Source organism: Strix aluco, chromosome W, assembly GCF_031877795.1.
Source record: "Strix aluco isolate bStrAlu1 chromosome W, bStrAlu1.hap1, whole genome shotgun sequence".
Lineage (NCBI taxonomy): Eukaryota > Metazoa > Chordata > Aves > Strigiformes > Strigidae > Strix > Strix aluco.
The window spans coordinates 14,745,126-14,889,304 of NC_133970.1; the positions used below are offsets into that span (position 1 = coordinate 14,745,126).

Here is a 144,179-nt window from a genome sequence, read left to right on the forward strand (position 1 = left end):
GTTCAGGTCACTGGTTACTGTAGCGAGTTTGTTCATTATTATTTCCAAATCAATACTATTTAAAACTCCCAATCCTGTCCCTAGAGCACCAATTAGGTCTCTTTTTGTTCACCCCGTATGAAGCGTTCGTCTTTGCATCCAGGTTGTCCAGCCTTCGTAAGAGGTCTTTAAGAGAGATGAACAGGCTGGCTGGATCTCTGAAATATTGCTTTGCATCAGTAGCTCAACTCATTTAAGAGACCATGTTGGATTAGATATTAACTGTTGTTGACCAACATTCTTAATTACATATGGGCCTATCGGATACACATATGGTACTCTCAATCGTTTAAGTTCTATGTGGTTTGAATTAGTAACCTGAGTTGGAATAGCATAAACAGGAGTGGTTGTGGTTTCCTCCTGTGTTATATTTAATCTGAATTTGAAAGATACTGCTCGGTCCCCTAGTTTGGTTCCTCCTAAACAAATAATGGATACTGGTTGGATTGCAGTAAATACATACCAACAAACCTCAGCCACACAATGGGTTTGGCCTATTCTGGGTCCCATTTTCCCATTGGAAATTTTCTTGACAGTAATTTTGGTCAGGGGAGGTGGATCTTTTATATCACTTGCATTGAAGAGTCTACAACCAATCTGTACCTCTTTTCCTCTTTTAACTGTCCAGGTATGGATCAAATTCGTCTTTTCCCATTTGTCTGGTTGAAATGTCACGTTGTCATATATTATAACGGTTGCCAAATTCATCCCCAATAAATTCTTTCCCATAATGCCTGTATGTCCAAAATAAGCATCTGTCCAAGGCCATTCCCAAGCACTTGTTAAATTACAGTTCAGCAAAATTATAAGCACCCATACCCATATCACCATTTTTGGATGCGAAGCTTTAACAGTCCCACAGGTGTCGATTCCCATTTTGGCTTAGGGCCTTCTTCACCCTGGTGTGGTGTATCCACGATGTCTGTTCTTTAATCTTGATTGCTGTATGGGAAGTTAACAACACCTGAAATGGACCTTCCCATTTTGGTTCCAGAGGTGAATCTGAAAAAGATCTGATATATACATAATCACCAGGTTCAATGTTGTGTACAGGCCCGTCCAGACCTCGGGCTCTGGTCCCCAGGACCAGTTTCTCTATTTCTCACAGTTGCTTTTGTAGACTTATAACATAATCTGTTAGTATTTCATCTCCAACCTGGGTTGATGTTCCTGCCTGTATCATATATGGTCTCCCATATACTATTACAAAAGGACTTAATCCCCCCCTTAGTTCTGGGTTTGGTTCTGATGCTTAGAAGGCCTAAGGGCAATGCTTGGGGCCAGGACAATCCAGCTTCCTGGCCTAGTTTTACTATTTGTTGTTTGATTAAATGATTCATTTTTTCTACTTGACCACTTGCTTGTGGATTATACGGGGTATGTAATTGCCAGTCTATTCCTAAAAGTTTACTAACCTGCTGGATAATATTTGCCACAAAATGTGATCCCCGATCTGAGGATATTGTTGCTGGAACCCCAAACCTTGGTATTATTTCTTGTAACAATACCTTAGTTACTTCTCTGGCTTTATTAGTTCAGCAAGGGAATGCTTCTGGCCGCCTGGAAAAGGTATCTGTCAAGGCCAAAAGGTACTGAAACCCCCCTTTTCTTGGGAGTTCAGAAAAATCAATTTGTATTTTACCGTCTGGAACCAAAGACTGCACTTCTGCTTTACCTTCTTTAGCCACTCTTTTGGCCTCATGATCTGCCATAGCGTTGCCAAGTTCATAGGTGGAACTTCCTCTTTGGTGAGCCTTACAATGCATTACGGCCACCTTTTCAGGTAGTTGCACTGCTTCCAGGAGTTTGAGGATTTCTTTGGCATGCTTTATATGTTTTCCCTGTGCAGACAACAGTCCTCTCTCTTTCCACACTGCCCCATGAGCATGGACCACTTTGAAAGTGTATTTAGAGTCCGTCCATATATTAATTTTCATACCCTTGGCCATCTCCAGTGCCCGAGTTAGAGCTATTATTTCTGCCTTTTGGGCTGAGGTATTTGGAGGAAGAGCTTTAGATTCTATTACCTGATCTTTGGTGGTCACCGCGTATCCTGCCTTGCAGATACCTTGTCAGACAAAACTGCTCCCATCTGTATACCAGGATTCATCAGTGTCCTCTAATGGTTCCTCCTTGAGGTCTGGCCGGCTGGAATAAACTGCTTCAATTGTTTCCAGGCAGTCGTGTGTCACTGGTTCTCCTGTGTTTCCACTGAGAAAAGAAGCTGGGTTGACAATATTAGTAACTTCTATTTCTATATCATCCTGTTCCACTAGGAGGGCTTGGTATTTCAGGTACCTTTGGGGTGAAAGCCAGTGTCCTCCTTTCATGTTTAGTACTGCAGACACTGTGTGGGATACTAATACTGTAATTTTCTGACCCAATGTGAGTTTTTGTGCTTCCTGGATATTTAGAACTACTGCTGCTACTGCCCTCAGGCAGCTAGGCCATCCTTTGCTTATTTCATCAAGTTGTTTAGAGAAGTATGCCACTGCCCTTCTATCTGGTCCCAAATTTTGGGCCAGGACCCCTAGGGCTATTCCCTGTTTCTCATGGGAGGATAACCAGAAAGGCTTCATGATGTCTGGTAAACCCAGAGCAGGGGCATCCATCAGCTTCCTTTTCAGCTGATGGAATGCTCTGTCCGCCTCTCCATTCCCAGTGAGGGTTTTCAGATTTGATTTTAATAGTTCATAAAGGGGTTTTACCATGAGTCCGTAGTTATATATTCACGGGCGACACCATCTGGTCATTTGTAGGAACGTGTGGAGCTCTTTAGCTGTCTGTGGGCAAGGGGTCTGACAGATGGCCTCCTTCCTTGCAGTTCTAGGGTCTGTTGACCAGCTGTGACCTTGTATCCCAGGTAGGTTACTTGCTGCTGAGATACTGGAGCTTTCTGTGGAGAGACTCGATAGCGATTAAGTCCCCAAAAATTTGATAAACTAATAGTCCATGTTATGCACATTTCTTTAGTCTCTGTGGCTATTAATAAATCCTCTACATACTGCAGAATTTCCCTGATTCCATGTGGTCGCTCCCATTGCTCCAGATCTTTAGCTAGTTGGTTTCCAAAAAGAGTGGGGCTATTTTTAAACCCCTGGGGTAGCACAGTCCATGTTAATTGCATCTTCCTTCCGGACTCTGGGTTTTCCCATTCAAATGCAAACAATAACTGACTTTCAGAGCTCAAAGGCAAGTAAAAGAAGGCGTCTTTTAGGTCCAGTACGGTAAACCGAGCCAATTCAGGTACTAATCTGATCAATAGTGTATATGGGTTTGCTACAACAGGATGCAGATCTCCTCCTCTCTTATTGCTATATGCTCTCTATCCACAACAAGGTCTCCAAATTCCTACTCTCTGGCAGTTTCAGCTTCTGCAGCTTCTTTTGAATGTCACATGCTGGTTGCCCTATAAATAATGACACTAACTGTTGTGTTCCCACCTCTGATCCTGGATCTAAGGGTGTGTCGCCTCATGGTATCCCGCAGCTTCTCCAGGAATTCTGATGGAGTATCTTTAGGTCCCTGCGTATAGGGCCGCACAGTTAATGGCTTTCGGTACAGCCCGCTCCATGCCGCTTACAATCCAATCTCTATATGCATTTAGCAATCTCATATGGGCTCCTCTGTTGGGGTCCCAGCGCGGGTGTTTTATTAGAAACTGAAAATGCTTGGTCACCCCAACAGAGTCGCTTCGATACCCCTTCGCTGCACTTTTCCAAGTTGCAAGATCAAAGGAAGTGAACGGCACTTTTATTCTGACAGGGCCCCCCCATCCGGCCCTACGGCCTCTCTCAGAGCAGCCGGCACCATCGCTCGCTTCTCCCGTCCCCATCTCTGATACGGGCTGTGAGGCGGGGAGCCTGGCTCTGGCTCCTCCAAACTTTCAGTCTCCTCCTGCCGGCTTCCTACCAGTGGTTTATAGTACTCTGGTAAATCCTTTATTTCGGCCCCTTTCTCTTTCCCTTCCTTCTTATTTTCTTTTTCCGGTGCCAGCACTAGTGGATCTCGTGGGGGTGCCAGGCCACAGTCTGTTTGATATTCAGGATGGTCTTGGAGGGTGAAAAACATGTCTGCATAGGAGACTTCATCCCTCCTTAAAACAGCATCACTTGTAGCAGGGTGTTATAATTCAAGGACCCATTAAGGGGCCATTTTCCCCCTCATTCAATTTATATAGGGGCAATATACTGATTGCAATATTTTATTAGTGTCTTTTTGTTCACACTTGCGCCTGGAGGTCCCCCTATCTTCTTCCAGCATTTTAAAATACAGCCTGGGGGACTCTTTTTGACTATTCCCCCACTCTGGCCGCTTCCCATCTCGTCTACTTTACCTTAAAACACTACCCAAGTAAGCTGACAATATCCCCCTCAGGCAGATGGTACAAGGGTGCACTCTCCCCACAGAGTACGCACCTAAATTCAAGACAACAATTAACACAGAATTACTGCCTCCCGCTAGAGGAGATATCTCACCTATGACACTTCAAACACTGAGCCCGAACAAACAGGCAGCACCAGTGACCCAGCGGGCGGGCACTAGGGCGCTCTGTACTAAGGAATGTTCACTGGTCCTGCACTACCCCCCCACTGGTACAGAGTCTGCCCTGCGCTTCGTTCCTCTCCGGCCGCTTCCCTCGCGGGATAACGGAACTGCGGGTCAGAGAACTCCGCACTCCGCAGCTGCAGCTGGGCTGCGCCTCACACCCGCAGAACAGTCACACACCCACACAAAGGGGCCCTTACACTTATTACTCCCACAACATCAAATGACAAATACTACAAACATCAAAACACCAATTACAACAATTGCTAAATCATAAAAGTCATAAATCAAAGCCAAAAGAATAAATCATATACCATGAGCCGTTTGCCGTTTATCATTTACCACAAATCCACACTGTAGGGAGTGGCGTTCGGAAGATCTCGCGATGTACGGAAGGAATAGCTGTAGCCCCCCTTGTTACGAGGTAAGGTGATGGATAGGCTTGTAATGTTAAGGGCACACCCACGAAGGAGGTACTTGGTGAACGTATATAGGTAAGATACACAGATTAATAAACGGACATTTTGTATCCATCATATTGGTGTTTGTACTGATGTCCCCGTGAAGGTCTTAACCTCCTGCAGCATTAGTCTGCGATCTGAGCGCCACTGACATGTGGATTGGCAGGTTTAATGAGGCAGGCTAATTGCGGTGTTGCAGTATTAGTCTCTGCAACCTGAGCGCCACTGACACGTGGAGAGGCAGGTTCAAAGAGGCAGAGCTAACAGCAGATGGTAACACGGCAATGCCACACCACTCCCGTACCCCCGTCCTAGGAGTACCCAAGTCGACCTAGGGTTCCAATGTGGTCAGAGTGTCGAAACCACCCTGCCAGCCACAGGCCCACCACCACTTGTGGACTTGAACCCCAACCCCAGGGGCGAGCACAAAGGCTCTTTACCTTGCGTAGGACGTCTCCTCACGACTTACAGGTCTGTCCCTTCTCCAACATACCTGATCCGCTGATAGATGGTCCTTGTCTGCCCCTGCCGAGATCGGAAGAGCGAGGGAGGTTCTCCAAGAAAGGAACCTCAGGGCGCGCCTGGAGCGTCCCCCTCTCAGGCGGTCCTGCAGCCGGACAGAGAGGGTCCCATCTGGGCTGCCAAGTGATTTGCGGGAAACAGACTCTACAACTCGAATAGAGTTATACCGCAGGTATGTTTACTCCGGCGCCAGGGTGCAAGGGGATTTCTCCACAAAGCTTGCACACCAACAGCACATTTTACCAAAAACTTAGAGAGTGTGGATATACATATTCATTGGATTACATAACACAAACATACATATGCATGAGTAAGGCTGGGTTAGTTCTAGAGGCTGGTGTCAGCAGTTTATGTTCTCTTTGCACCTGCGCATTGCCTCCTGGGGGGCGTCTTCGGGGGGCTTTGGGAGGAAGGCTCGTAGTCTTTCTCACCTTGTTTTCTTCCCCGGAGCATGCACAGATTCTCTTGGCCAATTTCTTGAACAACAAAAATGTTTTTCAGCCGGTTTACTCATCCTATCTTATTTAAGGGAACCAATGGAACTTCTACAATCCGTATATGGCTATCTTTACTCATTACCGAGCCCCAACTAGTTAGAGCACATCTGTTCCTCAAGGACAAACACATGATATTTTGCTGAACACTGCAGTTCTTGGTAGATTTTCACAGTAAACTGCTTTGTTTTGATGGACACAGCAGTCCTTGGTAAAATTCCACAGAACAGTCTGGGCAAGCAGGATTCTTAGCAATATTCAAAAATACTATAAGTAATACTATAACTTGCTAGAAGTAAGTAAATAAGTTGCTAAGTGGTTTTCTATAAGTAAATAAGTCTTAAAACAAGTAATCATTTCTCTGTATCACACCAACTGCCTTGCCGAGGGAAGAAACCATCACCACCCTCAGCAACACAAGCAGACACGTGGCACATCCTACTCCTATCCCACTGTGCTACACCCAAGACACAAGAGAGGACCCCGATGTCTCTGCACATGCACCTCGGCCATTCCACTTAACCTGCCCGGGTTGTGCTAGGGCCCGTGCATGGAGGTGCCATTCTGCTCTACAGCTGAAGTGGCTGCCAGTAGCAGCCTCCTCTTCACTCCTTTTTACAAGCTGCTGATCTGCGGTTTCAGTTCAAACTCTGCCAGACTAGCATTTATCTCTCAGCAAACTTCTCCTTCTCCAGGATGTATTGTTGCCCTTTTCCTCCTGACCACCCCTTGACCGCCTACCTGCTTGCCCTGCAAGCAACTGGGCCGACCAGCCGGGCTGCCTCTCCCGGGCCACTGTTACGGTCGGCGGCGCGGCGCGGCGCGGCGCACTGGACCGAGCCAGCCCCCAGAGCTCTTTCTTAGTGGAGCTGAGGAACACCTCGGTCACCCTTGCGAGGTCAGCACTCTGGTGATCTTCCATGTCATGTGGTCAGGGTCACACTACCGCCCTACGCAGAACTAGCTACATTTGCTGTGCCTCATGGGGAGAGGATTAGAAATTTGCTTGTTTTATTCCTTGACGGGTGCTTTTCGTTGTCTAGTTACTCTCCATATGTGGGGGGGTGAACGGCAGGGGCAGAGTTGGCTAATATTGAGCAGCCTTTGCGCGCTACGGTCCCGTCTGCGCAGGCAGTTGGTAGGGCAGCTTAGTTGGGCCTTTGGCTGGTGGGGTCCTGGTGTGACCTTTGTGAGGTGAGGTGTGAGCCGAGTGGGAGCTAGTACGTGGTGGCTCTTTGGTGGATGCTTGGGTGCTTACGGTGGAGGTGGCGCGGAGCGGCGGATTTATGTGCTTGGAGGAGGGTGAGGTCGGTCGGCTGGAGCAGCAGCGGCGGGTGAGAGCGGCTTGAGCATCATGGTGAGAGGGAGGACAGCCCCTGTGTATGGGCTGGTTGGGGGACTCGGACCTCGCAGGGGTTGGGAGGAGGCTTGTGGCTGCGCGACTGGGTCTCTTAGAGTGTAACTTCTCCACTGGGAGGAGGTGGATGGGTGAGAGGCGCTTATGGATCTTTCTCTTGGCTCCGTGGTGAGCCGGGGGTAGGGGCCCTCTTCGCTTCTCTGCTCTCTTGTGACTTAGGGCTGAGGTCCTGCGCCCCCCCTGGCCTTTGCTTCGGTAACAACTCATGGTTTTGGGAATGATTGGAGCAGAGGGGAAACAAAATATAACCCCTAACACCACCCCCACCCCCCCCCCCACCCTCCCCCAAGTGTTATAGTTTGTCTCTGTTATTAGTACTTGTTGGGGAAATACTGTTCTGTTTTCAGTCTCACAACGACTTTATACTGATATGCTTTTATGTCACAGTCAGTGGTTATTTTCAAATTTGGTTCTTTTCCAGTCAGTAGACAAAATTGCTGTATTTTATGGTCTGTATCAGGTTTAAGATGCATTTTTCTAAATAAAAACATGCATACCTGTGTATATATATATTCACACCCCATATAGCCAAGAAAGAATAGAGCATTTAATGATTTGAGTTAGCTGTTATCTTAAATATATCTAAAAAGCTTTACTAAATGCTTGCATTAGCATTATTACTAGTTCATTTTCAGAGCTATAGTATATGCTCTGGAAGTATTTAAACGTGTTGGATTTATGAGAAATCCAGCTTCAGTTGACTTCTTAAAAATAGATGTCTTGGCATAGACACCAGCTATTGCATCTGGCATAACTCACTGAAAATGAGCTTCTTGTAATACAGACAGAAACAGAAGAATGAAGTTTGACTGGTGTAGTTGCTACTGATGATATAAGCTTTTTAGATATCTCTAGTTTAAATAGTGGAGATGTGAATATTTTATGAACTCGCCTCCTTCACTATAAAGATATGTTGAATTCTGTATTTAGGTGTTAATTACAACTTGCAACACCAGGGTTGGTTGGGTCCACTTTTAATATACTTGCCAGATATGAGATATATTGGGCACCCTAGGGCTACAGTTTATACTACTGGTATAAAAAGCACATTTTATATGTGCTATTAATACATATATTTCCATTCCATATGGATGTAAATGCCAATATGTCATTTTAGTTATGTTGATGCTAGTGTTCAAATGATGAAAGTCTTGCTTAGGGACTACACTTTAGAGTTCTGCTTTGATTTTAAAAATCTGGTTTTACTCAGAATGTCATAATAGTTAAATACTTAATGGCCTGATTCTACTTGCATATCTCTTACTTATATATGTTTAGGAACCTGCAAAGGAATGTGTAGCTGTTGGGTGGTTTGTGGTTTTTTCTTTTTTTTTTCTCTTCCATATATGTATTTTTTTCTTTTTTTTCCTATAGGCATTAGAATATAGAATCAAAAGATTTTCAAATACTTGTACTGTTTGTAGGATTCCATGGGTGCTGTCATCAAGCACTGTACTAGAAACTGGCTTTGGAAGGTTGTGGGCAAATAGCTTGTCCACTCAATGTAGATCCTTATTTAAAAAAATCCGAAACTGAATGCTTGTTTCTGTTGTCTGATGGGCTTGAAAAATCAGAACCAATCTTCTTTACTAGTTGCTGGAAGTATGAACAATTAATCCTTGCACGTGATTCCATGATATAAGGAAAATTAAAAAGTTATCTGTGATGGTCTACTGCTTGAAGACTGTGTTCTCCAGTTCCGAATCAAGAGTAGAATGAAATGTTCATAATTTTCTTTTGCATTAAGAGGTTTATAAATTAAATTATCAACATAATTTGCTAGCTACACTCTTCCAAGTTGTGGCCATCGGGACTTATCTGTGTAGTTACTATGCCCACAAATTTAAATTCTACGCAAACATCCTAATACTATCTAAGGCCATGTTTAGACTGTTCAGCAGAGGCATTAAAGACTATTCTTTCTTTATATTTGGAATGATCTTTGTAATCACAGAACTTTTGATTTAAAAAGTAAATATTCTGGAGAGTGATAGCTTCCATAGTTCTTGTTCATGTGTTAATTGGGGAAATATGGGTAAACTGGATTTTAAAAATTTTGTAATAGTAATAATATAACCTCACCTTGTTTTTTTTCCCATTGTTGTAGACCAGATTCTTTGGACTAGTTCTACTTGTAACTCAATAATACATTAAATGTATATTAGTGTTCTGCATAATGGACACTATATATTGGTTGCTTCAATGGTAATGGTAGTTGTGAATTTAAAAATGCATTTGTTCTGGTCATGAGATTTCTACAGCAATAACTTAATTTGTTAAGTAGTCACTAGCAGAGAGTTCTATAATCTTTACGTGTAGAGAACCTCAGTGAAAAAAGAAGCAGGACTCTCTCTGTTAAAATGCAGTTGATTGACTATAAGGTAATTTTCTTTTTAAACAAAACACCTTATCTCAAAGGGAGTTGTGCTGCTGTTGATTGCTTCCATCTAGCAGTTCATGACCTTCCTTTGAATATGTGGAAAGACACTGGTCAAGAAAGAAGTGACCTTCAGGTGGGAAAGGCCCATGAAGGTGAGCAGTTTGATGGTAGTCTTGAATTCCTTGTGTGTTCTTGATGCCGCTTTATGCATCTCTTTTCTTCTCTGCTGTGCTTTAAACAGTGGTAGGAAGCAAGAAACAAATTTAGAAAAACTTGGTTATGAAAACAAAACACCTCTAAATTTTGAGGAGGCCTCCTGATGTAGGTGTCTTTCCTGAAGCTAGCTTTATGGATACTTACAAACAGTAAGATTTGTAACTGCCTTAGAGCCTTTAAATATCGGATTGTCAACCGTATCAGATATCATTCTGCCTCAAGGTGTAAAAGTAGTCTTTTCACAGAAAGCATTCATTTTAAGACTCAATACAGTGAGCTCTCTTTTCTTTGGCAATCCCATACAATATTTTATGTGATGTAGTAGCCAATTTTGAATTACACTTGCATTTCAGCCAAGTGCTGTCTTGTTTTCCAAGCACAGCTTGAGCATGCACATACACATATGGAGCAAAGGTTTTGCATGTAGAAAAGTCCAGTCTAATAGCAAGAGCAATAACTTGTTACTGATTAAATGGCATTTCAAATATTTTGTATTCATTTAGCTTCTAGACTTCACAAATGCCTTTGTGCTTTTCTGACTGTACCAGATGAGTATTTGTTATATTCTCCTAGAGATCTTGCTGATCGTTGCTAATACAAAAGCTTTTTCATTTCTCCCTTGAAAATTCACGGCCTTTTTAGTATGTTTGTGTGCTACTATTGAAAAAAAAAATTGATGTGCTCTGAATTAATAGCTATAGAATATATCTACAGGATACTAGAATGCACAAGATTTTTACACAAGACTTGTCAAATTGATGTTGAAAGAACAGGGTTAAGAGTTACAAAGACTCCAAATTGAGCAACTATGTAGGCTTGTGTAACTGATGGAAGAGCATCTAACCTTGGTCACATCAAAACCTTGGAAAGTACCTAATCTTGAACAGACAGCATGGAAAATCCTGAGATAAGCTGTAAATTTCTGCTTTGCAGTTTTATGGTTGCTGACTTAGAAATATGTGCACGATTTTGGAATAAAGTCAAGATAAGAGTGTATCCTATAGTAACCTGTTTTGCTGATTAGGGATACCAATTAAACTCGGACACCAGAGTGAAAAGAGCAGGCGTGTTTTACTAGTGATAACCAAGTAATGTAACAGCGTAATACAGAGAACATGCAGTAAGAAAACACAGAATAATGCACTTAAAGCAAACAAATAGGAAAATACAGGGTAATGCATCAAATCATTACTACCTGAGAGAGAGAATAGTGATTAAGAAAGATCCATCACCACTTGCACACGTTACCATCATTCAGACCCGCAGTCGCTGGGCAGCCCCGGTTACAGCGAGGATTTGGAGAGCCTGTCCTGGCAAGTGGGAAATCCTACGCGGTGTGTCCATCTGTAGGTGAGGCTTCCAAAGTCGCTGTGAGTGGGTCCAGCCTTATGTGCTAAAAATCAGCAAGCCAGAATAACTGGGACCTTTGTTTTGAGTGGAAAATATTTGGTTTCATTCTCCTGTTGGATTCCACCCAAAGCCTGGCCAGGGCTCGGGGGGGGGGGGGGGAGGGGGGGAGACCAAGGGAGTTTCTAACAAGGCCAAACACATGGGTTCTCAGGCTGAGAAAGGAAAGTTGGATACATTTTCTCAGCATTTCATCCTCACTACTGATTGTATTCTGTCTAAGCTGCATCTTTCACTAGTGAGCTTACATATTTCACTAATGACTACATGCTAAGTTAGCAGCTTCAGCTTGGGGCCTGTTGTTCAGGCTGCAGTATTTCAATGCTTTAGCACTTTTTACACCAGCATAAGTGGGTTGCTATAACTTAGTACAATACCTACTAGCACAATGGTTATCAGTTATAAAATATACAGGATTCATCTATAGGTCAACTCTGGCTTGGGCCTGTTGTCCAAGCCTTAGCACTTCATAACCTTAGGTAATTATAATACTAAAATACACATCCACTTGTGAATAATGAGCATGCTAATTAGGGGACCTCCCAAAATGTTTTATACATGAGATAAAATGTGTATGTATGGTGAGGGTGGGTGAGAGGTGGATAAGGAAGTTTGAGAATACCAATTAGCTGCATTTTGTTACTATAAAAAAAGGAATGCTTGATGTGTTTGGTGTGCTGGCTGGTGTTAGATGCCTGGCACCCTACTCTGCAGACTAGAAATAAAGACAAATATCTCGACTCAGTGTGTTGATTGGCATTGCACACCAGGTGAAGAACCCAGATTTGGGACAACAACATCAGAAAGTAAGTAGTTGGCACTGCATTTCTGGAGGTGAAGTTGTAAATTGGATTCTACTAACTACTTTTTCAGGCATGCATTTATATTGCTACTGTACCATTCTGAGTAATTCTGGTGCTTACAACTATTGCCTTTAGATCAAGGCTGTCATCTTGCAGTGGTGGAGATGGTTATTATTAGTGAGCAAGTAGTTTTAAAGTCCTGTCTAAAACTAGGTGTTGAATTATTTGCAAGATCTGGGTATGTGATACAGTAAATGTTTGGAGGATGGGGGAAAAGCCTGACCTACTGTATTACAAGTGTGGGAGAATAACCTCAGGCAAAGTAAAATTGAGGAGAGACTAATGTGGTGTCTTGGCATAAAACTATTTGCCTTGGTTATCTTTGCTCTGCATGTTGTTTAAATCAGTTCATGATGTAAAGAAGTACTTTTAATAACTTTGAAGTTGTGGATTTCTGGCTAGATTCTAAACTGTATGTCCTCTAATCTAGACTGTGTCAAATAGAATATAAAATACTGGTAGCTACCAATATCTAATCTGCATTATGTTCCTGAAATTAGTGCCTGTGGAGCTAAACTGATATTAGTGGTAACAGGAAACCTTAAAAGTGTATAGGAGACTTGATCTAGACAGAGCTTGAATTAAAATTAACCCTGTATTTTGTGGCTGTGTATGAAAAAAATACTGTGTCTTAAGGGATGTTAAGAGTGGGGCTGTCTCCTTCAGCCACTCTGGCCCAGGATTCCCTTCTGCCTGGCTGCTGGAGCCCAGCCTGGTGTGCTCAGGGATGTGGATGCTGCTTTCCCATTGGCAGGTTCAACCAGTAGCAAAGCTGAGCAGGTAGCCCAGAGACAGACAGACATGTGACATTGACACAGCTGGTTACACAGATTGCCACAGAGAAGATGCTGCCATCAACAGCACCTACATATAGGACTCATGTAAAACATAAGCATAGACAGCCAAGTCCCCTTCCTCCTCTTCGGCTGGTAGAGATAGGAGTTCACTAGTGAAAGCACACACACATTTGTGGATCCCTCAAGTACTGGCACAGCTCCTCTGGTACTCCTGCCTGAATCCTGGACCCTCTTAACCACTTCACAGGTCCCCTACTCGCCAGCTAGTCCAACTGGTTGGTTGGTTGCTCTCTAGCAAGCACACAGCACTCACACACTCTTCCCATAGGCACTCAACATTTGCAAGTCCCCTGGGCATAACAGTGTGGACCCTTGCTGGCTTAAGACCCCAGCCCAGACCCAAGGTCCCCCACCAGCTAGTCCAGCTTGAAGTTTGCTAGTAAATACATATACACACCAGGTTTGGGGAAGATGAACATTTGCCTTCTGCCCCCTGCCCCAGCAGTTGGCATCAGGTATGTGGGCTGTGACCTGTTGTACTGTTCCAGCCGCTGGCACTGAGCCCCTCGCTCTCCTTGCAGCAGTTCCCCCCAGTGACTCGCGGAAACACGACTCCACAACCTATAAGGTTATAAAGTAGGTATGTTTATTCAGCGCTGAGACGCACGGGGGATCGCTCCACCACAAACGTGCGCATCTCTCGTGGCACCTTGTCTTGGCTTTATGCTACAAAGCATCACATATTTATAATACGCCTATACATATGCATGACCTATCCCCGCTTCGTATTATAATGAGCCTGAAAGTCTTTTTCATATGTTCCACCCCGGTCTCCTCCTAGTCGCGCCTGCGCAGTGTGTCCCGGTGGTCGTGGGCTGGGGTCGCCGAGATGAAGTAGCTCCTCTTCCTCACTGTTGAACTTTTTACCTCCGTTCCTTGCGCAGTCTCTGTAGCCTCCTGGACTCGGGCCGGACCATAGGGTTGGTTTTGACCAGTTTTTAGGGCTGTCTTCCTATTCCATCAGGAAGCGTTCCCTCACAGCTTCCATTAATCAAGGTTTCTATATTGTTCTGCTCTCTGACCCATCAACTATGATCTATTATCCTATTCAATCTTAGTTATCTTTTAACTAATGGGCCTCTAGCCCCTAGCCTGATCTCTAAGTCTTCCATCTTTATCTCTAAACTAAGTTATACCTTCATTTCTTGAGTGCCTAATTTCTATATCCTATTTTAATTTCCTAGCTCCTCATCTCACCAGGAGCTGGGTTTTGAGACACACACACACACACACACTCACTCACTCACTCACTATTTCTGCCCCAGTGGCTGGAGGCAGAGACCCCCACTTACTCCAGTAGCTGGCACTGAGACCCTGTTTGCTCCAGTAGCTGACACCACAGGCCGTGGGGTGACTACACCCCTGGTCTGACTCCAGTAGTTGGCACCACATTTCACTCACTCACACACAGGTCTTACCAGTAGTTGGCACTTGGTCCTTGCAGCACACATGCACATGGGATAGAGAGTGAGATTACACAGAGAGACAGTTAAGAAGATAGGACAGACTGTAGTGATCAAGTGCAGGGCTCAGCCAGACAAGCATACCGACTGTCCCCATTTTAGATACAACTAGCTGCTTTTATAACCTTTTCTGTCTACCCCCCTTCTTTGTTCCTTTCTGTTTCTCCTTCCTCTGCACATTCCCTCATCATCTGGTATAGTTCCATTGACACCCCCACCCCCGCCTCCAAAATCCTGGACCCTCAGGTTTGCATCCTTATTGGTTACAAAGTCCCAGCTTTGTCTGAAGCTTCTTGATAGCCCATTAGTGTGACTGACCAGGTTTGTTTCTGATTATTGTCTTTGTTAATGCTAATTTGTCAGGTTTTATGTCTCTGTGTTTGTCCCCCTCCCTTCCCTTATCCTCCCAACTGAAAAAAATGAACTTTCTTGCATTCCACACATACTTACCAATTAGTGTGAATGACTATGTTCTCATCACAACCTTCCTTATCATGTGTTGATCTGTGTGTTCTTGTTTATGGCTCCTCTGGCCAGATACCCTTAAAAGAAAAGAGCAGACACTATCCTTCACCATAGCGTTATACTATGTTCTAGTGTTGTAATTTGAGATAGTTTGGATTGGTATAGATTTTTCCAGTGTGTATTAATGAGCATATAAATGTCATGTAAGTACGTACTGGCTGTCGTGGTTTAAGCCCAACCAGCAACTAAGTGCTTGATCACTCTTCCCCCCATGGTGGGATGGGGAGGAGAATCGAAAGAAAAGGGTAAAACCTTGTTGGTTGAGATAAGGACAGTTTAATAGGACAACACAAGGAGAGAATAAATAATAATAACAATAATACTAATAAAAGAATGTATGAATTGAGTGAGGCACAATGCAATTGCTCACCACCTGGAACCCAATGCTCAGCCTGTTCCTGAGCCGTGATCCCTCCTCCCCCTGGCCAGCTCCCTCAGTTATATACTGGGCATGGAGTTATATGGTATTGAATATCCTGGTCAGCTGTCCTGGCTATGCCCCCTCCCAGCTTCTTGTGAAAATTAACTCTATCCTAGCCAAACCCAGGACGTTATCCACCCCTTATTCTATATGATCTACATCATGCCCAGATCCTACATTTTCCCTGTCTTTGGGGGGTGTGTGTGTGTGTGTATATATATATATATATACACACACAGAGATATCATTCCCTTAGTCTATGGGCCATCCTTCTAACGTGTTCATTGAGTTCATCTAATCCATGATTTTGGGGCTCCATCTGTTGTAACAGTCTTTCAGGGTAGGAGAGATGGTGTAGGGTGTTAGATTGTTGCATGCTGCATCCAGAGCTCGTGGCTAGTGTATTTGGTGTGGCCAATGGTCTGCAGGTTGAAGACGTCAATCTTGAGGAGGTTGCTGGGTGCCAGTTGCTGAAGCCAGTTCAAGTTCTGTGATAGACAGTAAACTGTTTGTTCATCAAATTCCATTGAAGATACTGGGAGCTCGTGACATGTTATTCCATAAACTATGTTGGCCTAAGCTTAATCTTAACTATTACACTGTGTAACGACTAACTGACTGTAAGTACTTATCTAAGTTGAAATGCTGAAGCAAGGACTCCTACTAGGCAAAAGACTGAAAAGAGGGAGAAAGGGAAGAAGGACAAAGGGGAGAAAGACAAAGGGAAGAAGAAGAAAAAAAAAAAAAAAAAAAAAAAAGGGGTAGTGTCTATATTCTGTAAGATATAAACAAAGACTTTGTGAGCCACTCTCAGGAAAGTAGGAAATACGAGAAGCTGGTGACGTGAGGAAGACCCGGATGGAGCGACCCCCTAGCTGCAAAGTGCGCAGACGCAGGATACACCTCTCAGAGAGACCCGATACCGGAAGGCGGAGGATATAAAAAAGACGGACCCTCGGGAAGTGGGTGCGCGCCGTTGGTGGAGCAGGGACTCCCCGGCCGCCCAGCGCTGTTTTGCTTATTGCCGCTTGCTAAAATAAATAATTGAAATTTAATTTGTCCTAACTTGCATCATTTTGGCAAGATAGTCTATAACAAGTTCCATCACTGCTGCATTTTGCTCGGTTTCATCAAAGTCCATCCTTCAGTGATTTGGGTAATTCTTACTGTAATACCATTGATATGGCATATAGCAACTGTAGTAGTGATGACATAGAGTGGCAGGGTTATTTAGCAATTAACATAATACAGTTTAATTCACTGGCTATTCTCACCCAAAATCAAATCCCCTTGAGGTACACATCAAACTTCCCCAACCTTCGGTATCACCTACCAAGTGAACCCAGGTCCTTGAGCAAAAGCAATCCTGTGGATGAGTTTGCCTTTGCTCAAGGCAGGGCTAACCCAAACTGTCTTCCCTACCATATTCTTCATGTGCATTACGGGGACTTTATCCCCTTCTACAGTATGTGGAAGTTTTGATTGGGCAGGGTCAGCTCAATTGGTAGATCCCATAGTGTTGACTAACCAGGTGGTTTTTGCCAAATGCGTGCCCTGATGTTTGAAAGTTCCACCCCCCCATTGCTCTCAGTGTAGTTTTTAGCAGTCCATTATATCGTTTGATTTTCCCAGAGGCTGGTGCATGATAGGGGATGTGATATATCCACTCAATGCCATATTCTTTGGCCCAGGTGTCTATGAGGTGGTTTCAGAAATGAGTCCCATTATCTGACTCAATTCTTTCTGGGGTGCCATGTTGCCATAAGACTTGTTTTTCAAGGCCCAGGATACTGTTCTGGGTGGTGGCATGGGATATGTTTCCAGTCACCTGTTGGTTGCTTCCACCATTGTAAGCACATGGTGCTTGCCTTGGCAGGTTTGTGGGAGCGTGATATAATCAATTCTCCAGGCCTCCCCATGTTTATATTTCAGCCATCGTCCTCCATAACAGAGAGGCTTTAACTGCTTGGCTTGCTTGACTGAAGCATGTTTCACATTCATGGATAAACTGTGCAATACTGTCCATGGTCAAGTCTAACCCTCAATCATGAGCCCATCTATATGTTGCATCTCTTCCCTGGTGGCCTGAGGAGTCATGGGCCCAGCGAGCCATAAATAATTCACCCTTATGTTGCCAGTACAAATCCACCTGAGCCACTTCAATCTTAGCAGCTTGATCCACCTGCTGGTTGTTTTGATGTGGCCCAACTCTGCAGACGTGGAAGTCCCGGACACAACTTAGACGACCAATGTGATCAAGTTGATGCCACATTATTAAAGGCTACACAGCAATTTATACACTATCACAAGCTTCACGCGCCGCTATCTTATTGCTAATAGGCTAAAGCTACTTGTTCATGCACCCTTCTGCCCTCTATGATTGGTCCCAGTGTGGTGTCCACGCGCTGCTCTCCCCCCAGGTAGACCCCCTGTTTTCAACAGTCCAACTTCTTTATCTTTTGCCCAGGAATGTAGTTTCTCAGGCCATCTCGGCCTTGCTTATGTCCTTGAACACAGCTGCAGCCTGTTGTTACAGTGAGGCCCCTCGGTCTGGATCGCTCACATGTCCGTTGTTCTCCAGCGATGCCACAGTCAATCCCCCTTTTTGTTTTTGAGCGTTCCAGATCCCCCTTTGTTCCTGTGTTAAAAACATTGCACCGACAGTCCTCTGCAGGGCCCTTTGCAGAAGGCCTATAAGGCAAGGCAACATTAAGAGCACAGTCACTACAATCAAAAGGACTACTCCGACAGTTTTGATTAACGTTATCAACCAACCAGATAATCCCCAACCTTTAAACATCCTTGTCAGCCAGTCCAAGCCATCATCTTCTGTTAAGCGTTTGACTCCATCCTTCAATTGCTGAATGCTTTTAAAAACAGATTCTGAATGATCGGATAGATTCATACAACACATTCCTCCAAATTCAGCACAACCATGTCCTTGCGCTAGAAGCAACAAATCAATCGCAGCTCTATTCTGTAACGTAGCATGTCTGACACTATCAGCATCAGTTAAAAGACCACTTAAAGCTAAAGGAGTAGCCTTAGTTTGTTTGCTAAGCCAAAACTGCAGTGGGTTCGGCCATGTATCCACAGGTATTTCTACCAAGCACGTAGAGAACGGATTTTCAGGGCTTGCGGTGGTACTTGGTTGTGAGACCACCCATCCTTCACCCTGAGGCAGGTTCCAATACAGGCCGAACACACCGAGCAGGAACCCAGCGAGAGCCGGCATCTGTGAAAACACAAACATAACCCTTGCTCCAAGTTAATATCTCATTCGGTTTCCATTTCATCTTTCTTAACTTCCTTTTTCCAGGGTCGCACCCATCGACTCGGAACCCATCTAGTGCCGGTATCGGTAATAACGCAGGCATAGCCTCGACCCGTCATTGTTAGTTCCACAGGTCCTTTCCACTCTCCCATAGCAACATCTTTGTACTGCGCAAAAGCACCATCTCCACACCGGCTTATACCGGATTTCAGACCCATACTATGTATTACTACTGGTGGTTCCTCCCTATCACCTGTGAGCCGTAAGTAATTTAACACATACACCGCTTTTGCAAGTGGTTCTGCAGCAGCCAAGACCTCTCCCCCTTTTTGTTTTTGCCAAAGCGCTTTTAAAGTTTTGATGCGCTCTCTCCACTATGGCGTGCCCCGTGGGGGAATGTGGTATACCTGGGATGTGACGTGTACCCCAGAGTTGGCAAAAAAGGAGCAAATTTTTGAGAGGTAGAGGCTGGTCCATTATCAGTTTCACGGGTCAATTGAACTAATTCCCCATATTCCCTGGCACATTCCGCCCTACCGCGGCGGTAACTTCTCACAGTTCAGTACTTTTCCACAGTTCAGTGTTGCAGCTGTCCATTGTTTTTCCCTGCCACCTTGGCATAGCTCAGCAGCCTCTTATCTATCTTCCAAGGCCTGTTCTTCATCAAAGCCTAGCTATTGCTTAGAGGCTGTGTAAGGCTGACAGGCCAATGCCTCCCACATCTCCCCTTTCTTTGTTTTGCAGCTGCACCTGCAGGACTTATTTCAAGGCTTTATCAATTAAGGGTTAGGCAAACTTCAAAAAGCACAGCGTACTTAAAACAGTTTCACAGAATGCTAGAAACAATACAGCAGTTACAGTTGCTAGTTAAAAAGAGTAGACTAATTTCAGTACCCATAATTAGGAGATATGACTAAATACTACAAAAATAAACACTAAGGAAAATACGGAATAGCACACTTACTTAATGGGGTACTAACATTCAGATCCGCAATTGCTGGGGAACCCTGGATGCAGCGAGAATTTAGAGTGCCCTTCCTCGCAAACCGGAAATCCTACGCGATGCGTCCATCCGTAGGTGAGGCATCCAACATCGCTGCAAGCAGGTCCAGCCTCATACATCTAATTCAGCAGGCCAAAATAACTGGCAATTTTCTTTGAGCGGAAGCATCTGATTTCATCCTCCCCTTGGGTTCCACCCAGAGCCTGGCCACCACTCAAGGGGGAAAACCAAGGGAGTTTCTAATAAGGTTAAACACTTGAGTCCTTAATTCTTAATATTGCTAAACAAAGGAAGTTGAATACACACATTCTTATAGCATTTCATCCTTATTAATAACTACATTTTGTCTAAGCTACATCTTTCACTAGTGACTAGTAAGCCTATATATTTCATCAAGGAGTTGCAATTACTGTCAGCATTTTCTCTTAAAAGAGTTGGCAACTGTAGTGTGATTAAGGACAGAGACAGTGTATTTGGTCCTATTGCAGCAGCAAGCATTACCCATACATTCTGCTTAAATGATCAGTCGAAGAGACCGCAAACTGTCGGCACAGGGGCACCCACAGCCCCCACAGCCGGCTCCTGAGTGTCCACCAAAAGCTGCCTCTCACGCCTCAGGTGTGGTCGCACACACCTTGCCGGTAACCACCGGGGACTGTGACCTGTGGAGACACAAGCATAACCTCTTCCCCAGGTTATTAAAGGATCTGGTCCTTCCCAGTTACCACTTTCCAGGTTTTTTGCTGACACTTGAGCCTTGCCCTGGACTTCTTGTTGATCTGGTATCTGTGACGAGAAGTGACGCAATATTGGTGGCACCTATTTTAACAATCCAAATGCAGCAAAGGGAGTGACATCAGATTGCCATAATTCTGAGGAGGTGAGTCCCTGAGGGTTGACACCACTAACCGTTGAAGAGAGAGAGTCCTTCTGGTATTCAGGGCAAGTTGCGATGATGTCTTTAGCCTGAGGCCTTGATAAAGAAAACTGGTTTTGTATTGCCCTGGTGTTTTGGTGGAAAAATGCATGTGAAAGCCGTGCTTGCTGTGTTTCTGAGATGGCATTAACTGCATAGTGGAGATCTTGTTTCGCTTTCTCTGAAAGTACTCTGGGTGATGTCAGTGAAGGATCTCTTCACAAAATATAAAGCAAGCTATGCAGATCATCATTAGTTAGGCCCAACAATGGCCGTATCCAATTTATGGCTCCCAACAGTTTCTGTAAATCATTTAAAGTCTTAACATCAGTTTTAAGTTTAACCTGTTGCGGGACAATGGTCTGTTCACAAATTCTCCACCCCAGGTACTGCCACGGTGATGATCTCTGTACCTTTTCAGGTGCTATTTGTCACCCCATTTGAGATACTGAGTCTTTGGTTAAAGCAAGAGCCTTTTCCATGATCTCCTGTGTCTCTGCTGCTATAAGGATGTCATCCATATAATGATATATAACAGCCTGGGGGACCTGCATTCTAACAGGGCTCAAAGCCTTTGCAACAAACCACTGACACATCGAGGGACTATTTTTCATGCCTTGTGGCAAAACAACCCAGTGGTACCATCTTGCAGGTTCACTAATATTAATACTGGGAACAGAGAAGGCAAATTTAGGTGCATCATCCGGATGCAAGGGAACAGTAAAAAACCAGTCCTTTAGATCAATTATTGCAAGATGCCAGTTTCGGGGAATCATTGTTGGGGAGGGCATTCCTGGCTGTAACGTACCCATATCTTCAAAACTTTTCCATTGGCAAGGGCCACTGACCCACCCACACAGGTGATTCTGTTTTCCAGGTTAGTTTCAGGGTGGGTTTAGGGGTGGGTTGTGCTGCAGTGGCCCTTAAGACAAATTTGATCTGATTTGAGTTCCCCATCGAGCCATACAGTCACGACCCCATGATGCACTAGGGGTTTCCAATATAAATGGAGGAATATTTGCTACCCAGTTTTCTGGGCCCCTTACATGAATGAGATCTTTGCTGAAAAGCACTCGAGTTACCCGAGCTAACAGCCAACCCACTCACAGATATTACAGTCACATCCGCACCAGTATGTAAAATGCCTGTCAGTTCAACAGATTCTTCTGCTTTAGTGAGGGCACATTTTATCAGAGGTCGACTTTGTTTCACTGTCTGAGCTCAAAATACTTGAGGAGTATGTGCTGATCCAAATCCTGAGTCACCCCGCCTTCTTGGCATACTGTTAGGGGGGAGCTGCAGTAAAATAAACAAGCTGAGTAATTTTTGATCCTTTTGTTACTGAACATGGGGGTACATGGGTCCAGGCCATAATTCTGATTTCCCATTCATAATGGGAATGTATGACCTCTGGTAAAACAAACAACCCCTGTAAGGTTGTAGATGATCTTCTGACAATATCCCCCTCAGATAGATGGTACAAGGGTGCACTCTCCCCACAGAGTATGCACCTAGATTCAAGACAACAATTAACACAGTAAAACGAACAACCGCATTCAAGACAACAACTAACACAGAATTACTGCCTCCCGGTAGAGGAGATATTTCACCTATGACACTTCAAACACTGAGCCCGAACAAACAGGCAGCACCAGTGACCCAGCGGGCACTAAGGTGCTCAGTCAGAGAACTCCACACTCCGCAGCTGCTGCTGGGCTGCGTCTCACCCCCGCAGAACAATCAGACAAAGAGGCCTCTTACACTTATTACTCACACAACATAAAATGACAAACACTACAAACATCAAAACAGCGTTAAGAATATATAAAGCCATTGCTTGTTGATTATGTGGTGTTGGCAGACAAGGGGCGCTGCATCCCAGTGTCAGCAGCTTCTGTAAAAACTGCCGCTTTTGGCGGGGGGGGGGCGGGGGGGGGGCCGAGAGTGCGGTGCCGGGCTCGGCCGCAGGCGGGTAAGAGACTTAAGACTTTCTTAGTTTTCTCATTAGCATTATCATAAGCAAGCATATCAAGGAATTTAACTTTCATTTCATCATTTCAGTCAGGATTACCATCAATAGCAGCATGTAGTCTGTCAATAAATTTAGGATAGGGCTCCGTGGGCCCCTGTCTTACTCCTGTAAATGCTGGCGCCGCTTTTTCATCGTGTACAGCTAAAATCGTTTTTAGGGCTAATTCTTGGGTTAAGCGTAACACTTCCAGTTGAAACCCTGCTTGCCAGTCTGGGCTAGCAAAAGGGCCTGCGCCCATCAGCATTTGAGCTTGCACCCCATACAGAGGATTGGGAACGCCATTGGTCCCAGCTCCTTAAACTGCCCCTCAATTATCGCATCCCGAGTAACTCCCCGCCATCGATGTGCTGGATTACCATTACCACCCGCGCCTCCCAGTGCCCCCCCTCCCATTTGAGCCGACGATGGCAGCGGCCCGATTGCCACCGTTTCCCTCTGAGCACCCCCCCCCGTGTCGGGAAAAAAGGGGTTAAAAGGAAGAGGGGGCGGCGGCGGTGCCGTAGGAATAGGCTGAGCCGCTTCCTTCATTCGGATTTCAAGTTGCTCTAGTTTTCTCGTTAGGTCTCGCAAGTGTGGATCTTGTAAACCATAACGAGATTGTTCCTGCACCGACCGGGGTGTCGGGGGCGAGGACGGGGGCAGGGCTGGGTCGGCGCCTTCCTCTGGCGAGGCGGCGGCGGCGGGAGCGGGGCGGGGCGGGGCGCTCCGGGGATTGATCTTTTGGGCTTGAGAGGGGGGATTCAAGCGGTGGTAAACCTGTTGATTTTTGCTCTTGCCTTCCCTGCCGCACGGGTGCTGCGCGTGCAGCGTCCCCGTCCCTCCTTTTAGGAGCCGCCTTGGGGAACAGGGATCCCGCGAACGTCCCAGCAGTGGCGGAATCCTGAGCGCCAGCGCGTTCGGCCTCTGCTGACCAGGCAGCGAAAGCGGAGGCGGGGGTCTGCCGTTCCGCTTTCAGTTCTGTCAGAGTGTCTAGGACCAATCTCCACACAGTGGAGAGTTTCCCACTGTCTTTAGAACCTGAACTAATGCCGTCCCACAGTGCCGCGCCGATCTTTTCCCAAGTAGCAGGTTCAAAGGCTGCGGTCTCTGAGGGGATTAGTCCGTGCTGCCGAGCCCACAACAGCACCCTCCTCAGGTTCCCCTCATCATAAGATAATCCTCTCTCAGAGAGTATATGTTGGAGGAGCTTAACCACTGCCGCTTCTTCTTTACCCAGCGCGGACCCCATCTCCTCCCCAGCCGCTCACCTGATCAGGGCGAGATTCCCGACGATTGCGCGCGCGTCTTCCCAGGCGCCGGGGCAGCGCCTGCTACGGCTGATACTGCCCCCTCTGGGCCGTCTTCTCTTGCTCGGGAGGGCACCGACGGGAGGGTCCCGATTCCCCAGGGTTTAAGTCTCACGTATTTTCGATGAGGCTCTTTCAGGTCCCTGTCCGGGCTCCAGTTGCCGACACGGAAGTTCCGGACACAACTTAGACGACCAATGTGATCAAGTTGATGCCACTTTATTAAAGGCTACACAGCAATTTATACTCTATCACAAGCTTCACACGCTGCTATCTTATTGCTAATAGGCTAAAGCTACTTGTTCACGCGCCCTTCTGCCCTCTATGATTGGTCCCGGTGTGGTGTCCATGCGCTGCTCTCCCCCCAGGTAGACCCCCTGTTTTTGACATTCCAACATCTTTATCTCCTGGGCAGGAATGTAGTTTCTCGGGCCGTTTCAGCCTTGTTTATGTCCTTGAAGACAGCTGCAGCCTGTTGTTACAGTGAGGCCCCTTGGTCTGGATCGCTCACAACCTGTTCGTTGTTCTCCAGCAATTCCACACAGCTCTCGGGTACGTGGGCATCTATGTGATGTACTTTTACAACCAGGTTCTGTAGCTGGGCAGCAATATCTTGCCATAATTCAGCAGCCCAGATGGGTTTGCCTCTGCGCTGCCAGTTGCTGTTTCCATTGCTGTAACCACCCCTACAGGGCATTTGCCACCATCCATGAGTCAGTATAGAGATAGAGCACTGGCCACTTTTCTCTGTCAGCTATGTCTAAAGCTAGTTGGATGGATGTCACTTCCGCAAACTGTCTCAGTTCACCTTCTCCTTCAGCAGCTACTGAGACCCATGTGAGGCTCCACACAGCTGCCTTCAACCTTTGATGTTTCCCTACAATGTGACAGGACCCGTCGGTAAACAGGGCATATTGCTTCTCATTATCCAGTAGTTTGTTATATGGTGGGGCCTTTTCAGTGTGCGTCAACTACTCCTCTGGCAATATTCCAAAATCTTTGCCTTCTGGCCAACTTGTGATCACTTCCAGTATTCCTGGATGGCTGGGGCTCCCTATTTGAGCCTGTTGTGTGATCAGTGCAACCCACTTACTCTACGTGGCATCAGTTGCATGGTATGTAGAGGGGACCCTCCCTTTGAACATCCAGCCCAGCACCGGCAGTCGGGGTGCCAGGAGGAGCTGTGCTTCAGTCCCAATCACTTCTGAAGCAGCTCGAACCCCTTCATATGCTGCCAGTATCTCTTTTTCAGTTGGAGTATAGAGGGCCTTGCATCCTCTGTATCCCTGACTCCAAAACCCCAGGGGTCGACCCCGAGTCTCCCCTGGTGCTCTCTGCCAGAGACTCCAGGTAGGGCCATTCTTCCCGGCTGCAGTGTAGAGCACATTTTTAACATCTTGTCCTGCCCGGACTGGCCTGAGGGCTACTGCATGAACAATCTCCCATTTAATTTGTTCAAAGGCTTGTTGCTTACAGCCCCATTTAAAATTGTTCTTCTGGGTCACTTAATAGAGAGGGCTTACAGTCTGACTGTAATTGTCAGTTGTGACCATCCCAGTTCGTGGGGTTTTAGGGCCTGCTTTAAAAGTCTGTTTGTGCGTTCCACAATCCCATTTGCTTGGGGATAGTATGGAGTATGGAAAACCCACTGGATTCCTTCATCCTGAGTCCACTCCTGAACCACCCCGGCAGTAAAGTGACTACCACTGTCTGATTGGATCGATTTGGGCTTAGGCAAGCAGCTAAACCAACGTTTTAACCCCTTCACCGTATTTTCTGCAGTTGCTTGAGATACAGCTTCTGCTTGGGTTAGGCACGACACTATTTCCACCCCCACCAATACAGAGCGTTTTCCCTCAGAGAGCCGGAAAGGACCAATATAATCCACCTGTCAGGCTTCCCATAGTCCCTTGTTGTCCCTTAGGTGTAGGGGTTGGTCCTTAAGAGGGTTGTGCTCTCCCAGCCGAGTACGACATAGACTACACGCTGAAATAATGGTATTGCACAATTCCCTGGTTACGGACCATCCCCTGCTTATTGCCTCTTTAAACAAATCTTTGCTTCCTGAATGACCCCGCTTTACATGCAGCCATTCCAGTAAGTGTTCCCATTTCTCCTCCTCACCTTCTGTAGCAGTTCTCATCAAACGGGTCATTGAATCCACCTGGTTGTTTAGCAGGTGGGCAGGGTGATTTCCTGACTGGTGTGCAGTGACCCATCCTACTAAAAAGGACTTCTGTTTTGCAATGTTTAAGATTTCCTCCCACTTCTCGCGCTGCCACACCGGTACCCGATTTACTTCCCAGTGGATTTGTTCCCAAAATGTGAGCCATTGGGAACACCCCTTGAACACGGCATAGGAGTCTGTGTAAATAAATCCTGGTTCTGTAGTCTCAGCTTCTTTAACAATCATGCTCCATACTGCTGTTAACTCTCCCACCTGAGCACTTCCCTCACCCTCTGTTATGATTCGGTCCCCCGAGTCAACATGCAGTGCTACCGCTCGGTATTTCCATACCTTTCCCTCTCTTCTAGAAGATGCGTCGGTGAACCATACATTCTTTAGGTGGGTTTCAAATGGGGGAGCAGGTTTTATGTATGAGGGAGGGGGTTCAGGGTGGTCGGACGGTGGATCTTGTATTTTGAGCACTTTGGGTGCCCCCTCCTCTATCTGATGCGTGTGGCAGTAATGATCTAATTGTGCATACCACTTCCTCACTGTGTCTCGCTGCGCAACCCCCACAGGAGTGGGGGTTCCAGCCAGTACTGGTTTCAGGACCTTAAAGGGTCCTCGTAGAATGATTGGTTGCTGCCGTATGATTTTTTCAGCTTCCTGCAAAGCTAGGCTAACCACGAAAAGACTCTTCTCCCAGATCGAGTAACGCTTTTCTGCATCTTTGTAACTGCGCGAATGAAACCCTATAGGGCGGGTGGTACCCTCCGGCCCACGTTGCCACATATGTATGGATAGTCCATGAATTGCAAAACCCCACTCAATTTGGAATGGATCTGTTGGGTGTATCGGCCCTAAAGCCTGATATACTCCAGCCTCAAAGATTAACAGCTTTAAGGCTTCTTCATGGACAGGAGTCCAGTCCCAAATAGCCCTTTTGTGTGTCAAATCATATCAGGGGCAAGCTATGATGGAAAAATCAGGGATATGTTTCCTCCAACATACCAGCAAGCCTAGGGCATGTTGCAGCTCCTTCTTATTTTCAGGGCTCTTTACTTCTTCCAGGGTAGTTAAAGTTTCCCGGGGAATACACACTGTTCCTCCCTGCCACCAAATACCCAGAAACTTTACCTAGGAGGGTGGGAGTTGCACCTTTTCGGCTGGAATTTGGTGCCCCAAATTTTCTAGGTGGGTGATTATCTCTGTCTGGGTCTGTCCCACTGCGGCAGCATCAGAGCCAACAATCAGTATCACAGAATCATCTAGGTTGGAAAAGACCTTGAAGATCATCCAGTCCAACCATTAACCTAACACTGACAGTTCCCAACTACACCATATCCCTAAGTGCTATGTCGACCCTACTCTTAAACACCTCCAGGGATGGGGACTCCACCACCTCCCTGGGCAGCCCATTCCAACACCTAACAACCCGTTCTGTAAAGAAATGCTTCCTAATATCTAGTCTAAACCTTCCCTGGTGCAACTTGAGGCCATTCCCTCTTGTCCTATTGCGTATTACTTGGTTGAAGAGACTCATCCCCATCTCTCTGCAACCTCCTTTCAGGTAGTTGTAGAGGGCGATGAGGTCTCCCCTCAGCCTCCTCTTCTCCAGACTAAACAACCCCAGTTCCCTCAGCCGCTCCTCGTACGACATGTGCTCCAGACCCTTCACCAGCTTCGTTGCCCTTCTCTGGACACGCTCGAGTAATTCAATGTCCTTTTTGTAGTGAGGGGCCCAAAACTGAACACACTAATCAAGGTGCGGCCTCACCAGTGCCGAGTACAGGGGCAAGATCCCTTCCCTGTCCCTGCTGGCCACGCTATTTCTGATACAAGCCAGGATGCCATTGGCCTTCATGGCCACCTGGGCACACTGCTGGCTCATGTTCAGACGGCTGTCAATCAACACCCCCAGGTCCCTCTCTGACTGGCAGCTCTCCAGCCACTCCTCCCCAAGCCTGTAGCGCTGCTGGGGGTTGTTGTGGCCCAAGTGCAGCACCCGCCATTTGGCCTTATTGAAACTCCTCCAGTTGGCCTTAGCCCATCGCTCCAGCCTGTCCAGGTCTCTCTGCAGAGCCTCCCTACCCTCGAGCAGATCAACACTCCCACCCAGCTTGGTGTCATCTGCAAACTTACCGAGGGTGCACTCAATCCCCTCATCTAGATCATCAATAAAGATGTTAAACAGGAGTGGCCCCAAAACCAAGCCCTGGGGGACACCACTCGTGACCGGCCGCCAACCAGATTTAACTCCGTTCACCACCACTCTTTGGGCCCGGCCAGCCAGCCAGTTTTTTACCCAGCAAAGCGTGTGCCCATCCAAGCCACGAGCAGGCAGTTTTGCCAGGAGAATGCTGTGGGAAACGGTGTCAAAGGCCTTACTGAAGTCAAGGTAGACAACATCCACAGCCTCTCCCTCATCCAATAAGCAGGTCGCCCTGTCGTAGAAGGAGATCAGGTTTGTCAAGCCGGACCTGCTTTTCATAAACCCATGCTGACTGGGCCTGATCCCCTGGTTGTCCATTATATGACTTTTAATGGCACTCGAGATGACCTGCTCCATGACCTTCCCTGGCACTGAGGTCAGACTGACAGGTCTATAGTTTCCTGGATCGTTCTTTCTGCCTCTCCTGTAGATGGGTGTCACATTTGCCACCCTCCAGTCCAATGGGACCTCCCCAGTTAGCCATGACTTCAGGTAAATCATGGAAAGCAGCTTGGCGAGCACATCTGCCAACTCCCTCAGCACCCTTGGGTGTAACCCATTCGGTCCCACAGACTTGTGTGCATCCAAGCGGTGTAGCAGGTCTCTGACCACTTCTTCTTTAATTGTGCTGACCTCATTCTGCTTCCCCTCCCCATCTCCCAGCTCATGAGGCTGGGTGTCCAGGGAACAGCCAGTTCCACTGCTAAAGACTGAGGCAAAGTAGGCGTTGAGCACCTCAGCCTTTTCCTCAGCCTTAGTTACCATGTTTCCCTCTGCATCCAGTAAAGAAATGAGATTTTCCCTAATCCTCCTCCTTTTACTGTTAACGAATTTATAGAAACATTTTTTATTATCCTAACAGCTGTAGCCAAGTTGAGCTCTAGCTGTGCTTTGGCTCTCCTAATGTTCTCCCTGCATAACTTCACTACGACTTTATAGTCTTCATGAGAGGCCTGGCCCCTCTTCCAAAGGCGATAGATTCTCCTTTTGTTCTTGAGATCCAGCCAAAGGTCCCTGTTTAGCCAGGCCGGTCTCCTTCCCCGCCTGCTTGTTTTTCTGCACACAGGAACAGCCTGCTCCTGTGCCTTTGAGACTTTCCTCTTGAAGTATGTCCAGCCAGTACATTGTTGATATACTGCTATACCCTGACCCCATCCCTAGGAGGGATTTGAGCAAGCTCCTGCCCTAGTGCATAATGAGCGATGGCCAGCGAATGACAATATCCCTGGGGGAGACGTGTAAAAGTAAATTGCACGCCTTCCCATGTAAAGGCAAAGCGATCTCTGTCTGCCTCCTGTATGGGGACCATAAAGAACATATCTTTCACATCAATAGTTGCTAAGATCTGGTGGGCTTGTTCCTGTATGGTTGCAGTCAGTTCAGCTATGTTAGGCACTGCAGCTGTTAGAGGACCTGTATTGGCATTTAATCGCCGATAGTCAATTGTCAGTCGCCACTTTCCGTTAGGTTTACGGACTGGCCACACTGGGGAATTATAGGGTGAGTGAGTTGGAACGATTATCCCTTGCTCCCGCAGCTCTGCTATTACCGGAGTGATCCCCTCCCTGGCACCTAACGGTAAGGCGTAAGGTTTCACATTAACAGTTTTAGAAGGAGGAAGTGCAGGCGCTTGCTGTAAAAGTCTTATAGAGGCAGTTGGGGACCCAAGTTTCCATTCCCTTCCTTTTGAATCCACCCAGGCTTGTCCCTTCAATAGGTCAAGTCCCAGGATATTCGTGGGGAAATTTCCCAGGATCATAACAGCCTCTGTTGCAGTTTCATTCCCAGGTAACCAGCATTTCACCCGAGCAGTCGGCTGTGGCTTAGAGTCCCCGAAAACATCTGTAACCCAGATCTGCTTTTTGTCAGCAATTATGCCATTCCGCTTGGCAACCTCAGTTTGGAGTGCTGAGATCTGAGCACCCGTATCTACTAGAAATGTAACTGGAGTTTTAAGGGCGCTGAGCGGAAAGGTAATCAACAAGTCTCCTTTAGTATTCTCTATGAGCCGCCTTAAGTGGACCCACCCGCCATCCCCCGGCTCACTTACTGGGGATGGCGCATCCAGTTTCCCGACTCTAAATCAATCAAGTCCTCTTCAGGGGCAGTTGGTGTTTGAGAAGCAATTACCACCATCTCATTAGTTTTCAGTTCTGTCCCTCCCTTCGCCCGAAAGGTCTGCTCGGTTGGGGGGGGCGGGGGGGGCAGCTTCCTTTTGCCTTTCCAGCCTTGAATGAGCTTTTCTAAAACTGTAGCAGGCATACCGTCCATTAACTCTCAGGGAATCCCCTGTCCAATTCCCTCAGTCCACAAGAGGTTTCTCTTTGCTCTTAAAACTTGCAGAGGGGAAGGAGGTGGATTTTCCTGCTGTTCCACTCTGCTGTACCGAGGGTTTAGGTTTACCTGTTCCCCTGGTAAGGCCCATTCTCTGGCCATAATTTATTAAGTCCTGAGCTATCTCTCCCCAGGTCATGGCTTCTCCCCCTGCCCATCTCCCCCCTCGTGGGGCTAATGCATTCCGCAAACGATCTTGTAGTTGTACTGCATGTGATTTCAAAGAGTCCGGCAAGCCCCGAATCAGGGGAGTCATTTGATCGGGGTTAGCAATTAATAGCATCGGGGAAGGCTGCTGCGGAACCAAACGCCTGTCATGCATTAACTGGAGACAAGCAGCCTTCTGCAGACTTTCGGTCAAATGATTTATGGTTGGGGTCTCAATACATACTGGATCCCCCCTTTCCAAGGGGTCCAGACCCCCAGCCCAATAAGCAGCTCGTTGAGTTAACGACCACAGCTCTGTCTGGTCGTCAGTAACTAAGAAAACCCCTGGCCCCCAGTACCCCTGGGCCTCATCTTCTGATAACAAGATTCGGTCGCCACCAGTCAAAGATACCCTCCACACGTATTCAGTCTCAGTTTCCTGAGCTCGTCTGGTATATTTGTCCTGAATTTTCACAAGCTCAGTCGCTGGATATGGTGTAGTTCGAATGGTGACCTGCGGAGCTCTTCCACCGTGACCATCGGTGGTCTCTGTTTTAATTCATGGTCTTAAATTTGCCCCCTCATTTTCAGGGTAAAAAATTTCTTGGCTTATCTCTAACTCCTTTGTTGGATACAAGGGTCTGGCTGCTGCTTTTGCCAGACTCGTAACTCCCTGTTCACTATCCGGAACAGAGCCGAGATCTGTCCGGTTGCAGGTTTCTTGTTCATTCCCCTCTTTTTCGGACCGTGAGATTTTTGCTCGGTCCAAGGCATCTAACAGAGCCGTGTGAAATCGCTGAGAGGTGTTACGCTCATCAGCTAATTGGCTTTTCAGAACTTCAGTTTGCTCTTGCAAGAATTTAGCTTTTTGTTCAGTAATATTACGTTCCTCAACCAATTGATCCTTGAGAGTTTTTACCAGATCTTGCAAGGATTTGATCATCTCCCCTTCTACTTCTCTGTTCAAGTGTTTCTCTTTTTGGGCTGCAGTCAGTGCTGCCCCTAATACAGCGCACACTACAGCTTTTCCTTTGCCTGTTCGCAACCCTTGCACCTTCGCAAGGACAGTGATACATCTTGCCACTGCTTCTGGATTATGCCAATTACTATGGGCCCAGACCATTACTGGAGGAGTAGGACAAGCCTTATACTCCTTCAGTTTCTCAAAAATAGGGGAGTAGTCAAGCACTGACGTTTCCTGGCCAGTCATGGCTTGCCACTGCTCGAAAGTCTCTTGGCTTAGAGCTGAGAGGTCACTTCTCGGTTCTCCCGAGTTTAGCGGATAGAGAATCAGTATCTCTTATAGCTTTCTGACACTGAAGGGGATCCTGCCAACTACGCCAATTTTAATGTCACATCCCGCTCAGACAAGGGAGACAAGTGACTTAGATTTGTAAATCCCCAATGGAGTGGACAACGGTGAGAGAAATCTCAAAGTCCAGACATTTATTAACTTCCCACAATGTACTAATTGGATACACGATAATTGGCTAAGTATATACCGAGTTGTGGCAAGCAATACAGTATGCCTTGTATTGCTTAATGGTAGTGAAGGAAAAGGGGAAAAAGGAAAGGAGGGAGATGGAGGGAATAGGAGAATAGAGATCACCGGTCTGGGTTCCTGCATTGATCCCACCAGCGAGGGTTCAAGGAGGCATCTGTCTTCTTCACTTCATTTCACTCTCCAAACCCCACCCCTCCTTGCCCCCCCTTGATTTATACCCACTTTCCTTGGGTCCGTCCCCTAGGTCGACCCACATCCCTACGTATCCCATGTACGGGGAGGGGTGAGGTGTTTCATGGGATGATGTAATTAGCGTGATCACGTTAGCCCTCGTTAGCATATTGAGGGGTGTTAACTTTAATATGCATTTTGTGGATAATGAAGCAAAGGTCATTCACCGGACAGATGGCCCTTGAAATTTGGCCAGGTGCACCAGAGCAGAGCCGTCCTGTCTCCACAGGGCTCCCTCCTCCAGCTGCATCCTGTGTTATTGGGGCAGCCTTATCAGCTTCGACCTCCACACCATCCACCCTGTGACTATGGTTTCATTACTTGCAAGTGTTTGAGACATTCCTTAGCCTGGAGGGCCTCCACTCCTCCCACTATCCTTTATCTCTTTCTCAGACTGTTTTTCTCAGTCTTTGTTTCTCGCAGGCCTGTTTCTGTCAGGACCTGTTTTTGCAAGTCGTCTCTCACAGGAAGGAGGGTTGCGGTCAGTTCATCACATGTTGTCTCTGCCGCTCCTTCCTCCTCACACTCTTCCCCTGCTCCAACGTGGGATCCCTTCCACAGGAGAGAGTCCTTCACAAACTTCTTCAACGTGGGTAATTCCCATGGGCTGCAGTTCTTCACAAGCTGCTCCAGTGTGGGTCCTTTCCATGGGGTGCAGTCCTTCACGAATGGACAGCTCCAGTGTGAGTCCCCCATGGGGCCACAGGTCCTGCCAGAACACTTGCTCCTGCATGGGCTCCTTTCCACAGGGTCACAGTTCCTGCCAGGAGCCTGCTCCAGCACAGGCTCTCCACGGGCTGCGGCTTCCTTCAGAGCACATCCACCTGCTCTGGCATGGGGTCCTCCATGGGCTACAGGTGGATATCTGCTCCACCATGGACCTCCATGGGCTACAGGGGGTGTCATGCTTTAAACCCAGCCAGCAGCCAAACACCACACAGCCACTTGCTCACCCTCCCTCACCCGGGGGATGGGGGAATGAATTGGAGGGGTAAAGGTAGGGAGACTCATAGGTTGAGATAAAAAACAGTTTAATAATTGAAGTAGAATAAAACAATAACAGTAATAGAAAGTACAAACAGGTAATGCACAATGGGATTGCTCACCACCCGCCAACTGATACCCAGCCTGTGTCCGGCCAGTGATCCCAAAATACCAAGATCCCACAATTGCAATCCCAGAAGTGAGAGAGAACCCCCTCCTTCCTGGCTGACCCTCCTTTATATACTGAGCATGACGTTACATGATATGGAATATTCCATTGGCTAACTTGGGTCCGGTGCTCCGGCTCTGCTCCCTCCCAGCTTCTTGTACACCTGCTCATGGGCAGGACATGGGGAGTTGGAGAGTCCTTGATCTCTTAGCAACAACTGAAAACATCAGTGTATTATCAACATTCCTCTCATACCAAATCCCATACTGAATCCAAAACACAGCACTAGCTACTAAGAAGAAAAATTAACTCTATCCCAGCCAAAACCAAGACAGTATCCACCCGTTATACCATACCATTTACGTTATGCTCAAGTTCCATGTTTCCCAATACATTCTAATTAATCACCATCCCTTTTCCTGTCTTTTGATTGTATACACACAGATATCATTCCCTTAGTCTATGGGCCATCCCTCCAAAATGTATAGTGAGTTCATTTAGTCTATAACTTCGGGTTCCATCTGTCATGACAGTCTTTTAAGGCAGGAGGGATGATGTGGAGTTGGCTCTGTTGGTGGAGTGGGTGACCTTGGTCACAGGAGGGGAATGGTGTGTAATCTCTGCTACATTTGGAGCTAATAGGTGATATATTGCAGAAGATTGGTGCGGGAGTTAAACACATGCAAACCATCACACAGTGATTAAGCAATGCCTACTTTAATATGGTGGACAAGCCTTTTATCATGAAGGTGAGAATCACGAGATACAATCACATGGTACAATTCTTTCTGATTTGACAGGTAGCTTTGCACATGCTCCTTAGGCTCTCTTCTGGTTGGATGAAAACTGCCACATCGACATTGTACAAACTTCTTCTCGGCCCAGGCCATCACCCTGAAGCTGTTTACCTTCCTGGGTTCTTCCTCATTCTTCCAGGGTCAGTCCCTCGTCACATCCTCGCTCATACACAGGATTGCTCACACGTCCATTTTCTTGCAGGGACTCCTTCTGAGTCCCCACATATCCCTCTTTTTGTTTTTGAGCAATCCAAACTCCTTGTAAGCTTTTTTGTAGCGATTGTCTAACACAAGAAATTAAACATGGCAAAATAATAGCAAGCACAATAATCACAATAATTACAATGATTACTCCTTTTCACAATTCTTTGCTCGTAATAAGTTGACCTTGCCAAAAGGTTGTGGTGTTGGTGCCTGCCTGGGTAATTTGAGCAATGGCATTGGCCTGTGAAAATTTCATTTGTCCCAACTATCGTCTGACACAAACCCAATGAATTCTTGTGGGTCAAAGTGAGGGAATCTCAATAAGCATGTTCTGAATGGGTCCGACGGAGTAGCCATCGAAAGGCAGAAGGATTCTTGACCTGTCTCTTTAGCTATAGTTACCCATATGTCTGGTCAGGGAAACACTACTTTTGCTGGATGAGCATTAATCACTGTCAGAACCATCACAAGGCTTAGAATCACAAACTTGATCTCTTTTCCAAGATCGCACCCAGCAAGATGGATCCCATCTAGTGCCGGTATCGGTAATAACGCAGGCATAGCCTCGACCCGTCATTGTTAGTTCCACAGGTCCTTTCCACTCTCCCATAGCAACATCTTTGTACTGCGCAAAAGCACCATCTCCACACCGGCTTATACCGGATTTCAGACCCATACTATGTATTACTACTGGTGGTTCCTCCCTATCACCTGTGAGCCGTAAGTAACTTAACACATACACCGCTTTTGCAAGTGGTTCTGCAGCAGCCAAGACCTCTCCCCCTTTTTGTTTTTGCAAAAGCGCTTTTAAAGTTTTGATGCGCTCTCTCCACTATGGTTTGCCCCGTAGGGGAATGTGGTATACCTGGGATGTGACGTGTACCCCAGAGTTGACAAACAACAAAAAAAAAAAGAAGACCCAAATTTTTGAGAGGTATAGGCTGGTCCATTATAAGTTTCACGGGTCAGTTGAACTAATCTTCCATATTTTCTGGCGCATTCCACTCTACCGCGATGGTAACTTCTCACAGCTTAGTGCTTTTTCACAGTTCACTGTTGCAGCTGTCCGCTGTTTTTGCCTGTTACCTTGGCACAACTCAGCAGTTTCTTATCTATCTTCCAAGGCCTGTTCTTCTTAGCTATTGCTCAGAGGCTGTGTAAAGCTGCATCTGCAAGACTTATTTCGAGACTTCATCAATTAAGGGTTAGGCAAACTTCAAAACACAGCATACTTAAAAAGGTTTCACAGAATGGTAGAAACAATACAGCAGTTACAGTTACCAGAGTAAGGTAATTGCAGTACCCACAACTACGGGATATGATGAAATACTACAAAAATAAACACTAAGGAAAATACGGAATAGCACACTTACTTAATGGGGTACTAACATTCAGATCCGCAATTGCTGGGGAACCCTGGATGCAGCGAGAATTTAGAGTGCCCTTCCTCGCAAACCGGAAACCCTACGCGATGCGTCCATCCGTAGGTGAGGCATCCAACATCGCTGCAAGCAGGTCCAGCCTCTAAATCAACAGGCCAAAATAACTGGCAATTTTCTTTGAGCGGAAACATCTGATTTCATCCTCCTGTTGGGTTCCACCCAGAGCCTGGCCACCACTCAAGGGGGAAAACCAAGGGAGTTTCTAATAAGGTTAAACACTTGAGTTCTTAATTCTTAATATTGCTAAACAAAGAAAGCTGAATACATACATTCTTATAGCATTCCATCCTTCATTTTGCTTAATTGATCAATTGAAGAAATCACAAACTGTTGGTATAGGAGCGTCCACAGCACCTGCGGCTGGTTCCTGAGTGTCTACAGCTGCAGCTGGGCTGCGTCTCACCCCCGCAGAACAATCATACAAAGAGGCCTCTTACACTTATCACTCACACAACATAAAATCACAAACACTACAGAGATCAAAACACCATTAAGAATATATAAAGTCATTGCTAGTTGATTATGTGGTGCGTCCAGAAAATTCCCCCTTGTTTTATAGCGTTCACCATGGTGCAACCACTTCATGCACTGCACCGGCATAGGCTGCAATATTAGACTGTTGCATTCCTCGGTTGGTTAACTCAATCATATCAGCTACAGATGCTCCATGTGGGAGGGTCGCTAGCAGGTGCTGGGTAGATGGGTTAGCGTTTTCAAAGGCCATTAACTTGAACATCTTTTCTTTCATCTCTAAGGTCATGTCAGATTGTTGTTCTAGGGAGTGATAAAGACGGTCTACATATTTTGAAAAAGGTTCATTTAGTCCCTGTTTTACTGTTACAAACTTGTCCTGTTTCTTGCCTTCTGTGTCAGGTACAGACAGTAGGGCCTGACTGTGATAGCCGTAACACTTCATTAGAGAGATTGACCTGTAGATCTACTGCGGTGAAGGGCCCTGTACCCAATAGCATTTGTGCTTGGACAAGATGAAGGGGATCACCCTGTGGGCGCGGACGAACCTGTTCTTCATTAGCTAACTTCGACCATGCGCTTTCAAATAACATTTTCTGAGATGGAGTTAAAATAACTGCCGCTATTTGATCAATATCTTTTGGAATTAACAACGATGACGAGAAGATATAGTGAATGATTTGTTTGGTCAATTGGTGATGAAGACCATTTTGGATTACTGAAGCCCTAGCTTTTTCAAGCAATTTCCAATCTAAGGGATCCCACTCATTGGCGCCAGTAACAGTATTAAAGGAAACTGGAAATGCTTGTACGGTTTCTGGGATAAAAGACCCTTCTAGTATAGCATCTTTAAGAACTCCTTTCCATCGGCGTGTAGCTGCAGAGGCACTCTGCGCCTGTGAAGAAAAAAGATGCGAAGCTGCAGGGTGAGATGATGAGGGCACAGTAGCAGGCACAGGAACTGCATACTCGAGCGATGGATCAGGAGGAGCAGATGGCTGTGGTCCCGTATTTGACGAAAAGGTATATGATTTCTGCTCCCTCTTCTCTGCCTGTGATACAGTCAAGTTGTCAAGCTTGTCTACAATGTGCAGGAGTAAAGTTTTAATGTCTGCAGAGCCGGCTTGTGAGGCGGGGCTCTCTTCTCCCGAGGGGTTGTTCTGTGAGGGTGGGAGGGGCGGGCACAAATCCTCTGTACCCCCGCCCTCGCCTGGGTCCCGCCCACTACTGGCGTCTTTGGTCTCTTTCGGTTTCTCCTCAGTCCCTTTCCGGTTGGCATCAGACACCCTTCCGGTGCTTCCCGCCCCTGATGACGCAGTTTTGAATTTAGATCCCGCCGCTCGCCGCGGCCCCGGCGGCACAATCGTTAAATCAAACGGATTTTTCGGCTCACCCAGCGCGGCGGGCGCTGCAAGCGGCGTCGAGTCCCCCCCTCCCTCATCGCCCCGGGGCGAGGGGGCTGAGGGGGGGGAAGGGGCCGGTCCGTCCTTCCGGCCATGGTCGGGGCAGGGCGGTAGCGGCGGCAGCGGCGCCGTGGCTGATATATCAAGATTAGGGGCCGGTCCGAGAGCTGCAGCGGCAGACGCCGCAGCCACACGCTCACTACTCATCTCCTGTAGTGTCTCTCGGATTAATTTCCATAGCGTGGTGTAACCGCTCACTTCTCTTGCCGACTTTCCTCCATCACTGACCGAGTCCCATAGCTGTTTCCCTATGGCTTCCCAGGTAGCGGCTTCAAATACACACCCTGCACTGGGGATAAGTCCCTTCTCTCAGCTCCACTTTAACAAGCCTTCTAACGCGGACTTGTCATATTTTATCCCTCTCACAGAGAGGATCAGTTGGAGGAGTTTTACTACTGCTTGCTCGTCTCTAGTAAGCCTCCACCCCCATTCCTCCCTGCGGCTGCCTTTCGCAGATCATTAGCCACCTCCCGCGGCTCCCTATACTCAGCCGCCTCTCGCGGCTCCTTAAGGGTACAGCGCGCTGATTCTCACCTTCAGACACCGGGGCAGCGTCTGGCTGAATTTCGACCGGCTTTCCCACGATAATACTTCACCAAGTCCCCTTTGGACTTGTGCTAATTTGATTTAGGTCCCTGTTCGGGCGCCAGATGCAGAAGATTGATGCGGGAGTTAAACGCATGCAAACCATCACACAGTGATTAAGCAATGCAATGCCTCTTTAATATGGTGGACAAGCCTTTTATCCTGAAGGTGAGAATCACGAGATACAATCACATGGTACAATTCTTTCTGATTTGACAGGTAGCTTTGCACATGCTCCTTAGGCTCTCTTCTGGTTGGATGAAAACTGCCACATCGACATTGTACAAACTTCTTCTCGGCCCAGGCCATCACCCTGAAGCTGTTTACCTTCCTGGGTTCTTCCTCATTCTTCCAGGGTCAGTCCCTCGTCACATCCTCGCTCATACACAGGATTGCTCACACGTCCATTTTCTTGCAGGGACTCCTTCTGAGTCCCCACAATATATCTGGTACCATTCATGCTCACAGTCTGTGGACCGAAGATGTTGATCTCAAGGAAGTTGCTGGGCACCAATTACTGAAATCAGTCCTGACTCCATCAAAGTTCATTTTTTATATTAATGTGATGCCATTAGTATAATATGTATCAACCGTAGTGATGATGATATGCAATAACTGGGTTATTTGGCAGTTAACATCATACAGTTCAATTCATTGGCTATTTTCAACTAAAATCAAATCCCCTTGAGGCACACATCGGACTTCCCTGTCCTTCTGCATTACCCACCTGTTGCTGTTAGCTCTGCCTCTTTGAACCTGCCTCTCCACGTGTCAGTGGCGCTCAGGTCGCAGAGACTAATACTGCAACACCGCAATTAGCCTGCCTCATTAAACCTGCCAATCCACATGTCAGTGGCGCTCAGATCGCAGACTAATGCTGCAGGAGGTTAAGACCTTCACGGGGACATCAGCACAGACACCAATATGATGGATACAAAATGTCCGTTTATTAAACTGTGTATCTTACCTATATACGTTCACCAAGTACCTCCTTCGTGGGTGTGCCCTTAACATTACAAGCCTATCCATCACCTTACCTCGTAACAAGGGGGGCTACAGCTATTCCTTCCGTACATCGCGAGATCTTCCGAACGCCACTCCCTACACCCACCAAGTGTACCCAGGTCCTTGGGCAAAAGTAATCCCACACATGGGTTTACCTTTACCCGAGGCAGGAATAACCCAGACTGTCTTCCCCAGCATATTTTTGATGCACGCTACAGGGACTTTATGCCCATCTACTGTATGTAGAAGGTTTGACTGAGCAGGGCCAGCCTGGTTAGCAGATCCTCTACTATTAACTAACCAGGTGGCTTTTCTTAAATGCGTGCCGCAATGTTTGAAAGTTCCACCCCCCATTGCTCTCAGTGTAGTTTTTAGCAACCCATTGTACCACTCAATTTTCCCAGAGGCTGGTGCATGATAGGGGATGTGATATATCCACTCAATGCCATGTTCTTTGGCCCAAGTGTCTATTTTAACCATCGTCCTCCATACCAAAGAGGTTTTAACCACTTGGCTTCCTTGATCGCAGCACATGTTTCACATTCATGGATAACTTGTGCGATAGTGTCCATGGTTAAGTCCACCCCTCGATCACGAGCCCATCACTATGTTACATCCCTTCCCTGATGGCCTGAGGAGTCATGGGCCCAGTGAGCCATAAATTGTTCACCCTTATGTTGCCAGTCCAGATCCACTTGAGCCACCTGAATCTTAGCAGCCTGATCTGCCTGTTGGTTTGTTCTGATGTTCTTCAGTGGCCCAGCTCTTGGGTACATGAGATTGTGATGTACTTACACAACCAGATTCTCTACCTGAGCAGCAATATCTTGCCATAATTTAGCAGCCCAGATGGGTTTGCCTCTGGTCTGCTAGTTGCTCCGTTTCCACTGCTGTAACCACCCCCACAGGATATTTGCCACCATCCATGAGTCAGTGTGGAGACAGAGCACTGGCCAGCTTTCTCGCTCAGCAATATCTAAGGCCAGCTGGATGGCCTTCACCTCTGCGAACTGACTTGATTCACCTCCTTCAGCAGCTTATGTGACCCGTCATGTGGGGCTCCACACAGCCACCTTCCACCTTTGATGTTTCCCTACAATGCAACAGGACCCGTCAGTAAACGGGGCATATTGCGTCTCACTATCCGGTACTTTATTATATGGTGGGGCCTCTTCAGCACGTGTCAACTCTTCCTCTGGCGCCAATCCGGAATCTTTGTCTTCTGGCCAATTTGTGATCACTTCCAGTATTCCTGAGCAGCTGGGGCTCCCTATTCAAGCCCATTGTGTGATCAGTGCGACCCATTTACTCCACGTGGCATCAGTTGCATGGTGTGTAGAGGGGACACTCCCTTTGAACAACCAGCCCAGCACCGACAGTCGGGGTGCCAGGAGGAGCTGTGCTTCAGTCCTGATCACCTCTGAAGCAGCTCGGACCCCTTCACATACTGCCAGTATCTCCTTTTCGGTTGGAGTATAGCGGTCTTCTGATCCTCTGTATCCCCGACTCCAAAACCCCAGGGGTTGACCCCGAGTCTCCCCTGGTGCTCTCTGCCAGAGACTCCAGGTAGGGCCATTCTTCCCAGCTGCAGTGTAGAGCACATTTTTAACATCTTGTCCTGTCTGAACTGGCCCGAGGGCTACGGCATGAACTATTTCCTGTTTAATTTGTTCAAAGGCTTGTTGTTGCTCCAGGCCCCATATAAAATCATTCTTTTTCCAGGTCACTTAATAGAGAGGGCTGACCATCTGACTGTAATTTGGAATGTGCAGTCTCCAGAAACCCACAACACCCAAGAAAGCTTGTGTTTCCTTTTTGCTAGTCAGTGGGGACATTGAATCTGATGATGTCCATCTTGCCATTTTACTCCTAAAAACTGGATCTCTTGTGCAGGTCCCTTGACCTTGCCACTCTTTATGGCAAAACCGGCTCTCAGAAGGATTTGGATTATTTTGTCCCCTTTCTCAAAAACTTCTTTGTGGCAACTGAGGCACAGACTCCTGAAGAAATCCAGAGAGAAAGAGAGAGTTTATTGTTACAACGGTACATACTTATGCTCTCGGATGCTGTCGGTAAAGCTCTTACTTCATAGTTAACAAATCAGCAATTAGACAGCTATCAACCTTTTCCCCTATCAGCATAAGACCACTCTAACACGCGCTGTGCAGGCCAATCACCCTCTCGTTCACGCGCTATTCTCGCGGTAGTAACGTCTCACACTTCAGTACTTTGCCACAGTTCAGTGTTGCAGCTGGTCGTTTTTCCCTGCCACCTTGGCATAGCTCAGCAGCCTCTTATCTTTCTTCCAAGGCCTGTTTTTCATCAAAGCCTAGCTCTTTCTCAGAGGCTGTGCAAGGCTGACAGGCCAATGCCTCCCACACTTCTTCTGCTGTATTACCCCATACAATGATGTCATCAATGTACTGTAAGTGTTCCGGGGCTTCCCCCTGTTCCAGTGCAGTCTGGATCAGTCCATGGCAAATGGTGGGGCTGTGTTTCCACCCCTGGGGCAGTGGATTCCAGGAGTATTGGACACCCCTCCGGGTAAAAGCAAACTGTGGCCTGCACTCTGCTGCCAGAGGGATGGAGAAAAATGCGTTAGAAATATCAATCGTGGCGTACCACTTGGCTGCCTTCGACTCTAGCTCATACTGAAGCTCTAGCATGTCTGGCACGGCAGCACTCAGCGGTGGCATGACTTCATTCAGGCCACGATAGTCCACTGTCAATCTCCACTCTCCATTAGACTTTCGCACTGGCCATATGGGGTTATTAAAGGGGGAGCGTGTCTTGCTGATGACTCCTTGGCTCTCTAGGTAGATAGGTAGGTAGGTTTTCCATCCCATTTCTTCGTGTCTTCTCCATAGTCACGCAGGCGATGCCACAGCTTCACCCGTGGCGACCCAGACGGAGCTGCCACGCAAACATGCAGCGATCCAGGTCCCGGGCTGCAGGGAGTGCCTGAGCCTGTCAGTCCTGTCGGAAGGCACCAGTGATAACACCTGTGTGCGCTGCGATCAACTGGATGACCTGCTCAGCCTGGTTGCGGAACTCAAAGAAGAGGTCAAGAGATTAAGAAGTATTAGGGAGTGTGAAAGGGAAATTGATTGGTGGAGTAACACCCTAGCACCCCTAAAGCAACAGGAGCAAATGGAGGCTCCAAACGAGGTAGGTAATCCCTCATCCTCTTGCTACCAGGCAGAAGGAGGGGACCTAAGAGATGGGGGAGGCTGGAAACAGGCTCCCGCTCAGGGAGGCAGGAAAATCCTCTCCCGACCTCCCTCACCCTCCATGGTGTCCCTTCACAATAGATTCGGGGCCCTGGAACTTTTGAGTGAAGAAGAGAAGGAGGAAGGAAATGAGACAAACAAGGAGGAAGACCAAGGTCCACCAAGGCCGGGTCATTCTAGACCAGGTATTAAAACCAGTTCTAAAAAGAACCCCAGAAGAGTCATTGTAGTGGGTGACTCCATTCTGAGGGGTGTCGAAGGCCCCATATGCAGACCAGACCCGCTTCATAGGGAAGTCTGCTGCCTCCCTGGGGCCCGCGTCAAGGACCTCAAGGCAAAACTCCCCGCTCTAGTGAGACCCAAGGACTACTACCCTCTCCTGGTTTTTCAGGTAGGTAGTGACGACATTACCAGAAGTCCTAAAGCAATGAAGAGACATTTCAGGTCCTTGGGGAAAGTGATTAAGGGGTCGGGGGCACAAATTGTGTTCTCCTCCATCCCTTCAGTTGGGTGGGATGGATGAAGAAGAATACCGGAGAACTCAGCAGATGAACTTGTGGATCCAAGACTGGTGTTACCATCAGGGCTTTGGATTTTTCAATCATGGGTTGGTATACAGGGCACCAGACCTTTTGGCATTAGATGGAATGCACCCGTCCCAGAGGGGGAAGAGGATCTTGGGGCAGGAGTTAGCTGGGCTCATTGACAGAGCTTTAAACTAGATTTGAAGGGGGAAGGGGGCAAAACATCAGCCCATCTGAAGTGCATGTATACCAATGCACACAGCATGGGTAACAAACAGGAGGAGCTTGAAGCCATGATGAAACAGGAAAATTATGATGTTGTGGCTATTACAGAAACATGGTGGGATGTCTCCCATGACTGGAGTGCGCCTGTTGATGGCTACAAGCTCTTTAGGAGGGACAGACAAGGAAGGAGAGGTGGTGGGGTGGCGCTGTATGTTAGGGACTGTTATGATTGCTTTGAGCACAAGTGTAGCGAAGACAGGGTAGAGTGTCTTTGCGTTAGAATCAGGGAGAAGGCCAACAGGGCAGATGTTGTAGTAGGAGTCTACTATAGGCCACCCACCCAGGACAGAGAGGTGGATGAAATATTCTATAGGCATTTAGGAGAAATCTCACGATCGCTTGCCCTTGTTCTTGTGGGAGACTTCAACTTCCCAGACATGTGCTGGAAATACAACACAGCAGAGAGGGACCAGTCCCGGAGATTCCTGGAATGTGTGGGAGACAACTTCCTGACGCAGCTGGTGAGAGAACCAACCAGAGAAGGTGCCCTGCTGGATCTCCTCTTTGTGAACAGAGAAGGACTGGTGGATGATGTGGCGGTCGGAGGACGACTAGGGCACAGCGATCATGAAATAATAGAGTTCTCTATTCTTAGAGAGGCCAGGAGAGGGCTAAGCAGAACTGAGATCCTGGACTTCCAAAGGGCTGACTTTGTCTTGTTTAGGCACCTGCTTGAAAGGATCCCTTGGGAGATGATCCTGAAGGGTATAGGGGTCCAGGAAGGCTGGGCACTCTTTAAGAAGGAAGTCTTAATGGCTCAGGAGCAGGTAGTCCCCAGGTCCTGTAAGAGAAGCCGGCGACAGAGAAGACCCACCCTGGCTGAACAGGGAGCTTTGGCTGGAACTCAGGGAGAAAAGGAAACTTTAAAGCCTTTGGAAGAAGGGGCTAGCCACTCACAGAGATTACAAAGAGGCTGTGAGGCTATGCAGGGCAGAAATCAGGAGGTCTAAAGCCCAGCTGGAAATTACCCTGGCTTCAGCAGTCAAGGATAACAAGAAATGTTTCTATAAGTATGTCAGTAGCAAAAGAAAGACCAGGGAGAGTATCCATCCCCTGCTAGATGCAGGAGGAAACATGGTAACAAGTGATGAGGGGAAGGCTGAGGTGCTTAATGCCTTCTTTGCCTCAGTCTTTAATAACAAGACTAGTTGTATTGAGGGAATCCAGCCTGCTCAGCCAGAAGACAGAGACTGGGAGAACGACCCCCCTGCAATCCAGGAGGAGACAGTCAGTGACCTACTGCATCACATAGACACACACAAGTCTATGGGACCAGATGGGATACACCCGAGGGTGCTGAAGGAGCTGGCTGGGGTGCTTGCCAAGCTGCTTTCCATCATTTACCAGCAGTCCTGGCTGACCGGGGAGGTCCTGACAGATGGGAAATTGGCCAATGTGACGCCCATCTATAAGAAGGGTCAGAAGGATGATCCAGGAAATTACAGGCCTGTCAGCTTGACGTCGATGCCCGGGAAGCTGATGGAGCAGCTCATCCTGAGTACCATCACACAACACATGCGGGACAACCAGATGATCAGGCCCAGTCAGCATGGGTTTATGAAAGGCAGGTCCTGCTTGACAAACCTGATCTCCTTCTACGACAGGGCGACCTGCTTATTGGATGAGGGAAAGGCTGTGGATGTAGTTTACCTTGACTTCAGTAAGGCCTTTGACACCGTTTCCCACAGCATTCTCCTGGCAAAACTGCCTGCTCGAGGCTTGGATGATCGCGCGCTTTGCTGGGTAAAAAACTGGCTGGCTGGCCGGGCCCAAAGAGTTGTGGTGAACGGAGTTAAATCCGGTTGGCTGCCGGTCACGAGTGGTGTCCCCCAGGGCTCGGTTTTGGGGCCACTCCTGTTTAACATCTTTATTGATGAACTAGACGAGGGGATTGAGTGCACCCTCAGTAAGTTTGCAGATGACACCAAGCTGGGTGGGAGTGTTGATCTGCTCGAGGGTAGGGAGGCTCTGCAGAGAGACCTGGACAGGCTGGAGCGATGGGCTGAGGCCAACTGGAGGAGTTTCAATAAGGCCAAATGGCGGGTGCTGCACTTGGGCCACAACAACCCCCAGCAGCGCTACAGGCTTGGGGAGGAGTGGCTGGAGAGCTGCCAGTCAGAGAGGGACCTGGGGGTGTTGATTGACAGCCGTCTGAACATGAGCCAGCAGTGTGCCCAGGTGGCCATGAAGGCCAATGGCATCCTGGCTTGTATCAGAAATAGCGTGGCCAGCAGGGACAGGGAAGTGATCTTGCCCCTGTACTCGGCACTGGTGAGGCCGCACCTTGATTAGTGTGTTCAGTTTTGGGCCCCTCACTACAAAAAGGACACTCGAGCGTGTCCAGAGAAGGGCAACGAAGCTGGTGAAGGGTCTGGAGCACATGTCGTACGAGGAGCGGCTGAGGGAACTGGGGTTGTTTAGTCTGGAGAAGAGGAGGCTGAGGGGAGACCTCATCGCCCTCTACAACTACCTGAAAGGAGGTTGCAGAGAGCTGGGGATGAGTCTCTTTAACCAAGTAATAAGTGATAGGACAAGAGGGAATGGCCTCAAGTTGCACCAGGGAAGGTTTAGACTAGATATTAGGAAGTATTTCTTTCCAGAAGGGGTTGTTAGGCGTTGGAATGGGCTGCCCAGGGAGGTGGTGGAGTCCCCATCCCTGGAGGTGTTCAAGAGGCGGGTTGACGTGGCGCTTGGGGATATGGTGTAGTTGGGATCTGTCAGTGCTAGGTTAACGGTTGGACTAGATGATCTTCAAGGTCCTTTCCGACCTAGATGATTCTGTGATTCTGTGATTCCATGGTGTGTACCGGTTCTCTCGAGTAGAGAAACAAGTGCTCCTAATAGCCGAGGTCCTAGTCCGTGCAGGTGGGGACTAGGACATGTCCTCTTTAAATTGCTGGAATTCTTGAGATAATTTCTCCACAGCCACGATGAGGGAGGAAGAGAGACTTTCTTCATATTGTCGTAGTTGGCGAGCCAGTTTATCCACTGTTGGTCCCTCTTCGTCTCTCCAGTCCATTACTGCTAATGCATTGGCATATGATGAGGGTGTGCTCCGTACAAATTTCCTCGACATGGGCCGGGTGCATTGGACTTCATCTGGATCTGTGGGTAGCCGTGCATCATCTGGGTCATAGTAAACCATCTCCTGCACAGCTAGCTCCCTCAAGTATTGAATGCCTCTCTCCATAGTGGTCCACTTACTGGGATGACATACAAAGTCTTCCTTGAAGGGATACCTCTCCCTCACACTTGACAGAAGTCGCCTCCAGAGACTGAGATTCTGTGTCTTCTTTCCAATGGCTTTGTCAATGCCCCCTTCCCTAGACAGGGATCCCAGCTGCCTGGCCTCCCTACCCTCTAATTCCACGCTACTGGCCCCGCTATCCCAGCATCGGAGCAGTCAGGTAACGAGGTGCACACCTGTATGGCGGCTGTAATCTTTCCTTATGTCTCGCAACTCGCTCAGGGATAAGGATCGGGTGACTATTACTGGCTCTGCCTCTTCCTCCTGTTCTCGTGATGGGCCTGGTTCATCGTCACCCTGCAGGCCATGAGGGGATTTTCTTGTGTATTTCTTCTTCTGTATGGGAGCAACTGACACTGTCATGGGTTGGTTCTCTGGTTCAGCTGCAGTGCCTGTGGTCGGGGTTGCAGTGGCTGCAGTCTCTGTTGTGGACTTTGAGTGGTTGCACTGTCTGTTACTTTGTTACCAGATCCAGAGCCCTTCTCTTCCTCTTGAGGGTGCTGAACAGTGTTTAATAGCACTCGGTAAGTGTGGGCCAGGCCCCAGCATGTTGCAGTGAGCTGTGCCTCTCTGGAATTATTCAGGTGACAACATAATTTTTCCAAATATTTTACTAATTCTTCAGGATTCTGCACTTGTGCAGGAGTGAAGTTCCAATACACCGGAGGTGCCCACTGTTCTAGGTACTTGCCCATGCTACTCCACACCCCCAGCCACTCATAAATCTCCACCCTTGGGGTAGGTTTCCAGGTGGTACTCTTAAATAGTTGCTTAACCCTGAACAAAACCTGAACCACATGCAGGAACACACTAGCTCCTAGCAGTAAGATGACCATGTTAATATCAACATTCCAAAGGTATCTGAAATTCCTGAATTCCTCAAACACAACTGTAAATAGCCCCAGGGCCAATGACACCCCCCCATCATAGATAAGCATCACATAGTACTGCAAAAACAATATTTTAACCCAACTCTCATGGACTGTGAGCAATAGCATGGGAAATACATAATGCAAATTAGGTGATAAAATCTTAAGGAGCCAAGAAATCAACATTGTTACCCGTTCTGCCATTATCTCAAACTTCATGCCCCACATTGGTGAAACAAAGAGCTTCACTCAACAGAATTGAGTATAACTGTTAAGCAGGTATTCTTTTTCACAGCGCTGGGCAGCACTGGGGATCGCTCCACCACAAGTGCCACACTTACTAATAAAACACTCTAATATACACAAAAAGCATACATATGCATCAGATTTCTTAGAAAAGGCAGTCTTATGCTAATGGGTTCTCAGAATTCATTTACATAGTCTGAGCATGCGTAGTAAAAATAGTGAGGGTCTTCTCCCCTCCTTAGGGGTCCCCACAGCCTTTCTCACACCGTCCGTTAGTGAACTTTAGGTTTCTCCTGTCCATATGTGGGCATGGAGTTACCTCATCCATCCTTCAGCTCCTGTTTGTTCCAAGGAGGTTAGTTCAGACCAGCTTCCAGTCACTTATCTTGACTTTGGTGTCTTCTTAGGCACTTGTTTTCTTTAGGTTCCTGCTATTAGGGATGTACTCAGGGAGTTTTTCAGACTGTCCAAGGTCTGTCCTATCTTTAGTAGGCAAGGAGTTACAGGTTTCAAAACATCTTACAAGTGGGTAATGAGTACAGAGGGTAGTTAGGAAAAAAGTATAAATGAAATTATATACATTAAAATATAGGAAAAATACAGGAAAAATACAAGCTAGTAAAACACAAGTGATGTCTGACATTAAAACTAAATGTCTTATTTTACAGGTCCCTGTACATTAGCAATTTCAAGTATACTCGTAGCAGATTCCCTTCATTGGGCGCCAAAAACTGTTGTGGTTTGAACTGAGCCAGTAGCAAATCGCGCCACGTGGCCAGTTGTTTACTTCCCCCCCCCTTCCAGTGAAATAGGGGAGGGACAAAAAAAAAAAAGTTGTAGGTTAAATAACAAAAATTTACTAGCAAAAACAACAGTAATGATAGTAGTCCAAAATGGGTAAAATGCCGTAGTGGCTCACCAAACGGTGACCGGTACAGAGCCCGTCTCCAGCAGCGATCTCAACCCACCAGAGAAGCCCGCCCAGTCGATTGGGAAACCCAAAACAAACAACAACACGTGAGAGAGCACTGCCCTGAGCTTTGACATCACATGACATGGAATGGTCCAACGATCGATCAGGACCCAGCCCTTCAGCTGTGCTCCCTCTCAGCCCACGGAAAGTTAACTCTATCCTGGCCAAAACCAGGACATACGCTTACAGTGTGTTGCTGCAGAGCATCTTCTTTTTGGATTATTCTAGAGTTATCTCAAAGGTCTATTTTATTTCTGAGGAGGATTGCAGACATGGATGAAACTGTACTTCCTGGATGTATCTGCATTAGGCCAAATGCTGTAAGTCCAAAATAAATCCATTGTAGCCTGTAAGCTTCTTGGATAGATGTAACATCTTCATGTGACATCTTTCACAAAGCCTAGGACAATATAAAACATAAGCAATAATGACAATACAATTAATTACCATTAATCATGATAACACAGTTTATTCACACATCATAAAAGACTAGTGTCATAGACAGATTAAAGCTTATCCTGGAGAATGCTGCTTGCTACTTACTGTATTTGCCTGTCACACCTGTTCTGTTCTTCTACTTCATAAAATATTAATGTGCTTTCCAAAACAGGATTCTCTCTGGATTCTCTCTGCACATTAGCACAAGGAAATGTCAAATAGTCTAATTCAAGCACTTTTGGAAAACAGACAAAAAATTGAGACTGTAAAAGTATAAGCAGAGAGGTGAAATTATATTGCAGCAGAGAAAGAGAGAAATAGAGACACTGAAACAGGGTGATAGACAGCTAGACAGCTATTATATATCTATATTGAAACACACTTATTCACAATAAGAAACATACATCTACCCACAGAGTCACACAAAACATTATACTAATTTTAATTTATAGGAATCACAACACTGGCACAGACTGTCATTCTCACTTTTTTATGCTGTACAAACACTTCTCCAAAGAGGACAATCTGTTTCTGGAGAATAAGACAGAGCGTCCCTCAGGCATGGTATGAAGCCCTGTTACTAGCAAGGTCATATCCAGCCCTCCAGCAGATGAGATGGATAGTGCAGGGCTGCCATGGAAGGCAGCAGGATTAGAAAGAGCAATGAAAACCTCAAAAAGTAACAAATGTAACTTCTCTGGATACAAATATTTAATGCCTGAGAAATCTTACAATGGACCTTTTCAGAGGTAGAAGCATGTGATGGATCCATTTAGGGAACTCATTTTTAAACAGACATAAACCTCCTATTTTCAGCCTCTCAGCATTAAGGTGGCAGTTACTAAAATCATTATATATTTGGGTATTGAAGTGCTAAGGCTTGGACCATAGGCCCAAGCCAGAGTTGACCTATAGATGAATCCTGTATATTTTATAACTGATAACCATTGTGCTAACAGGTATTATACTAAGTTATAGCAAACCAACTAGTCTGATGTAAAAGGTGGAAGTGTTGAAGCCTGAGCAACAGGCCCTGAACCGAAACTGTTAACTCAGTATGTAATCCCTAATGAAATATGCATGGAGGATGAAGGTATCTTGAATGTATCTTTCCCTTCCTTTGTATGTGAATAGAGTAACAGAGTCATGGAGGCAGGTGTCTGTCTCTGAGGCCTGATGTGATGTAGCCATCTTGAATGTATCTTTCCCTTCCTTGTATATGAATAGGGTAACAGAGTCACGGAGGCAGGTGCCTGTCTCCAAGACCTGATGTGAGACCTTGTGCATAATCCGATCAGATAAGCAGAGAAATTCCCTTAGTTTCTTCCTTGAGCGCTGGCCAGGCTCTGGGGGGAACCTAATGTGAAATTTAAACCAGATATTTCTGCTTAAAACAAAGGTGCCAGCTATTCTGGCTTGCTGATTTTTGGGTATATAAGGCGGGACCCGCTCACAGCGACTTTGGAAGCCTCACCTACGGGTGGACGCACCGCGTAGGATTTCCCACTTGCCGGGACAGGCTCTGCAAATCCTCGCTGTAACCGGGGCTGCCCAGCCACTGCGGGTCTGGACGATGGTAACGTGTGCAAGTGGTGATGGATCTTTCTTAATCACTATTCTCTCTCTCTCTCAGGTAGTAATGATTTGATGCATTACCCTGTATTTTCCTGTTTGTTTAAGTGCACTGTTCTGTCTTTTCTTACTGTATGTTTTCTGTATTATTCTGTTACATTATTTAGTTATTTCTAGTAAAATACGCCTGCTCTTTTCACTCTGGTGTCTGAGTTTAATTGATATCCCTGATCAGCAAAACAGGTATATAGAAACTTTACAAGCCACAGATGAAATTTCTTCTCTGTTTTTGGGGCATATTCAGTTGGAAAATCTAGATGCTATTCACATCTGGGAGAAAGGGAATAATTTTCTGGCATTTGTTTTTAAATGCTGGGAGTTTTATTTTTTTTAACAAATCCTCAAGGAGATGGATCAATAGGTAACAGGAAGGTTAGATGATCAAAGGGACACATTAAATTATTGCTTCAGGAATTTTTATATATTTTATTTGTTTAGCTGTTAACTCTTGTATTTTATCATGCATTGGGTTTACGTGGCAAGGTTTTGGTGGTGGGGGGGCTACAGGGGTGGCTTCTGTGAGATGTCAGAAGCTTCCCCCATGTCTGATAGAGCCAATGCCAGCCGGCTCCAAGACAGACCTGCCACTAGCCAAGGCTGAGCCAATTAGCTATAGTGGTAGCGCCTCTGTGATAACATATTTAAGGGGAAAAAACTGCTGCACAACAGCAGCCAGAAGAGAAGAGTGAGAATATGTGAGAGAAACAACTCTGCAGACACCAAAGTCAGTGAAGAAGGAGGGGGAGGAGGTGCTCCAGGTGCTGGAGCAGAGATTCTCCTGCAGCCCATGGTGAAGACCATCGTGAGGCAGGCTGTGTCCCTGCAGCCCATGGAGGTTAACGGTGGAGCAGATATCCACCTGCAGCCCATGGAGGATCCCACACTGGAGCAGGTGGATGCACCCGAATGAGGCTGTGACCCCACGGAGACCCCGCACTGGAGCAGGTTTTCTGGCAGGACCTGTGGCCCTGTGAAGAGAGGAGCCTATGCTGGAGCACTCTGATCCTGAAGGACTGCACCCCATGGAAAGGACCCACGCTGGAGCAGTTTGTGAAGAACTAGAGCCCATGGGAAGGACCTAAGTTGGAGAAGTTTGTGGAGGACTCTCTCCCATGGGAGGGACCCCACACTGGAGCAGGAGAAGAGAGTGAGGAGGAAGGAGCGGCAGAGACAACGTGTGATGAACTGACTGCAACCTCCATTTCCCATCCCCCTGCGCCGCTCGGGGAGAGGAGGTAGAGAAGTTGGGAGTGAAGTTGAGCCCAGGAAGAATGGAGGGGTGGGGGGAAGGTGTTTTTAGATTTGTTCTTATTTCTCATTATCCTACTCTGATTTGATGGGTAATAAATTCAATTAATTTCCTCAAGTCGAGTCTGGTTTTGCCTGCGACAGTAATGGCCGAGTGATCTCCCTGTCCTTATCTCAACCCACAAGCCTTTTGTTATATTTTCTCTCCCTTGTCCAGCTGAGGTGGAAAAGTAATGGAATGGTTTGGTGGGCACCTGACATCCAGCCAAGGTTAACCTGCCACACATTAAATGTATCTCATTATATTAAATACATAAAAATGTATCTCATACTAAACATGTCTCATATTACATGTATCTCTCATCTCAAGGTTGTAAGAGAGGGACAACCCCACCAATTAGTGCTATTTTTAACTGATAGCTTAAACACATACCCCACAAACTGTGCTGGCTGCTGTGAATCCTGTTCTGAAGTGCCCCACACTGTCCCCAAAATTAGGGCAGTGTGGCCAACCATATTGGAGTTGAGAATGACAAATCTCGTCATGGTGATAACCAAGCCTCTTTGGGTATCTGCCTAGCAGCTCATAGCTATCTCTCTCCAGCTCCCACCAAATTCACTGAGAGCCCTGCCTGAGCAGAGCACAGCCAAGAACTAGAGATCTTGCCCACATGCATTACTTGAAGTAACTTTTCTTCACTGAGAGGGTGGTCGGTCACTGGAACAGGCTCCCCAGGGAAGTGGTCATGGCACCAACCCTGTCACAGTTTAAGGAACATCTGGACAACACTCTTAGTCATATGGTTTAGTTTTAGGTAGTCCTGTGAGGAGCAGGGAGTTGGACATGATGATCCTTATGGGTCCCTTCCAACTCGAGATATTCTGTGATTCTATGATTCTATAAAGTATCTGCTTAATCACACTGACTCTCCAGGTGCTTAAGCACTTTTTAAAAATTAAGCAAGTATCCTTCCTGAAACAGGGTTGTTTTCTAGAGTTGGAGTCTTCAACTATTTAAAGTAGACCTTGATGTTTACGAGAGTACATGTATTATGTATTTGAAATTAGGTTCTGCTTTTGTAGGTGTGTGGTTTGAGCCCAGAGGGCAACTGAGCACCACGAAGCCACTCGCTCACTCCTTTCCCCTCAGGGATGGGAAGGAGAAAACTACAAAAAAAGGCTCTGGAACCGAGATAAGGACAGCGAGGGATGACTCACCCATTATGGTCATGGTCAAAAGACAGACACCTTAGGGGAAGAAAAAGAACATCAATTTAATTCAAACACCACCACCACTACCACTTAACAGAGTAGAACTGAGAAGTACAACCACATATGTCCTGGTTTAGCCAGGATAGGGTTAAGTTTCCCCAGCAGTGGGGGGAAGCTCTAGCTGGGTTATTCACTACCATGCTGACGTCACCTCCTGGCGCCCAAGCGCGGGAGCGCGGGAGAATCGGTGAACACATGTGTTATGCGATCTCTCTGCTCTCACTGCTGTATCGGTAGATATCTTGCTCTGTTCATTGTTATCACTGTTACTGTTATTGTTATTGTTGTTGTTTGCTGTGTTGCTGTTGCTCTGTTGTATTAAACCTTTCCTTATCTGAACCCCGGGGCTTTGTATTTCACTCCCTTTGTGGGGGAGGGGCAGCGGCCGCATGGTCTCAGACCCCAGCAGAGCCTAAACCACCACAACATCTTAAAAACACCTTCCCCCCACCCCTCCCTTCTTCCTGGGCTCAGCTTTGCTCCTGATTTCTCTACCTCCTCCCCCCAAGCAGCACAAGGGGGCAGGGGATGAGGGTTACAGTCAGTCCCACCGCTCCTTCCTCCTTCTTCAGGGGGAGGACTCCTCTCACTCTTCCCCTGCTCCAGCAGTCCTCCATGAACTTTCTCTGGCTGAGTCCTTCCCATGGGCTGCAGCTCTTCCCAAGCTGCTCCAGGGTGGGTCCCTCCCACTTGATGTAGTTCTCCCAGCGTCGAACTACAACAGCGGGGGCTTCCCTCAGAGTTTTGGCCTTCTTCAGGCACAGCCACCTGCTCTGGCGTGGGGTCCTCCACAGGCTGCAGGTGGGCATCTGCTCCACCGTGGACCTACATGGGCTGCAGGGGGACAGCCTGCCCTCTCACCATGGGCTGCAGGGTAGTCTCTGCTCCAGCGCACCACTCTCTCCCCACTCCTCCTCCTCCGCCTCCTCCTCCTCCTCCTCCTTCTTTCTTCCACTGACCTTGGTGTTTGCATAGGTGTCTCCCTCACAACTCCTCCTCACAACTCCCACTCCTCCTCCCAGATTCCCCTTCATAAATATGTTATCACAGAGGCTCAGTCACCGCCGCTAATTGGCTCGGCCTTGGCCAGAGGTGGGTCTGACTTGGAGCCTGGGGGAGCTTTCGAGAAGCTTCTCACAGGGGCCACCCCTGTAGCCCCTTCCTCTTCTACCAAAAGCTGCCCGCCACACACATAAACCCAACACAGTAGGCTTAACATATTAATTGGTTGCTTCTTTTTCTCAAATTATCTGAAGAAGATAGATCAAACCACAGTGTAATGTAGTAATAACTCAATTGTTTGACTATTGGTCTTGATTGAGCATTTTATTCAGGAAAAATACCCCAAACAATTCTGAGGGTCTATATGTACCTTGTACTGCAGGGTGGGCAAAGTAAAACCAGGAGCCAATGTTGTAAAAATTTATTGTGCTGGTTTTGGCTGGGATAGAGTTAATTTTCTTCATAGTAGCTAGTATGGGGCTATGATTTGGATTTGCGCTGAAAAGAGTGTTGATAACACAGTTATTGCCGAACAGTGCTTACACAGAGTCAAGGCCTTTTCTGCTTCTCACACCACCCCACCAGCGAATAGGCTGGGGGTGCACAAGAAGTTGGGAGGGGACACAGCTGGGACAGCTGACCCCAATTGACCAAAGGGTTATTCCATACCATATGACATCATGCTCAGCATATAAAGCTGGGGGAAGAAGAAGAAGGAAGTGGGGGACATTTGAAGTTATGATCTTTGTCTTCCCAAGTGTACTGGGTCTGGCTGAGCCGGAACTGGTTTTCCCCTGTAGCAGCCCTCATGGTGCTGTGTTTGATGTTGGGAGCTGGCAGGGTGTTGATAGCACACTGGTGGTGTGGCTACTGCTGAGTAGTGCTTACACAGCACCAAGGCTCTTTCCGACATTTTCCCCCCCACAGTGGGACGGGGTGGGCAAGATCTCGGGAGGGGACACAACCAGGACAGCTGACCCGAACTGACCAAAGGGATATTCCAGACCATCTGACGTCTGCTCAGTATAAAGCTGGGAGAAAGGAGGAAGGGGGTGGGGTCACCCTTGGTCCTCCGAGGCAACCACTACACGTATTGGAGCCCTGCTTCCTGAGAAGGCCCGACATGGCCTGTTCATGGGAAGTAGAGAATAAATCCGTTTTCTTTTTTTTTGCTTCTGTGCGCGGACCTTTGCTTCGCTTTGCTTATATTAAAACTGCTGTTGTTTTACCCACAAGGGTTGTTTTGTTTTCCTATCTTATTTTCTTTCCCCTCTTTGCCCTGTTGAGAAAAAAAGGGAAGGGGGGGAAGTGATAGAGCGACTTGGTGGGTACCTGGCATTTAGCCAAGGTCAAACCACCACACCAAGTAACCATCATACATGATGGAGCCCTGCTTTCCTGGAGATGGCTGAACACCTGCCTGCCGATGGGAAGTAGTGAATGAATTCTTTGTTTTAGTTTGCTTGCATGCACAGCTTTTGCTTTACCTATTAAATTGTCTTTATCTCAACCCACAAGTTTTCTCACTTTTACTCTTCTGATTCTCTCCCCTATCCCGCTGCAGAGGAGTGAGCGAGGGGCTGTGTGGGGCTTAATTGCTGGCTGGGGTTACACCACAACACTTATAGAGTCAAAGATGTCTCGCCTGAAGCTAGCAACCAAGGCACACGCAAGAAGTGAATCTGTCTCTCTTTCAGAATTTGTTTCTTTTCCACCTACATTCCTCCTTCAGAATCCCATATAGGTTCCTATTTTAGGTATCATATGCAGAAAAGTCAGTGAACTGTAGGAAAGACTTAAATAGTGAGCTCATCTCTCTGCTAACTCAGAATTATTGTTGACTGTCTAGTCTATTTTTTCCCCTGTAGTTAGTTACTTTTTAAAAAGGCATAAGAAATTAGGATTTTTACCCTCCTTTTAAAATGGAGCAAATTCTGGTGGTAGGCTGACCCTGGCTGGCAGGTAAGCCCCCAGCCAGTTGCTCGCTCACTCCTACAGCAGGATGGGGGAGATAATCAGAAGGGAAAAAGCAAGAAAACTCATGGATCGAGATAAAGGCAGTTTAATAAGTGAAGGGGGAAAAAAAGGAAAAAACAAGTGATGCAAAAGCAATCGCTCACCACCAGCAGATCGATGCTCAGACAGTCCCCAAGCAACAGCTACCTTGGAAAAATGCTCCCCCCCTCCCCGTTTTATTGCTGAGCACAATGTCATATGGTATGGAATATCCCTTTGGTCAGCTGGGGTCAGCTGTCCCAGCCGTGTCCCCTCCCAACTTCTTGTGCACCCCCAGTCTACTCCCTGGAAGGACAGAGTGAGAAAGAGAAGGCCTTGATGCTGTGCGAGAACTGTTCAGCAACAGTTAAAATGCTGGTGTGTTATCAACACTGTTTTGGTCACTAATCTAAACCACAGCACCCTAAGGGCTGCTATGAAGAAAATTAACTTCATCCCAGCCAGACCCAGTACAATCCTTTTTAAATATTTTCCATGATAACTACAGGAAAAGTCTGCAATAAAATTAAAGGTGTGCTAAAAAAAAGATTTGGTGGGGGAGTGCGTATAAAAATCCTTTTTCTTCCTATAAAGTAAAAATGGTACTATCATTTGCATTCATCATATTTAGGAAATCTGAAATTTCAAATTAATTGCAGCCAATTAATTTTCACTGAATTTGCTTTATTATTTCAAAAATATATATAATATTAACCAGATTTAAACACAATCACAGGCACAAACAAGGAAATATCTCTTTGCAGAGCTGAAAGACTACAAGCAGATGACACACTGTACAATTACCACAGTGATCCACTATTTTTTATACAAGAAAAGCTGAATGAAATCTTTAATGTTCACCTAACACACAATGGTCCTTTGTTTCTAGGCTGCAGAACTTCCCATAATACATACATTATAAATTATTCAGATAAAGTTTTATAGTCTATAAGATTATATTAGCTACTTAAAAAAAAATCTGAAGTAAATTTAAAAATACAAAGATAAGTCAGACAGACAAAAATAATTTAAAAATATTTATACAGTATCCATCTATTCACTCCAAAGTACATTGGCTGAGATAGGCTACTGAACCTGATGTCATGAAGTGCCCTGCAACAGAGGACTTTTAATAGCAGCCTACTACTTCTCTTGGGTTTGCTAAGACATCAACCTAAGAGTTATCTATCTCTAATCATTGGGCTTGTCAGGAATGCAGATCTGCTTGCAATATCCTGGCTTCCTTAGGATGGGCTACTGCTTGTTATGACAGCTTTCATGCATTTAAGATATCTTTTTTTCCTGTTGTGGAAAACACAACATTAAAAGGTCATTAAAAATGTCTTTAGGTGAAATTAAAGATGTGACATAAACCACCAGGACTCAACCATTCAAAGTTATGACTGAAAAACAATTATTATCTCACTTTCTTGTCTATATCTTCTAGACATAAGCATGTGATTTTAAGGATCATATAGTTCAGCTTATGTAATAGTATAAATTTCTTTAGCCATAAATGTATTGGTACAAAAATCTCAGTCACACCAAGGACCTGGCAGGGTCCTAGAGCAGGAAAAATTAATTATTCCACTGAGAAGGCAGTGTACAGATTGGAAATAGCCTTTAGGTACTGACTGCGTCCCTCTCACCAGGAGAGGCCATGGGGCCCAAGCCTGTGAGCCTGGCAGCCTGCAGGTATCACAGGCTTGGAGGTGAGTGCTGTGAACTCTTGAAGCACAAGGCCCTTCAGGCTCAAGCCCTTGGTAGGCAGAGGTGTGATGGTCTGATGAAACAATAGTTAATGTCTCAAACATCTGATAAAGAACTTTGGTAAAGAAGATGGTCTCTGTGGACACACCAGGGTTGTGCAGGATGACTCAGGGAGATGAGGGGGTCCCACGGAGGTGGGACCACACTTTTCTGAGGCTATCTTGAGCAACTCTGTAAAGAGCCAATAGAGAAATTGTTTTCACAATGCACGTGCCAAGAAGAAAGGTCAGACAACAGTCTGTCCTGGTTTAGCCAGGATAGGGTTAAGTTTCCCCAGCAGTGGGGGGGAAGCTCTAGCCGGGTTATTCATATATCATGCTGATGTCACATCCTGGCGCCCAAGCGCGGGAAGAATCGGTGAGCGCATGGGTTGGTGCAGCCGGTTCTCTCTTTGCTGTATCGGTATACATTTTGCTCTGTTCATTGTTATCACTGTTATTCTTATTGTTATTGTTTGTTGTGTTGCTGTTGCTCTGTTGTATTAAACCTCTCCTTATCTCAGCCTCGGGGCTTTGTATTTCACTCCCTTTGTGGGGGAGGGGCAGCAGCTGAGTGGTCTCAGACCCCAGCAGGGACTAAACCACCACACAGTCATACCTGCAGGGAGGGGGGAGTAACTCCCCAAAGACCCCCAAGGCCACCAACCCATTTCCAGAAGAATCTGAAGGTACAAACTACACATGCACCAGAGCAAAGAGAATTCTAAAAGCATAGACTGTGCATGATGCCTAATTAGCCTAATTAGTCTAAGTGCCCGCCTTGGAGGAGGGGCAAGGAATTCTAAAAGGACCTGAGTCAAAGCCCCAGGCGGTGATGCCCCTCCAGAACTGTACACCTAGGCTGGCTGGACCAACACTGGAACCAGGGCTGGTGAAATCTTTCTTTTTTGTCTTTCTCCCTCCCTGCCTCTCTTGCTCTCTTTTTCTCTCTTTCTGTCTTTTTCTCTCTCATTCTCTATCCCTGTATCTCTGCGTGTAAGGCAAGGCTTGTTGGGGCATGTCTGTTGCTTGTCAGGGTATGTTATAAGATCTGCTGCTTGTCGGCATGTGTTGTAAGGTTTGCAGTTTGTCAGTGTATGTTATAAGGTTTACTGCTTGTTGCATAGGTTGCAAGGCTTACTGACAAAGTTTCATGCCAATATCTGTTGTGAGCATATAAAAATTGAGTTTCGTGAATTGAAGAATCCCTGGTGTTGTTTCACCTTAATCCTGACCTGGGAATCAGCAAATCTGAGTCCTCGTCCCAAGAAATTAGGACGTGGCAAGAGGCTAATGAATAATAGAGCGTTGCTTTAGTGCTGCTGTCAGAAATAAATACTTCAAATACCTTTGTCATGATGGCAGTAAGTGATGTTGAGGAATTTTTATTGTGTCACTTGAGGTGAATTAAGCACGTGATTGTGCGTTTAATGAACAGTGCATTGGACAGAGTCCTACCACTATAAGCGATTCTACAAGGAGTCTGTCAAGATGCATCATGAGATGATTCCTTATATACACTTGCACCAGCACCAATCATGTGAGTGTCAGCATGGGGCACCTCAACTAGGCACTGGGTCCATCCCCTAGCCCAGCTCTGCTGCCCAAAGGTGGCCCAGGATGGCTACAAGACAATGCTCCTTTCTTATCTCATCACCAAGGGAAACTTCACTCCTTTACAGGGAGTAGTTCCATCTCTGGCATTCCTGCTTCCAGATAGTTTAACCCCCTCTGCAGTTAGGCCTTCTTGCCCTCCAGGCCAGATCATTCCTTGGTCAGGAATTACCATTGCTGAGCACTTACAATTTGAATTTCCCTTTCACTGAAAAAACAAAGGTGAACCAGCAGTTTTGGATTCAACACTGAACTGCAGCCCAGGTCAGAGTGTACAGAGATAAGGCTCCTCCAGACTAGTGCCAGGATCTGAGCTAGGTTTCAGGGCTTTTATCTGGTTGTTTGTCCCTTTTTACCCAGTCCTCTCACAGTGATGGTTCAAGCATACCTGTCTGTAAGGCAGCTGCTGGCTCCTGGCAGGCTAAAGGTTCTGCTCTCAGCTTGTAACCAGCCTCATGGCCCAGTTTCTGGGTCCCACCTGGGCTTACTCTAGTCCAATCTGGGGCAGCAATTCCATTTACTCTGTTCTGGAGGCAATACAGGGTTTGACTGTGGCCAGAAGCTGGGTAGCTGGGGAAGTTCACTCCTTGGCATAGCAATTAGCTAGCCATTTTCCTACAGTACTGCCAACACTTGGAGTCTGGATGGCAGTATCTCTTCAGCTAAATTACTTGGAAATATTTTTCCCCTAATAGAATGCTGTGTATGATTGGTAACTGGTTAGAAAAGCCATGATATTTATTCATAGTTCTCCATTATTTTAGATATGCAACTGTTTACATCTAAACAAAACCCAGTTGAACTCAACTCAGTGTAAGGAAACACAGAGGGCCAAATTCAGATCTGACTTACTGAATATGAACAGCTTGCATTACAACCATTTAATTCATACAGAATGGCTATTGTAAATGTATACATCCAATTTTATTTTACTTGCACCATTTTTACTCAGATGTAATTTTATTGACTTTAATAGAAATAAGCTGACTTTACATTAGTGTGATGATGATCAAACTCTGGTCAAATAATCAGTATTGGATGTAGGATTTTTAGATAAAAATCTGAATTTCTTTCACCACAGTAGAAAAAAAGAGAAAGGAGCTATTTTGGCATATGCTTTTCAAACACAAATTCAATCCTAGTTACAAACAAATAAAATGATAAATTACATTACTCTCAAATAAATGTAGTAAAAAGTGGGCATTGTATCTTGTGGAAAACAAGAAAATAAACTTAAATGGTGGTGTAATCCCCAAAGAAAAACCTCCAGTAATACTGTGCCCACATCAGATAGCCCACAAACATGTAAATATTTTTATCTATAAGTAACGCAAGATTACAATAAATTGATTTAAATAGTTTTATTTTGACTTAAACAGGATGATTTGAAAAAAACAAAATTATGACAGACTAAGAGTCCAGCTTGATAAAAACTCTTTTAGCTGTGCTGATTTGAAAGGATTATTTAAGAAATGAGAAAGAAGAAAGGAAGAGAGAAAGAAAGAAGAGACAATTGCTGATTGGTAATAGGAAAACAAAGATGGAGAATGTGGCTATGCATCATGCCTACTCTCATAACTCCAGTATTGTCACATTAAAGCATCACCATATGAAAAGGGGATATATGCATGCACTCCTCAACTCAGATTAATTCTTGTGAAGGTTTCTCAGCATTTTATTAAAACAACGCTTCTTAATATAGTTTTTATGGACATTTGTATTATGCTCATTGGTGTGATAGCTGAACTTTTGGAGTTTGTGTTTGTACTGGGTGTGGCTGAGCCAGAATTGGTTTTCCCCTGTAGCAGCCCTCATGGTGCTGTGTTTGATGTTGGGAGCTGGCAGGGTGTTGATAGCACACTGGTGGTGTGGCTACTGCTGAGTAGTGCTTACACAGCACCAAGGCTCTTTCCGACATTTCCCCCCCACAGTGGGACGGGGTGGGCAAGATCTTGGGAGGGGACACAACCAGGACAGCTGACCCGAACTGACCAAAGGGATATTCCAGACCATCTGACGTCTGCTCAGTATAAAGCTGGGAGAAAGGAGGAAGGGGGTGGGGTCACCCTTGGTCCTTCGAGGCAACCACTACGCGTATTGGAGCCCTGCTTCCTGAGAAGGCCTTGTAATAAAACATATATGGTATTTGTTATTCAAATCTCAAGGGGAAAAAGAAGTTGTAGTCAGGATGTTGTGGCCGAACAGTTTTGTAATTCTCTTATGTAAATAAGAAATAAGATATATGTATATAGTTTCTATTGTTAAAATCAGTTGTTAGAAGGGAGCTAAAATGGCCCCCATCTTCAAGCCACTACAAAAACCCCTGTGCTGAGTCATCCCCCCTTCTGTGAGGGAAACCTGAGAAAAGCCCGCGAAAACCGGAGAAAAGCCCGGGAAAACTTGTTTACACCTTTGCAGCCCCCTCAGGGTACGCCCATCATGAATATGGATGAAGCCTACACTAGAAAGGGACTCAGTTCTGTCCTGTAAGGTGTGTGTCCTGGTAGAGCAGAGACTCCCGGCACACCCAGCGCTGTTTTGCTCACTCGCCGCTTGCTAATAAAATTTTATTCATCGCTAAAAATTGAGAAGTGGTTATTTCCCACTAAATTACAACTAATCAATAACAGGCCCGACATCGCCTGTTCATGGGAAGTAGAGAATAAATCTGTTTTCTATTTTGCTTCTGCGTGTGGACCTTTGCTTCGCTTTGCTTATATTAAAACTGCTTTTGTTTTACCCACAAGGGTTGGGTTTTTTTCCTATCTTATTTTCTTTCCCCTCTTTGCCCTGTTGAGAAAAAAGGGGAAGGGGGGGAAGTGATAGAGTGACTTGGTGGGTACCTGGCATTTAGCCAAGGTCAAACCACCACAGTGTTATAGTTTCTTAATTATAGTCTCAATTTTTTACCTGATTATATGGCAATGGAAACCATTACCTTTAAAAAACAGTACTCCCTGTAGCAGATCTGTTAGGGTGTGTGGAGCAGCAAGCCACTACTTCCGGTACCAGGTTACACAGCTTGCACTGCCATTCCCCTCTCTCCTCATCCTGCAACAAGTGCTCCACAAACACCAGTACACTGGGCTGTGCAAGGTGCTATGCAGACAAGACCTACACAGGGAATATCCATCACCTGTCCTCGCGCTTGTAGTGGTTGCACTGTCTGTTACTTTGTTACCAGATCCAGAGCCCTTCTCTTCCTCTTGAGGGTGCTGAACGGTGTTTAATAGCACCCAGTAAGTGTGGGCCAGGCCCCAGCATGCTGCAGTGAGATGTGCCTCTCTGGAATTACTCGGGTGACAACATACTTTTTCCAAATATGTTACTAGTTCTTTGGGATTCTGCACCTGTTCTGGAGAGAAGTTCCAGTACACCGGTTCTTGTAGTCCTTGATGGCTATTTGGCCACCTTTCCATAGCCAGTAGGCTTTTTTTTTTTCTTTTAAGCACACCTAGCTGCTCATTGTTAAGCCAGAGTGGTCTCTTGTTCCGCCTTCTTTCTTTTTCCACTTTCTCAGTCCCCCTCCTCAGCAGGACAGGGGGAGAAAATAAGTTGAAAAACTAGTGGGTTGAGATAAAGGCAGTTTACTAAAGAAAAGCAAAGGTTGTGTGAGGAAGCACGGCAAAGCAAAAAGTTTTATTCTCTACTTCCCATCAGCAGGTGATATCCAGCCATTTCCTGGGAAGTAGGGCCTCAGTACAGGTAGCGGTTGCTCCAGAAGACAAACGCCTTAATAACGAATGCCCCCCCTTCTCCTTTCTCTTAGCTTTTACTGCTGAGCATGACATCATATGGTATGGACTATCTCTTTTTGGTCAGTTTGGGTCAGCTGTCCTGGCTATGTCCCCTCCCAAGCCCTTGTCCACTCCCAGCCTGCTGGCCTTTGGGGGTGGGGGAGTTGCAGAGACAGCCTTGATGTCAAAACATTGGTGTGTTATCAACACCTTTCTAGCTGCAAATACAAAGCACAGCACTATGAGGGCTGCTGTGGGGAATGTTAACTCCGTCCCAGCCATACACAATACAGAAGTATAATTCCGGACTTTAGAAATACAAATGGATATATTTTGTCTTTAAGATATTGTTAGTAACTAGCAGTATCCAAAGATTGACGTTTAGGAGTAAATATGCATATAAACATTCTTATGTCACTACTTAAATGGGGTGTTTTGTTTGCTGATTGTAAATGTGCATATGCTCCTTTTCATGAGAGGCTATTTTGAAAAAGAGATCAGTTCAAAAAAGTTATATATTTGTTTTGGTGCTTTTTAATTTGCATATTTTGGTAAATTTCACTTGTATGTCTACATTTGTTTGTGTGGGTTTTTTTATGATGTGTTAAACATGAAAATGTTGCATGTAAGTAGAAAGCTGTAATTTTGTCATAAATGCAAATTTTATAAATTATTGCTAATTCCTAGTAGGCTTGTGCAGTGTCAGCTGTTATGTCAGAATTGAAGAGACCACTAAAAACAAGATTGTAATCAGTGATGTAATTTTAAGGTATAATGTCTTGTGAAGTGTCATGCCATCGTGTGGTTTAACATCAGTTAAATGGAGAAGCTCTTATATTTGAGCCGTCAGTACATACGTTACTATCCTTGTGGTTTGGCAATGCCTTTTCTTTTTGGATTATTATAGCAAGTTCCAGGGGATTTCTTGAAAACTGATGCAGTATTGTTTTTCTTCCCCTGCAGTTTAAAAAGAACCAAAAATGTTATCTCTGCTATATGAAAGTGTTTCTAAAAATGGGGTTTTTTTTAGAAGAAAGTACTTCAGTGCCTTTTTTTTTAAGACACACTGACTTGTTATTAACTTATTTCTCTGCAGGGTGTAATAGGTGTACAGCTGGTGGTTACCATGATAATGGCTAGTGTCATACAGAAGATCATACCTCACTACTCCTTTGCTCGTTGGCTTCTCTGTAGTGGCAGGTAAGATAAGAAAAAGTTGCTGTGCTGTCTTTGAATATGGTAACACAATTGTGCATTATAGTAGAAACAGTAAAGTGAACTAATTTAAATTACTTTCTTTTTTCAAAATTAATCTGCTATTCTTGAATTTTAGTAGAACTGTAGTGTTGTGACAATGGACTTACAGACTCAAAGTGTAAGACAGTGTTGCTGTAAAAGAACAGACTTAAGTGTTGCTTTAATTGTATTGGTCAGTTAGCCGCCATCCAACTCTTATCTTTTTAAAGGCATAAGCCACATATTTTAATACTAAAAAGCTAAACTGAATACAAGACACTGCAAGAACAGAAGGATTTTTTTTTCTCTGTACTGCCTCAGTATTTTTAATAATCTGCTGATTAGCTTTGCATATAAAGAGTGCTTAGGTACTTAGCAAAAATTCTTTTTTAATACTTCATGGGACAGGATTAGTATAAATGTTAATATGCTACTTCATAACAATAGATCAAATACATGAGTTGCAATGGGAGCATTCCATGTGTGACTATCCATAATAATAACTAAAACCACCAGCTGTTTTAAATATAATTCAGTATCTTAAATATTAAAAACCAAACAAAAACATGGACACTGTCTTTTCTTACAGGAAGAGAAACACTCTGTACGATTAGAAAGTAGTATGCTGTCTTTTATAATTGTTGAAATTTTCAGAATATCAAATCTCTACTTTTTTTGCAAAAGTTTGAGAAGCTTTTCTAAGTGAGGTTGTCTGAAATATCTACATGAGATAGTCCTCCCATTTGTGGAGGGTGGATAAACATATCACCATTCAAAAATAGAAAAGCCGGGAACTTTAAGTGACCAGTTGTTCTGGTTTCGACCAGGATGGAGTTAACTTTCATTGGAGTATTTCATACCATGTGATGTCATGCCCAGGAATTTAGGTGGGGGGGCTCTCCTCAGGTTTGGGCTGGCGCCGCTTTGCTGTTTTGCTCGTCGGGTCTTGTTGTTGCTGGGGGGGCGGTCGCCGCGCTCGGTAAGCCACTGCTGCATTTTACCCGTTTCTTTTTGGACTCACTATTGTTATTGTTGTTCTCTTGTTATATTGAGTAAATTCTTTCTTTTTTTATTCAACCTACGAATTCTCTTCTTTTTGTCCCTCCCCTATTTCACCGGGGAGGGGGGAGGTGAACGGCCGGTCACGTGGCGTCTGGCTGCCGGCTGAGTTCAAACTTCAACACCAGTCAGTTTCAAGATGTCTGTATGCATACATTCAAAGTCCTAAAACGGAATTGTTAGAATGGATAGATGTAAGGTAACTATTCATTTACAGAATGAACAGGTATCATTGAAAAGCTATTTACTTAAATTTGAAAAGAAATATAAATGCTTTCAACAGTAAATCTGTGTTGTTTTCAGAGCTTGAACAGAATTTCAATAATCATATTAACTGAACTCAATTAATTGGCAGCTCAGGTATTTGCATAGGCCTTTGCATTTTTAACTAATAAATCAATCTCTACCAAAATGTTGCTTTTAAGGTTCTCAGCTACTTCTATCCTATTTTTCAGGAAGAGAGAAGAAAAATGATGTTTGGTTGGTCGTTCATTAATGACCTTCATTTGATTTAACTAGGGAATATCTGTGCTGCCGTTGCTATTCAAACTAATTTGGATATGTCAAAGCTATAGTTCTGGGACCTCAGCTTTAACCATATATAAGCTGGAGCAGATACGAACTCCAAAGTTTTAATTCTGCCTTTATTAAAATGTTCGTTTAAATCTCTTGGGTTTGAAATCTCAAACCCAAGGTATGTAGGGTTTATTAATTAGACTCATACTGTTAGTTATCACTATGAATCTCTTTCAGTGTAGTTCTATAGTGTAATTATATCATAGTTGTGGTTTAAGCATCATTCATTTGTGCTAGTACACTACACAGAACAAGAATTTTTCTCTGCTGCTGTATTAGGTACTATATGTCTATCTGTAGGAAAGATTATAAAAAAAATGATCTTCCAACACAAGTGATTTGCATGATTGAAAGGGGTCATAAGTTACTTGTGGTACACTCAGTATGGCAAGTTCAGATCTGGGAGATATTGAATGACAAAGCAGAAGACTATTTCTGTGCTTTACCACACTTTCTCTAGATCATGTAAAAGTTAAAAAATAAAAAAGTATCTTTGTAGTTTGGAGGTTTTTTTGGATGAAAAGGTAGCTGCTCTGACTTAGCTGATCTCACTTTTTTACTTCTCAGTCTTACAATGTCTCTGTTTTGTATCAAAGTTCTTTTGCAAAAACAGGAAATGTTTCATCTGGGACCTCATATTATGAAAATGAATGAATGAAATAATTTTCACTCTTACAGATCCCTTAAGAAAAACAAAACAACATTCAGCCCCCCCCACTTTTTCATGTCAAGTCTGGGTTTGTTTGGGTTGGGGGTTTTTTTTGGGGGGGGTGGGGTGGGGGTGTTGTGGGTGGTTTTTTGGTTGTTTTTAGTGTTTGAACTGGCAGTGAATTCCTTCAGGGGAAGCTTGTAATATTCAATGTTTTGAATTTCTGTAGTATATTATTAGCTTATACTAAACTTATTTTCTGTTGAACAAATTCCAGCATCAGTCAAATATTTAGCACAGTAACACCTACTGATACAGACTATGTAGAAACCCCTGTTAAACACATTGTGTTCTTTATAGCATTGCGAGCTTGAACTCTTTACTTATCCATTATACTGATTTTTAAATTATTTTAAGATTAAATCAATGAGCTCTGTGCAAGTGCCTGTTAAACACTTTGTTATACCCAAAATTGGGAGTTTCTCCTAAAGCATGCACTGCATTTTTGTCCCACCATTGTTCTTTGTTTCAACCTTCCCATCCTCCGCTAAAGTTTAGTTTAGTGTCAAAGACACCAAGCTGAGTGGTGCAGTTGATTCACTTGAGGGAAGGGATGCCATCCAGAGGGACCTGGACAGGCTTGAGGAGTGGGCCCATATGAACCCTGTGAAGTTCAACAAGGCCAAGTGCAAGGGCCTGCACCTGGGTTGGGGCAATCCCCAATATCAACACAGACTGGGGGATGAATGGATTGAGAGCAGCCCTACAGAAAAGGACTTGGGGGTACTGGTGGATGAAAAATTGGACACAAGCTGGCAGTTTGTGCTTGCAGCCCAGAAAGCCAACCATATCCTGGGCTGCATCAAGAGAAGTGTGGGCAGCAGGTTGAGGAGGTGATTCTCCCCCTCTATTCCACTTTCATGAGACCCCCACCTGGAGTACTGCATCCAGCTCTGAGGTCCTCAGTACAAGAAAGACATGGACCTGTTGGAGCAGGTCCAGAGGAGGGCCACGAAAATGATTAGAGGGCTGGAACACCTCTCCTATGAGGAAAGGCTGAGAGAGTTGGGGTTGTTCAGCCTGGAGAAGAGAAGGCTCCAGGGAGACCTTATAGAGACCTTTCAATACTTAAAGGGAGCTGTCATGGTTTGAACTCGGCCAGCAGCCAAACACCACACAGCCACTTGCTCACCCTCCCCCTCCTGCCTGGGGAAATGGGTGAGAGAACTGGAGGGACAAAAGGGGCCTCGTAGGTTGAGATAAAAAACAGTTTAGTGATGGTAATAAAACAAAACACTAATAGGAAGTACAAATGGGTAATGCACACTGCAATTGCTCGCCACCTGCCGACCAATATCCAGCCCACTCCTGGCCAGTGATCCCAAAAGAACAAAGACTGTGAGAGAATCCACCTCCTTTATATACTGAGCATAACGTCACGTGATATGGAATACTCCATTGGCCAATCCGGGTCTGGCACTCTGGCTGTGCCCCCTCCCAGCTCAAGAAAAGTTAACTCTATCCCAGCTGAAGCCAGGACAGGGGCTTATAAAAAAGATGGAGAAAGACTTTTCACCAGGGCCTGCAGTAACAGGACAAAGGGTGACGGTTTTAAACTGAAAGAGGGTAGATTTAGATTGGATACAAAGAAGACATTTTTTTACGATGAGGGTGGTGAAACACTGGAACAGGTTGCCCAGACAAGTTGTGACTGCCACATCATTGGAAGTGTTCAAGGTCAGGTCAGATGGGGCTTTGAGCAACCTGATCTAGTGAAAAATGTCCCTGCTCATGGCAGGGGGGTTAGACTAGATGATCTTTAAATGTCTCTTCCAACCCAAGCCATTCTACGAGTCTTCTACCTCCTTCCCACACCCTGAGCGGCGCAGGGGGATTCGGAATGGGGATTGCAGTCAGATCATAACAGTTCATCTCTGCTGCTCCTTCCTCCTCATGCTTTTTTCCTTCTCCAGCGTGGGGTCCCTCCTATGGGCTACAGACCTTCAGGAAAATCTGCTTTAGTGTGGACTCTTTATGGGCTGCAACTTCCTTCAGGGTACATCCACCTTCTGCAGTTAGGGGTCCTCCACAGGCTGCAGTGTGGATATGTGCTCTGGTGTGGACCTCCATGGGCTGCACAGGGACAACCTGCCTCACCATGGTCTTCACCACGGGCTGCAGGGGAATCTGCTCCAGCGCCTGGAGGACCCCCTCCCTTCCTTCTTCACTGACCTTGGTGTCTGCAGGATTTTTTTCTCTCTTTTTTTAATTTTCTCGCTTCTCTCTCACAGCTGCTGTGCAGTGCTTTTTACCCTTTCTTAAATATGTTATCACAGAGACGCTACCGATGTCACTGCTTGGCTCGGCCTTCATCAGTGGTGGGTCTGTTTTGGAGCTGGCTGGAACTGGCTCTGTCTGAGATGGGGGCAGCTCATAGTTTCTTCTCACAGAAGCAACCCCTGCAGACCTGCTCCCACCACCACCCCAAACCCTCTCCATGTAATACCAACGTACAAATATTTTTCTACGCTACAGTTAAATACCTTTAAGTTACAGATATCTATGTAGCGGCCAAAGTAACGAGTCAGAGTGTTCTTCTTTCTTTCTGCAGGGCAGGGGCCGTTTATTTTTCCAACAGTACATACTTATGCTCTCGCCAAAGCTCTTCATAATTAGCAAATCAGCAATTAGGCAGTTATCAACCTTTTCTCCTGTCAGCATAAGACCACTCTAACACGTGCTGTGCAGACCAATCACCTTCTTGTTCACGCGCTGTTCACGGCGGTAACTTCTCACAATTCAGTACTTTTCCACAGTTCAGTGTTGCAGCTGTCCGTTGTTTTTCCCTGCCACCTTGGCACAGCTCAGCAGTTTCTTATCTTTCTCCCAAGGCCTGTTTCTCATCAAAGCCTTGCTGCTTCTCAGGGGCTGCGCAGGGCTGACAGGCCAATGTCAACTTGCCTCTCTCCCACATATCTATTTTTTTGTAAGCTGTGCTTTTCATTTTTTCTTCTGTCTAGTAAGAGTTGAAGATATCACTGTGGTGTTTTTTAGGACAGGAATGTAGATGTTAAGATCTGGTCTGTGTAGGAAAAAAGACTAGTTATGGTTATTCCATAATAGCTGTTGTAGAGTTTTAAAAACCACTATTTTTTGAGAAGAGTAGTTATCCTTAATAAAATAATTTAGAACATGATTCTCATGGGTAATTGTAATGATATAGTGACCTTATTCCAATATAGGTACAGCCTTTTCTGATGTGGTGGATGGCAACTTGAAAATTTGGTGGTTTAAGAAGCACAAGTGCTTTCACTTGAATGCTGCGTTGATAGTTGCAAACCTTTCTAATTATGAGCAAGTGTCTTGTATGCTGAAGAGAACTGAAGTTTAGCTGTAACTGATTAGTTGAGATAGTGTTGGTACTTTAACACCAAGGTATTTTGGTTAGGTGATGCAAATATGGTTTAATGTGTGTATGTACATGTGTTGATATATAGTTTTCTTTTTAAAAAGCACTCTGAATTGCTCATACTGACATTGTTTTACTTGAGTTTGGTTTTTTTCTTTAGTTTACAATGGTATCAGCATCCTACTGAAGAAGATCTAAGGCTTCTTGCAGGGAAACAAAGAGGCAAGAGCAAAAAAGATAGGTAAAAACTTGTTTTAAGTTTTTGGTGGTTTTCTTGTTTGTGGTTTGTTTTTTTTTTTTAAATCCATATAACAACTTTACTGGCAAACTTTTGGTTTTTTGAGTCTAAAACTTCTTGCATATGATTGCTTGCTTGCTTTGATTACCACAGCTCTGTACTGAACTGTGTTCTTTCAGTTTAACAGAGATCTTGCCCAAATAGTACTAACTGGGTAATTCCCAGTCTCCGAAAGTGGTCTGTGACATTGCTAATTTGATGGCAAGAATTTTCTTAATGAATCCATTCGTTTAGATGAAGACTAAGAATAGGAAATCTTATATACAATTGAAGCGCTTCATCTTGAAGCAAGATGAGAAAGATTTGAGTATATTAGTTGAACACAGGAGAGCCGCCACTCTTATACAGCTGTGAAAAAGGTAAATGTGCTCCTAGGATATATTAGGTGAGGTATTTCCAGTAAAGAAAGAGAGAAATGTTAATTCTATTGCACAAGGCCACTGATGTAGAAGTTTATCCAGATTACTGTGTACAGTTCTGATCATTCACGTTCAAGAAAAATTAATTCTGACTCAAACAGGTGAAGAGAAGGACTGCTAAGATGATCCAGGAAACAGAAAGCCTGTCTTACAAGAGGAGGCTAAAAGAGCCTGCCTTGTTTAACCTAGCAAAAAGAGTCTGAGAAGGATAGGATAGCTCTCTATCAACTTAAGCTGGAAACAGATTTCTGATCTTCAGTCATGAAGCTCTGAAACAGCCTCACCAGAACTGTAATTGGGGCAAGAACTAAGACTGATCTCGAGGTGCTGGAGCTTGCTATGTTTATGGAAGATTTCTGAGTTGGCTATGTTTAAAACAAATACCCAGTGACTTGCTTTTTGGTGACATAGGTGGTTTCCTTTGGTATTTTTTATTTTTTTTTTATTCCAATATAAACTGCTTTCAAAATTCTTAATATCTGACTTATGTGCAGTTTATGAATTAACACAACCTGTTCATCATAAAATCAAAGCATTTTCTTCCAGTTTCTTACTTAAACTACATGGGTAGCAACCTTATTTGCCAAATGTTGGGCTAAAAAATTAAGCCTTTTCTTTAATATATAATGCTTCAATATTACATGTTTGTCACAATATTCTTTAATATTCAGAAAATAATTTTATCCAAGTTTTCTGTAACAAATTGAAGCCAAGTAGTTAATAGTATTAGATTTTATAACTGTACATTTAACCAGTGATATTTATTCATATTTAAAATAACTTCAGCTATATAACTTTAAGTTACATGTTTCACCAATATGGGCTTTAAACAGAAAAACACAATCGCATTGCCAAATAATAACTGCACTTTACAACGAATGACTTTCCCCAACCTTGGCAGTCTTCTGCCATCCAAAGCATGCATGTTCTCACTTTCACCAGGGCAGTCATATGCTCTCTGCTGTGTGGAAGTATGGCATGTTAATGTGTAATTACATAGAGCTTAAATTTTGTAACCTTGGAAAAATTTACTGTGAAGCTTTAACACAGAAAACTGTATCACAGTTCACCTATTTGCATTAAGTTCTCTTTCACTTGTTAAAGTTCTGCATGTAATGTTTCAAATGTAGTGCTATGTTTTCATGTCTACACAGTCAAATTCTGTTGGTGTAATTTAACTATTATAATTGGTGTATTTATCATAGTACATTAATACCTAACCAAGAAAATACAGTTTTAATATGTGTATCTAGTTGTTTGTACTAAGGTAAATTTTATTGACAGATGGATATGAAACTTCAGAGGGAATTGGGGATGGTAATGTGGAGACTTAAATGCTGATTTCTTTACTTTGCTATTGTAGCAATAGGATGTATAATAACCTTAATTTTCAGTCAGTGGATATACATCTCTGTTCTCTGAAGAAGCTGCTTGTCGGGGCAGGCCCAAGACAAGAGACAGAGACATAAGATTTGAAGGATCTTGCAGGCAGTAGCATGGAAAGGCTGAGCTCTGCCTGCTAGCCAATTTCATTAGCTCTCCTGATAACACAACAATGGCAGCTGAAGACTTAATATTTACAGAAGATCATCTCATTTGAAGAGTAACCCTGACACTATCTCCCCCCTTCACCCAGGGCGTGGCCCCATATCCTCCAGTAGACCAAACTTAGCAGGATAATGGGCGCCCAGGAACCTCTGGGCCATGACCCACCCAATCAATCTGCAGGGTACCCCAGGATATCCTGAAATCCAAAATAGCCCAGACACAATATTCTCTCTGGCCCTGGACCGTAACTGTAGATGGAGGTAGAGGTTGCCACTGGAAGGGATCTGGGTGAACAGGTTTTAACAGGGAGACGTAAACAATGGGTGAATATCGAGAGCGCATAGAAAGTGCAGATGAAATGCAACCGGATTTTATACAGGCCCAGGTAACGGTGGTCTACCTTAGAAGAAGGATGCACAGAACAAACATGTTCACCGGACAACCACAAAGTCTGGCGCTGGTCACCGATGACTATCTGCATAGTCTTTGTAAGCAGCCTTTGTTTTTTCCAGCTGCTTTTGAAGAAACAAATGCAATACTGCAACTGCTCAAGGGACCCCTCAGGAGAAAACCCCTGGACAGCCACTGAAATAGCTGGGTGGTCACAGGGATGAAAACCGTACTGTGCATAAAAAGGGGTCTGCTGTGTGGAAGAGTGGACGCTGCTGTTATGTGCAAATTCTGCCAATGGTAACAGAGTGACCCAGTCATCTTGATGTTAATTATATAACAGTGGAGATACTGCTCCAGGATCTGATTTACCTGTTCCATCTGACCATTAGACTGTGGGTGATAGAGGGTGGAAAGATGAAGTTGGACCCCCATCAGGCCCATAAGCTGCCTCAAGAACTGGGCAGTAAACTGGGCCCCTTCATCCATCTCCACACTATCTGGCAGACCATGACAGTGAAGCAATAGCTGCGAAACCAGGTGTGCAGTCTGAAGGGACATGGGCAGCCTCTTTAGTGGAACAAAAATAGCCACCTTCATAAACAAGTCCACCACCGCAAGCACCGCTTGCTGTATGCCCCTGAGACACAGGCAAGTTCACAATAAAATCCATTGAAATAATTTGCCATGGCTGCTCAGGAGTTTGTAAGGGTTGTAATAGTCCCCATAGCCTCTACATCAGTCTCTTGGCCCTGGCATGGACGTTGCAAGCCTGAACGTAGCTTGCAACATCAGCATGTACCATAGGCCACCAGTAGCTCTGTGTGACTTGATGCAGACTTCTGATGACCACTGTGCCCTGCTGTCAGCATGTCATGACAGCACTGAAGGACCTTGTGTGCGCAGCGGATTGGCAGGGATATATAGCCACTCATTGTGATACAGACAACCATCCTTCTCCTGCAGATTCTGTGAAGTATTCCCTGCCCAAAACTGCACGGCCAAAGGATCACCAGCCATCACCCGGTGCATAGAACCAAGGTATTGGCTGGCACAGTCACAAAAAAATTTGCAGAGAGAAAAATGACACGGGAGCAGATCTGCCTCAGCATCTCCTGCTGAGGCTTCCTGATGTGACAGGGCATCTGCCCTGCCATTCTGTTTACCCAGCCCATAGGTGACAATAAATGGAAACTGAGAGCAAAAAGTTGCCCAACAAGCCAACTAGGAGAGAGGCACTTCAGATTCCTAAAATATTCCGGATTTCGATGGTCAGTCAGAACCAAAGGACCCACAAGAAGGTGCCTCCACTCAGCATATGCCTCCTTGATGGCCAACAACTCTTCATCCCAAGCATCGTAATTCCTCTCTGTGGCAGTCAACTGGCAGGAGAAATAGGCACAAGGATGAAGCTGTCCATCCAGTGAAGCATGCTGAGAAAATACTGCCCTGATGGCATGGGCAGAAGCATCTGCCTCCAACACAAAAGGATGACTGGTATCCAGGTAGGCCAAAACTGGGACCATTGTAAATGCCTGCTTCAAGTTGTCAAAGGCCCCCTGAACCTCATGTGTCTACTGAAAAGGGACACCCTTATGAGTCAGGGCTGCAAGCAGAGCAACCTTTTGAGCAAAATTCCAAGTAAAACACCGATAAAAATTAGCAAAGCCCAAAAAGTGCTGCACACCACGCACGGTCAAGGGAGACTGCCAACAAAGAAAGGCATCAATCTTTTTCATGTCTGTGCTCACGCCCTTGGGGGCAGTTGAGTAACCCAGGAAGTCTATACGCTGTTGAAGGAAGGCATACTTCTCCAGCTTTGCATGAAGGCAGTGACACCAAAGGTGGGAGAGAACCTCTCGAACATGAACAACATGTTCCTCCCACATCCTCAAGCAAACTAAAATGTCATGCAGATGTACAATGATCCAATTGTCCAACAAGTCACAGAAAACATTGTTGACAAAGCCCTGAAAGGTAGCGGGGGCATCACACAGGCTAAAAGGTATCGCATGATACTCAAAATGGCCATACATGCAAACAAAGGCTGTTTTCCACTCATTGCTCTGATGAACACAACAAAGATTATAAACCACTTTAGTAAACCAACTCCACACATGGCCTCAAGTTTCCATCCTTTACAAAAATTATAGTAGCATCAAGGGAGGGGAGTACTGAATAAAACCCCAGGCTAAACCATCCTCAGTATAAGCCTTCAAGGCCACCATCTCTGGCTGTGACAGAGGACAGATATGGCCTGAAGGGAGAGGAGCGTCTGGGAACAGCTCAATGAAACAATCATACACCAGGTGGGGGTTAAGGTCTCTGCACGCTTTTGCTCAAAAATGTCCAAAAAGTCCCTAAATTCTGGCGGCAGTGCCCCCAACAGGACAGCAAGTGGCTCAGGGGAGTTGGTGCTGCCAGTACGGAACACCCAGCGGGTACTAGGGACTGCTCGGAACCCTGGCCAGCAACTGGTGCCGGGAGAGAGCGCTATACCCCGCCTTTTGCAGCAGCGCACCCCCCCCCCCCCCCCCCCCCGCCGCACTTCACCCACAGGAAGGTAAATTCGAATGTCTCTGTGCCCAACCAACCACCGGATTGTGCCGGACTAACTGAGGCGTGCCCAGGATGATTGGATAAAAGGACATAGAAGGGACAGAAAAAGAAATAAGCTCCCAACATCCTGGGGTGATGGAGAGCTGCAGGAGCGGGGTCTGCCACTCAGTGGGACCGCTGCTGACGGGTTTCCCGTCAGTAGCAAAAATAAGGCAAGGGACAGATTGACACTCTATTGGCACATGAGCCTTTTTTACAGACTCTGCAGAAATCATATTCCTACAAGAGCCAGAGTCCATCAGGGCCTCAGCAGTGACTGCTCTGCTGCTGTCTGGGAGCGGAAGAGAGACTGACACCATGAGGAGCGGGGCACCTGGGCTCACCCCATCTGCGCCGGCGGCGACCTCCCTTCCCGTGCTGGCTGGAGCTGTTTCTTGACCCCACAATACCGGGCGCTGAAAGGGACAATTCAGAGAACAGTGGAAAATCCCAACTGTTCTCAAAGGTACCCAAATCAACCGTCTCTTTGGCAGAGTCCTCAGCAGGAGGAGAGGAGGACTGGGCAAACCCTGCCCCGATTTGCAATGGGTTCCATCCCGCCGCAAGCAGCAGGGCGGAGGTGGGCAGGGCGAGCTTGGGGAGGAGCCACCGCGGTCTGAGCTCCCGTCCGAGCTCCCGTCCGGGCACTATCCTCGGCACCGCCAGCATGGCGCCTGCCCCCTCACCAAGCAGGGGGGGCGCCGGGAGGTGAGCAGGGGCCCGAAACCAGAGCAGAACCAGGCAAGCACAAAAGCTGCTCTGCTTCAGGAGCATGTATAGTGGCAACCTGCAAAATCTTCTGGTGCCAGCCTTCGGGCTACCTCTGTACGAACACTGCTGGCCAGGCCATGAATATAGAGGGGTAACAAAAGGTCATCCCCCCCAATTCAGCTCCGATGACATGCACAGGAAATCCGCGGTGTACTCTGCCACACTCTGCCCCCTCTGCCGCAGACTGAGCAGAGGGTTAAAAAAGACGAACGGGACACGCCTTTGTGAGATCACCAGGAAAAGCATTACCCAATTGGAAAACATAACCTAACTTCATATTCTATATTTTAAGACGTACTTTTATTTGTACCATATTTCAAAGACTATTTAGTAGAACTAGAAAAGGCCAACAATGATGACTGGAAGTAAGGCTTCCACATAAGGAGGAGTAGACCAAGATTTACTAGTCTAGGAACTGATTGAGGGACGGTTTTGCTAGAGGTATGTATCCACTTTGCAAGAAGTTGGATAGGGAGTAATAAACTTACTGCCATGTTATACAAGGAGATGCTGAATTAAATTAGAGTAGATTTAAGCACTTTTTAGTTTGAGATACAAATTGTGGAACTTGCTGCTGCAAGATACTTTGAAGGTCAACAGATTTCAGACTGGTTCAGAAAGATATTCAACAAATTCATGTCACTTATTAAAAATGATGGTTTCAGAGGTTGCAACCCCTAGCTCAGGTTATCTCCAAGTTGCTTAATGCTGGAAGCCAGGAAGGGTTTATCAGTGTGAGGATATACCTTTGCTTGTCTTATTCTTTCCCTTTGTATAAGCAAATAGCACCCTAGTATGATAGGAGTAAATGGATCTTTGTGTGATTCTTTATGAAGCTTCTGTATATTTCTGTCATGCTGTACAGGAGTGGTTAAAACCTAGAACACAGCTTTGAACCCTGCCTCTGCATCACAATGTACTTTGTTGCTTTGCCCAAAGAGATTATTGGGTTATTACTTTTTAAATTGTATTAGTTTCCTAGGATTACTAATACAGTGATACATTTCTGGGGGCTTATTTTCATAAGCAGGATATGAATTGATGGTATGAAGTATGGTATTTTTACATGTTTCCTTTTAGATTAGAAAACTATCTTAAATTTGTCTTTGCTTGATGGCTAGTAGGATAGATCTTTCAAGGATCTAGGTTAGTCCAGCTCAGGTGACATACTTGCTAAGCACCCTATTGTGACAAAAGGACCCAATGCTATTTTGAAAATTTGATATTTATTTTTTCCTAACAACTTTGGTTATCTTCTGAGATCAATTATTGCTTGTTATTTCCAGTGAATGTTCAATAAATTAACACTCCCAAGTATGTCTTATTAATTTACTTACTTTCAATCCAAAGACTTTAATACTGCCATCTTTTAGTCTTCTGGCCTAGACCTCAACTGAAAAGTCTCAAATTAGCTTTGATTTTCTTCAGTGTATTTCTGTGGCAGGGTGGATATGTTCTGCACTGTACCTGTAGTCATATCAATAAACTGTTAAGACTGGGGGAACCAATTGGAACACCTGTCACAAAAATTTATAACTGGCCCATGCCAACCGAGGAGAGAGGCTAGGATGCAAAGTATAGAATTATAAGGGTAAATATTTATTCATGCGCATGAAGTGTCCCAGCCAAATTGGGGCACCCTGGATGTGGATTTACATGGGGTTCTTATACCCTTCAAACATTCAGGTCCAACAGGATTTGACTAATCACTAACACCCACACTACTGATTACTAATCATAGGAAAACTTTGCAAAGCAACTGTATTTGTGCAGCATTCTTGCTGCTTGTCTATTGATCCAGATGTCCCTGGAGTCAGTCTTGCTATAGTTACTTATCTATGATGCCAGATGATGCTGGGAGGGTTTCAAAGACGTGTCAGAGGGGCTAGGATGCTGGCATTATCTTGGTTGTTGTGGTGGTTTGACCTTGGCTAAATGCCAGGTACCCACCAAATCGCTCTATCACTTCCCCCCCCCCTTCCCCCTTTTTTTCTCAACAGGGCAAAAAGGGGAAAGAAAATAAGATAGGAAAAAAACCAACCCTTGCGAGTAAAACAAAAGCAGTTTTAATATAAGCAAAGCGAAGCAAAGGTCTGCGCGCGGAAGCAAAAAGAAAACAGATTTCTTCTCTACTTCCCATGAACAGGCGATGTCGGGCCTTCTCAGGAAGCAGGGCTCCCATACGCGGAGGGGTTGCCTCGGAGGACCAAGGGTGACCCCACCCCCTTCCTCCTTTCTCCCAGCTTTATACTGAGCAGACGTCAGATGGTCTGGAATATCCCTTTGGTCAGTTCGGGTCAGCTGTCCTGGTTGTGTCCCCTCCCAAGATCTTGCCCACCCCGTCCCACTGTGGGGGGGAAATGTCGGAAAGAGCCTTGGTGCTGTGTAAGCACTACTCAGCAGTAGCCACACCACCAGTGTGCTATCAACACCCTGCCAGCTCCCAACATAAAACACAGCACCATGAGGGCTGCTACAGGGGAAAACCAATTCTGGCTCAGCCAGACCCGGTACAGTTGTCCAGGGGTATCTTTAACCTTCATGGACAGCTCTAAGCTTCCAAGAAGCAAGGTCCTTATTTCCAGGGCCGGGCTGTCCTTTAGTTTGTTTTACTTAAGCATGGACAATACCAAAGTCTCCAGTAAAATTCCTCTACCTCATTACATCACAGTGTGTAATGTGAACTGATATATATATTAACAAAGTTAATACACTTTGATTCTATAAAGACTGATATAATAGTTAGGAAAGGAATTTTTCGTAACACACCCTATAGCTTCCTTCCTGTCTGAACAGTGAAGCTTCCTTTCAGAGGAAACCAGTGTGTTGGAGCAGATGGTGCCCACCAGACCCTGTCCTAATACATACTCAGGACATAACATATAGATGATACTTAGACCTATATGTGTAACGACAGTAGTATTTCAGAGGCTTACAAGGTAAAGCTAATAATTATTGACATACCTGGTTGTTTCTCAAGATATGTGCTTATTTGAACTTGAATTAATGCTTTTATGTAGCTGGATGAAAATGTTTGTACGTGGGGGAAGAAATGGTCTGCATACAACTTAAATTTGAAATGCTATTATATAATGAACAAGTTAGTTTTGTTGTATCTGTGTGTATTTTATTTATTTACTTTTTTTTTAAACAGAAAATATAATGGTCATATTGAAAACAAGCCCCTAACCATTACAAAAGACATTGATCTTCACCTGGAAACAAAGTCTGTGACTGAAAGGGACACTGTAGGTAAGAATAAGTGGATGCAAACAACAACATATCAAATATATCCTGATGTTGTTTTCTATTGAGTGTTTATTTGCAATAAATATTGGAATATCTTTTTTCAGTAGATAATGAAAGAATAACAGTACAACTGATTATAAAGAAAGAAAGTGAGAAACCAAAATTAGGGCTAAATCTCTTTTGTTGTTCCATGGGTGACATCTTAATAGCAGTATTAGAAAAAAGGCTGAGTAGGTGAAATACATCATAAAGCACATCTATTGCTGCATTAGGCATCCCTAGCAACATGAGACAATGCCAAAAAGATCACATCACTCAGTGTATTTGAAACAGACATAAAAATAGCTTTGTACAAGAAAATGATAACTGGCAGATGTTGAAACACACTTTCGGCTCTTCTGAAATAGGAAATGTACTGTAGCACTGAAATCTAGTTTTTACCCACACGTCTGAAATTTTGAAGTAAAATACTTAGAAACTAAAAGTAACACTGCAGAAATACACAGCATTTGTTTTGAAAGTTAATAGGCTTTTTTATAAATGGTAATTTTTGACTCCTTAAACATAACCAATTTTTCTGTTACATAGACGTCATATGGATATGTATATGTGATACATATTTTCCTCCTAGCCACATTTTTATATGCAGGCATTGTATGCAGAAAGAAAGAAAGAAAAAAAAAAAGATCATAGTGCTGAGCAGGAGATGTTGCAGCTTAAATTATCCAGGACAGTGATGAAAAGACCTGTAACAGAAATGCACAGCTTTTCAAAACTGGCATGTAAGCAAAGCATTCACAGTTTTCAATTAGTGTTATTTGCTTCAAGTAATAGCATTAATGGGTCTCCCTGAGAATAAAACAAGCATCAATTTATAGATACTGATACAGTGTAGGGTTTAAGTATCTTAAACAAGTTATATATGCAAATATGTTAAATCTAACCAAATAGTGATCTCAAAATAAATATCAGACTTTCATTGAAATACCTGAGTTCAACCAATTTCATGTTTTTGACATCAGATATCTTGTAGTCAAAAGACAAATGCTCAGTAATATTCTGTGACTTTTTAACCTCATTGATGTAGGAAGGTGTTTGAGAGGGTGTGGTGGGTTGACTGTGGCAAGCCACTAGGTGCCCACCAGGCTGCTCTATCACTCCCCCTCCTCAGCTGGACAGGGGAGAGAAAAAATATAATGAAAGGCTCATGGGTCGAGATAAGGACAGGGAGATCACTCAGCAATTACCGTCATGGACAAAACCAGACTCGACTAGGGGAAATTAATTTCATTTATTATCAATCAAATCAGAGGAGGATAATGAGAAATAAGAACAAATCTAAAAACACCTTCCCCCCACCCCTGCCTTCTTCCTGGGCTCAACTTCACTCCTGATTTCTCTACCTCCTCTCCCCCCGAGTGGCACAGGGGGACGGGGAATGGAGGTTGCAGTCAGTTCGTCACACATCTCTGCCGCTCCTTCCTTTCCTCCTCACACTCTTCCCCTGCTCCAGCGTGGGGTCCCTTCCACAGGAGACAGTCCTCCACAAACTTCTCCAATGTGGGTCCTTCCCACAGGCTGTAGTTCTTCACGAACTGCTCCAGCATGGGTCCTTTCCATGTGTCCTTTCCATGGGGTGCAGTCCCTCAGGAACTCCCCCACAGGGTCACAAGTCCTGCCAGCAAACCTGCTCCAGCATGGGCTCCTCTCTCCACATGGTCACAGTTCCTGCCAGGAGCCTGCTCCAGTGTAGGGTCTCCACAGGGTCACAGTCTCCTCTGGGCACATCCACCAGCTCCAGCGTGGGGTCCTCCCCGGGCTGCAGGTGGATATCTGCTCCACTGTTAACCTCCGTGGGCTGCAGGGGGACAACCTGCCTCACCATGGTCTTCACCATGGGCTGCAGGGGAATCTCTGCTCTGGCACCTGGAGCACCTCCTCCCCCTCCTTCTTCACTGACCTTGGTGTCTGCAGAGTTTTTTCTCTAGCATATTCTCACTTCTCTCTCCCAACTGCTGTTGCGTGGCAGTTTTTTTCCCTTCTTAAATATGTTATCACAGAGGTGCTACCACCATTGCTGATTGGCTCATCTTTGGCCAGTGGTGGGTCCATCTTGGAGCTGGCTGGCATTGGCTCTATCGGACATGGGGGCAACTTCTATCAACTTCTCACAGAAGCCACTCCTGTAGCCCGCCCCCTACCAAAACCTTGCTGTGCAAACCCAATACAGGGGGGTAGACTGGACTTCATTGTCAACAATTGTTCTTTGCAGTTCCCAGCATCTATGGGAGAAAGAAAAGCACTCTCTTTTTAAATCACCCAACCTGCACAGAACACAGTATGTTCCCCAGAATGTTTAGGATGGCATTTACACAATGAGTTATTGCTATACAAGATATTTTATCAAAATCTTGAAGAACAAACCATCGATGTTTTAAGTTTGGGTTTTTTAAAGAAAAAGGGGAAGCAATTATATATAGTACATTAAATGATTGTCAATGAGCTTTTAATCTTAATCAGAGAATCAAAGCTCTTACCTAGAATTGTAGCTAGCCTTCAGTGGATAACCATTTTTTATCTTGATTTTGAGATCTAAATTAGCCATGATTTTTTAAGTTAAGTTAGGAGGTTAATGCATAAAAGCTGAGATGATAAAAAGTAAAATCTTGTAAGCTTATAAATTACTGAGTGATAATCCAGTATCAAGCAACAGAGGTGAAGAGTGAAGTTCAGGTTAAAAGGAGAGGTTGCTGAGTGAAAAAAATAAGTGTCTCTTAACTTGGATAATCTGAATCTAGATTGGATCTAGACCTCAATTATTTGAAAATAATTTTTAATTGTCATCCCTTTTTGTATATGTCGGTAATTGCCTTAAAAATATCATTGTCCTTTTAAGATTTGTAAACTTGTATTTTTCAGCATTGCATTATTTTCCTGAATATCAGTGGCTGGTGGATTTCACTGTTGCAGCTACAGTTGTGTATGTGGTGACTGAAGCCTATTGCAGTATCATGAAGCCCTCACAAGAAATGAATATCAGTGTAGTGTGGTGTCTGCTTGTCTTGGCCTTTGCAGTGTATCCTTTACTGTCTTTGAAAATAATTCTATCTGTTCCAAATAGCTTACATCATTTTTCAATTCATAGAAATCTGTGTATTGTTGATTTGCAAAATAAATAAATATATATTTATCACCACCTTTGCCTTAGTCTTTACCAGGAAGACCAGCCTTCAGGAATCCCAGGCCCAAGAGACCAGAAGGAAAGACTGGAGCAAGGAAGATGTACCCTTGGTGGAAGAGGATCAGGTCAGGGAATACTTAAGCAAACTGGACATGCATAAGTCCATGAGCCCTGATGGGATGCACCCATGACTGCTGAGGGAGCTGGCAGATGTCATTGCTAGGCCACTTTTTATTATCTTTGATTGATCATGGCAGTTGGGAGAAGTGGCCAAAGACTGGAAGAAAGCAAATGTCACTCCTGTCTTCGAGAAGGGCAAGAAGGAGGACCCAGGGAACTACAGGCCGGTCAGCTTCACCTCAGTCTCTGGGAAGATGATGGAATAACTAATCCTGGAAACCATTTCCAGGCATATGAAGGACAAGAAAATCACCAGTAGTCAGCATGGCTTCACCAAGGGGAAGTCTTGCTTGACCAACCTGATAACCTTCTATGATGAAATGCCTGGCTTGGTAGATGAGGGGAGAGCAGTGGATATTGTCTACCTGGACTTCAGGAAGGCCTTTGACCCCATCTTCCATAATATCCTCATAGAGAAGCTGTTGATGTATGGGCTGGATGAGCAGATGGTGAGGTGGACTGAAAACTGGCTGAATGGCCGGGCCCGGAGGATGGTGATCAGTAGCAGTGCAAAGTCTAGTTGGAAGCCAGTGACTAGTGGTGTACCCCAGGAGTCAATACTGGGTCCAGTCCTGTTCAACATCTTCATTAATGATCTGGATGATGGGGCAGAGTGTGCCCCCAGCCAGTTTGCTGATGACACCAAACTGGGAGAAGTGGCTGATACACCAGGGGGTCATGCTGCCATCCAGCGGGACCTCAACAGGCTGGAGAAATGGGCTGACAGGAACCTCATGCAGTTCAACAAGGGGAAGTGCCAAGTCCTGCACCTGAGGAGGGATAACCCCCATGCACCAGTACACATGGTGGAAAGCAGCTTGGCAGAAAAGGACCTGGGGGTCCTGGTGGACACCAAGTTGAACATGAGCCAGCAAAGTGCCCTTGCTGCGAAGAAGGTGAATGGTATCCTGGGCTGCATTGACAAAGTATTGCCAGCAAGTCAAGGGAGGTGATCCTTCCACTTTATTCAGCGCTTGTGAGGCCACACCTGGAGTCCTATGTCCAGTTCTGGGCTCCCCAGTACAAGACAGTACTGGACATACTGGAGAGAGTCCAGAGAAGGGCCACAAAGATGATGAAAGGACGGGAGCATCACTCCTATGAGGAAAGGCTGAGAGAGCTGGGACTGTTTAGCCAAGAGAAGAGAAGGCTCAGGGGAGATGTCATCAGTGTATACAAATACCTGAAGGGAGGGTGCAAAGAAGACAGAGCCAGGCTCTTTTCAGTGTTGCCCAGTGACAGGACAAGAAGCAATGGGCACAAAGTGAAACACAGGAGGTTCTGTCTGAACATCAGGAACTGTTTTACTGTGAGAGTGACTGAGGGAGGTGAAGCAGAGCCTGTCCTTTCTACAGCCTCTACACAACAACAGAGTTGCTCTATCAAGGCTTGAGTCTTCTCCCATATCTCACCCAGTAACAATCCCAGTTCCTGTGTATACTGTGACTCAAGCTGTTGTATCCTGTCCATACACCACTTCAGAGCTTCCACAGCATTCTCTGCAGATGCACCTGCAGGGGCTTGGGGACCAGACTTCTTCACCCAGTATTCCCAGTGGAGAAGATCTCTCCAAGCTAGTTGTCAGGGCAGGCCCAAGACCAGAGACAAAAACATAGGATTCAAAGGTTCTAGCAGACAATATTTATAAAACATTGTCTCCTTTGTTTGGATAGCCCTGTAACCCTGACATCTTACTTTTTCCTTCTGCTTGAAGTGAATTAGCAATGGCAAGACGTTCTGAGACATGCTTCCTTTTCTCCTGTATATAATTGATATATGTATATATGTATGTAGATTTTCCCACTGTGCACATGAAAGCTTTGTAAGGTAAACAGAGAATCTGGGCATGAGTGTTTACTTAGTCCCTGCTGAATCCAAAGGAATGGATTCTGATTAATTTTAACAAGTGAAGAAACTTTGAAGTTTTTGCAATTTGGTGACAAGTTTATTGTGTTGTTTGATGCAAAATATAGTTCCACAACTACTGTGAAATACTGGTTTTAAACGCACTTGTAAAAACCAAGACTAAGCACATTTAATAATTGATTAGAGCTGCATGAAACTGTTCCCTAGATATTTGACCTCTGGTGCATATGGCCACCAAGTGTTAGGAAAATTTCGCAACTGGCCCGTGCAGACAGGAGAGAGGCTAGGATGCAAAGTATAAAATTACAAGAGCAGTTCTTTATTCATGCGCATGAGGTGTCCCATTCAAATTGAGGCACCCCAAATGTGGTTTTACACAGGGTTCTTATACCTTTCAAGCATTCAGGTACAACATGATTTGACCAATCCCTACTTAACACATGGGTGCTACTGTTTTGCAAAGCAACTATAATTCTATTGCATCATCATCCATCTGCTTCTTTCTTGATCTAGACATCCTAGAGTCAGTCTTGCTACAGTTACTTATCTATGATGCCAGCTAATGGGAGGGTTTCACAGAGGTGTTAGAGGGGATAGGATGCTGATGTGATCACCGTAGTCCAGAGGTATCCTTTATTATTCAAGGTGGGAGCTGTCCTTCTCCTCCTTGCAATGAGCTGGGGTCCTTTTAGTTATGCTGACTTAAGCATGACTATGCAGTATACAGTGTAAACTATATATATCTCTCTCAAGAAAGTTCATACAATTTCATACTATAAAAACTAATTGGTACAATAGTTAGGGAATGAGATTTTTTTCCTAACAAGCTATTTTGGAAGACTGCTCATTGCTGTTTTGCCCATCTAGTTTGCAGCTGTCTCACCTTGTTCATTCGTGCTGATCTAGTTTATCTGATTACTTATTTGGCAGAGAAGGAAGGAGAATGAAAAAGAAAAGTTGCTGCTTTCAGTTCTGGTGAGGTACTCGTCTTTTTTTTTCCTTGCAGCCATCTTTGTTGTTTCACCTCTTTTAAGCATAAGATTGCTCATATACCATACTGTGTTCTGCCTTATAATGAGTTTCAACTGGATGTCTCTCTTCAGGCCTGTTCTCCTGAAGGTTTCTCATGAGAGGAACCTGAACTTGAACTTTATCTCTCAGGGCAAACTTATTTAGCAAGTAGAATTACTTGCAGTAGAATTTGAGAGCAATAGGAGACAGATTTGTTGGGATACAACAGAATGAGGGCTTTGTAGCTGCTTCTGTTCACATTACTGCTGCTGCATTTAATTCAGGCTCTGTGCTTTGGGATAGGGAGGAAGCTGGGCTGTCCCTGTCTCCATGGGTTAGTCCCACCCTCTGTATGGTGACTGAGCCTAGCTCTCAGGTATGTATTTTCTTAATTGGGAAACTGGGTATACTTCAGACAGTAATTGGGTATACTTCAGACAGTATATGTTTATATAATCATAAATTGAGACCGATTGGCTTTTGTGTAGACACTCATACACTGATTGTATGGGTGCCTACAAGGCCTTGTAAAAAAAATTTTTGCACTTATGGAGGACAGAAACATGAGGATTTTTGTAATAACAGTGCATGCTGAAATGTGTATATCTGGTAACATGCGTATACTTCAGCAATGAACAACATGAGGGCAGGTGGTGTTTTAATAAAAAACCAAAATGTGACACTTCAAGGGACTAAAAGTATCTGTGAATCAAATGAGTGTAGCAAAACTTTTTTTAATTTTGGTTTTCCTTTCCACGCTGAAGTTGAAATACTTTGCTCTTGTCCTTTTTAAAATAAGTGTTTTGCAGTTGACCATTTTCATTGGGCTAAAAAATATTTTCATGTTACTTAGAGCTATTCTGAAATTTCCCCTCCCACACACCAGCATTCTTTTGGTTTAATGCCTAAACTGAGATATCCATTATTCACACAACTCTCTAGTTATGAACAGCTGACTTAGACAATTCAATAATGCTTTCTGCTGTGTGATGTGAGTTGTAGGAAAAATGTTAAGATTAACAGATCTGTGTTATATCTTTCAGTACCCAACTTCTTCAAGTGTGCATCTTCTTCCTCCTCTCCTCACCATAAACCAATTTCACTATTAAAGGAAATATCTCTGGGTATTGTTAAGACCCTTCATGGATTTTTTTTGTTCATGGGATGGATATTAAAAGTCCAACCTTGCATGAGATAACTGAATTTTTTATCTACAAGGTTTTTTAAAATTTTGATTACATAATAGGAATGTAGAAAATATATTTTTTGCTGTGCCCTTTTAACTACTTTTTTGTTGTTGCACTTGGTGAATAACAGAAATGACAAGGGAAAAATAAAGAACAATTTCACACCTGAGATTGAAGGAGCTGATTACCATCATTTTGATGATGTGCCTTTTAATTATTAAGACCAGACTATTTATGGAAAGCATCTTCTGTATGTGAACAAAAAGTTACTGCTCATCTGTAATGGTTGTAAACTAATTTGGTTTTGCCTAGCTGGGCAATCAGCAAGAGATTTTTGTACCAGAAAGTAAACGTTGGGAGGAGCATGCAATTTACTGCACACTTTTTGGTTTTGATATGTTTAGTCTGATGCTTCCTTAGCTGAATAGTACAATACTGTATACAATCATTTATTGCAAAAGATGCATGCATGAATTTATATTTTTAGAAGAACTTCAAGTTACTTATAATGAAGTTTATGTGAAAATAAAATGTGTAGACAGTTGTAGAAGCTGAGGTGGTACTATGTTTTCAAAGTTCTGTGAAAAGCTGAACTCCCCTCTGAAACTGAAGGAAACAAGCAATATCAAATCATAAAAAGAAGCAGCTGTGATGTACTGGAGAAAGCAGTACTGGACATTGATGCTTGTGTAGTAATTAGCTGGTTTTCCGAGACCAATCCAGACTTACTCTTTGGGGAGGAAAGTTGCCTTTTAAAGATTTGAGAGGTGATAAAGCAATGTAATAAGGACCTGGAAGGAAGTAGGTTATGGAGATGTGAGTTCAAAAATGTATTTGTGCAACTGCTCTGCTCCCTGAACAGCTAATAACCAGATAAAGTGCTAAGTTAGTGCTTAATATAGCACTTGAATATTCAAAATTGATTCCTCTGTGGAAATATCTCCTCTTCCATAGAGATTCTTATTGTGATCTTTTTTGGTGTTAGCACTAGCTAGTGATGTCACGTAAACCCCTTGAACTCTGGTTAGTTTTTACTGACAGTTCTGGATATGCTTAAAGCTTGTCTGTACTTGATAATTATTGAAGTGTGTGCTGCCTTTACAATAAGGACAGTAATACCTTATCCACGTAGCCTGGAGTATAAATGATATCAAGAATTTTCCTTTTAATGAGTAAGAACTTAGATGGAGGAGTTAACTTGCATTATGAAATAACTGACTGGCAGTAGCTTGCCTCCAGACCAATTATTTCTCCATTGACTCTTATCTGTCAGCAGACAGATCCACAGTCCAAAAGGTGGTTTTCTAACCTACCAGGTGGTGACAGGAAAATTAGTGTCTGGCTCTTGCATACCTTTAATGATGTTATAGCTATGTTACTAAGCAGCCTTTATTTTATTTGGTTGGATGAAGTCAGGATTTCTAGTTTAATTGTGGCAGAGGGAAGGAGAGAGAGAGAGAGAGAAGCAACTGCTACTTAAGAAATCAGAGATGCAAGCCAACACCTTCAACACCCATTTTGAGAATGAGAGGGAGGTCAATATAATTAATGGAAAAACAATTTTCAGATAGTATAACCATAATACACTCTTAAATTTACTGATGACAATGCCCTGTATTTGCTTCATCTTTCAAATAAATATTGGGTGTAACCAATTTAAATAATACTACAGTAATTGCAACTCTAGGTGACAAAGTTGTGAATTGTATATTGGCATGGATTATGTAGGAAAATAGACTGCAACATTCCATTCTTAGAGTGGTATTTAAATGTACTCCTAATCACTGCTTTAATTTGGTCATCAATTCAGAAGCAAAACCAAACACAGAAATCTAAAAGAATCGAGATGCATGGCTGTGCAAGCTTTTTCTGTCTGAGTACTGTGAAAATGCAAATAGGTTTTAGGGTCTTTTCCCAATTCTTTCTTTTTGACCTACCTTTTTTATATGAATTGAGCCTAAATCAGTATTTTCAGCCTTGTCCTAATCTGGCTCAAACATCTGAGATCCAATTGCCCATTTGCATCTGGATAAGATGGAAACAGAGCTAGTATCCTGCATGTTAGAAGCACGTTGGCCTATATTTTCTTACTAGCTTTCTTAAAGGACTGAAAGGGAAGTATGGCAGAGAGGAAATATTGCAGTTTCTATACATTAGAATTTATGAGACATACAGGAAGCCACAAGATAATTTGAGACATTGGCAGGAAGCATGCTTCACACCTTAAATATCTTCATGTAGATTATCAAATCCCATAATTATATATGGGATTTTAAGTGTAAGGTCTTCTGTGGAGATGGACAAGTGATTTTTGTCCATTGTCAGAAGCAAATATTTTTTCACTATAAGAGGACAAGTTGTGCTAGGTCAAAACTAAATTTAGTGTGTATATTGGCATGACATTTCTGAGCTGTAAGATCATACAGAATAGTATTAAAATCAAAAGATCATATGCCAAAAGCTAAGTTTTATTTAATAAACTGTGAACAGTTAACTGCATGATTTACCATTTCTTTACCTGAGCACGTGTGATTTTTGTATTGGCCAAGGGACCAATATTCTTTTGAGTTTTTGGTAGCAGACAATATACTTCAGAAGGAAAATTCTTCAGAAATTCTGGTAGTTTGTTGGGGTAAGAGGAAGAATAGAGAACTCAAAGTTTAAAATTCATGTGGCATTTCTAAAAACATACACAAATTTGGGAAAGCCTTCACAAATAATTCTGGGAAATTTGAAACCTGTATAAAAAGTGTTACCTTTTGTTTTGAATGCTTTGTCAAACAGTGGACTCTAAATTCTAGGGTTTTTAGTGAATTACTTCAAAAAAAAGGCTATGTTTTTGTGCAGTTTGAAAGAGAGAATACAATGGAAAATATAATTACTTATCCATTAATAGGTAGTTGAACAGTCATTTAATAGTTATACAAAGGAAATAAATGGCGGAACTGGTTTTCTGCCACTTCCTACAACTTTTATTTACTGTTTTTTCTGTGGCATGAGAGAGACCTTGTTTTTATTGGAGGTTTCTCCACAGAGTAGGTGGGTTTGTGAAATCCTTGTGAAATCACTGCTTCCTAATATGGAATAGGGCCTGCTTAAATGTTTGTGTGGTTCCTGGGCAGATGGGATGAAGTAGTTTAGTCCTGTCCAGTTTGAGGGGTTAGTGACAATGCAGAAGACTGCAGTATCAGGGAGCACGGTCTAAACTGAACTTTGTATTAGAGAGTTAGCATCTCTAAATATGTTAACATAACTTATTCTGGGCATTACAGTTTTTTTTTTTGGGGGGTGTTGGTGCAAGGAGTGGTATATTGGTGGTATATAGAAGTATTAATGAAACAATATTGAAACAATTCTTGTGATCACTGTAACCTAGGCAAGTGAAAAGAGGTTTCAGAAGAAATCTGGTTCATTCTTGTGTTTCAACATTGGGCCTCTGGGATACTGAAAATACTTAAAAGCATACAACTATTTACTAATTCAGTATGTCAAGACCAGAAATGATTCATCATAAATTGTTGAAATATTTGGTTGCTCCCCTGTCGTGGTTTAACCCTGGATGGCAACTAAGCACCATGCAGCCGCTCGATCACTCCCCTCACAGTGGGATGGGGAGGAGAATTGGAAGGGTAAAGGTGAGAAAACTCATGGGTTGAGATAAAGACAGTTTAATAGGTAAAGCAAAAGCTGCGTGCCCAAGCAAAGCAAAGCAAGGAAGACAATGCTGTGTAAGCACTGCTCAGCAATAACTAAAACATCCCTGTGTTATCAACACTGTTTCCAGCACAAATCCAAAACATAGCCCCATACCAGCTACTATGAAGAAAATTAACTCTATCCCAGTCAAAAGGAGTACACCCCCATTTTTTAAATTTAAGGAAACCAATGTGATATGTCAAGAATTAATTCTAGAACAGTTTTGTGTTTTGGTGACAGATGCTTTTCCCTGTTTCACGGCTATATATTTAAGAGGTATTGGATTGTACTAGAGACTTGGCTGACAAAACAACCAAAAGAAGCTTATAGAAGTGATGATGGATTGGAATTTTTTTTGACCATGTCTTCTAGGGGTAGATGTTTTGTTTCAGTGCAGTAACCCACTAGGTGGCTTTTTTATGTTGGTAGTGTAGATACTCAGAAAAAAATTCCAAACAGGAAACTAGTCCATACATTTGTGTTTTAACAGAATTTTAATGTAAAAGGAGTAATACATTAGTTTAGTACTTGAGTTCCATGTTTAGAGTATATCAGCATTACCTTGATGGCAATTCTGCTAGGCACAACTAAGCTAGCTTTAAATATATTTAATGTGCAGAAATATTTGTGCAGGTGCATTAGCAGATACTTCAGTGAAAGATGCAGAATTCATCTGTCAGATTGGGTAAATGTTCAAGTGGCAGCCCATGCTGAACTCCAAGCTTCTGTATCTGCATTGGTACTGACTGATCAACCTAACCTAGTCAGTGTAAAGCTAGAGGAGGAATGTCTGCATGTGTCCCCCTCTTTCCTTCTGACTGCAGTATAGACTATTCTTGGTTACCTCACAGTTGGCAATGCAGATAGTTTCAGTATAGAGAACTCTTATTGTTTTAGCAGAACAGAACAATAAAGTATTTAATTGCTTTATACTTTCAGGAAGATTCAATGACAATATGTTTCTTAGAGGCAGCAGTTAGAAGACCTGCTGTACCACCTGCCCTCTACTTAATATTTTTGAAAGGATATGGGATACAGAGTTAGTTGATTGATGGCTTTTCATGGTGATAGCCTGTGCACACTGAACAGTTTCCAGTACGTGAAGAGGAGTAACAAAAGATTTTGCAAAACAAAAATGTTGAAGGTTTGGGGTTTTTTTCTAAAGACAGATTATCGGTCACAACCTGCTAAACATGAATTTAGGCTTAAAAATAGGTTTTGCAATACTTCTTGCAAAAGTAACTTTAATGTTTGTGAAAACACATTATATTGTAGGTCACATGTTCTGGTTACTAATTTTTTTTTTATTTATTCTTGCTATACAGTTTGTTGCAGATGGTCACTAGTCACAGATTGCTGATTTCCATTACTTTGAAATTTGGAAAGGTGGCTTCTGTCAAAAAATATTCAAAATTAGTGAATTAAATGGTTGATCACAATTTTAAATGTAGCAGTTGCGGCTGGCATACTTGCAAAGGGATGAGTTTGTAAAATAACAAAGCACTTCATTGGCAGGGGGGGAATGTGCATGAGGATAGAGTGAAGATGGTCAACACTGAGAGATATAATACAGGGGAGTTTATTTGCTTTTCGATTGTGAATCATAGAATCATAGAATGGTTTGGGTTGGAAGGGACCTGAAAGATCATCTAGATCCAACCCCCCTGCCACGGGCAGGGACACCTTCCACTAGATCAGGTTGCTCAAATCCCCGTCCAACCTGGCCTTGAACACTTCCAGGGAGGGGGAATCCACAACTTTTCTGGGCAACCAGTTCCAGTGCCTCACCACCCTCACAGGAAAGAATTTCTTCCTTATATCTAATCTAAATCTACCCTCTTTCAGTTTAAAACTGTTACCCCTTGTCCTATTGCTACACTCCCTGATAAAAAGTCCCTCCCCATCTTTCCTGTAGGCCCCCTTTAAGTACTGGAAGGCCGCTATAAGGTCTCCCTAGAGCCTTCTCTTCTCTAGGCTGAACAATCCCAGCTCTCTCAGCCTGTCCTCATAGGGGAGGTGCTCCGGCCCCCTGATCATCTTTGTGGCCCTCCTCTGGACCCACTTCAACAGGTCTATGTCCTTCTTGTGTTGGGGGCCCCAGAGCTGAACACAGTACTCCAGGTGGGGTCTCACGAGAGTGGAGTAGAGGGAGAGGATCACCTCCCTCAATCTGCTGGCCACACTTCTCTTGATGCATCCCAGGATACGGTTGGCTTTCTGGGCTGAGAGCACACATTGCTGGCTCATAGTCAGTTTTCCATCCATTTTCCCCTGGCAAAACTGGCTGCTCGAGGCTTGGATGATTGCATGCTTTGCTGGGTAAAAAACTGTCTGGCTGGCCGGGCCCAAAGAGTTGTGGTGAACGGAGTTAAATCCAGTTGGCGGCCGGTCACGAGTGGTGTCCCCCAGGGCTCGGTTTTGGGGCCACTCCTGTTTAACATCTTTATTGATGATCTGGACAAGGGGATCAAGTGCACCCTCAGTAAGTTTGCAGATGACACCAAGTTGGGTGGGAGTGTTGATCTGCTCGAGGGTAGGGAGGCTCTGCAGAGAGACCTGGAGAGGCTGGAGCGATGGGCTAAGGCCAACTGGAGGAGTTTCAATAAGGCCAAATGCTGGGTTCTGCACTTGGGCCACAACAACCCCCAGCAGCGCTACAGGCTTGGGGAGGAGTGGCTGGAGAGCTGCCAGTCAAAGAGGGACCTGAGGGTGTTGATTGACAGCCGGCTAAACATGAGCCAGCAGTGTGCCCAGGTGGCCAAGAAGGCCAATGGCATCCTGGCTTGTATCAGAAATAGCGTGGCCAGCAGGGACAGGGAAGTGATCTTACCCCTGTACTTGGCACTGGTGAGGCTGCACCTCGATGACTGTGTTCAGTTTTGGGCCCCTCACTACAAAAAGGACATTGAATGACTCAAGCGTGTCCAGAGAAGGGCAACGAAGCTGGTGAAGGGCCTGGAGCACATGTTGTACGAGGAGCGGCTGAGGGAACTGGGGTTGTTTAGTCTGGAGAAGAGGAGGCTGAGGGGAGACCTCATTGCCCTCTACAACTACCTGAAAGGAGGTTGCAGAGAGCTGGGGATGAGTCTCTTCAACCAAGTAATAATAATAGGACAAGAGGTAATGGCCTCAAGTTGCGCCAGGGAAGGTTTAGACTAGATATTAGGAAGTATTTCTTTCCAGAACAGGTTGTTAGGCGTTGGAATGGGCTGCCCAGGGAGGTGGTGGAGTCCCCATCTCTGGAGGTGTTTAAGAGGCGGGTTGACATGGCGCTTGGGGATATGGTGTAGTTGGGAACTGTCAGTGCTAGGTTAACGGTTGGACTAGATGATCTTCAAGGTCCTTTCCAACCTTGATGATTCTGTGATTCTGTAATACCCCCAAGTCCTTCTCTGCAGGGCTACTCTCAATCCACTCATCGCCCAGCCTGTATTTGTGCTTGGGATTGCCCTGACCCATGTGCAGGACCTTGCACTTGGCCTTTTTGAACTTCATGAGGTTTGCACGGGCCCACCTCTCAAGCCTGTCAAGATCCCTCTGAATGGCATCCCTCCCCTCCAGCGTGTTGACCGCACCACTCAACTTGGTGTCGTTGGGAAACTTGCTGAGGGTGCACTCAATCCCATTGTCAGTGTCACCAACAAACATGTTAAACAGCACTGGTCCCAATACCAACCCCTGAGGAACGCCATTCATCACTGGTCTCCCCTTGGACATCAAGCCATTGACCGCAACTCTTTGAGTGCGACCATCCAGCCAATTCCTTATCCGCCGAGTGGTCCACCCGTCAAATCCATGTCTCTCCAATTTAGAGACAAGGATGTTGTGCAGGACAGTGTCAAATGCTTTGCACAAGTCCAGGTAGATGACATCAGTTGCTCTTCCCTTATCCACCAACGCCGTAACCCCATCATAGAAGACCACCAAATTTGTCAGGCACGATTTGCCCTTAGTGAAGCCATGTTGGCTGTCACCAATCACCTCCTTATTTTCCACGTGCTCTAGCATAGTTTCCAGGAGGATCCGCTCCATGATCTTGCCGGGCACAGAGGTGAGACTCAGTGGCCTGTAGTTCCCTGGCTCTTCCTTTTTTCCCTTTTTAAAAACAGGGATTATGTTTCCCCTATTCCAGTCAGCAGGAACTTCGTCGGACTGCTGTGACTTCTCAAATATGATGGATAGTGACTTAGCCACTTCATCTGCCAGTTCCCTCAGGACCTGCGGATGCATCTCATCAGGTCCCATGGACTTGTGCACCTTCAGGTTCCTTAGATGGTCTCAGACCTGATCTTCTCCTACAGTGGGCAGTGTTCATTCTCCCAGTCCCCGCCTTTGCCTTCTGTGACTTGGGCGGTGTGTCTGGAGCCCATGCCAGTGAAGACTGAGGCGAAAAAGTAATTGAGTACCTCAGCCTTCTCCATATCCCAGGTAACCAAGTGTCCCTTTTCCTTCCGGAGAGGGCCCACATTTCCCCTAGTCTTCCTTTTATCACCAATGTATCTGTAGAAGCTTTTCTTGTTGTCCTTGACATCCCTGGCCAGATTTAATTCCATCAGGGCTTTGGCCTTCCTAACCTGATCCCTGTCTGCTTGGACAATTTATCTGTATTCCTCCCAGGCTACCTGTCCTTGCTTCCACCCTCTGTAGGCTTCCTTTTTGTGTTTGAGCTTGTCCAGGAGCTCCTTGTTCATCCATGCAGGCCTCCTGGCATTCTTACCTGACTTCCTCTTTGTCAGGATGCATCTCTCCTGAGCTTGGAGGAGGTGATCCTTGAATATTAACCAGCTTTCTTGGGCCCCTCTTCCCTCCAGGGCTTTATCCCATGCTACTTTGCCAAGCAGATCCCTGAAGAGGCCAAAGACTGCTCCCCTCAAGTCCAGGGTAGTGAGCTTGTGCACCCTCCTTGCTGCCCTAAGGATCTTGAACTTCACCATTTCATGGTCACTGCAGCCAAGGCTGCCCTTGAGCTTCACACTCCCCACCAGCCCCTCCTTGTTGGTGAGAACAAGGTCCAGCATAGCTCCTCTATCACTTGGAGAAGGAAGTTATCATCAACGCATTCCAGGAACCTCCTGGATTGCTTATGCCCTGCTGTGTTGTCCCTTTAACAGATATCGGGGTGATTGAGGTCCCCCATGAGGACCAGGGCTTGTGAATGTGAGGCTGCTCCTTTCTGTCTATCATCTCATCTGCTCGGTCTTCCTGGTCAGGTGGCCTGTAGCAGACCCCCACTATAACATCTCTAAATCCAAAAGTTCTATCTATTTTACTAGAAACTAAAATGTTCATAAGGGTGGGAGTCATCTTACCTAACTTCAAAGTGGTTAAAAATCATCCTGATGCTCTTTCAATGGTCAATATAGAGAAACAGACCTTTCCAGAACACAGTCTGTATGACCTATTATGTGCCTATTTTTAGGATGAGATAAGCCTTCCTTTAGGGATACCTGTTTTTTCTGTTAACTATAAAGGGAGTTTAAGTTGATTACTGTAAACTTAAGAGTCAAGTTAGATGCTGTGGTTAGGCCACCCTCATGTGCATATATGAGTACTTCTCTGCATATAGATGAAATACAGCAATGCATGCGTTAAATGTGTGCTGCTTAATGAAGTGCAATATGGCATAATCACATGGCTTCTTGAGAGATTAACTGATGACAGTTCAAATGTTTTTATCAAATAGATACCCTAAAATAGATTTTCACATAATCTACATCTTAAAATACTTCCAATATTTTAAAAAGTACAAATATAAATTATTATATTATTGTGTAGGGGAAAAAATGGGTACAATTTACACTTAAAATCTTTTTTGTGTCTTCCTTTTTTGTTATTTAAAGCAGGTAATGTCTGGAATGATCTCCAAGTACTTTTTTTAAATATAGACTTGATATTGCCTGCTATTTGAAAAAAAAATCAATTATAATGGGCTGCAGCTCGTAGTAGTAAGAATTGACAGTGTATTATAAAAATCTACTGTATAATTTTGGAACTAATTATGTTTAGAAATGTACTAAAAAAGACAATATTCAATAAACATTTTTAAAACAGCTTGATAACAGAGCAGGTAACCTCTTCGATGTTCAATTTTTTGGCATTGAGGAAAGGACTTAAGATATAATACCGGACTATATAGTCTCTCTTTTTTATCAGAATGAGAATGGGATAGATTTTGCTTTCCTGGATAATACTAAATGTGCTGTTAGTTGATTACCTTTGATCACTGAGAAATCTTGAACACATACACACAAAAGTAGAGAAACACAAGTTTCATCTCTTCATATGTATTTTACTTAGTAAATAGTCACATAATAATCTAAGCAACAATCCCATGCCACTGGTCACTATTTCTTATAAGGCAGGTCTATGCTTCCTGTGAGGAGAACTTTTCATATTTAAGAAATTTTATCCCATTACTGATAGAAGTGCTTCTTGGGGCAACCCATTCCCTGCTGTTTGTATGTATATGCTGTGTTTCCTGCCCTCCCTCATTAAAACCAGCACAATGTTACTTTATCTGATGTTTGAATATTTCTAAGTGACAGAGAGAATCTTTTGGTGTTTCTAAAGCAAAAAATCTATTTTGTCATTTATGACATTCATTTATATATAAAAATTCTTACAACTTCTCTGCTCTAATGCAAAGAGTTAAGTTTTTGCTGCTTCCACTAATCAATCAACTAAGAAAAGGAAATCTAATTGAAAGGATACAGATTTTGTAAAACTACCTGCAAGCTTTTGTAACACTACTTGGGAAACCTCAGCAGACATTTGAGAGAACAGCTTTTGCATTAAATGGTTTGTGTGGGGTTTTTGTTTGTTTCTAAAGGGCAACAAATCTCTCTGTTCTCACATCATGTATTCTAAAATGTCTTGCCTTTAATCAAAAAGGGAAGAAAAAAATCAATGTCTATGTTTTTTTTCAGAAAAAAAAATTAGAGACTTATGTGAGGAGGAACACTTTTTCTACCTTTTCTACCTTTTCCTCCCCAAAGGAACAAAAAGCTGTGTATGTTATATATACAGTATACATATATATGTACTATATATACACATAACCTACTGCATCACATGGACACGCACAAGTCTATGGGACCGGATGGGATACACCCGAGGGTGCTGAAGGAGCTGGCTGGGGTGCTCGCCAAGCCACTCTCCATCATTTACCAGCAGTCCTGGCTGACCGGGGAGGTCCCGACAGATTGGAAACTGGCCAATGTGACACCCATCTATAAGAAGGGTCGGAAGGATGATCCGGGAAATTACAGGCCTGTCAGCTTGACTTCGGTGCCTGGGAAGCTGATGGAGCAGCTCATCCTGAGTACCATCACACAACATATGAGGGACAACCAGATGATCAGGCCCAGTCAGCATGGGTTTATGAAAGGCAGGTCCTGCTTGACAAACCTGATCTCCTTCTACAACAAAGTAACCTGCTTATTGGATGAGGGAAAGGCTGTGGATGTTGTCTACCTTGACTTCAGTAAGGCCTTTGACACCGTTTCCCACAGCATTCTCCTGGCAAAACTGGCTGCTCGAGGCTTGGATGGGCACACGCTTTGCTGGGTAAAAAACTGGCTGGCTGGCCGGGCCCAAAGAGTTGTGGTGAACGGAGTTAAATCTGGTTGGCGGCCGGTCACGAGTGGTGTCCCCCAGGGCTCGGTTTTGGGGCCACTCCTGTTTAACATCTTTATTGATGAACTAGACGAGGGGATTGAGTGCACCCTCAGTAAGTTTGCAGATGACACCAAGCTGGGTGGGAGTGTTGATCTGCTCGAGGGCAGGGAGGCTCTGCAGAGAGACCTGGACAGGCTGGAGCGATGGGCCAAGGCCAACTGTATGAGGTTCAATAAGGCCAAATGCCGGGTGCTGCACTTGGGCCACAACAACCCCCAGCAGTGCTACAGGCTTGGGGAGGAGTGGCTGGAGAGCTGCCAGTCAGAGAGGGACCTGGGGGTGTTGATTGACAGCCAGCTGAACATGAGCCAGCAGTGTGCCCAGGTGGCCAAGAAGGCAAGTGGCATCCTGGCTTGTATCAGAAATAGCGTGGCCAGCAGGGACAGGGAAGTGATCTTGCCCCTGTACTCGGCACTGGTGAGGCCGCACCTCGATGACTGTGTTCAGTTTTGGGCCCCTCACTGCAAAAAGGCCATTGAATGACTCGAGCGTGTCCAGAGAAGGGCAACGAAGCTGGTGAAGGGTCTGGAGCACATGTCGTACGAGGAGCGGCTGAGGGAACTGGGGTTGTTTAGTCTGGAGAAGAGGAGGCTGAGGGGAGACCTCATCGCCCTCTACAACTACCTGAAGGAGGTTGCAGAGAGCTGGGGATGAGCCTCTTTAACCAAGTAATAAACGATAGGACAAGAGGGAATGGCCTCAAGTTGTGCCAGGGAAGGTTTAGACTAGATATTAGGAAGCATTTCTTTACAGAACGGGTTGTTAGGCATTGGAATGGGCTGCCCAGGGAGGTGGTGGAGTCCCCATCCCTGGAGGTGTTTAAGAGTAGGGTCGACATAGCGCTTGGGGATATGGTGTAGTTGAGAACTGTCAGTGCTAGGTTAATGGTTGGACTGGATGATCTTCAAGGTCTTTTCCAACGTAGACAATTCTGTGATTCTGTGATATTTGTATGTATGGATGTATGCATGTATACAAGCATGCATTCACATATAGTTAAGTCAAGGCTGAGAAAGTATTTTAACCAAGATTATTTCAGCAACAAACATGCAGTGACTTGAATGGTGCTATATTTTTGCCTTTGAACTCTGGATTTTTGTAGTGAAGAATCTTGAATACATCCACTTGGGATTGTGCATTCTGACAGAACATGTATAACTCCACTGTGGTTAAAAATTTATTCATTTCCTTCCCTGCTTTTGCTCTTGTATAGTTTGATGGAATATTTTTCATCTAGCTTGATATTTTACATTGAAGATACAATTGTCTTATTTTTTGTTTGATAACTTCTGTAAATTCTTTAAAGTATGTAAAATTTATATTTAAACTTTGTTTTAATTATTCTCAGGTTGATAGTAAATACCATTGTATTTGGCTATCAGTAAGCCTAAAGGAAAGCAAAATTATATTCTAGAATAGTGTATTCCTAGCTACCCATTATGTGATTGTGTGCCTGTGCTTATTAAACTCCCACGATACTGTAAAGCATAATTAACCTCAAATTGGCCAAATACATATTACTTTTTAAAGCATTTGTGCATCTTAGAATAGTCTTAGTGTAGATGACCAAAATACAGCTTTATAATTCATAAATATAGTTATTACACAAACTTGATTTTCCTTGACGTTTTTCCTGTATAGTAAGATACTGTTTTCATTGACCACCCATTATTTCACAGTAGAGGGTGGAGGTGAAAGATCAGTCTGTGTCACCTTTGGCTTCTTCTTCTTTGTGAAAGCAATGGCAATCCTGATTGTGACAGAAAGCTATCTAGAGTTTGGACTCGAATCAGGTAACTACTTTCTTCAGGGTTTGCAACAGCTCTAGTGATTACATTACTTAAAAAAATAATTTTAAGCATTTTAGGTGGTTTTGAGAATATCTGTATTTAAATAAACTCTATATGTGATACACTTTTAGGAAATCTTGCTTTGGAATGTCAGTTCTGAAGGATATCTTGTATATTTTCCTTGCTTTGTTTTAAATAGTGTAGTCTTTACCTGTGTTGTTTGCTTTGTTAATGATATTTATTTTCCAGTTTTATTTTTAACCCATTTTGCCTTGCATAGTAAAGTGAAGCAGTTCTGAAAAAAAGTTACTTACCTTCTTAAAAATTAATGTTTTATTCATGCTCATGAAATGTACAAGTATCAGAGATGTTTTCAAAGACTGTGTTAATAACTGAGTTTTATTGCATTGTGGCATACTAATTAGCACATGAAAGAGCTATGCTAGACATAATTTGTTAATAATAATAATGCTAGACAAAATTTGTTTAAAATATGTCCTGTTACCTAGCATTTTATTTCAAAAAAAGAGATTTTATATATGTACTGTGGTAAAATACATATAATTTATGTCTCCGCAGGATTCTCAAATTTTTCAGAAAGTGCTATGCAGTTTCTTGAAAAGCAGGGTTTGGAATCCCAGTAAGTTTCTGGAATACATTGGTCTTCATTAAGTTGCATTTATAACTGAACCACTTGGATTTTCTTAGCAAGCATTTGTCTGGCATACTTTGCTCTTATATGTGTTTATAATCTCTGTATTCATGTAAAGAGGTGGATTAATGAAAATAATCCATCAATTTTTACAAAGTAACTTAAGTTGCATTTGTGTATTCCCTTTTTATTCCAAAATTATTCCAGTCCATAAAATACAGTTAAAAGCTATAAAAGTCTTTCTCATGGCAACTTTTAAACAGTCCCTTCAGCTTTGAAAAGATTCCTTAAAAGAGGAGATAAGTATTTTTTGCAGTTCCTGTCGTATGCAGGAGGATGAAAGTGCAAAAGCTACAGATGGAGCCTGCAATAAAGTTGGAGATAGGAATAAATTTTGGCTTTTAGTCATGTTTTCAGGTTTTAATAGTATTTTCCTCTTAGGCAAATACATCTGCTTGCTACAGTACATCCAAGTTTTGTATAGACTGACAAATGAATGTTCCATACTTTATGATGTTACTTATATATACAATCATTGTTATAGACAGCCTCTGTATATTGTAAATGGAATTCTGTTACAATCCTTGCCTTAAACACATGATCTAAAATGCTTGTATGGGGTAAGTCATCACTGTGGGAATACAAATTTGAATTTCTTGTTTGGAAATTCTTGAGTATTATATAAGAATTATAGAATTTTTTTTATTTGTGAGGAACAGAAGTTTCAAATATATACTTAGAATAATGTGTCATTTACAGATATGGATATTTAATGATAAAGGAAACCCTTCAACTGAATCCCCTGTGTTTCTTAATCTTTCTTCACTCTGTTTTTCATAAATTATTCTGAATTTACTAATTTCTGTATTAATTTTTCTGTTTGTGTCCATTTCCTTTTAAACATTCACAGTGCTTTGGCTGTTTACAGCAGTGATTGAGTTGATGATGGTGTCTCTTGGTAGTTTGAATGGCATAACTTAAAAATAAAAATTTGCCCTTGACCAGTTAAACTTGTGATGTATCTGTTCTTCTATTAAAAGTATAATCATCAAATTCATTCCACTAGCTATTTTTATTGCATAACTTGTTAATCACAGTATAAAATTATTCTTTTTTGGTTTTTTTGCTCTGCTAACAAATTAACATCTTGTAGAAAGTAGCTTAGGTTTTGGTTTTCTTATATTGAAGAGCTTTTTATACTTTTTAGTAAATAAATAGGTGACTTGTTTTTTATTTTAATTTGATTAAATGTTAGATACTGTTGATCTGAAAGTAGTTTCTGATTCCTCCTCCCCCCCCCCCCCCCCCCCCCCCCGCTTATTTCCTTTCTTTTCTTTTAGGGGTCCTGTGTCTAAACTAACCTTCAAATTGTTCCTGGCTGTTCTGTGTTCACTTATTGGTGCTTTTTTGACATTCCCTGGCTTGCGACTGGCTCAAATGCATCTGGATGCTCTGAATTTAGCAACAGAAAAAATAACACAGTAAGAGAAAATATATACATAGGTATATGCTACTCAGTCTTAAATCTCAGTTTAATGTCTGAAAATAAACAAAGCAAACTATTCCAATAAGAAGGTAGTGATTAAGACTTCCGTTGCTGCCTGCTTTTCATATCTCCAGCAGACTTGTGACCTGCCTCTGTGCTCAACCTGCCCTCTGCCAATCTATTACATTCTTTGCCTAGAAAGTGGAATATGAGTTAAAGAAGCATTCCTTTTCTTTCCTCGTGTGAGAGATCCACCATGAATGTTTCTACTTCCTGTTTCCTTTCCCCCATATCTTTTTGGAAATGCAAATAACTATCTGAAAGAAGAGGTGCAGCCACAGGGGTTTTTTTTTCCCTAAATGGGCCTTTGTTAATAAGATTAGATTAAGATACAAAGAAAAATCAGAAAGTGAAGAAATAGCTTCAGAAAGGCAGTCAATTTGAAACACATCAAAAGGGAATCTAAAACTCAGTGAAAACTTCTGTTAATAAATATTGAATTTAGAGTAACATATAGGAAGTGCATTCAATTATTAAAGCTTTTATGGATTTAAAATGAAAAGTAAATTAAAATTGTCCTTTTCAGTATTTCTTACATTATGATGACCCAGAATATATAATAAGGCTCAGAGTTTAGTACCAGTTTAAAGGAACATTTTAATTTTCAGCTGTTCTTGAGTTTGGAAGTAAAATGTTCTCTTATATTTAACTATTTCTCTTCATCATTCTCTGGTTGAGGGAACAACTCCAAATGTCTTTCATAAATCATAACCTCTGAATATTTAATGCATGTTACTGACACAAATTCTGCAGTATAGGCCATTGTGATCATTTAGTCTGGCCACTTTCATAAGAAAACCATTAGATTTTCTGGTATTTAAATTATTTATGCTCAAACTGAAGTGTATTTTTTCAAAAAAATGCTCCATTAAAAAATTAAATTATGTTTAAAAGTGGATCCTTTACTCTTGATAAATTGTTAACCAATTACTTTGTATCAGATTTGCACTCTTATTGTAGTTGATGCTTAATTAAGTTTCAGTCTATGTGTAGACTGTGATCAAGTCGCCTCTTAAACTCACGAGTTTTTAATTTTTATGGTGTTCAATATTTTAAAATTTCTTGTGCCTTTTCTGTAACCATCCTCTAATTTTCTAACATCTATTTTGATCTGTGGACATGAGATCTTAGGCTGAAATGTAAAATCTCTGAAACAGGACTTCATTAATCAAGAGGGTAATTAATATCCACTAGTATGGGGTTATGAAAAAAAAAAAATCTTGTCTAACTTGATGTTTAGGGGATATTAGAACTGATTATTAAAGATAACATTGTGCAGCACCAAGCAAATTCTTTTTAAAGGTCTACCAATACTTTGACTATTAAACTGGAACAACATAAAAATAACACTGAATGGATTAAAACTTGGTCAGATATCAATGTAGTTAGGTAATGCAATTATAAACAAAGAGTCATTGATGAGTGATTGTTTCTAATGTGCTCTGAAAAGATCACTATTTGCCCATAGTGGTGTTTTTTTGTCAGTGACTGCAGTTGTTTGACAGTGACTAAAGGGGAGTAGTAAATGAGGATGACATGTCATTGATACAAAGCTGTTTAATTTGGGTGGGGGGAAAACAATGCCTTTCCATATAAGGTAAATAAGTCATACATTTGTAAAAGAAAAAATGCACAAGCCATAATTACAGAATGGGAGACTTATAGGGAGTAGTGACTTAAAAAAAATAATTAGAGATTAGGCAAATGATGAATTGGCACTTCAGTAATGTGGTAAAAATTATTAACATGAATCTTGCATATATAAATAGGGAATAAATTTTTGGATAAAATAAAATTAAAATAATCTGGTGTCAATTTTAGTTTCAGTCACCTGTTTGGTTTTCCTTTAGCAGCATCCTTCCCCATATATATTTTGGAGTTCTCTTAATCAAGTCATACCATTTTCCTACACATTCACTCCATTTCCAGAGCCTGCTTCAAGAGTCTTTCAGCCTTTCTACCTCTACTCAAATAAACACAAAGTGGTTCTTGCCACTCTTCGGCACATTCCAGTCCACTAATCCAATAGGCTGTCTTAAGTAGAAGCTCATTTAACAAGTTACTGAAATGCTTTGGACTGCTCCTCAAGGTTCCTAAGTAAAAATCTTCATTAAACTGAATGATCTGACCTGTGAAAAGTGTTTCTCCTGGTCTGTATAGATAATAAAAGTTAATCTGAGTACATTTTTAATAAAGAAAAAAAATCACTAATATAGCAGCATGTTTTTAAGATACTCACCCTCTAGATTGAAACAGTAATAGCTACTGCAGTTTGGTATTATGCCATTGTATGGAAATTTTCAACAACTGTCTTTTACTATAGTGTGGTATAATGCTTGTAGTTCCTTTGGTTAGTTTGTTCAAATATCTGGAAAACTTGATTTATTCCGAAGAGCACTTTTTTTAAACCACAACCAGTGTGATTTCACAGTATGCAATATTACTGTTTTGTTGACACTTAAGTCATACTTATAAAAAAAGGGAAGTAATTATCTTATTTACTTTTCCTCCCCTATTTTAAAATTTGTATTACTCTTCTGTAATCTCTACCACCAGTTTCAACAGTATGGTAACTGTATTTAATAACCCACTCACTTTTTTTTTCCTCTTCCAGAACACTGCTACATATAAACTTCTTGGCACCTTTATTTATGGTTCTGCTGTGGGTAAAACCAATCACAAAGGACTACATTATGAACCCACCTTTGGGCAAAGAGAGCGTACCTTTGTAAGATTCCCTTTAAAAATTCTTTCTGGGGTATTGAGGATAAAACCTTAAGTCTAAGTAGTGCCCTGTAAAAGTCATAGCAACATGGAAAACTTAAAATTGTGGCTGTGACTAGCATCTATCGTGAAAGGTATTGCAGAAGTTCCAACTGAGCTATAAAGGGCTTCTGTTTAGGAAGAATAAGAATTAGTTGCAGAGTGTTGAATACGATGAAGAATGGTAAGGCAGTGGTTCCTAGAGAGCTACTGTCTTCTGGCATCTCTGTGTCAGAGTTCTGTGTTGTTCTTCCTAGGGATAGAATACCATGTAATTGCCAGCTTCTATTACCTTACATCTTACTGGCATAAGAGAGAAGTAATTTCACTGAAGACAACTGAGATGATACATTGGTATGAGAACTGACATAAGGTTCTTGGTACTATGAGACTTGTCTTAAAATCTATGTGTAGATGAAGTGCACATGAAATTTGATAGCTAAAATATTTTAAGGCACAAAAAGGGAAAGAATTTTCAGGAGCAATTATATCTGAAATCAATATTATAAAATTGCATAGGTGATTGTCATTCTCACTTTATTAACAAATAATTCAAAATAGTATTCAAATAGAATTGAAACTGATGATTTGCTGTCACTTTTACTGCTTTCTGGATCTAAAAGATCCTTGTAAGATAACTCTGATCACTGAGCTATTGCAAATACATAATTTTTGTGTTTCCCTTTTACTCTTCAGTTAATGAAAGTTGTGCTGTAGCAATGTATCTAAGGCAGTTGAAGATGTTATCTAGAACTATATATCTCAAAGCTTGGAATTATCTGAAAGAGCCTGCTTTTTAGAGTCCTGTCTTCATTGCTCAGAATTCAAGCATTTAATAGCTGTTCTTCTTTGCAGACAAATGAATACTAATTTGGATCTTATGCTGTAATAGGGCTACCAAAAAGTAGCAGTGTGGTGGGTTGACCTTGGCTAGCCACCAGGTGCCCATCAAGCCGCTCTATCACTCCCCCTCCTCAACTAGACAGGGGGAGAAAAATATGATGAAAGGCTCGTGGGTTGGGATAAGGACAGGTAGATCACTCAGCAATTACCATCACGGGCAAAACAGAATCAACTGGGGGAAATTAATTTAATTTATTTCCAATCAAGTCAGAGTAGGATAATGAGAAATAAGAACAAATCTAAAACACCTGCAGGGGCACAACCTGCATCACCATGGTCTTCACCATGGGCTACAGGGGAACCTCTACTCCCTCACCTGGAGCACCTACTCCTTCTTCACTGACCTTGGTGTCTGCAGAGTTGTTTCTCTCACCTATTCTCACTCCTCTCTCCCAGCTGCTGTTGCTCAGCAGTTTTTTCTCCTTCTTAAATATGTTATCACAGAGGTGCTACTACTGTTGCTGATTGGCTCAGCCTTGGCCAGTGGTGGGTCCATGTTGGAGCTGGCTGGCATTGGTTCTGTCAGACATGGGGGCAGCTTCTAGCATCTTTTTGTAGGAGCCACCCCTTTATCTCCCACTACCAAAACCTTGCCACACAAACCCAATATAAGCAGTAAAGACAATAGGGGGGAGAAGTGAATATTACTTGCACATGAAGTCTATAACTATGGATTGTGCGTAACTATTTTTAACAATATGCTTAAGGATTTCTTTACAGATGATACAAACAAATAACTGTAGCGGTAAGTGACCTTTGGAAAACAACATTACCCTTTTTATTTACAGAATGTCAGAAGATACATTTGATACCATGCGGTTGTGGATTATAATTCTGTTGTGTGCTTTACGGTTGGCTATGATGCGCAGTCACTTACAGGCCTATCTGAATTTAGCCCAGAAATGCGTGGATCAGATGAAAAAGGAAGCTGGCAGAATAAGTACAATTGATTTACAAAAAATGGTAAGTATAATGGCACTAAGGTTGCATATATTTGGGTTCTCTCTCTATGCAAATATTTTTCATAGAAAAACATAAGCATCTAGTTTGTTGTTTTCCTTGGCACCAGAACTGAAACTTGAGTGAAGCTTCCTAAACTATATCCTTTATAAAAATAGCACCATTACAGCAAAATTCTGCAACCCAAAATATGCAACGATACATCATCCATATTATTCAGATGCTTTGTCTTAAGTTGTTCTAAGAGATCCCATCATGAAGTATTCTTTACAAATATCTTGGCAAACCTTACATTTATCATGATGAGTGTTTCTGTTCAGCATGAATTGAACCTGGGGAGTGTATAGGATAAGTGGTGACTTCTTAGCTGCAGCATGGAAAAAAAAAAAAAGTCAGATTTAGATAGAAGGGCAAAATACTGTTGCCTAATTCCAACTGTAATTTTTAAATTAAGGCAAAATTTAAGATAGGATGGTTATATTTTGAGTTAAAATAAGACATGTTTAGTTCTCAAATGCCTAGACGTAAAACCATCTGCCCATCTTGTTACTGTGGCAAGTGATAAAAGGAAAAGATTTCCTTGAGGCTTTTTTTTTTTTAATAAAAGTAATTAAAAAAAAAGTCATCAGAAGAAATAGATAGAAATTTGTAAGCTTGATATAGAGTGGTTGTGTGTTTCCTGCAGAATGAATTTATTTTTAGTGTTGCATGATAGTGCTGCCTGATAATCTTGCTGAGTCAGGGTGTATTCCAGAAGGAATATTGAAGTATGCTTCCTCTCTGGTTTTTGACTATCACTACTATAATCTTGTCTTTATTATTTCAAATATGTAGTTACAAACCAAGTGACTGGCATTGGACTTCAGAAAAAAGGTTAGGAAATACAGCTAGCAACAATTGTTTATGACAGAACTGTTCTAGTTGTTGTGAATGCATAATTTTAGTTTTGGGAGCTTTCATCTTATTGATAAAATAATAATGCCTTCTGTATGTGGTGTTTCCTAAATCCGTTCATCCAGTACTTTGAATATTTTCTCTTTAAGAAGCTCGGTGTTAAAGGCTTTCACCAGACTGTGGGTACCTCTAGGCTTGCTTTATTAACAACTCAGAGTTGGGCCACCACCTCAGTGAGTGGCAACAGCTAACAAAAAGCACCCTCTATATATATGATATAACATACAATACAAAGAGTCTCTGGTGATTTTCCAGGAACTTCCAGCTCTCAAATCATTATCAATTTCAAAAGTCCATTGTATTCCATAGTTTTGACTAGTTCTATTCATTCTGTTCTAATTCCTCTTTGGACACCACTGCTCGCTGATGCAGTCTTTGGTCATCATGGTTACTTATCTTCTGAACAATAGTCATCATAATTCACTTTTAGACTTCTGAGAAAAGACTCAAAATGTTCTATTTAACATATACTTAATCTATGTCTAGCTTTTCTAAGTTGCTTAAACTGTCAGTATTGTTCCTAGAGCACCTGTGCTCTATTAATTAAACCTATAAAACAATATCTATTTATTAATTATTCCCGCTAATAATAATATCCTAAGAGAAAAGAGTTTTCTAAAGATTGTTCCTTTTACACTCAGGGCCACTAAATTTAGTCCTATCTGTTTTTACTAGCCATGCCTGCTTTCTTTTCTTCTGGTGCTTTTGCCAGTAAAGTCTTTCCTATCTGTCTCCTACAATGATCATTACTTTTTTTATTAGCTCTTTTCATCATATGCCATCAATTATCTTAAAATATTTTGTCTCATGCTTTTTCTTCTGTCAGTGTTTTACTGCTTTTTTTTCTCATGGTAGTTTTTTGATGTTTGATCATCTCAAAGCCCTTTGAGGTTTTAGAGCTATTTCCAAACATGTCAGGGCTGCCTTCACCTTTTTTTGCCATCCTGTATTCTGTACTTTTCTAAAATCCAGTTAACTTTATTTTACTGCTTGCTTGCTATTGATTTTATGACCTTTTTTTTTTCCCTTTTTCATTTGATCTAGCTTTTAGGTCAACAGTTTATGTAAAATATGTAATCTTGAGAAAGCTGGAACAGATTGGGAGCAGGGGGAGTGATAAATCTGAGTGGTTTTCAATGAACCATAATGTGTACCTGAAATAAAGATCATTTAAATGCTTTGTTATTGATGAACTGCTAATGAAAATTCCTCTTGTCATTGTTTTTAAAGTACTGCTGTTTTTCATTTGGAAACCCTACAAATATCTCACTTTGAAAAGGGACTGCAATATTAACTGGTTTCATTTACTTTTGATCAGGCTGTGGACTGTTTCTACAGTCACAGTACTTCATTTTTGAAATGGGATTTAGTTTGTAAATCACTTGAGGTAATCATAGATTTACCTTTGAGATGGCTTACAAAATTCTAGTGTTTTCAAATATGAATATTTGAATTATAGCATTCAGTTTGCATAAGCAAAATTAATCTTGTGTTAAAGAACCACTACTTTTAACTATTTTCTTCCAGCAATTCCTCTTGGGATTGTAAGTGTCCTGAAACTAGAATTCATTATAGGGATCACTTCTTCATTAGGTCTTTTGAAGACAATATTTCACATACTAAAACATGCTATAAAACTTTTTTGCATAAGAACTGTTTTTTTTTAATTAATTGCTTGTTTTTCCTAAGCATATACATAAAGGTTTGCTTTGATCACCCAGAACTCATGAATTACTCTTTTCTATTTTCCCAGGTGGCTCGGGTATTCTGTTATCTTTGTGTAATTGCACTGCAGTATGTTGCACCATTGGTAATGGTCCTTCACGCAACTCTGCTTTTGAAAACACTAGGTAGGCAAAATTTGATGAAAAAAAACCTGTGTTCTATTCTATATAGGGCACTTATATTTTCAGTCTACTAAAAAAAAATTAGAATCTAGTCCAACCCTCCTGCTCAAGCAGGCAGCTACAGCAGGTTGCCCCGGACCGTGTCTAGTCAAATTTTGAGTATCTCCAAGGAGGGAGAATCCACAACCCCTCTGGGCAACCTGTTCCAGTGTTTGACTATGCTCACAGTAACAGTTTTTTCTTGTGTTCAGATGGAATTCTCTGTGTTTTAATTTGTGCCCATTGTCTCTTGTCCTGTCAGTGGGCAGTACTGAGAAGAGCCTGGTTCCCTCTTCTTCATTCCCTCCCATCAGGTATTTATATGGAGTAATAAGATCCCCCTGAGCCTTCTCTTCTCCAGGCTGAACAGTCCCAGCTCTCTCAATCTCTGCTCATATGAAAGATGCTACAGTCCCTTCATCTTTTTGGCCCTGTGCTGAACTCTCTCCAGTATGTCCAGGTTACTCTTGTACTGGAGGACACAGGACTCCAGGTGTGGACTCACCAGTGCTGAGTACAGAGGAAGGCTCACCTCCCCCAACCTGCTGGCAAACAGCTGATAAACAGATTTTAAGCTGTGTTCTTGCTGCTTTTGACATCTTTCAACAATGAGCTGTATAAAGCATTGGTTTTTTTAACCTTATGAATATCTCTTTGGGGTTTTTTTCAATATTTCAAATTTAAGTGGACTTTTTGAACAGAAATTGTAAGATGTGGAGTTTATTTCATTATTGGGAGATCTGATGTCACTGTTTTTTCTTTCTTTTGAGGGATGTCTTCCACAGCCTATCATGCAGCAGCATTTATTTTGCCAAATGTGACTAGAAAGGAATAGGCATTATTAGTCTGTGATTCATTCCATACTAAAATAGACATCTACATCTGGTGAGATGAATCACATCCAGCACTGACAGGGCCCCAAGGCAACTGATTCACATGTAAAAGTTAGGATGTCAAAAGGTAAGGTGAATCCTACCCTGATAGCTTACTAGTATTATCAGGAAGCCATGTGAATGGACACAGTTAGCATTTACTAATTTATAAGTAAAATTTTGTCTTTTTTTTGTGTTTGAGAAATATATAAGATGATCTATAGAGTTGCTAGAAATAACAGAACTTAAAATCTAATTCTACAAATATCTTATGTGTTACTCTGTTTTTTAACAGGTAATTATTCTTGGGGCATCTACCCAGAATCTAATTCTGACACTGCAGTAGAAAACAATCTGCTTCCCAGTTCAGTTTATTCTGAGTCTCCATCTGTTGATGGAAAGATGAAAGTAACTGTAGTGCAAATAACAATGGCTTTGGGAAGCCTAAAGAATATTTTCACTCCTCTCCTATTCCGAGGACTCTTGTCTTTCCTCACCTGGTGGATTGCTGCTTGCCTCTTTTCCACAAGCCTCTTTGGGCTTTTCTATCACCAGTACCTGAATGTGGCATAAACCGATCAACTGACAAAGCAAGTATGAGGTCAAATTCTAGATACAAGACCAAGTACCCAAGAGAAGATGAAGAAAAAACTATATATGAAGAAAAAACATCAGCATTTATTCTTAAACATTTATTCTGTGTTCTCAGGGTGAATATTCTTATAATGTTTGAAGTCACAACTGGATTTGTTACTTTTTGTTACTGAAATGGTAGGTAACTAATTGAATTATGGTACTGGGATTGACTGACATTATTGTGAGGCGGGTATTGGTGGACATGTTAAAAAGATAATACCTCAGAGCATATTTGTTTCTATAAACAGCAAGTCATCCTCAATATTTTTGTATTTTAAGAATCAAGAGTCAGTGACTGAACTATGTTAGTAGGATACCATATATGCTAATGCTGGCTGCTTAGTAAGTAAAATCTTGAAACAGCCATACAATGGAACAGTAGGGGAATCTTAAAAAAATTGTTGGATAGCTATTGATCACTTTTTCTCCATGAAAAATGAAATAATCCAACAGGGCAAAAGAGATACTGTATATTACAGTAAAGGAAGCTGTATAAAACTTAAATTTAACATAGGAATAGATGTGTGAACCTGGCAGGTATTGCTGCCTAAATATATGCATGAATGCTTGTGCAGTAAGAAGGGTGTTATAAATATTATTTCAGTCCCTGCAGTCATTTTGAAGTAATGGCTGTGGGACACTTGGGTCTTTTAATTTTCTTCTTTTCAGGTAACAGATAAATTCCATTGAATTCACAAAATAATTGAAGTAGATTAGTGACACCAATCAATAATTTCAAAACAAAACAGTTTAATCCTGCTGACTGATATATCTGTGTAATGTACATATGAAAACTATTAAATATTGAATCTTTATTTTAAACTGCTAAATGTATGTTACAAGGCAGTGAGATGGATATATATGTGTATCTAGTAATTTTAAGATCCTTTTTGAAATGAATTTTTTTTTGGCGGTTCACTTGAAAGGGCTATTTGTTTTTGGTGCCTCTATAAAGGTACTTACCTATATTAAAAAAACTGTTAATCTTGATGTTTCTGCTCTGTCAGATCATCATCGTTTGCCAGTCTAATCTGTGTTAACTTGGCCATACAGTAATAAGTAATAACTTTTGACTTCAGAAATAGATTTTCTGTATAATAAAGCAGATATAGTAAGGAGGAGCAAAGCATTAACTTGACAAGTTTTGTTTAGTTGGAAGGATAGATCCTAAGTATAAAAACATTGTTAAGCAAACTAGAATGACATTTTTTCATGATTCATGTAATCAGAAAACAAGAATGGGAATTTATATGCAGTAGCATTTTTTAAAAGTTAATATTACACTGTAAAGAGTTCTCTGTTTAACTAATATTTGCTATTTTTATGTTACTGTTTTTTTACTCTTGAATTTGTGTAAAGCTTTGGCATATAAGCATTTATAAATGGAAAAACTTAAATACTTAATCCATTGCAAGCTACCATATGGGGAAGCAAAATGTCAGTAAACGCAGAAAATTAAAGATTTAAGCTGGCGATAAACTGTTGCTACACTGAATGTTTTTAAAGTTATTTATTAGTTTATTAAGTTGCACTTACTGATACAAGGAAAAGATGTATATACACTAGCTTGTACCTTCTGCATGCATTTGAGATGTCAGAACACCTTGCATGATTCTAGCAGTTTCATTGCAGTATAGTATTTCAGTGCTACTGGTACTGTAAGCTTTGTTTTTTCACACCACCTTTTTGTAACTAATGGTGACAAACACTCAACTGTGCAAAATGGCCTAAAGAATAGTTGATTTCATAGAGTCAGATCTTGAAACATCCCTAAGAAATGTCATTCAGACCAATAGAATGCCAAAATATGACAGGTCCAGCAATACTGGACCCCCTTTCTGTTAGTTTGAGATATGTGATTAGTAATGGAATTAATAAGGACAGCTTTTAAGTTACAGTTAGATATCCATGGTTAATGTTTCATACAGGAAAATAATAAAACATAGTGCAGTGTCTTGTGAACTTGGCCCAAGAAGCTCATTAGATAGATTAGATGTAACCTATTATTGCAATCTGAAGGATAGAAATGAACTTCAGATACTGGAGAAAGCTTCAAAATAATGCTAAAAGTAACAGAATTTCTGTTGCCATAGATGTTTATTTTGAAAGTTCATAACGGAAAGTGAGCTATAGTTATATAAAATTTAATTCAGCAAAGGTAATTGTGTGTGTGTGGTTGATCTTCACAGAGCTTTTGATAAGTATGTACGCTGCCTTATTCTTCAAAGGTCACACATTAAGGCATTAAGACATTAAGATCAACACTTCTGGCTATTGCTGCTTCATTGTTCCACAGAACTGAATGGTTGACCTTCTGGTCAGCAATTTGATCTGAGTGGGAAATGATCTTTCTTTGGATTCATTTAATCCTTACATGAGTCTGTTGTGGTTTGAGCCCAGAGGGCAACTGAGCACCATGCAGCCACTTGCTCACTCCTTCCCCCTCAGGAATGGGAAGGAGAAAATAAAGCAAAAGGCTTAGGAATCAAGGTAAGGACAGGGAGGGATGACTCACACATTATGGTCATGGGGAAGAAAGAATGTCAGTTTAATTCAAACACTAACACCACCACTTAAAAACCAGAGTAGGACAGTGAGAAGTATTACCACATCTTAAAAACACCTTCCTTCCCCCCCCCCCTTCCCTTTTTCCCAGGCTCAGCTTTACTCCTCATTTCTCTACCTCCTCCCTCTGAGTGGCACAGGGGGGCTAGGGAATAGGGGGTGCAGTCAGACCCTCACATGGTGTTTCTATTGTTCTTTCCTCAGGGGGAGGACTCCTCATGCTCTTCCCCTGCTCTAGCATGGGGTCCTTCTCACAGGAGACAGTCTTCCATGAACTTCCTCCAAGGTGGGTCCCTCCCACAGGTTGCAGCTCTTCACAAACTGCTCCAGCATGGGTCCCTCCTGTGGGCTGCAGTCCTCCCAGCAATGAACTGCTCCAGCTTGGGCTTCCCTCAGAGTCCCAGCCTTCTTCGGGTGCAGCCACCTGCTCTGGTGTGGGGTCCTCTGTGGGCTGCAGGTGGGCATCTGCTCCACCATGGGCTGCGGGGGGACAGCCTGCCCTCTCACCACAGGCTGCAGGGGGATGTCTGCTCTTGACACACCTCCCCCCCTTCCTTCTTCTTTCTTCCATTGACCCTGGTGTTTGCATAGGTGTCTCCCTCACAACTCCACACAACTCTCACTCCTCCCAGATTCTCCTTCTTAAATATGTTATCACAGAGGTGCAGCCACCATCGCTAATTGGCTCGGCCTTGGCCAGAGGCGGGTCCCATTTGGAGCCGGGGGAGCTTTGAGAAGCTTCTCACAAGGGGCCACCGCTGTAGCCCCCTCCCCTGCTACCAAAAAACCCTGCCACACACACAAACCCAACACAGAGTCCAGGAGGCTTATTTAAAAACTAAAATATAGCAGTAAATGTCTTTGAAATGTGTGGTGACACAGGAACTAGAGGGAGCACATTGCTATAGTGGTAAGCAATGTTTTTTACAACTACCTGATATACTCAAAAGTGACTTATAAAGAAAAATAGCAGGCCCCTGTTTTCTGTTTGAACATTAACTTGGTTTTCCTGATAAGTTTTTGAACAGTTTTGAAATGCTATCCTTCATGTTTTGGCATATGATGCAATTTGTGCATTTATTTGTTATCCAGAAAAACTAAATTTAACCCACAATTAATTTTGTCCCTACAAAGTTACTCAAATGTTTTGCCTAAAATTGAAGAGTTAAACACACAGTGAAAATAGAAAATGTTGAATGAAAATGAGGCCCCAAAAACTGTGTGTTCTGTTGGGGAAATCTTTCTATTATAGCTGAGTAAAATCTTAATAGCAGAAGGCAATAGCAGGTTGCTTGTATCCTAAATCAAATATTAAAGGTGAATGTTTACCATAATGAGTAAGACTCTTATTTTCAGCATCTGCAGCCTAAATTTTAAATACCAAATGATAAATTAAGAGCAATATTTTGACCTTACTAATATTTACTCTAAAGAGCATATAGGCAACAAGAATTGTATCTAAATGCTAGATCTTGTTAAGCAAGCTGATGTAGTCAGTCTATACTTCAAAGTGACATTTGATCAACTTTTACTTTAGAGAGATCTGCCATGCTTTGTGGCTTTGGCAATGCATATACTGAAATTGACGGCTGTGTTGGGTTTGTGTGTGGCGGGATTTTGGTAGTGGGGAAGTGGCTAAAATGGTGGCTCCTGTGAGAAGCTTCTTGAAGCTCCCCTGCCTCCAAGTTGGACCCACCTTTGCATCAAGCTCGGGCCAATTATCGATGGTGGCTGTGCCTCTGCGATAATGTATTTAAGAAGGGGAATCTGGGAGGAGGAGTTGGAGTTATGAGGAGGAGTTGTGAGCAGAACATCTGTGTGAACACCAAAGTCAGTGGAAGAAAGGAAGAGAAGGCAAGGGAAATGTGCTGGAGCAGACTTCCCTGTATCCCATGGTGAGACAGCAGGGCCACCCCCCTGCCACCCATGGAGGTCTACGGTGAAGCAGATGCCGATTTGTGGCCTGTGGGGGTCCCACGCCAACCCGGGTGACTGCACCTGAAGAAGGCTGGGATACTATGGGGAGGAGACCCCGCTGTTGTAGTTCATCACTGGGAGGATTGCAACACGTGGGAGTGACCCACATGCCCGTGGGAGTGACTCATGTCAGAGAGAGTTTGTGGAGGATTGTCTCCTGTGAGAGGGGGACCACACTGGAACAGGTGAAGAATGCCAGAAGTTCCTCCCCACTGAGGTGGAAGAAGCGGCAGGACTGACTCCACAACCCATTCCCTCCCCTCTGTGCTGGTGGAGGGAAGGAGGTAGAGATATCAGGAGCAAAGCTGAGTTCGGGAAGAAGGGAGGGATGGAGGAAGGTGTTTTCAGGATGTGGTAATTCTGGGAAATTTGTAACCTGTATAAAAAGTGTTACCTTTTGTTTTGAATGCTTTGTCAAACAGTAGACTCTAAATTCTAGGCTTTTTAGTGAATTACTTAAAAAAAAAAAAAAAAGCTATGTTTTTGTGCAGTTTGAAAGAGAATACAATGGAAAATATATCACCAGCTCTCCTGTCTTATTTTTCAGGGGAGGTGCATTTTCTTTAATCTTCCTTTTCTGGCCAACATACCTGCAGAAGCCCTTATTATTCTTTGCCTCCTTTGCCAAATTGAGCTCCAACTGTGCCTTAGGTTTCCTGATCCCATCCCTATACATCCAGGCAGCATCCCTGTATTCTTTCCAGGATAAATGTCCCTGCTTCTACTGCCTGTGCATTTCCTTCTTATCCTTTAGTTTGACCATGAGGTCCTTACTGAGCCATGCTGGTCTCCTGTCTTCCTTGCCTGATTTCTTACAGGTGGGAATCGAGAGTTCTTGTGCTCCAAGAAAAATGTCCTTAAAGAGCTGACAGCTCTGTTCAGCTCCTTTGTTCCTGAGTGCAGTTTCCCAGGGGATCCCATCCACTAGCTGCTTAAACAATTGAAAGTTTGCTCTCCTAAAATTCAGGGTCCTGACTCTACTCCTTACCTGGCCCATTTCCCTCAAGATTGTGAAGTCCACCAGGGCATGATCACTGCAGCCCAGGCTATCACCAATCTTGACATCTTTAATTATTTCATCTGTGTTGGTAAACAACAGGTCTAGGAATGCTTCTCCTCTGATTGGGCTGTCAATCACCTGGATTAAGAAATTATCCTCAACATACTCCAAGAGTCTCCTGGACTGCTTACAGCTTGCTGTGCTGCTTTTCCAGCAGATGTCAGGGAGATTGAAGTCCCCCAGAAGGATCAGAGCCTGCAAGTGTGATGCTTCCTGTAGTTGAAGAACACTTCGTCAACAGGCTCCCCTTGGTTGTGTGGCCTGTAGTAAACACCAGCTACGAGGTTTCCTTTGTTGGCTTGGCCCCTAATTTTTACCCATAAGCTCTCAACCTGTTCATTGGTGTTTTTCAAAGACAACTCTGTGCAGTCAATCCACTTTTTTACAGAGGGCACCCCCCCAACACCTGTCCTTCCTTGCCTGCCCCTCCTGAACAGTTTATAGCCATCAATTGCAGTGCTCCAGTCGTGCAATTCATCCCACCACATTTCAGTGATAGCAATTAGATTGTAGCTTTCTAGCTGTGAAGTGGCTTCCAGCTCCTCCTGTTTCTTACCCATGCTGTGTGCACTGGTATAGAGGCACTTCAGCTGGGCTACTGACCATGTCACCTTTTTAGAGGAACATGTCCTAATTCCTTTGAGGAATTAGGAAGTCCTGCCCCTCCACAGGAGGCTCTGGCTTTGTCAGGCAGTTTCAGAACTTCATAATTTCTGCACCATTCCTCTTCTTTAGGGTGATTCCTGAGCCTCCAACAACTTGATTTTATAGGTTGTTCTACATATTACAACCTCACAGGCCTTTCTTCTGTCACTTTTCCTCTCTTCTGTCAAAATTACTTTCCATTTTTGGTCTTTTCTAGGTTATTTGGGTTGCTCCACATGACAACAGGTTGTCATGGTTTGAACTCGGCCAGTAGCCAATCACCATGTGGTCCGTCGTTTACTTATATACTGAGCATGACGTCACATGATATGGAATACTCCAATGACTGATCTGTGCCCAGCCCTCTAGCTGTGCTCCCTCTCAGCCCAAGGAAATTTAACTCCATCCTGGCCAAAACCAGGACACAGGTATCCCTTACCATTTCACAGTTGTAACTTTTTATTGTATGCTCCTTTTTAAAAAAATTGTAGCTTTGTTATCATTTGGGAAAAGTCTATCTATCTGCTATAGTGATATCTCCATGAAACCTTGTTCCTCCCTTCCCAAATGCCTGCTTATAGTTGCTAGCATCTTCAGGTGTTACAGCAGGTCACCCCTCTGGGAGGTTATTGCTTATTATTGCATTTGTTCTTGTATCTTGATCTTATCCTATATATAAGTCTAGATGTATATATAAATAATAAAGAATTGGATAGGAAGAAAGCATAGTCACAAAAATTGCTCACCTTTTAATATAGTGCTGTTTTCCTTTCCTGCAATCTGCCTTCTTCCCTTCTTCCCTTCTGAAGGCAGAGACATTTGGCCACTTCATATATCTTCCAAGTTAGTTTATTGCTAAATTCTTTTCAGCCTGGAAATCTCATCTGGAAGTTGGTGAACTGTATCCTTAACAGCAGAATTTGACTGATAGATGCTTTGTTTCCTACTGCATTATTCAGTGATGCTTATGCACTTGGTAGTAGTGATGTCCAGATGATAAATATGTGTCTTTGTGGTGGTTTGACCTTGGCTAAATGCCAGGTACCCACCAAGTCACTCTATCACTTCCCCCCGTTTCCCCTTTTTTTCTCAATAGGGCAAAGAAGGGAAAGAAAATAAGATAGGAAAACAAAACAACCCTTGTGGGTAAAACAACAGCAGTTTTAATATAAGCAAAGCGAAGCAAAGGTCCGCGCGCGGAAGCAAAAAAAAGAAAACAGATTTATTCTCTACTTCCCATGAACAGGCGATGTCGGGCCTTCTCAGGAAGCAGGGCTCCCATACGCGGAGGGGTTGCCTCGGAGGACCAAGGGTGACCCCACCCCCTTCCTCCTTTCTCCCAGCTTTATACTGAGCAGACGTCAGATGGTCTGGAATATCCCTTTGGTCAGTTCGGGTCAGCTGTCCTGGTTGTGTCCCCTCCCAAGATCTTGCCCACCCCGTCCCACTGTGGGGGGGAAATGTCGGAAAGAGCCTTGGTGCTGTGTAAGCACTACTCAGCAGTAGCCACACCACCAGTGTGCTATCAACACCCTGCCAGCTCCCAACATAAAACACAGCACCATGAGGGCTGCTACAGGGGAAAACCAGTTCTGGCTCAGCCAGACCCGGTACAGTCTTCCTGTGTGAGGATCAAGCTATCATCTTCTGAGCTGAGATAATTTAACACTCTCCACCTGGTTTTAAGAGATCCTGCATTCTAAGTAGAGGATATGTATGTAACAGACAGCTACGTTGCTTCTCATTTTAGGCATAGTCACCGGATTCTGTCAAGCCTCATTTTTGCTGCCATTTTTCATTAGCCTTCCAATCAACATGTAACAGAAAAATTCATTGGGGCTGTATGGTAGTGAAGGGAGGAGAAAGGGAAAGGTTTCAGTAATTTTAACACATCAAAGCCAAGAGGAGATGGAAAAGAGTTAACTCTCTTTCTTATTGCAGGAACTAGTAATGTCAGTGTAGTAAGCTAAAGGCATGGAAATGGTGAAAAATGCAATAAAATAGCATATTTATAGCAGAAAGAGTAAGCAGTATTTTCACCCATATTATTACAACAATTCTTTTTGATATTGACCTTGGCTGGCTGCTAGACACCCACTCAACTGCTCTCTCACTCCCTCTCCTCAACAGGATGGGGGGAGAAAATAAGATGAAAAGCTCATGGGTCAAGATAAAGACAGGGAGATCACTTACCAATTACCATCATGGACAAAACAGACTCGACTTGGGGAAGATCAATTTAATTTATTGCCAATTAAAATAGAGTTGGATGGTGAGAAACAAAGACAAAATCTAAAACACCTTCACTCCACCCCCACCCCTTTTTCCCAGGCTCAACTTCACTCCTTCATTCCCAACTCCTCTACCTCCACCTTCCCCCCACCCCAAGTGGTGCGGGGGGGTGGGGAATGTGGGTTGGAGTAAGTTTGTAACAGTTCCTATCTGCCACTCCTTCCTCTTCATACTTTTCCTCTGCTACAGTGTGGTTCCTTCCCACGGGTTGCAGTCCTTCAGGATAAATTTGCTCCTGCATGGGCTCCTCTCCATGGGGTCACAGTTCCTGCCAGGAGCCTGCTCCAGCGTGGGCTCTCTACAGGCTGCAGCTTCCTTCAGGGCATATCCACCTGCTCTGGCATGGGGTCCTCCATGGGCTACAGGTGGATATCTGCTCCACCATGGACCTCCATGGGCTGCAGGGGCACAACCTGTGTCTCCATGGTCTCCTCCATGGGCTGCAGGGGAATCTCTGCTCCTACACCTGGAACATCTTGTGAGAGACTGAAATGTTGAATGATTGTCTCAAAGCTTGCTTGTGTGTGTGCTTTGAGTCACAGGGTGGTGTAAGTAATGCCTCGAACATTCATCAAGGACAGAGGCTGTTTGTAGCAGATGCCTTTGGCCCTGTTCAACCACAGGCGTTAGCAATGGTCAGTCTGCGCTTACCAGGAAAGGACATTGCCGTTGAGGTGGCAATGGTTGTGGGAGAATTTCCACTTAATCTCTTGGGACTTAATGTTTTGAAAGAGAGGACCTGGAGTAATAATAAAGGGAGGCAGTGGTCATTTGGCTCCCCAACAATAGATATCCATCTGTTACAAGCTGCGCCATCACTTCCCCCTTCTAAACTTACAAATGTTAAACTCTACCTGATACCCTTGGGAGCCAGAGAGGGAATAATGCCTGTGTTAGAGGACTTAAAAGAACCAGGGTATTGTGGTGCTGACCCACTCCCCTTTTAACTCCCAGGTGTGGCCAGTACGAAAACCTAATGGCAAGTGGAGACTCACCATAGACTATCGCAGACTTAATGCAAATACTGGGCCATTGACAGCCACGGTACTGAATATCGTGGAGCTCATAGCTACAATCCAGGAATGAGCCCACTTGTGGTGGTTTGACCTTGGCTAAATGCCAGGTACCCACCAAGTCGCTCTATCACTTCCCCCCCTTTCCCCTTTTTTTTCTCAAGAGGGCAAAGAGGGGAAAGAAAATAAGATAGGAAAAAAAACCAACCCTTGTGGGTAAAACAACAGCAGTTTTAATATAAGCAAAGCGAAGCAAAGGTCCACGCGCGGAAGCAAAAAAAAGAAAACAGATTTATTCTCTACTTCCCATGAACAGGCGATGTCGGGCCTTCTCAGGAAGCAGGGCTCCAATACGCGTAGTGGTTGCCTCGGAGGACCAAGGGTGACCCCACCCCCTTCCTCCTTTCTCCCAGCTTTATACTGAGCAGACGTCAGATGGTCTGGAATATCCCTTTGGTCAGTTCGGGTCAGCTGTCCTGGTTGTGTCCCCTCCCAAGATCTTGCCCACCCCGTCCCACTGTGGGGGGGAAATGTCAGAAAGAGCCTTGGTGCTGTGTAAGCACTACTCAGCAGTAGCCACACCACCAGTGTGCTATCAACACCCTGCCAGCTCCCAACATAAAACACAGCACCATGAGGGCTGCTACAGGGGAGAACCAATTCCGGCTCCGCCAGACCCAGTACACCACTCAATCATGGTGACGTTGGATGTTAAGGATATGGTTTTTATGTTCCCCCTGCAACCTGAGAACCAGGACCGTTTTGCTTTTACCTGGGAAGGTCAGCAATTTACTTTTACCTGACTCCTGCAGGGATATAAGCACTCCCCTACATTAGCCCACCATGTGATGGCGCAGGAGCTAGAGGAAATTCAGATAGAGAAAGGGGTCAATATTTACCAATATATTGATGATATTCTTGTGGGAGGGATGAAGTGGAAAAGGTTCGGACAACTCAAGATAATATAATTCACATTTGGAAAGTTTGGAGCTGAAGATTCCACCTGAGAAAATACAAACACCCTCGAGTGAAGTAAAGTTTTTGGGGATTTGGTGGAAGGGAGGAATGACGTGTATCCTGCCTGACACTCTTTCCTCGCTAGATCAGATTAAGATGCCAGGGTTGAAAAAGGATTTACAACATGCACTATGGCTACTTGTGTTCTGGAGAAAGCATATTCCTGATTTTTCAGTCATTGCAAGACCCCTACGTGACCTGTTGTGTAAAGGGGCCCAGTGGGAATGGACTGAGCCCCATGAAGAGGCACTGCAGCTGCTAGTGTTTGAAGCAACTGCCCATCAAGCTCTGGGTCCCATTCACCCTACAGACCCTGTCCATATTGAGTGGGGATTTTCCAAGACTGGGCTATCAATATATTTATGGCAAAAGGGCCCTGAAAGACCCACTCGACCTATTGGATTTTATTATTGTAGTTTTAAAGATGCTGAAAAAAGGTATAAGGCCTGGGAAAAGGGTTTGTTTGTGGTTAGTCTAGCCTTGAGAGAGGCTGAATGAACTATTCAACAACAACCAATAGTGCTTGAAGGCCCATTTGAAGTAATTAAAACAGTTTTGGCAGGGACTCCACCCCCTGATGGGGTGGCTCAGAGAGCGTCTGTATGGAAATGGTATGCCCAGATAGAACATTATTGCAGTACCTTCATGGTATCTGAGGGGGCCGCAAAGATGTTAACCATTCAGGAGACAGGCCCAGACAGGGAAACGAGTGAACTCCCATGTCGCTGTAGAGACAGACAAAGCGACACACACACACACACACGGGTGAATAAGCAGCTAGTTTTTTTTATTACTAAAAGCATGCATTTTTATATATTTCAGGTGCCAGAGTGTCACAATATAATTGGTCAAAAAGTTATTTTTAACATTCTCATTGGATAACCTTTATCAGTTTTCTCCCTGCTTACTTCATCCTGCTGTGTAGTCTGCAGCTCCTTGAAAGTTATTTGCTTTAAGCCAAGCTTCCCTATCTCAAGGGTACACTGGAATGTTGTCAAGGTCAAACTCCTCTTCAATCAGGTTATCGGCAGACCAGCTGCCTTCCCCGACGCTCCCTCCCCTAATACAAGTGGCTCTTCTGTTTTCTGGGCAGTTGCAGAATGTCTGGTTTACCGACGCTTCTTCCAAGCGAGAGGGAAAAACCTGGAAATATCGTGCCATAACACTCCGCATAGACACTGACAAACACCTAATCACTGAGGGGAAAGGTAGTGCTCAGGTAGGAGAACTGATTGCAGTATGGAGTGTTTTCCAACAAGAGGCCCAATCCACTTCTCCTGTCTATATCTATACTGATTCCTATGCTGTATTTAAGGGTTGTACTGAATGGCTTCCATTTTGGGAACAAAATGGGTGGGAGGTCAATAGGACACCTGTTGATTCACGGAAACAGACTCTACAACTCGAATAGAGTTATACAGCAGGTATGTTTACTCCGGCGCTGGGGTGCAAGGGGATTTCTCCACAAAGCTTGCACACCAACAGCACATTTTACCAGAAACTTAGAGAGTGTGGATATACATGTTCATTGATTACATAACACAAACATACATATGCATGAGTAAGGCTGGGTTAGTTCTAGAGGCTGGTGTCAGCAGTTTATGTTCTCTTTGCACCTGCGCATTGCCTCCTGGGGGGCGTCTTCGGGGGGCTTTGGGAGGAAGGCTCACAGTCTTTCTCACCTTGTACTTTTCCTCGGAGCATGCGCAGATTCTCTTAGCCAATTTATTGAACAACAAGAGTGGTTTCAGCCAGTTTACCCATTCTATCTTATCTAAAAGTACGAGTGTATCCATTTCTACCGTCCATATACAAAGACTAAACTAGTTAGAGCACATCTGCTTTCCAAGGACATGTTTCTTATTTTTGCTGAACACTGTAGTTCTTGGTAAGTTTCCACAGAAAACTGCTTTGTTTTGATGAACACAGTAGTCCTTGGTAAGCTTCCATAGAACGGTCTGGGCAAGCAAGATTATTAATCAATATTAGCAATATTAGTAATACTATAAGTTGCTATAAGCAAATAAGTTGCAAAGCAGTTTGCTATAAGTAAATAAGTCACAAAGCAAGTAATCATTTCTCTGTATCAATTCCCCCCTTTTCCCTAAGCAAATTCTTTTGCAGTCAAAAGGGTTTCATTATATTTTATTACTGTTTGTAAGGTCCATATCTGTTCTGTAAGCTTCTTCAATTTACACCAAAAGATAAGGTTTACTGTTGTTAATATTGTCATAATTATTAGTAGTATCAATATTGGGTGAGTCAGTATATTTAAGATTTTGGTAGCTGATGGGGAATAGCCTGTAAATACATCCCACCAATAGCGTTCTCCGTCTGACTTCACTCGTTTCATGATTCGGTGTATTCTCTCTGTATCATGCTGGACAGTAATTAAAGTCTTTTGTCCACTTTCTTGGACTTGTTTCATCAATCTTTTTAAATTTTCATGATGCAAAAGTTTTCTTACTAGGGTCAGATCCATTCCAATAGGCGTGGGCTGCCGATCTTGAACTAATTTATAATTGGATCATAACAATTGATAAGGTGTGACAGGAGCAGTATAATTGAAATCACACCCTGTAAGACTAACGAAATTGCAGATACAGATGTTCGAATGATTACTTGTATCTATTATAAGGTCATCTACTTGTACAAAGTCACACAGGGTTCATAAACAAACACATCCCACCCCCATGTAAATTATAACAGTCTCTGGAGTTTCATTAGGGTGAATCTCGAATTGGCAGATGTTTTGGTCAGTGTCCAGACAAATGTCATGAGCTTTGATGGTGTTATCTTCACAAATGAATCCTCGCTGGTCTCGCACAGTACAGGCCTCAACATCAATAGTTTGCCATTTCTTCTTATTTTTTATAGCCCATACCCTGTGCTCTAAGGGATAAATCACAGTTCCATGATGATTCAATCCTAATGCAACAATCGGATATATTTTATATACCCGAGCTCGATATATCGTTAATACAAAAGCTGTGGCTGTGTTCTTAAGGGGGTCGAAGGTAAAATTAACTAAGTGCCACCATGATTGAAATCTTCTTTCAAATCCTGTTGCATTATCCTATATTACCTTTCGGAATTCTCTTGGCAGGATTCCGTCCTCACCTTCCCTGATGATTGAGGCTGCTGTTGATTGTATCCATAATTGAGCTTGGACACAACTGAGGGCTGTAGAAACATTAGTTTGAATTGTGTCTAATGCATCTACAATTACCTTGTTATCTTTTTCATTTAGGTTCTCCCATTGTGGAAATGCACTTGCCATAAGCCACTGATTGTTGCCCAAAGTTAGGAGGGAGGATTTGAGACGATACTGTATTTTGTTCAGGTCACTGGTTACTGTAGCGAGTTTGTTCATTATTATTTCCAAATCAATACTATTTAAAACTCCCAATCCTGTCCCTAGAGCACCAATTAGGTCTCTTTTTGTTCACCCCGTATGAAGCGTTCGTCTTTGCATCCAGGTTGTCCAGCCTTCGTAAGAGGTCTTTAAGAGAGATGAACAGGCTGGCTGGATCTCTGAAATATTGCTTTGCATCAGTAGCTCAACTCATTTAAGAGACCATGTTGGATTAGATATTAACTGTTGTTGACCAACATTCTTAATTACATATGGGCCTATCGGATACACATATGGTACTCTCAATCGTTTAAGTTCTATGTGGTTTGAATTAGTAACCTGAGTTGGAATAGCATAAACAGGAGTGGTTGTGGTTTCCTCCTGTGTTATATTTAATCTGAATTTGAAAGATACTGCTCGGTCCCCTAGTTTGGTTCCTCCTAAACAAATAATGGATACTGGTTGGATTGCAGTAAATACATACCAACAAACCTCAGCCACACAATGGGTTTGGCCTATTCTGGGTCCCATTTTCCCATTGGAAATTTTCTTGACAGTAATTTTGGTCAGGGGAGGTGGATCTTTTATATCACTTGCATTGAAGAGTCTACAACCAATCTGTACCTCTTTTCCTCTTTTAACTGTCCAGGTATGGATTGAATTTGTCCTTTCACATTTGTCTGGTTGGAATGTCATGTTGTCATATATTATAACGGTTGCCAAATTCATCCCCAGTAGATTCTTTCCTATGATGCCTGTATGTCCAAAATAAGCATCTGTCCAAGGCCATTCCCAAGCACTTGTTAAATTACAGTTCAGCAAAATTATAAGCACCCATACCCATATCACCATTTTTGGATGCGAAGCTTTAACAGTCCCACAGGTGTCGATTCCCATTTTGGCTTAGGGCCTTCTTCACCCTGGTGTGGTGTATCCACGATGTCTGTTCTTTAATCTTGATTGCTGTATGGGAAGTTAACAACACCTGAAATGGACCTTCCCATTTTGGTTCCAGAGGTGAATCTGAAAAAGATCTGATATATACATAATCACCAGGTTCAATGTTGTGTACAGGCCCGTCCAGACCTCGGGCTCTGGTCCCCAGGACCAGTTTCTCTATTTCTCACAGTTGCTTTTGTAGACTTATAACATAATCTGTTAGTATTTCATCTCCAACCTGGGTTGATGTTCCTGCCTGTATCATATATGGTCTCCCATATACTATTACAAAAGGACTTAATCCCTCCTTAGTTCTGGGTTTGGTTCTGATGCTTAGAAGGCCTAAGGGCAATGCTTGGGGCCAGGACAATCCAGCTTCCTGGCCTAGTTTTACTATTTGTTGTTTGATTAGATGATTCATTTTTTCTACTTGACCACTTGCTTGTGGATTATATGGGGTATGTAATTATGTAATTGCCAGTCTATTCCTAAAAGTTTACTAACCTGCTGGACAATTTTTGCCACAAAATGTGATCCCCGATCTGAGGATATTGTTGCTGGAACCCCAAACCTTGGTATTATTTCTTGTAACAATACCTTAGTTACTTCTCTGGCTTTATTAGTTCAGCAAGGGAATGCTTCTGGCCGCCTGGAAAAGGTATCTGTCAAGACCAAAAGGTACCGAAACCCCCCTTTTCTTGGGAGTTCAGAAAAATCAATCTGCCATTGTTGCCCTGGGTAATTTCCTTTCCCTATCCGTCTGGGTTGGGCCTTCGGTCCTGTTTTAGGATTATTTTGTAAACAAATTTCACATTGCTGTGTCACCTGTTTGATGGCGGTATACAGATTTCAGGCAACTATACGTTGATTTAGATACTTCTATAAGGCCTCTACACCCCAATAGGATTTTCTATGTTCTGCCATCACTATAGCCCATAATAATGCAGATGGTACTGTTATTTTACCTTGAGGAATCTTTGCCCACCTGTCCTCTTCTCTGCTTCCCCCTAGATCTTCAATAAGTTTTTGATCCTCCCTAGAATACTGAAGCTTACAATCAATTTGTATTTTGCCATCTGGAACCAAAGACTGCACTTCTACTTCACCTTCCTCAGCCACTCTTTTGGCCTCACGATCTGCCAGAGCGTTGCCAAGTTCATGGGTGGAACTTCCTCTTTGGTGAGCCTTACAATGCATTACAGCCACCTTTTCAGGTAGTTGCACTGCTTCCAGGAGTTTGAGGATTTCTTTGGCATGCTTTATATGTTTTCCCTGTGCAGACAACAGTCCTCTCTCTTTCCACACTGCCCCATGAGCATGGACCACTCCGAAAGCGTATTTAGAGTCCGTCCATATATTAATTTTCATACCCTTGGCCATCTCCAGTGCCCGAGTTAGAGCTATTATTTCTGCCTTTTGGGCTGAGGTATTTGGAGGAAGAGCTTTAGATTCTATTACCTGATCTTTGGTGGTCACCGCGTATCCTGCCTTGCGGATACCTTGTCGAACAAAACTGCTCCCATCTGTATACCAGGATTCATCAGCTTCCTCTAATGGTTCCTCCTTGAGGTCTGGCCGGCTGGAATAAACTGCTACAATCATTTCCAGGCAGTCGTGTGTCACTCGTTCTCCTGTGTTTCCACTGAGGAAAGAAGCTGGGTTGACAATATTAGTAACTTCTATTTCTATATCATCCTGTTCCACTAGGAGGGCTTGGTATTTCAGGTACCTTTGAGGTGAAAGCCAGTGTCCTCCTTTCATGTTTAGTACTGCAGACACTGTGTGGGATACTAGTACTGTAATTTTCTGACCCAATGTGAATTTTCGTGCTTCCTGGATATTTAAAACTACTGCTGCTACTGCCCTCAGGCAGCTAGGCCATCCTTTGCTTATTTCATCAAGTTGTTTAGAGAAGTATGCCACTGCCCTTCTATCTGGTCCCAAATTTTGGGCCAGGACCCCTAGGGCTATTCCCTGTTTCTCATGGGAGGATAACCAGAAAGGCTTCATGATGTCTGGTAAACCCAGAGCAGGGGCATCCATCAGCTTCCTTTTCAGCTGATGGAATGCTCTGTCCGCCTCTCCATTCCCAGTGAGGGTTTTCAGATTTGATTTTAATAGTTCATAAAGGGGTTTTACCATGAGTCCGTAGTTATATATCCACAGGCGACACCATCCGGTCATTCCTAGGAACGTGCAGAGCTCTTCAGCTGTCTGTGGCCGAGGGGTCTGACAGATGGCCTCCTTCCTTGCAGTTCTAGGGTCCGTTGACCAGCTGTGACCTTGTATCCAAGGTAAGTTACTTGCTGCTGAGCTACCTGGGCTTTCTGTGGAGAGACTCGATAACCATTAAGTCCTAAAGAGTTTAATAAACTAATAGTCCACATTGTGCACATTTCTTTAGTCTCTGTGGCTATTAATAAATCATCTACATACTGCAGGACTTCCCCGATTCCATGCGGTCGCTCCCATTGCTCCAGATCTTTAGCTAGTTGGTTTCCAAAAAGAGTGGGGCTATTTTTAAACCCCTGGGGTAGCACAGTCCATGTTAATTGCATCTTCCTTCTGCATTCTGGGTTTTCCCATTCAAATGCAAACAATAACTGACTTTTGGAGCTCAAAGGCAAGCAAAAGAAGGCGTCTTTTAGGTCCAGCACGGTAAACCAGGCCAACTTAGGTACTAATTTGGTCAATAGTGTATATGGGTTTGCTACAACAGGATGCAGATCTTCAACAATTTTGTTGATAACCCTGAGATCTTGTACTACCCGATAATTACCGTCTGACTTTTTGACTGGTAAAAATAGGAGTGTTATACTCTGATTCACACTCCTTCAGTAATCCAAATTTAATAAATCGGTCAATTATCGTTTGGATTCCTTTTCTGTCCTCTATTTTAAGGGGATATTGCTTAATTCTTACGGGTCTTGTTCCTTGTCTGGATCTGATTATTATAGGGGAGGCAGTCTTTGCCCTTCCCAGTATTTCTGAGGCCCATACCATCGGGTATACTTGGTTCTTCACTTCTTCAGGGATCTCCATTTTATCTGGAGTATTTATGAGGGCTAAGCTCAAAATTTCAACCAACTGTTTATCTCCAACTCTAATTTCTATTTTTCCTTTTTCAAATTTAATTTCTGCCTCCAATTGTTCCAACAAGTTTCATCCCAATAAAGACTTTGGCGAATTTGGTATGTATAAAAATTTATGTACTCCTAATTGCTTTCCTAAATTACATTTTAAAGGTTTCAGAAAATATGCCTTTTTACTTTGGCCAGTAGCTCCCCTTACCATTATAAAATCATCGTCTAAGGGTGTTAAAGCTTCATTTAAAACTAAAAATGTTGCTCCAGTATCAACCAAAAATTCCATACCGTGCTGTTGTTTCCCTATTTTTATTACAACCAGTGGATCTGCTAGGGTAGACTCCCCACGTTCCCGTCAGTTATCATCCTCGACATGGGCTTGTATTGTCTCTTTTCCTCTCTGCCTCTCTGGACACTCACTTTGCCAGTGTCCTCTCTGCTTACACCATGCACACTGGTCCCTTCCCAAAGGCCGCTTGGGTCTTACAGTCTTGGACCCCCTGCTTTCCGGTCGCAGTGCCACTAATGCCCGCTTTTCTTTCCTTCGGTCCTCCTCCCTATTGCTATATACTCTCCATGCTACGTCCAATAAGGTCTCCATATTCCTACTTTCTGGCGGTTCCAGTTTCTGCAGCTTCTTTCAAATGTCACGTGCCGATTGCCCTATAAATAATGACACTAACTGTTGCATTCCCACCTCTGATCCTGGATCTAAGGGTGTGTGTCGCCTCATGGTATCCCACAGCTTCTCCAGGAATTCTGATGGAGTATCTTTGGGTCTCTGCTGAATGGCATATAGGATCGACCAATTACTTGCTTTCAGTATAGCCCGTTCCATGCCCCTTACAATCCAATGTCTATGTGCATTTAGCAATCTCATATGGGCTCCTCTGTTGGGGTCCCAATATGGGTCCTGCAAGGGGAAGTGATCTTTTATATCTTCTCCTGTACTTTTGAGGTGATCAGTAGCCAGATCCTGGGCTGGTTTTAATATTAATTGTTTTTCAGTATCTGTCGTGTGATACAATAATAATTGTATATCGCTCCAATCCGGATCATGTTGTTTTATTAGAAACTGAAAATGCTTGGTCACCCCAACAGGGTCATTTCGATACCCCTTCGCTGCACTTTTCCAAGTTTCAAGATCAAAGGAAGTGAACGGGACTTTTATTCTGACAGGACCTGTATCTGGCCCTACGGCCTCTCTCAGAGGAGCCTGCAACACCACTCATTTCTCCCCTCTCCGAGTGTGAGAGGATACGGGGCTATGAGGCAGGCAGCCTGGCTCCTTCGAACTTTCACTCTCATCCTGCCAGGTTCCTACTGGTGGTTTATAGTACTCTGGTAAATCCTTTATTTAGAACCCTTTTCTCTTTCCCCAGTTTTGTGCATCTCTGTCCTATACTGCATGATGAACAGCATCTTTTCAACTTCCCCTTCCCTTCCTTCTTATTTTCTTTTTCCAGTGCCAGCACTAGTGGATCTCGTGGGGGTGCCAGGCCACAGTCTGTTTGATATTCAGGATGGTCTCAGAGGGTGAAAAACATGTCTGCATAGGAGACTTCATCCCACTTTGCTTCCCTCCTTAAAAATAGCATCAGTTGCAGTAGGGTGTTATAATTCAAGGTCCCATTAAGGGGCCATTTTTCCCCCTCATCCAATTTATATAGGGGCCACCATTGATTGCAATATTTTATTAGTGTCTTTTTATTCCCACTTGCGCCTGGAGGTCCCCCTATCTTCTTCCAGTGTTTTAAAATACAGCCTAGGGGACTCTTTTTGACTATTCCCCCACTCTGGCCGCTTCCCATCTCGTCTACTTTACCTTAAACACTACCCAAGTAAGCTGACAATATCTCACTCAGGAAGATGGTACAAAGGTGTACTCTCACCGCAGCATATGCACCTAAATTCAAGACAACAATTAACATAGAATTACTCTCTCCCGCTAGAGGAGAGATATTTTACTTATAACACTTGAAACACAGCACGAACAAACAGGCAGCACCAGTGACACAGCGGGCGGGCACTAGGGCGCGCTCTTTACTAAGGAATGTTCACTGGTCCTGCACATACAATGCTAGCCCAATTAAAGGATTTTACTGATTCTTTACACTATCTAAATTTCCACAGATTGCCTGTATGAGCTCTCCCGAGCGTTCTATTCTATCCCAATCTGACCAATTCCTAGACTTTTCAAAGTCAAAATCGCTTCTAAACATAAACCAAACGTAATTTCTACAAATAAAGCACTCAATAACAAAAATTGGATTACATGAAAAATCCCCACTCCCATGTATAGGACACGAGAAGTTGACAATTGGTTCAGTTAACACTGTTCCAACGTCTGACATGCACTTTGTTCCTCTCCAACCACTTCCCTCGCAGGATAACAGAACTGCAGATCAGAGAACTCCACACTCACTTTGCAGCTGGGCCGCGCCACACACACACAGACAATCACACAACCACACAAAGGGGCCCCTTACACTTATTGCACAACATAAAATGAGAAATACTACAAACATCAAAACTCCAGTTATAACAATTGCTAAAGTTGTGTTTTCCATGAATCATAAACCGTGAGCCGTTTGCCATTTATCATTCACTGCACGTCCGCAGCTGATCGATATCAATTGGCTTATTATAAACGGTACCAGATTTTACATTTGATGGTAACACGGCAATGCCACACCACTCCTGCAACCTGGTACTAGGAGTACCCAAGTCGACCTAGGGTTCCAATGTGGTGAGAGTGTCGAAACCACCCTGCCACACACAGCCCCACTACCACATGGGGACTCAAACCCCAACCCCAGGGACAAGCACAAAGGCTCTTTACCTCACGTAGGACATCTCCTCACGACTTACAGGTGTTGAGAGACAAGAAACCAGGCCTGCAAGAAACTAAGAAAAACAGCCTGAGAAAGCAAAAGTTGAGGCTGATCGAAGAAATGCCTCAAACACTCGCAAGACAAAACTATGAGTCACAGGGTGCATTCTGTGGAGGTCGAAGCTGATAAGGCTGCCCCAATAACACAGGATGCAGCTGGAGGAGGGAGCCCTGTGGAGACAGGACGGCTCTGCTCTGGTGCACCTGGCCAAATTTCAAGGGCCATCTGTCCGGTGAATGACCTTTGCTTCATTATCCACTAAATGCATATTAAAGTTAACACCCCTCAATATGCTAACGAGGGCTAACATGATCATGCTAATTACATCATCCCATGAAACACCTTACCCCTCCCCGTACATGGGATACGTAGGGATGTGGGTCTGTGGTGGTGCAATCCTTACCCTCCCCCCCGCCCCTCTTTGTTGGGCTGCTTGGTGCTAGGTGCGATTCCACCCACAATCCCCCGAGCTATACACCAGTCTGTGGAGATAAGGACTGACAATGTTAACGAGCCTGGCTCCTGCCCCTCCCGATTGCTCGGAAATGGTTAAAATGGCCCATCAACTCCTAAGGGCCTGGCACACCTGTGCCTGGGATGTGGTCAAATGGGAACAATAACAGAGTCGCACATTAATCAAATTCTTTTGTAACTGCTGGAAGGCACCAGAAGGTATTTGACAAAAGTCAATTATCTTGGACCCTATAAATGGCGACCACCAGGGAGACCCTTTGAGCTCTCCTGGATCGCAGCGGGTCTGTGACCAGCATCTCCCCTGAGCTGGGACGCCTCTCAGGTACCAAACCCTTCAGGTGTCGTCTGCTCCAGACGGAAGGCCAGGGCGAAGTCCACCCGCTCGAGTCTCAATTATCGCCCGTTGAGGAATGCCAAAGCATTGTGAATATTTACTCTAAACTCGAGAGGGAAATTTTCTTTGAGCTAGCTTCTCTTTACTCTGTGTGTGTGGGTACGTACCCTTGTTTCTGTGTGTGTATGTCTGTTCTGTGTTCATTCTACTGAATCCAAACACCTTTGTTTCTGTATGTTTGTCCATTTTGTTATGTGCATGCATGTGTATATATATATATATAGGTACCGTTAAGTAAGTTAGTGTGAATCTTGTCATTTTAGAATCTGAATAAGTCGCTTTTCTTTCTTTTAGTATTTCTATTATTATTTTATAATAATAAATTGCTGTTAGTTATTAATAAACCTAGATTTCTTACTAAATATTACCGTGTCAATACTTTCATCCGCGACAAATTGGCGTAGTCGGCAGGATGACAAGCAAAATCACCAAATACTTACAAAAACACGGTATCCAACCAAATCCCACCTTCCCAGAGGATTGGGCTTATAATAATTGGCACAACTGGGAAGAGGTAGGAAAACAGTTAACTATTGCTAGAGGTGCAACTAAATTTGGGAAAAATAAAGGTATGATTTGTAAAATGTTGGGAGTGTGCCTGGAAGCTGCCTGTCATGAACGATAGAAAGTTAATCGTAAAATACAAAATTTACAAGATGAGATTACAGGGCACAAATCCACCAATCTGCTGCTATCGATTAAAATAGAGCAGCTGCAAGAGCAGCTTAAGGAATCCCAATTGAAACAACAAAAAGTGGGGGAACGTGTTGAAATGATGCTAATGCAGTCTCCGAACCCCCCTGATATTGTTCAAATCAGAAAATTAATTGTGTCCCCTGAAGACTGGGATGGTAACATTTGGAGTGATACACATAATGACGACTCAGACGAAAATAATTATTTGCAGCCGCCTGAGTCTCCCCCTCTTGCAGTCAGACCAATTATTAAAACAGAGGAAACAACAGGACCTCGGGGTGGTGTGAGAAGTCGCATCAGCAAAACAACCCCTTTTGATCCAATTCAAATAGCCCATTTACAAGATCGTTACAGCCGTAAGCCTGGAGAAACTGAAACTGAATACCTATGGAGAGTTTCTCTAAACGGGGGAGATAGAATTTTACTAGATGGCAATGAAGCCAGTCGATATTGGGGTCCTGGTGTCTTTTTGGATGCTGGTCCCAACCCCCCTAATGACCCCCACTCACTAACAAGCAGAGTGGCATATTGGGCTGGTGGCATTGATGCCTTAGAGAGAGGAGAACCTCTGTTAATACCTATCAAATCTCTAAATGACCTCTCTGCAGCTTTTACAAAAGCTGCCTGTATTCAAGCCATGCATCAGCGTAAACCTACTGATGTTCCTCTTTCGGCAACTGTAGCTCCTGCTATACTTAAAGTACTGATAAAAGGAGCCCCTGCCATGCTCAAACCTTTTCTCATTGCAAAACGGGATGAGATCCAGAGAGACTTAAATTATAATGAATTGGTAAATCTAACACAAACTGTTGGAAATAGTGGGGAAGAAGAATTAGAACCAAGAGTATTACCCACTTGGGCAACTTTAGAACATGAAACTATAAATCATGCCCGAGAAATGGGATGGGATGAAATTCCCAATGAAACGAAAAAACATAGGTCGCACTGTTAGGCAAATTAAACAATTGCATCAAAATAATTCTCAGGAACAAAATCCCTCTGACCGACAGTCTAGGGGTCAGGAGTGGAGAAATGAACTGTGGAAGCAAGCATTGTCACTAGGAATTCCTAGAGCCGCGATTCAGAGACAGCCTAGCGGCGTCATTCTGAGTCTGATTCAGGCATTTCAAAAAGGTATGGCTTCAAATGCTCCAACCCCCCCCCTCCCCCCGTCGCCAGCTCCCAGAGAAAAAAAAGATAACCCTTTCCTCCCTCAAGAGGATCAGTTGCAAAGCACAGGATCAAAAAACTGATAAGGTCCGGACGGCAACTGGGCCTGCCAGTCCGGCAGGTAGAAGCTTATCAGTGGATAAATGAGAACGGCCCTTACATTTTAATTCCAGTTGGTCCTCAAAATCAATTAATAAAACTTTTGATTGATACTGGTGCACAAATTTCAATAATTACACAGCGAGATGCCAATAAGCTAGGCATACGACCTGGCCGGCGAAAGGTTAAAATTACCGGAGTTACAGGAATTAGCACTGTGTGCCAGACAGCAAAAGTTAATTTACTGCTCCCTGGCGAAAAATGTGTAACATCTCTTCGCTTTGCGATCAAGGAGCATTATGAAAATATCCTGGGTTTTGATGCACTGAATGGCCAGACCTGGTGTTTGCCAGACGGCAGTCTGTGGTCTTTTGGCTCAATTGCCAACCCCAGCCCTAATAAAAATCAACAAACTGCCACAGTGCGTGTACTCCGTGCAGCTCCAGCACTTCCCGAATCAAAAATTACTAATGTCCCACAGTATCCAATTTCTGCTACAGCACGAACTGGAATTTCTGAAGTAATTGCAGACTTAGAAAAACGACAGATTATTTCCCGAACTCACCCCCCATACAATTCTCCTGTCTGGCCAGTCCGCAAACCAGATGGGAGGTGGCGTTTAACAGTCGATTATCGGCGTTTAAATGCCAGTACAGCCCCATTGACAGCGGCAGTTCCCAACATTGCAGCTTTAACTGCTACACTGCAAGCCGCTGCACATCCTTGGATGGCAGTGCTAGATGTAAAAGACATGTTTTTCATGGTCCCTTTAAGGGAAAAAGATAGAGAAAAATTCACATTTACATGGGAAGGTATCCAATATACCTTTAACAGACTCCCACAGGGATATAAACACTCACCCACAATTGCCCATGCTGCACTTGCTGAACTTTTACAGACAGTTTCACTCCCTGCAGATGTAAAACTGTATCAGTATATAGATGATATTCTAATCGGAGGACCCTCTCCTGACAAGGTGGGAGAAGTGGCAGCAACAGTTTGGCAAACATTGCATGAAGCAAAAATTGAAATTCCACCTGAAAAATGTCAGGGACCAAGTAAAGAAGTGAAATTCCTGGGCACTTGGTGGATTGCTGGAAGTGTAGCAATCCCACCAGATACTCTAAATAAAATAGAACAATCAGAAATGCCCCAATCTAGAAAAGAATTACAACAGCTAATGGGCACTTTAGGATATTGGAGAAAACATGTACCTGGATTCTCCATCATTGCCCGCTCACTTTATTCACTTTTACGAAAAGGAAAATCGTGGAGATGGGATTCAGAACATGAAGAAGCAATTAAAACTCTAATACTGGAATTAAAAACGTATCAATCCCTAGGACCTGTTCATCCTCGTGACCCTATTATAGCAGAATGGGGTTTTGCAGAACATGGTACTTATTGTAACTTATTTCAAATCGGCCCTGATGGGCCAAAGAGACCTTTACTGTTTAGCTCAACTGCATTTAAAGAGACTGAACAAAGATACTCAGAGTGGGAAAAGGGTCTTTTGTCTCTAGTCCGTGCAGTTAAACAAGTTGAGAAAATACGTCAAGAACAAGCTGTTCAGACCAGAGGTCCCTTTAATTTATTAGACACAATCCTAAAAGGGACTGCTCCCCCAGAGGGAATTGCACAAAAACCTACAATTAGAAAATGGTATGCCTATCTAGTGGGTGTGGCAGATGAAATGCAATTAAGTGAAGGACACACAAAAGTTTCTAAATTACAAATGCCTATTAATACTGACCCCCTAGCATTACAACAACCATTCAAACCTTCACCAATTTTAGATGCACCTCCCTTCACTGAAGATTCACCAACCGAGGGTGTCTGGTTTTCTGATGCCTCGGCAAAAAGAGTGGATGGTAAATGGCAATATAAAGCTGTTGCATTAGAAATCAAAACAGGCAAACAAGTTATTGAAGAGGGTGAAGGCAGTGCTCAAGTAGGAGAGTTAAGAGCAGTTGTTTTGGCAGCACAAAATGAAGCAAAAGCCATTTATGTAGACTCTTATGCTGTCTGGGCAGGTGCCACACAGTGGCTTTGTCAATGGGAAGCCCTAAACTGGGAGATAAATAAATCACCAATCTGGAGAACTGAAGACTGGCAATTACTATTGACCATAGTCAGAAAAACTCCATTCCAAATAGGATGGGTAAAAGCTCACGCTAATGACAATAAACCAGCTACAAATTGGAACCAAAGGGTGGATGAATTGACAAAAATTAGGAAAATAGACATTGAAGATTCCTCAGACCCCACATGGTATCGACTAGGAGAATGGTTACATCAAAAATTAGGCCACACAGGTCGAGAAGCACTTTACTTTTCAGCCCAAAGCCGAGGATGGCCCCTCAGTAGGAAAACATGTGAAACCATCCTCACTGAGTGCCCCCAGTGTAAATTAAAATTGCAGATGGACCACCCTGCCAAAGCACCACCTTTACACATTAAAGAGGGGAAAACTTTGTGGTCTACTTGGCAAATTGATTACATTGGTCCTTTAAAATCCTCTGCTGGGTACAAATATATTTTAACAGGTGTAGAAATAATATCTGGACTCCTTACAGTTACCAAGTGCCAAAAGGCTAATGCACAGAATACTATCCGAGGCCTTTCCTCATGGTTCTCAATTCTACCTGTCCCTGATTCTATCCAGAGTGACAATGGCTCACACTTTACTAGTAAAGAAGTACAGGAATGGGCAAAGCAAAAAGAAATAAAGTGGGTATTTCACACACCTTATTACCCACAATCTAATGGTATAGTTGAACGAGCCAATGGACTGCTGAAAAAATATCTTAAACCACATGAAGGACAATGGGACAGACGTCTTTCTGAAATTTTACAGCAGTTAAATAATCGGTATGGTCCCTATGGAAGTCCAATTACTCGAGCCTTCTTAACACTTTCTTCAGAAACAAACCTAAATAATGAGCACACCTGGTCCTCAATGAAAGCAGGACAGCCTGTGATGGCAAAAATACCATCTGTAGGAACAATACCAGTAACCCTGGTCAAGCCACGAGGATTTCTAGCATGGGATGCTATTGATAATAATGGAATAAAACATAAAATCAGTACTAGATGGATTTATCCAGCATCCTAAGGGGTAACCTGTTCAGCTTCCCCCCCCCCCCCCCCCCGCCCCGAGACCGTTCTCTTTTCTTTCCTTTTCAGAAATAACCGACTCCACCAACGACAATGTGGAAGCAGACACCATACCCAGCAAGTCCACCAGTAGCACTGTGGGAACAACCCTCATCTTCAATATGAGACTCTTCGCAGCATTGCACCTACCCTTTCTCTCCCTCACCATCATACCTCGATTGCTACAACAATGGTGTCTATACGGCTCTTCTTCTCTCTTCCTTTTTCTGCTCATGAGAGTAAAGGCACTTACAATGGCTCACACATCAAATCCTTGGGATCTTGCATTACTGAGATACACTGGAAGCATCAAAACACTACAAGGCAGGTCTAATTGGTCAACTTTCCTCACTACACAGAAGGTGACAGGATTATTGCATTTGTCCTCACTATACGCAATGCCTCAGTGTACTACATACACCCAATCCTTGCATTAGGACTAAATCACAATGGAAACATACTCTGTCCCTCAGAACATAAAGTATGGGCCCACCAGAAGGAGGGGAAATGGCAAACAATTGATGTAAATGCATGTACTGTGCGAGAAAAACGAGGCTTCATTTATGAAAGAAATACTCTTGAGGCTCAAGACATTTGTCTTGATACTGAACAAAACATTTGTCACTTTGAGATCCACCCAAATGAAACCCCTGAAAGCATAGTCATATATGTTGGAAAAGGATGTGTTTGCATGCGAACACGATGTGATTCCTTATTAATAGATGGTACTGTCCATACGACTCCTCCAACATCCTGACTTAATCGACCTCCTGCAACAAGCACAGAAAACTGGACAAAAGACTCTTATCACGGTCCAACATGATATAGAAGAAATACATCAGGTGTTAACAAGAGTCAAAAGGGATGGAGAACATCAGTGGTGGGAAAGCTTATTTGGATGGTCACCAACCACAACAGGACTGTTTAATTCTATGTTCCACCCAGTCATGATTTTCTTAATTCTAATTCTAATATGTTTACTGCTCTTAATTGTATTGTATATTAAGGTTTGGAGGATGGTTAAACAGATTACTCAGTTACAGAAGTATCCCCATATGTACACCATCCCAAAATAACTTTTTTTTCTTTTTGAAGCTAATCAAACACAAAATTTCCTTCAATTGTAATTGGATTATGGCATCCTCTGTTTATAGGCATAGAGGCAAGAGGCAACAACCACACTGCCACTCTATGGACAAGATAAATTGACTTTAGTCACGGGGTGGATTGTGGTGGTGCAATCCTTACCCTCCCCCCCGCCCCTCTTTGTTGGGCTGCTTGGTGCTAGGTGCGATTCCACCCACATCCCCCGAGCTATACACCAGTCTGTGGAGATAAGGACTGACAATGTTAACGAGCCTGGCTCCTGCCCCTCCCGATTGCTCGGAAATGGTTAAAATGGCCCATCAACTCCTAAGGGCCTGGCACACCTGTGCCTGGGATGTGGTCAAATGGGAACAATAACAGAGTCGCACATTAATCAAATTCTTTTGTAACTGCTGGAAGGCACCAGAAGGTATTTGACAAAAGTCAATTATCTTGGACCCTATAAATGGCGACCACCAGGGAGACCCTTTGAGCTCTCCTGGATCGCAGCGGGCCTGTGACCAGCATCTCCCCTGAGCTGGGACGCCTCTCAGGTACCAAACCCTTAAGGTGTCGTCTGCTCCAGACGGAAGGCCAGGGCGAAGTCCCCCGCTTGAGTCTCAATTATCGCCCGTTGAGGAATGCCAAGGCATTGTGAGTATTTGCTCTAAACTCGAGAGGGAAATTTTCTTTGAGCTAGCTTCTCTTTACTCTGTGTGTGTGTGTGTGTGGGTACGTACCCTTGTTTCTGTGTGTGTATGTCTGTTCTGTGTTCATTCCACTGAATCCAAACACCTTTGTTTCTGTATGTTTGTCCATTTTGTTATGTGCATGCATGTGTATATATGTATATATAGGTACCGTTAAGTAAGTTAGTGTGAATCTTGTCATTTTAGAATCTGAATAAGTCGCTTTTCTTTCTTTTAGTATCTCTGAATTATTTTATAATAATAAATTGCTGTTAGTTATTAATAAACCTAGATTTCTTACTAAATATTACCGTGTCAATACTTTCATCCGCGACAGGGTCGACCTAGGGGACGGACCCAAGGAAAGTGGGTATAAATCAAGGGGGGGGGAAGAAAGGGGGGGGGGGGGCCTGGAGAGTGCAGTGAAGCGAAGAAGATGGATGCAAGTGAAAAAGACGGCTGCCTCCTGTGCCTCCTGGAACCCTCGTCGGCAGGATCAGCGCAGAAACCCAGACCGGTGATCTGTATTTCCCCATTCCCTCTATCTCCCTCTTTTCCCTTTCCTATTAAGCAATGCAAGGCATATTATATTGCTTGCCACAACTTGCTATATACTTAGCCAATTATCGTGTGTTCAATTAGTACATTGTGGGTAGTTAATAAATGTTTAGACTTGGAGACTTGTTGTCCGCTCCATTGGGGATTTGTAAATCTGAGTCACTTGTCTCCCTCATCTGAGCGGGACGTGACAACAGGTCTCCCCTTTCTCCAACATACCTGATCCGCCAATAGATGGTCCTTGTCTGTCCCTGCTGAGATCGGGAGAGCGAGGGAGATTCTCCAAGAAAGAAGCCTTGGGGCGCGTCTAGAACGTCCCCCTCTCAGCCGGTCCTGCAGCCGGACAGAGAGGGTCCCATCTGGGCTGCCAAACTGATGCGCAGAAGAAGACTCTACAACTGGGATAGAGTTATAAAGCAGGTATGTTTACTCCGGCGCTGGGGTGCAAGGGGATTTCTCCACAAAGCTTGCACACCAACAGCACATTTTACCAAAAACTTATAGAGTGTGGATATACATATTCATTGATTACATAACACAGACATACATATGCATGAGTAAGGCTGGGTTAGTTCTAGAGGCTGGTGTCAGCAGTTTATGTTCTCTTTGCACCTGCGCATTGCCTCCTGGGGGGCGTCTTCTGGAGTCTTTGGGAGGAAGGCTCGTAGTCTTTCTCACCTTGTACTTTTCCTCAGAGCATGCGCAGATTCTCTTAGCCAATTTCTTGAACAACAGGAGTGGTTTCAGCCAGTTTACCCATTCTATCTTATCTAAAAGTACCAGTGTATCCATTTCTACCGTCCATATATGGCTATCTATCCACTACAAAGACTAAACTTGTTAGAACCCATCTGTTTTCCAAGGACATGTTTCTTATTTTTGCTGAACACTGTAGTTCTTGGGAAGTTTCCACAGAAAACTGCTTTGTTTTGATGAACACAGTAGTCCTTGGTAAGCTTCCACAGAACAGTCTGGGCAAGCAAGATTATTAATCAATATTAGCAATATTAGTAATACTATAAGTTGCTATAAGTAAATAAGTTGCAAAGCAGTTTGCTATAAGTAAATAAGTCACAAAACAAGTAATCATTTCTCTGTATCACTGTATGGCAGAAGGATAAATGGCAAGATATTCTGACTATTGCTAAGCAAGGTAAATTTGCAGTGGACTGGGTGGCTTCCCACCAGCAGGATGATTCCCCTGCAAGCCAGTGGAATGGCAAAGCTGACGAGCTAGCCCAACTGGCTCCCCTGCAGAATGCCCAAATAGCAGAGTACTGGGAACGGTTGCTAGAATGGCTACGTGTGAAAAAAAAGCACTCCATGGCCAAGGATCTCTATTGTGAGGCCCAAGGCCAAGGCTGGCCAGTTGCCAGGGAAGAATGTAAAACTTGTGTGTCCGCTTGTGAACAATGTCGTACCTGCTTAGAAAGACACCCCGTGGAAGATGATCCCCTGCACTTAAAGGAAGGGAAAGGGCTATGGGAGGCTTGGCAAGTGGATTATATTTGCCCTTTCCAGAAATCAGAAGGAAAGCATTACATTCTGGTTGGGGTAGAGATAGTATCAGGGCTGATCCAAGATGAGGCATTTGCTAGATCAACGGGTGAAAACACAGTGAAAGCTTTGAAGGGGTGTTTTGGCACCTTCCTCAAGCTGCAGTCAATTCAATCGGACAATGGTTCCCACTTCACTGCCAAAATGATCCAAGAGTGGGCAGCTCGAGATGGGATTTCATGAGTGTACCATACTCCATATTATCCACAGGCAAACAGAATTGTGGAAAGAACAAATGGCTTGTTAAAGCGCTTCCTTAAGCTGTGTAAATCAGGATGGGCCAAGCGACTATGGGACATGGTGACTAGTGTTAACAGTCGTTGGGGAATAAATGGATGCCCAAAAATTACAGCACTCTGTCCGAAGGCCCCAATCATTATACCAGCCCCATACGGCCCTGATCATCCTAAAAATCCATCGCACTTTCCAGGCCAACCAGTTTTGGTCGAACTCTCCACCGTGGGAGCTGTGCCCTTGGTGTTGGAAACTCCGATAAATAAATATGCCTGGAAGGCAAAAGATGCTTATGGAAAGGAACATAAGATTAACATGAGATGGATTATTCCGTCTTTCTAACCATAACCCATTTCCGGTTCCACATATCGAACCGAGGATGCTGTGTTTTCTTTTGCAGGTATTGAGTGGCTCTGACGTGGACCACAGCTCTCGACGCGGAAGGGATGAAAGTCTTAATTATATGCATCGTGGCAATAGTTATTTCTTTGTTAATATTTTTAGGATGTATTGTCTATCATTGAAGAAACTACTTTGGGTGACCATTCTCCTCTCCCTCGGTCCCTGGGGAAGCTTCGGCTGTCTAAGCGTTAACCGAGAATGGGGGGAAAACGAATTTGTGGCTTTAGGTCATTCTGTTGCCAGTGCATTTAACCTTACAGTTGTTGGGTGTGTGGAGGTCCAGGAGGATTTGAAGACTGGCCTTGGATGGCCCAACCGGTACAAACCTAAATGGTGGGTCAGCAATTTGAGTACAGTCCATAATGGGACAGGATTCTGGACTGAGGATGCCGATCCCTGGCGACTCCATTTTCCCGGAGAAGGTATTTATTGCCTTAACCGGACAAAAGAGAGTGGAGTATGAGTTGGGGAGAGTGTTTGTGAATGGACTCTGTCTCCTAACTATGATTGTTTATTTTCAAATTGTAGCGCAATTAACTGCTCTATGTATAACTCTTGGACTGATGGATATGGGGGTTTTGTACCTTCAACACTTTGTGAAAACCGTAATGACACTTTTACACCCCAGATTCTCCGATGGGCTTGGCAACACCAGAATGGGACCAGAACATTCTTTGAGAAGTTCTGGTCAAGCACCAATGCAACTTTGACCCAGGATGAAGAGTTCGAGGATAATGTAAGATGTAATTGCACCTGGGTACTCAGTGCTGGGGCCTGGGAGTGCAACTATTACCTCGACAGTAGCTTTGAGACAAATGTTAACATTTTAGAAGGACCCTTTGGGCCCAATAGCACCACGCATTATGAAAAAACCAATCAACAATGAAACTTGGGATGGCCCAGGCTAATGGAACCTGAGCTCTAAAAAGTCATTACTGGATTTGTGGACAACATGCCTAC

General features: G+C 43.7%; 2 protein-coding genes across 6 annotated transcripts; one reads left to right on the forward strand and one right to left on the reverse strand.

Moving 5' to 3' along the window:
• Window positions 1-7,146: 7,146 nt before the first annotated feature.
• Window positions 7,147-113,356, forward strand: LOC141917661 (transmembrane protein 161B-like). Of its 5 annotated transcripts, XM_074811032.1 has the most exons (13): window positions 7,294-7,421; window positions 9,900-10,013; window positions 64,996-65,099; window positions 70,989-71,069; window positions 80,007-80,104; window positions 83,021-83,177; window positions 100,541-100,692; window positions 101,269-101,329; window positions 102,682-102,822; window positions 105,502-105,615; window positions 107,342-107,516; window positions 110,221-110,317; window positions 111,521-113,356. In XM_074811032.1, exons 2-13 carry the CDS (start codon window positions 10,008-10,010, stop codon window positions 111,796-111,798), a joined length of 1,464 nt encoding a protein of 487 aa, XP_074667133.1. In that variant the 5' UTR covers window positions 7,294-7,421; window positions 9,900-10,007; the 3' UTR covers window positions 111,799-113,356. The 5 variants fall into 5 exon arrangements, with proteins under 5 accessions (XP_074667132.1, XP_074667135.1, XP_074667134.1 ...); XM_074811031.1 differs by lacking the exon at window positions 9,900-10,013 and having other exon boundaries at window positions 7,147-7,398; XM_074811033.1 differs by lacking the exon at window positions 9,900-10,013 and having other exon boundaries at window positions 7,285-7,421.
• Window positions 34,574-38,396, reverse strand: LOC141917663 (uncharacterized). The gene is made up of 2 exons (XM_074811037.1): window positions 36,585-38,396; window positions 34,574-36,050 (listed from the first exon to the last, which is right to left on the reverse strand). The coding sequence occupies exon 1, from the start codon at window positions 38,394-38,396 to the stop codon at window positions 37,185-37,187; it is 1,212 nt and encodes a 403-aa protein (XP_074667138.1). The 3' UTR covers window positions 34,574-36,050; window positions 36,585-37,184.
• Window positions 113,357-144,179: the final 30,823 nt, after the last annotated feature.

Excerpts from the sequence above, each read along its gene's own strand:
- LOC141917661 (XM_074811031.1), top strand. The coding sequence starts at position 7,351 with ATGTGCTTGGAGGAGGGTGAGGTCGGTCGGCTGGAGCAGCAGCGGCGG. Across the intron at positions 7,399-64,995 it reads GGCTGGAGCAGCAGCGGCGG|GGTGTAATAGGTGTACAGCT; the intron begins GTGAGAGCGGCT and ends ATTTCTCTGCAG. Across the intron at positions 80,105-83,020 it reads GACTGAAAGGGACACTGTAG|CATTGCATTATTTTCCTGAA; the intron begins GTAAGAATAAGT and ends TGTATTTTTCAG.
- LOC141917663 (XM_074811037.1), bottom strand. The coding sequence starts at position 38,396 with ATGAGTAGTGAGCGTGTGGCTGCGGCGTCTGCCGCTGCAGCTCTCGGA.